General features: G+C 40.7%; 2 protein-coding genes across 3 annotated transcripts; one reads left to right on the plus strand and one right to left on the minus strand.

Moving 5' to 3' along the window:
* The first annotated feature begins 8,995 nt into the window (after positions 1–8,995).
* Positions 8,996–89,516, plus strand: LOC129086884 (optineurin). 2 transcript variants are annotated; one of them, XM_054593624.1, is made up of 31 exons: positions 8,996–9,195; positions 15,373–15,549; positions 16,211–16,413; positions 20,328–20,510; positions 24,567–24,640; positions 26,466–26,600; positions 33,415–33,517; positions 34,686–34,801; positions 36,451–36,600; positions 36,971–37,064; positions 40,484–40,642; positions 45,705–45,835; positions 47,333–47,415; positions 64,570–64,911; positions 65,670–65,774; positions 65,915–66,052; positions 67,039–67,210; positions 69,025–69,190; positions 71,766–71,933; positions 73,110–73,226; positions 75,502–75,701; positions 77,021–77,121; positions 77,777–77,887; positions 77,982–78,099; positions 79,653–79,881; positions 80,936–81,080; positions 82,155–82,273; positions 84,208–84,321; positions 86,287–86,432; positions 88,990–89,032; positions 89,118–89,516. In XM_054593624.1, exons 2-31 carry the CDS (start codon positions 15,384–15,386, stop codon positions 89,199–89,201), a joined length of 4,215 nt encoding a protein of 1,404 aa, XP_054449599.1. In that variant the 5' UTR covers positions 8,996–9,195; positions 15,373–15,383; the 3' UTR covers positions 89,202–89,516. The 2 variants fall into 2 exon arrangements, with proteins under 2 accessions (XP_054449599.1, XP_054449605.1); XM_054593630.1 differs by lacking the exons at positions 64,570–64,911; positions 65,670–65,774; positions 65,915–66,052; ... (13 more) ...; positions 88,990–89,032; positions 89,118–89,516 and adding an exon at positions 51,298–57,277 and having other exon boundaries at positions 8,998–9,195; positions 47,336–47,415.
* A 12,122-nt stretch (positions 89,517–101,638) lies between these two features.
* On the minus strand, positions 101,639–111,943 carry UCMA (upper zone of growth plate and cartilage matrix associated). Its single transcript, XM_054590692.1, has 5 exons — positions 111,796–111,943; positions 111,385–111,450; positions 111,189–111,284; positions 107,125–107,223; positions 101,639–102,684 (listed from the first exon to the last, which is right to left on the minus strand). Exons 1-5 carry the CDS (start codon positions 111,851–111,853, stop codon positions 102,587–102,589), a joined length of 417 nt encoding a protein of 138 aa, XP_054446667.1. The 5' UTR covers positions 111,854–111,943; the 3' UTR covers positions 101,639–102,586.
* Between the last annotated feature and the right edge of the window lie 30,527 nt (positions 111,944–142,470).

The raw sequence follows: 142,470 nt of genomic DNA on the forward strand, positions 1-142,470 counted from the left end.
TCTGGGTGTCTCCAGACTAAGACCATTTGGGCAAGGTCCGCATTGCCCTTTCCCTTTCATGATCGCGTCAAAGGCTGAGGAGCTGTATGAAATGGTCAAATCCAGGACTCACTCATTGATACAGGGCCTTTGTATGAATTACTACGAGGATGTGCTCCCCTGGGAAGATGCAACGCCACATGCAAGCGCAGGGCTTGGCAAGTACAGCATCAGCAGCACTTCGGCATGCGTTCATCCCTGTGGGCATGCACTGCTGTGCACTGAGTTGCCTGCACAACTGTGCACAGCAGCCTCAGCCAAATCCTAGCAAGACTAAACCACAGTAAATTCATAGCAGCTAATTTATATAAGGGAGGTTTGGGCAGTATTATTTGCCATTTAGCCATTTTTTATTAGCGTTGGTTCCTAGTTATCATAAAATGACTCAATAGTTTAGAAATAGTGTTTAGAAGGATTGAAAGTATTTACATGATGCTCCAAAGATAGAAAGAATCCAATTCCATAGGAGAGATATAAATCTTAGAATTAAAAAAAGGGGAAGTATGAATTGAGCAAACCAGTCTTGATAAATACAAGAAAGGGGACCTCATAAGATGGCATCCCTTAAAAGCCAGCAGAGTTAATATCAACTGTAATTAGCACAAGCGTGTAAGCAGGATGAATCATACAGAGAAACAGGTTTTTGATCTTGAAAGGTCACATGAGAACCAGCGATGAAAACGAGGCTGAAGATCTCCCAGAGAAGGCACAAGAGGGACTATCATGAGACAGGTTGCCTCTCGCCTGTCTGCTCTTGTCTCCAAAAAATTAGGCAAACGAAGCCAATGAGGCCTTAAGCGGCACCAAGGAGACAAGATCAGAAGGAGGAAAGCATTTTTTTTTTTTTAATTAACTGAATATTGAGATATCGACAGAATTAGGTTTAGAACAAATTTGCACTCCTCAAATTCTCCGGGGTCTGATTCAGGCCCAAGCAGTACTCGTAATAGCTGGCCTTATAAACCGCCTCTTGCAACTTACGTACAGTGGCCAACTTTTTAGAAAATCATTTTTACAAAATGAGCTTATTATTTTACATTGTGGACATATTTAGTCACATATCGAACACAAGTAAACAACTTAGTGTTATTGTTTTATTCTTTTGAAGTCAAAGGGAATTAACCAGTCTTCACATTTCAAACCTACTTCTGACGGCTCTGTGGCCTTTGATACTTTCAGTGACAGTCTTCTTCTCTACAAGTTTTCTCCTTTGCCTCTGAGACACAGCAAAGATTCCTTTCTTCCTCTCTGGCTGTTCCCTTTGCTTTCCTCTTCAACTTCGTTTCCTTTGAGTACTGCGCACAGTGGAGGAACTCTCTAGCTTTCAGCCCTCACAGATGAGATCTCTGAGGATGTCTCCTGAGGTTCAGGCCCATTTTCCCAAATGGTGGTAGACATCACACAGCTATCCTACAGCTACTTCACACACCTACCCCCCTGGTACTTCAAATTCTTCATGGAGAATTTGTCGTCTTCCCACCAACACCGTTGCCCATCCCATCTCAGCTAATGGTCCTACGTCTACCTAGTTACCCAGGGCAGAACATCTTGTCTTCAACGAAAGGGCAAAGTCAGCCCCATTTGCTATTGTGGCGCCGTTTGCCTAACAGGCCTACGCCCTGTTAAACATGACTGCTATTTTACTCTTCTGAGCTTGTGTCTCCATGCCCCGCCCCCCCCCACCCCACCGCCAAAAATTACTGGAAGCAGGAACAGAACTAACCACTCCCTACAGCCACAGCGGAGGATAACATTTGAAAAAACTGCAGCCTTGAGTTACAACACCCCCAACAGCCCAGGGGCCACACAGCAGCAACCCCCTCTACCCTTTTTTAATCCAATTCTAATCCAAAGTTCAGAGCCCCTACCCCTCGATGCGGGTGTGTCTCTCCACACTGTGCCCCTCTTCTTTCTTGGAGAGGGAATACAAATTTTATTCTCTACACTTTCTTCTCTTTGTGAATTATTTCACAGCCCGTGTCACTGACCACCCTAACATTCAACAGGTCTCTTCTCACCTGTCTCATCTAATCACCGGAAACCCTGTCCTCCCTACCGATATAAAAGCTCCCTTTTCATGGTAGCCAAATACAAGAGTGAGAAAAGTAGGTTTCGCGAGCCATTGTGACATTCTTTTGAATTAATAAAGCTATTGTAATAATCATAACCTGCATTTTTTTTCCATACAAACAACTGTAAGGCTACTTTTGTTCACCCCTGTATAGACATTTTTTGCAGCTGAGATGGCGCCCCCTCTATCTCTGCTATCAAGCATTATGGGAAGGGCCCGACCCTTTAAAAAAATTCCTCCTGCTGAGGATCCCTGAATTCATTTAAGAGACAAGATTTTATTACGTAATTATCAATAATCTTAAATGGAAAAGGTTCTGGGAAAGTAACACCACCCCACATTAAAAACACAACAAAGTGTCACTGCTGTATCATATAGCCTTTCAGTGGGAAAGGTTGTTGGAACAAACAGACAATGAGTGTGCGAAACGGGAAGGTGGAAAGGTGAGGGGTAAGAGCAGAAAAGAGAGGATGCTGGGGGCAGAGAGCGGTCGGCGACATTTCCTGAGCACTCAAAGAAAGCACGCTTGAGCCAACCAAGCCAGAATCAACTAAAATATACTTTTGTATTAAAGGTGAATAAAAAAAATATACAAGATGGCAGCCAAAGTAGACTGAAAATTGTTTTATAAAAAGGTTCATAGAGACTCTTCCCTTGTTTCTTCCCACTTTCAGCCAAGCATGAAACTGCTCCCAGAATGGAGCAGTTTCCCAGAATTACAATAAGACCCAAAGAATGGTAAAGTTCTAAATTTACGTGAAGTCCCTGAAATTATTGCAGTGGGAAAGACTGCCTCAGCACTTCCAAGTTCACAAAGAGACCTTCATCTTGGAGTTCTCACAGCCAGCTCTTCAAAACTTGGCCACCATTGCCACAATATTTCCATGAATATCCAATTGTCTCTGCAAGAAGTGCATTTTGGCGGAGACATTTTTCTGCCTCCCTGGGATCAGATCAAATTAACTTGGTAAGAATTGCTTTAAGGGAATTCCACACTGGAATAACTCCTGGTGTAATCTAAGTCATTTTCTCCCTCAGTTCCCAAAGGAACCAGAAGGAGAAATGGATGAGGTTGAGAATAACAATGGGAAAATAGTGGCAAGATTTAAAGCTCTATCTGCTGCAGAACTGAACCAGGGACCTTATGAAAGAAAGCAGTGTGCTCCTGGCATCCGGTTGTGAAGAAGGTCTGAGAAGACCAACCCCAGGGAAAGCTGTATTACTGCTCATCAGGACATCATGTCTCTACATCTAATAACTGTCTATTGGCCTATGAAAGGGAGCAGCAGCTCTGTGCACAAAGCCAGAAGAGCGTTCATGTAGCCTCGTGAGGGGAACACTGAAGTTTTGTGGGTGCAAAGGTCATAGGCAATCCAGCTAAGGTTTTGTATCCAAGTGTATTATAGTCTGCTGGAAAGCCTACATGGATACATTTTTCATGAAAACAGGGTACTTTTCAAATTGCAAAATCATTTATGACAACTAGCCAAGCATGAAGTTAACCTCTATACCTAATTTTATATCACCCTGACTGGGCCATGAGGTGCCCAGATATTTGGTCAAACATTATTTTGGGTATTTCTGTGAAGGGGTTTTTGGATGAGTTTCACATTTAAATTGATAAGACTGAATAAAGCAGATGGCTCTCCCTAATGTGGGTTGGCCTCCTCCAACCAGCTGAAGGCCTGGTAGACCAGGAGACTGACCCCTAGTCAAGGGAAAGGGAATTCCTCCAGCCTGATTGCCTTGAGCTGGGACATTGGTTTTTTTCCTGCCTTGTGGCTTCTGGGCTAAAACTGCACCATCAGCTCTGTTACAGATCTTGGAACCCGTCAGCCTCCATAATCACATGAGTAAATGAGTCCTTAATATATAGTCTCTATATAGTCTCCTATTAGTTTTGTTTCTCTGAAGAATCCTGATAATACAAAAACAAAGATGCCTGAAATTAAGTTAATTTGGCATCTACTAAAATAGGATGCCAAATATAATGAACCAGAAGGAATTCCTATTTTTCCTAACTGGAGGGAAGCTGAGAGGTCCCTTGCCCCGGCCTCCTTACCTCACTGATGAAGCGGCTAGGCCCGGGGTGCTCCGCCCCTTCCTGAGTTCTCAAGCCGGGCCCAGGCAGCCTGACCCCCGGGCCTGTGCCCTCCACTCCACTACGCATTCCTGAGAAGTAAGACACCTCATTTTGAAAACAAAAGAACAGGGTGGAAAAAAGACAAATCACAATACTGACAGATGAATTATTTAATCAGAAACAGGCCATTTCTCACTCCTCAAGCATACATACAATGGTAGTGCTTTTCAAACCATGACAAAGAAGTGTAGTATCTTAGAGGAATTATTTTCCCAGATCACTGGCTCTGGCTAATTAATACTTTACCAGAAAATTTTGCTCCAGGAACTTTTAACAGTTTTGCACAAAACAAGGAAACAAGAATTTAATGTTTAATCCATGCTCTGCACTGACTTGGTAGGAAACGTGGCAGGGACTAAGCTTTTGTATATACATAATGAGAAAGGAGTAGGAAGTAATTAATAAGGGGTATTATTACTACGGTATCTTTATTTAATATTCACAGAGGAGCAATGATCACCTGAAGGATAAACACCGGGCTCCTTCCCAGCGAGTTTACTTGTCACGATTTAGAGATGCGGGACAGAGGAGACGGAAGGCCCCGTGCCTCCCCACCCCCACACCTCGTGCTCTGGCTTTTCATAAAGCAGAACCGTTGTTCCTGGGTCACAAGATACTTACTTGACTGAGGCTGCTGCAAATTGGTGGCAGGTTAGACCCTCCGGAGCCTCTTTCTGATGGAAGCCTTGACTACACACCTCATCCCTCACACAAGTAGATGCCAGGCATCTGCAAGAGGAAAGTGAACTGTTAGGGCTTATACAGGCACTAGTCTGAGTCCCTGTTTCCAATTTTGGGAGAGTACATACCTAGGAGTGGAATTGCTGGGTCGTGTGGTAGTTTTGTTGAACTTTTTGAGGAACATGCCCTTAGAATATTTGGAGTCAATGGTAAACTGAATCTAATTAAAGCTCAGAGGAAGCCCATACTCAGCTCAGCTACAGAGCACACACTGGCCCAATAGAGGAAGGGGCATACCCTTATAAGACAATATGATTATTTACTGTGGGCTCTAGTATTCTCTTATTCTTTTAAAAATTTTTAAAAAGATTTTATTTACTTATTTTTTACAGGGGCGGAAGGGAGGGAGAAAGAGAGGATGAGAAATATCAATGTGCAAAAAAAACGTCAGTTGCCTTTCCCACACCCCCAACTGGGGACCTGGCTCACAACCCAGGCTTGTGCCCAGACCCAGAATCGAACCAGCGACCTTTCAGTTTGCAGGTGAACCGCACAAGCCAGGACATCTAGTATTCCTCTAAGAAAAATTTTTTTTTAAATCCTCACCCAAGGACATTTTTTTCATTGCTTTTTTTAGAGAGGGAAGAAGGGGGGGGGAGAGAGAGAGAGAGAAACATTCATGTGAGAGAGAAGCATCAACTGGATCCCTCATGTACATGCTCAGGCCAGGGATCCTACACACCCAGACCTGTGTTCAGACCCACAACCTAGGTATGTGCTCTCACTGGGATTTGAACCCCCAACCCTTCTGTTCCAGGATGATAATCTTACCAAGTGAGCCGCACTGGCCAGCACTGTATTCTAGTATTCTTTTTTGGTGCTTTTGCAACTCTACTGAAGTATACTTTGCATGCCACAAAATTCACCCATTTTGAGTGACCAATCTGGTGATTTAAATTATGTTCATAGAGTTGTGCAATCATCATTACAATACAGTTTTAGAATATTTTCATCACCCCCAAAATTCCCTTGAGCTCATTGGTACTCCCAACCCTAGGCAACCACAAGTCTACTTTCTGTCCCTCTTGGTTTCTGTTTTCCTTTTCCTCTCTGTGGAATCATAGTATAGGCAGATCTTTTGGATCTGATGCCCCAAGTATGAATATTAGTTTACTAGTTCAGATGTCCATAGAAATATTATATATCAAAAAAATATTATATATCTTTACTTTCTTTCCACCTAGTCCATGTAGGAGTATAGCCAAATCCACTGTCAGGCATCACTTGGGTCTGGAGTGGAGGCTCTTCTTCCCTAGGGCCGTGCAAAACTCCAGGAGGGCTTTTGGTACCATTGGAATTAGGGCTATTTATTCTTCAGCTCATTGACTTTGATGCTGATACCCTTATTATCCAGCATATGGGTTCTTCTAAGGAGAAGACAGGTTGTTCCATTACTTGCAATGACAAGCCTGAATCTGCCGAGGCTGGGGGACCAGGTACCCTAGGGTCCGATAGATGCATCACAGAGGGTATGATGCCAAGAGCTTCCTGCGTGTCCTCATGCTACAGTAGCTGAGGCCTGCGTCCTTGATGCTCAGGGGACCACCAACCCCCATCCTCTCCACTCCGGGGGAGTCATTCTTCCTTTCTACTGCTGTGAAAGCCCCCACCTCACCCTCTCTCTCTTCTCCCCCCAGGGTACCTGGGGTAGCTAATTTATTTAGGAAGACTGGGCTTTCTTTAAAGACTGGAAAGGTTGGTCATCCAAGAATCCTGCAAATGCCCTTGAGTTAGGAAACACAAAGGGATTAGGTGCTTTCTGCAAACAGAGGAAGTGAGGGGGGTGGGGAGGAGCACAGAGATTTGAAACAAACATCTCACTAAATACCCCACGACACTGCTTTACATTCACCTACCACAAAACCACATAGATAAACAGCTAAAAGCATGTTATAATTGCAGTTTTCTTAGCTGCACTTAGAGTCCATGTACTCACAGAAATGTGAGAGGAAGGTGGTACTACTCTGGAATATTCAGGCTAGAAACAAAGCTGGCTCTAACACTAGCAACTAACACCATGCTTTCTGCAAACAGAGGAAGTTAGGGGGGTGGCTTAATATGGTTTAAAATATGGTTTTGGAGGGCCCCTGCTGGGAGCTCCAGGCATTGTTCTGAGTGGTTTACGCGTATTATTCTTTTAATCTTCACAATGACTTTAGGTAATAAGTGCTGTAGATCAAAATCCCTTATTTATAGCCTTTGGAACAAGCTCTGATTTAGAATTCAGAATTGTTTGGATTTGAGCGAGACAATGCATACATGCAATTTGTATAACATAACTCCCCAAGAGGGTCTGAAGTAGCTCTCATTCAAATTAAGTAATGTGCCTTCAGTAAAACAAATAAATAATCACAAGAGGTCTAAATAAAGACTGAAAGGGTTTGTATCAGTTTAGGTCAGGTTTTGCCTCCAAGTGAATTAAAAGACTTTGGTTCTCAAAACTTTCTGTATTTTGGACCTGTATTATAGCCTCCATTTAACAGAGAGAGACTGAGGCACCCAAGAGTACGTAATTTGTCTAAGGGCACATAGCTAAGAAGTGCTGGGGGTGCTCAATGCTTTGGATGGCTCCTGCTGGGAGCAAGCCGGTCAGAAGAAAACTACCTTGACCACTTTCTCTACAAGAAATTCCCCTCCAACATTCCACTCCACAGCACTGGCAGCATTTTGTATGACCTTCCTCCACCCCCAATACTCATCCCTCCACTAGCTTCTCTGATACTCATTTTAGCTTACCTTAATATGGTTTAAAATAGAAGCAAGCTCAGTGGAATGTGACTCACTCCAGACACCCCTAACAGGCCCAAGACGGACCCTTGGAAATTGGATCTGGGGCATTTAAGACTTGCTAACTGCCCCTGCCCTGCTCTGAAGGGGTTAACCTTAGGGAAGTGTGAAGGGCAAAGCAGGGAGAGATGGCCTGGAGGAGGCAGTGTAGGTAGCAAAGCTGAATCCCTTGGGGATTGCCGGGTAAAGGAACATCTGCCTTTTCCCATTTGTAGTAGGCTCCACTCCACCTTCCGCAAAATAAACGCTCCCCCCTTGCGTTTACTTCCAACCAGTGAGCAGCGTTGACACGCAATCAGGTGCTGCTTTTATTCTCACTGATCTCAGCAGCTTCAGCTCCTTCATTCGTAAATCAAATTCTTCCGAGTTTGAAGAACTTCTTAATCTTCAGCACAAACCGGCTCTCGGAGTCTTTTTTCCAGACCACCTGGGACCTCGCTCTTATTTCTATTTTGTCTTGTTTGAGGGTTCTGTTTCCTGACAGGTGCACTGGACGGACCGCCTTGGCTGAGACCTTGATGCCGGGATCAGATGCCTTCTGAGTCCAGTCTCCTTGTCCTTGCTCATCCTTCCTCGAGGTGCTTAGGCTGCAAACTAGGGCAGTTCCCCTCCTTCCTCGTCTTGTTTCCTCCTTTTTGATTCTGTCTAATCCGGAGGCATCTTCCCTTCTCCGGTCCAACCGATCAAAACTCCAGCTTCCCAAGTACAATCCAGGTCAGTCCAGTAACCCCCCGCCTGGCGCAGTGGAGGCATACAGGTGTCAAAGGCTGGCCTGTTCCTTAGGAACAAGGGCCCAAGAAGCATCCTGCTACCTTTTTGTTTTTAATTAAAGGTCTATTTTAAGGGCAAAATCGGGTGGAAAGCCACGCATGCTCAGTTAACTATATCCAGATGTAAGACTTAACAGAGCTCAAGGATGCCTGGGACCTTCTCCTGTGGATCTGGCCTTGAATAGGGACCCCTGCAGGGAAGACCAACTCCGCATACTTGGCTTAATTAATAATTTATTGTATTTAACACCATCTGTCACGCTGTCACACCGACACCTGGGCGCAGTCCCCGTTGCCCCGATGCCTCCCCTTGACGCTGAGGGAGCCGCGGGGTTGGGTGGCTGCTGGCCTGCCCCTGGAAAGGAAGGGCGGGACATTGGGGGCGGGCCCTGCGGGGGGCGGGCCCTGCGGGGGGCGGGGCTGGGAAATTCCCCGGCCGACGCGGGGAGGCCGGCGCGGCTGTCGGCTGAGCGCCGCTGGGTGGGGTCGCGAGGCCGCGAGTCACCGGAGGCTCCCGGAGTCCACGCCGCCACCCCGACGCCGGTGCCCTGGGCGGCGTCTGCATCCGGATCCGGAGCCCTGCCCCAGCGGTCACGATGCCACGGAAGCTGTGACCGGGAGTGAGGCGGGAGTGCAGGCGCCGGGTGAGCGGGGGCAGGGGGTTCTGGGCGAGACGACGGCTCCTTCTCTGCCCTGGAAGCTGTTCCCGCAGCACCCTCCCCTACGACCCTGAACCAGCAGGGGTGTGGGTGGCGAGGAGGGGGGTGTCCCCTCCGGTGGGAGGGTTTCCAGGTCCCGGCGGATCCTGACCTGGTGGGAGAGGGCAGCGGGGGCGGCCGTACCAAAGCGCCCCTCTCCCTTTTTACCGGCCTGGCGGGCTGCAGGTGACTTACTCTGTAGGTCACGGAGGTGTTTTTAAGGGTGACAACCTCCCTCAGATTGGGAATGACTACGCAACCAGTTCCTCATTATAAGGGAAGTGGTTAAGGGTACACCTTTGGAAGACTTAAAAACTAAAATCTACCACAGTTTTCTGAGACGGCCCAGGAATACTAAAGAACAAGTGACCTCTCCCTAAGGTGGTGGGGACAGAAGAGCTGAAAGGACTCTTCGGAAGCCTTTCTGTCTAGGAGAACGTGTTTATGTGTGCGTGTGTATATACATACATACTTATAACGAAAGAAGGAATATCAATATTTGATGAGGCCGAGGAACTGTTTTTACTGTCGTAAATGTGTAAGCTGGAGGCAGTAAACATCATTAAGAGAAAATGAAACCCAGGTTCTGGTCTGCCGCCTCAACCACAGAAACTATTGAATGGAAATGCATGCCACAGAGCTGTTTAAAGACGAAATTGAAAGCCAAAGTCTTAGGACAGTAAGTTGGTTAGGCCATCAAAAGCCTCAGATCTGAGCAAGCGGCACTATTAAGAGGAGAACCCCCCTTGCTCTTTGCCTAGGAGGCCTTGGCCAAGCCCCAGGACGTGCTCAGTATGTATTGGGCTGGAGCGAGTCTGGAGCAGAGGCCAAGGCCAGAGACTGCCCTGGAATGGACTAGGCAAGTAAAATTTAAATGTAGCCGGTGCAGAGAGGACAATCATTAGCGTCTTTGAGGCTGATCTATTTTTCAACCGGGCCAGTTTGTATAGATCTTTATATATTGTGAACAATATTTAAAAGTTTTATCTTTTTTTGTAATTGACCTCAGGTTGCATCTTATGCTATGAAATCCAACTAAACTCTGCCAAAAAGAAAAATAAACTTTATTCTTGGAAGGAACTGGTCACATTATATTATCTTCCCATGAAGCCCCTTCCCTTAAGTAGAAGCACATGCGCACTCTCTTCTCTGAGCCCTGCTTTTTGTGAATTTTATGGAGACTTGGACTGTTTGATATATTCATTGGAATCTGTGAAATAGTAAATCCAAAGGAAAGAGGAAAAAATTAAACTGTTTTTTCAAAGTAAAATATATTTCTTTCAGAAATAAAAAAGTTATATTAAATGTTTTCACTTTGACATGTGGATGAGGATTGGATAATAGGATATGTGTTGTAAAATGACATCCAGATACCTTTGTAGTGATATTTTTTAAAAAACAGCACTAATTTTCAAAATAAGTTTTAAAAGTTGGATTTAAGAATCTGAAAATGAGTGCCCTAGAAATATAGAAAAACTCAATACCAGCATTCCGGGGTTGTCACCTACACGGTGGGAAGTGTTTTCCTAGTCTTAGACTTTAAAATACCTTGTTAAACTGTATTTCTTTTTCACTTAAACAAACATTTACTGAGAGCCTTCTGTGTGCCAGTCTTTAGGAAGAATAAAATAGAGATGTTAGCTTAAGTTTGCTGGAGTGATGGACTGGCATTGGATGATTATGGTACTTTGCAAAAAAGGGCCAAGGAGATGCAATATACAAAATGCAAGTGGGTGCTGAGAGAAAAGAACATTTCCTTTCACATAAGACATCTATTTGAGCTGAATATTGAACTGTCCAGTGAGTATTTGCCAAGGCAAAAGGGAGACAGATATTTCAGGAAGAGAGCAGAATAGATGCAAGGGCAAAGAAGCAGAAGAGGGTAGGAAACTGACCTTGATAGGCCATAATTGTCTTACTTGGAACAGAACTCTGCCTTGTGTGGGAAGGGTGTTAAGCAGTTGGATGAGCTGGTACTGGGAAAGAAACCATGGAGGAAGTAGGCTGAGGTGGAAAGAGATGAGAGTCAGAATTAAGCAAGTATTTGCCAAACCCCCAAATATGTCAAGTTATGCTCTAGGTGCTATGGACACAGCAGTGGAGTGCAATGTTGTAGTCTAGATAAGACAAGAAGGGCCTGAACCTAAGCTGGTGGGATGGAATGAAGGTGGAAGTGACAGCACTTGGTGACCCGTTAGATTTGGGGGAAGAATGGGAAGAATCAATCATAACTCCCAGGCTCCTGCCTGGGGGCAATGAGGTGAAACCTACCTCCATTTTCTATATGTTAGCAAATTTCAAAATCAAAATACCATTTCTGTCAAAAAAGGTGAGGCTTTTCTTACCCTCTTAGTAGGATACCTACTTTGAGTTCTTTTTCCAGGATGGTGATGGGTTTAGTTGATATCATCTTGGACTATTACTGAAACTCCTTGTGACCCCCAAACCAATTTGCCGATAGCCAGCTGTTGTCTCCAATCAACAAACAGGTTTCCACTCTTTAAAACTACTTTATCCACTTGGGAATTGAACCTATGAATACTTAATCAGCAAACCTGGAGGTTTAGTCACACACAGGGTAGAGGCCTGGGCTTATTCTTTATTTTGCCTGCTGGTCCAATGTCCAGTGGGTGGAAGTCAGTATAAGGTAGATTTCAAAATGTTTGATACTAATGACTTTCTGAGGATCCATCTGCCATGGAAACCGGACAAGACATTCTTGCATTGAGTGAAGGAGTTGGACTGGATCATTTTTAAGGCCAATTTAGGAAGGAGATTTAAGCTCATGCCTACAAAGTCAAGTCACTGCTATAATTACGTGACCTCTGGAATTAAGAACGATAAAAATATATAATCAGGAATTCAAATAGCGGATCTGGGAATTAAATCTTTGGACCTTTTACCTTCCAGCTAGTTCTCATTCTTAATGGCAAAATCTTGACAAATTCTGTGCTAAATTAATTTACTATTCTGCCGTTAAATAGCACCTTTGCTTAAAAAATGATACATTTTAGATGCAGACTAGTTGTGCTCTTACGAGAAGTTCTGTTACTAGAACCTTGGAATAAATGGCTTAGTTCCTATTTTCATAACCTTTGAAAATGTATGCAAGGGTCTCTAATGCATAACTGTTTGCTTAATTGAAAGTACTCAAGGTAATGTTAAAAATAGAGAATTCAGCTTCCTCTAATTGGCATTCTACCAACAGACATTTCATATATGCACTGTACTGTGGTAACTCCTAATGAGGCCCCCAAATATTCTAGAACCATAAAGTGCCCTATGAGTCATCCAAGATTGATTAAATTACTTTCAGTAAAATTTTGGTAATAATTTACATGTTTAAAAATCTTGGTTTTTACATGTTTATGTTCAGCATATATGCTAACTTTTTATTTAGTATGACATTTGCATTACCAAATAAATTTCCCTAACAATGCTGGATGACAAAGAGTTTACTGTAACTAGGACAGGCATATATATTGTATTGTTAGTGAGAGGAGGGCGGCACGGCCATGAGGGTATTAGGGTGTGTGCATCGAATTGTGTGGGTTGGACTGTGATTTCGCTAGAAGCTTAAGAACACTTTTTAAACTGAAATCAATTGTAATGATCATAATTTGCTACACAAGTCAATAAGCCATGGCAAGAGGCCAGGTGACTTCTGAAGGTCACACATGTCGTTGGTGGCACCCAGTATTTTTCCTACTGTCTCCCTGAGGATAACCCTGCTTTTTTTCCCTGGTCCTCATAAAATCTGGGCAACCTGAAAAAGGGAGAAGCACCAATGTAACTATAACCACTTTAACTTAATTATGATTATGTCTAAAAGCTTGGTGGAAGTATAAAGAAAAGTCAAGGAGGAAAAATCTGCCCAGTTTTCAAAGGAAAAAATCTCCTTTCTTCCCTCCACCTCCCCTTTCCTTCTCTTTCCCCTCTCTTGGAAAAATCATTAAGGAGAAACGTATGCATGTAATAAAATGAAACTAAACCCATCTACCGCTATCTGCTTAGACAGTTTTTTAAAGAAACATCTGTTAAATGTTTCCATTTATTTTTTAATTGTACCTTTGGCAGTATAATCATTGAATACTTGAGGACATTTAATGTGGACAAGTGATACACATTAATTACATCGATTTTATCTTTGGGTCTATTACCTAGAACTTTTAATATTCCTCCATAAAATAAATGAGAACACTGTTACTAAATAAAAACCCATTTTTATGAAATGTTAGCACCAACATCATTCTGTGCAAAAATGAATTTTATAGAAAGCCAGGAAAACAAGCATTATTCAAATTATTTTCATCCAAATTATTTTATGCAAAATAATGCAGATTATTTTATTGGGGAGAACAAAAGCAGTCCATCTAGTCACCAGATGCTAAGAGAGAGCCCACTTCAGTATTATTCTTCTTCTTTTCTAAATGAAATAAGATGTGTAAAACATGGATGACTTCAAGTGGTTCACAGGTGAATAGTATGCTTTGTCACTATTTTTCATTTTTTTAAGATTTTATTTATAGAGAGGTGGGAAGGAAGGGAGAAAGAGAGGGAGAGAAATATCCATGTGTGAGAGATACATCAATCGGTTGCCTTTTGTGCGCCCCCAGCTGGGGACCTGGCCTGCAATCCAGGCATGTGCCCTGACTGGGAATTGGGCCAGGGACCTTTGGTTCACAGGCCAGCATTCAATCCACTGAGCCACACCAGCCAGGGCTATCATTATTTTTTTTTTTTTTTTTACTTAATGAAATTTCCATCCTCATTAGAGACTTTCATGAGAATGCCTTTCTTTATGCTCGCTGCCCTAAGGAGAAGTCATTAAGGTGACAGTGTTGCAGGGTCTGCTGTCCTGTCAATAGTGGCACCATCTCTGATTACCTACAGGTTCCTTTAGACCAAAGGCAGGTCTTGGCCTCTCAGTTCCAGGGGACCTCCAGAGAGCTCAGGTATTACCTGGCTGGGAAGAAGCACCGTCCTGCACTCCAGGTGTATGGATGTATTTTATTATATGGATACACACAGTGCCCATAGATTGTATGATCCAGGGATATATCAGGTAGTGCACTTCTCTCTCCTCACCTTCCCGTGACTGATTCACTGACTCTGCAGTTATTCATAAAAAGGCTTATCATCATCTTCATGAAGTGTGAAAAAGAAACTGTCTACAGCATGTAGCCAGTCCTTAAAAGAGATTTCTGTGTTTGCCCAGGTGGGAGGCCATACAGAAGTAGAGTTGGGATACATTTCCTCTTATGTATGTCCACTTTGACCCCTTACAAAATAAAGTGGTATGATTAAAATAGTCTTAGAATATGCAATCATTAGGCAAGATTTCCTAGTTTTTTTCAGTGTGCTTTGCAAAATTATTAAATACCAAGGCCTAACTGTTCAGTCATACCTTTATCATATTATAGGTCTGTCTTTGAAACCACCCTTAACACTTGGTCGTGCCTCTTGTTAAGAGTGACCTTGGACAAGCTATGAAGCCTCAGTGAACCCAGCTTCATCCCCTGTAGAAGATACATAGTGGAGTTTCAGTGAGGATTAGACATGAATGGTGCAGTGATTCAGTACACAGTAAGCATCCAAAACATGTTAGCTCACCCTCTCTTCTTAGCCAAAAATATAAGAAATAAAATGTAGAGATTATGAACAGCTTTGAGATATAATTCACATACCATACTATTCACCCAAAATAGGGAGATTTGAGTTTAAAGATTTGCATGGGGAAGTCAATTTAATGATACTTTGCCCATGTCTACAAATATATATATATATATATATATATATATATATATATATATATATATATATATGGAAATTCTCTTGAATGACTTGTCCTAGGGTTCTTGGCCAGCATGATGCCATGCCTTCTCTTTCGCCTCCGTATCCCAGCTCCTCGCTGCACCCATCCCCACACAGACATACTCACACAGAAGCTAGAATATACCTTCTTTGTTTAAAAGGAAGAATCACAAATGTTCAATTATAATTGGAAAGAACATAGGCAACCCTTAGAATACTTTTTAGCAATTGCTAATGGATTTTTGGGATTCATGGGGACCCCTTGCAGAGAGGGGAACAGTTATTTTTCAGTTTGTAACTTTCCCATAGGAACTGCTGCCATGTCCCACCAACCTCTTCCCTGCCTGACTGAAAAGGGGGACAGCCCCAGTGAAACCACCGGAAATGGACCCCCCAATCTGGCTCACCCAAACCTGGGCACATTTACCCCAGAGGAGCTGCTGCAGCAAATGAAAGAGCTCCTGATTGAGAACCATCAGCTGAAAGGTGAGCAGCACTTGGCCTCTGTGTCCCTCCATTCACCCCTGCAGTCCTGTAATCCCTTTGTAATGAGGCTTGTAGGTGAACTCCATGATCTCTCTCAGGTTCCCTGGGGGCAGAAAGAGAACAGACTTCAGCTTTTAGTAAGGTAAAATGGTTTCCACTATTTACCCTAGGTTACAAGTCAGAATAAAAAGTATTTTTTGTATCTCAGGGGAATGGCATAATGACATTCAGCCCGTATAAAAGGAAAAAGAAAGAAAGGCTGCTATTATTTCAGAGTTAGTCCTAAATATTACCTTGTTAAGAGGAAGCATTCGAATACCTCGAGCCACGGCTTTGGTGGGGCCAGCGTTTGCATCTAGGAGTCATACACAGTAATCGGTCTAGCTTTTCATAGCTTTTTGTGCTTTACGGAGTTACCCAAATCAGTTTTATTTTACCCAGACTTTTGAGGACTAGAAATAACATTAGAACTGCTAGTCCTGCCTGGAAGCAAAAAACACTCATTTCGCTACATTCTTTTTCTGGCTGACCCTTGGGCCCTGGCCCAACATGGCATCTTTAGAGTCAGAGCCTCATGGTGATGTGGTCTGAGGGGCGGTTTGACTCATTAGATCAAGTCCAGTCCCTTGTTGTGTGATACCTTACTCTGAACCCCGTACAGAAGCCATGAAGCTAAATAACCAAGCTATGAAAGGGCGATTTCAGGAGCTTTCAGCTTGGACAGAGAAACAGAAGGAAGAACGCCTCTTTTTTGAGACCCAGAGCAAAGAAGCCAAGGAGCGCCTAATGGCTTTGACTCATGAAAATGAAAAATTGAAAGAAGCACTTGGAAAACTGAGAGAGAAAACAGAAAGGTCATTAAAGGTGAGCCGACTGATTAGTTGTGATTTTATTTTATTAGTATTTATAGTAGAATCTTATTTGTCTAGATTTCTAGATGAAACCCTTTCATGGTTCAGGTTAGATGGATGGTTTGCATTGTCTTGAAAGAAGAGTTCTTGCTGAGAAGACTGGTTGCCATTTTTTTGTGTATGGGATGATACTGCAACCAACTGAGCCACCCGGCCAGGAAAATTGGCTGCAATTTTAAGGTTCATGAATAATCTCTGTTGGGGGAAAGAAACTTATAAAGCTTCGACCATACTGATTGTAGTCGAAAGAAGAGAATCAATATTGTGTATTCATTATAGATTGAGCAGAAGGACCTCTGCCTAGAGCTGCCCAAGTTTTAGTTGTGGTGTATGTCTTTGATATAAAATTACATTTTAAAAATTTACTATTACTCATGATTTTTACTTATTGACCTTGTCCTCCCTCTCAGTCTAAAACAGATTCTCCACTTTATGTTTTACATTTACTTCAGAAAAAAGGTTCGACCAATGCCATGTTGTGATAGGAGATTATATAGGGTTGCCATGTTTTCACTGACTCAAAGAACCTGGGAAAATATACTCAACCAAAAGTGGGTGTCAAAGACGTTTGTGAAAAAACAAATCAGAATACAAGTAAAGCCTCTGCTCGTGCTCTAAAGTTCACTAAATATAATTTGTTTAGATGGACACCTGCTGTCCAAACCTGCAACTTAGCAACTCTGTGGAAGATGGAGCGCTGGGTTGATTCAGGGAGGATGTAACCCTGGATATCAGTGATTTTTGTTGAGACTTTACCTTGAATTTTGTTGATCTCTAATTCCTTAAGTGGGTCAAGAACGCAAACAAATAAAGTAGAAAGAAAATAATGTAAAGGGGATGATATGGAATAACCTAGAGAATGAAAAGTTGTTTAGAAAAATACCATAGGTTGTATCAATAATCTACTTATCACCTCATGCTCATGAGACAATGAAAACATTCAGCTTTAATACATTTGTATATGTATTGGAAATGTTTCACCATTGATAGGGTTTGTCACCTTTGATGCTTCAACGTGTCTTACAGCTCCAAAAGCATTAAGTCACTCTCTCTCATTGTCTAAATATTTTTGAGGTATGGTAATCTGAAGAAATGATCACCTGGATATATGAATAATTTTCTATTCTCTGGAAGAAACCATTTTACAGCTATTTACCTTGGCTTTTGGGATGTGATCTGACAGTTGGCATCAGCGAGTTGGGGCCTATTACACTGAAGTCAAAAGGAAGCGTCCAGAAACAGATGGTCTGTCTGAAATAGTCTTCCTGGAAGAAGTTGAGTTCAGAATCTAAAGCTCTAGACAGCTCCTTTCAATGCAGATGATAAGTTGAAGCGAGATACAAGCTGGACCCAGAAATGAGTCCTTGGGACAAAGGACTTGGGTGTTTGGAACAAAGAGACACTTACCGCTCTTTAAAACACTTGGTCATCAGCTTTCCTCCCCAAACTGTGTTTTCCAGGCCTGCCCCTCTCTCTCTGCCTCTTTCTTAATTTTTGTCTCATGGATCATTTGAGATGATTTTTAAAATTTAGGTCCTCATGTCCCTGCTTAGGGAAGCTCTTAAGGCCTTGGACTTCGCTTACTTCTGCGGGCCCATCTTTGTGGCTGTTTCTACAGGGAATGCCCTCCTGGCCTTGAGGGCTTCTCACACCTTCGGTGCCACACGAGGCAAGGGAGTTGGGGATCTCCTTCAGAGAGCTGCCCTCCCACCCTCGGGGTGAGGTGGAGGCATTAGTGATTCGGTCCAATTGCACTGTCCATTATTCGGTCCAATAACGTCCCTAAAGAGTACTCTTTAACTTTTTAGTTTCACATTGCTAGGTAAAGGTCATCAGAGAGACCTTTCTTCTTGGATTATAAAACGGCATAGCGACCTGCACACATTACCAGGACAGTAGGATAGAGACATTATACAAATACACAGGGAGACAGCAGTTGCCATCTTGCACAAAGGTCAACAGTAAGTGTGCAAAAGCGATGACAGCATAACAAATAGTGGAGCGGGGGTTGAGATTTAGGAGAATGATCCAAGGGATCTCTAGTCCAGGAAGGCATTGAAAGACTCCATTGTTAAGATGGAGAGAAATTTAAAGTGCTATTTTACAAGGTGTTTATGGACAAATAAGTAGATTCATAATATCCCAAAGATAATTAAGAGATGCTCACAATTGTGGAAAGGGACAATTAACATGAAAGTCCAAGATTCTAGTGTCAAGGCATTATATCCCTGGTTCTCAGACACTTGTAAAATTATCTTTCCAGGAACATACCTTTATAAGGAGACAGAAAATTCAAATAAAACTCTAAAAGCCTCTTATAAAAAAAGTAAATAAAACTCTATTTACTACCTTTATGCCAAGGTACTTTTTAAAAATCCATTCTATAAAATGTCCCCTGACAGGTCAGGCGGGTAAATGTGAAGCTTCCTACGGGGCACCATCTTGCCCTCACCTGCTTGCTTCCTGGTTCCAGGCTGAGCAGTACCTTCCTTGTATGTTTTCACTCCTTTACGTGTATGTTTCCTGGATGTGAGTCATTACTAAGAGAGATTGCACAAGCTTTTCACCCTTCCTTGTACACCCGACTCTTCCGTTTCACAATGAGCTGCTTTCCTCTGAGGCCTGTGGTAGATTGCCAGTGGGCCACTGATCCAGATGAAGAGGAGCATGATCTTGATCTCAGTGGTGGGAGGGGCGCTTTCCTGCTGCACTTTTTCATAGTTCATGGACGTCCATTTTAATAGCTTTACGGTCCAGGCCCATGCCTTTCTGATACTTTTAGGTTTGGCTGTGAGCCTTTGGGTCTGTTTACCATTCCTCAGGAAATCTATCACAGAGGGTGTACGTGTATATGCGTGTCAATTTTCTAATGCGTTGCATCGTCCGATAACCTCAAGTGCATGTATTTCTGGTGGTGCCATGTCCATAAGAGTGGGAAGGTTTCCTGAGGAGGAAATCAGAGAGGCCGAGAAGGTCACAGCTGGAAGAGACCATGTGATACCATGTCTTTCTTTCTAACTTAAGAAAACTGAGGCCAAGACATTAAGTAAATCTACTCAAGACAACACATGCACTAATTAGCACTGTGGACTCTGGTCTGTTCTCCCTACTCCCAAGTAAAACACTGCAGCCACACAGGGTCTTGCTCTTCTGATTTTGTCATATGCAGTAATTGCAAAAAGACGGACACAATATGAACTTGACATTAGTGAAATATTTATATTTATAATTAGTGTTTATTGAGGTTGAAATTTAATTATATTACCTTTTGTACCAGCCTCTGAATTTTCAGTTTGCTTATTTCTCACCAGACTTACGTTTAACAACCTTAAACCACCAACCCATAGTATTATAGTACCCAGACTATAGCCCTGGCAGAATTTTGAACCTTTCATTGTGTTTTTGCCATTACTGTACCAAGTGATGTCCCTGGTGCTCTGCCTTCTGAGTAGACTTGACAGGTATGGGGAGGGTATACATTTGTGGGGAGAAAAATAAGCAAGGGGTTGAGCTGTGGCAGCTTTGTCCTTATTGTCTGGTGTTTTTGGACTACAATTTACAATTCTGCCATTGCCAAAGTCTGGACAGTTATTTTCATTATATCAGGTTATTCCAGCACGCTAAGGAAGCATGTCTTTCTTGTCATGAGGTTATTTTAATTTTCTATTATTTGAATGAAGTAAAATAATGTTGATTTTAAATGTTGTGTCAAAACAAATTGCCAAGGAAAAGCAAGATTTTTCTACTGTAAAGCACAGGGGATGAAGATGTTCAGAAACTGCCTTGCCAATGGGTGTGGGACATTCGAGTTTGACGCCGGGACCTTAGTTTGATCCGTTACCTTGCTTTGCTTCTCATCATTTCCAGGACCCTACTGAGGACCCAAAGGTCCCCAAGGCAGAGGCAGAGCAGGAGATGGAACAGCTGAAGACCCAAGTGGTGCGCCTTCAAGCTGAAAAGGCCGATCTACTGGGCATTGTGTCTGAATTACAACTCAAGTTGAACTCAGGAGGCCCCTCCGAAGACTCCTTTGTTGAAATTAGGATGGCTGTAAGTGTTTTGGTTTTGTGTGACATAAGTTCTAAAACCTCATCGGGACAGCTGATACAAATACCACCATATCTTTTTCAACACAAGGAAGCCACTTAGTGGCAAAATTTCAGTATAGCAAAGGTAAAGTGGCTCTTGCTTTTTAAGTATAACACAGTGCTTGTAAGGGTTATCGTAGCTGACATGGAAAAACATCAGTTACCTTTTATGACGAAACAGCTAGTCCTTTTCCCCCCCAATATGTCTTCACAAATCAGACATTTATGTGACTGACCTAAAAGAAAAAACAAACTTTTTCAGACTGGGTCTCTAAGCTGTGTTCAGCATTTCACTTAGATGAGCATAATTATGATCAGATGCAGACTAATGGCTTTAAAACACTTACTAATATTAGAATCCTCTTTTCAAACAAGGTCTTATGAAGAACCATGATTTGTTAAAAATAAGAAGTGGAGAAAAGAAGGAGCAGAGCAGCTCTGGTTGTAGTGGAGGGACTACCTTGGCTTCTCTAACAGCAGCTACTCAGAAACCTCTGAGAATAGTATGAAGCTGGTGTTACCAAACTGGCATTTATGTGCCACCCAAAATGAAGTGAGGACATGTCCTGACATATTCCTAAGCACACACGCAGCATCTGTCATGGCTATATTGGGTGTGCAACAGTCCTACTAAGAAGGCGGATGAACCACAGCGGGGCCTCTCTTTCCTTATTACTGAAAAAGATTGAGCCCTGGCTGGTGAGGCTTAGTGGACTGAGCACTGGCCTGCGAACCAAAAAGTCGCCAGTTCAATTCCTGGCCAGAGCACATGCCCGGGTTGCGGGCCAGGCCCTGAGTTCGGGGCATGCGAGAGTCAGCCCATCAATGTATCTCTAGCACATTGGTGTTTCTCTCCCTCTTTTTCTCCCTCCCTTCCCCTCTCTCTACATAAATAAATAAAATTTAAAAAATAATAAAATAAAAAAGATAGAGAAGAGAGGGGAAAAAACACACAAGGGTCAAATCATCTGTCATACACATTGTCATTTTAGCTTTGTCAAAGTTAATGCCTGATAAAGGAAAAGAGATTAATTGTGTCTCTGAAAGAGAAAAATGTACGTTGTAGATAAAGGGGGTGTATGGGGGAGGTGGCAGGCAATTTGAAAAAACTAAACTACTGGATGTATCTGAAATACTAGAGAGTGACTTTTTTTACTTTCTGATTCATTTGCTGGACTAAAGATTGATAGAATTGGAAAATCGCTCTTAGTAATCTTGCCATCCATGCCCCCTGGCAAATTTTAGATGCATTAATAGTGGCTGAAATCAAGAGAATTAAAATACCCTTTGAAAGCACACTTTGCCAGAATATCCTTTCTGCAAATGACTAAACATGATGAAACACAAATTTCATCAAAGAGCATTAACCTTCTGCAAATAACTGATAAAACTCAGGAAGCCCAAAAAGGATATCAGAAGTTTCCAAAAGGCTTGGCTTTGCTTTTTTTTCTTTCTTTTTTTAAGTTAATAAACCCTGACTTTTATTAGATATTCAATGAACAACTCAAAACAATAAAACTAAACATTACCTCCAGTTAATTTCTCTTTTAGCCATGGCTTTGATTAATATTCAACACATAATAGATATTTAATAAAATACCATAGATTGACTAATGGTAGTTCATAAGACTAAATAGAATTTTAAGGTTTATATCTAGTTTTGGTGTTAACCCAAGCAAAGAAATCTATATATTAAAACTTTTACACCCTGGTTGGTGTGGCTCAGTGGATTGAATGCCAGCCTACAAACCAAAAGGTCACCAGTTCGATTCCCAGACAGGGCACATGCCTGGGTTGCGAGCCAGGTCCCCAGTTGGAGATGTGCTAGAGGCAACTGATCAATGTATCTCTCACACATCAATGCTTCTCTCCCTTTCTTTCTCCTTTCCTTCCCCTCTCTCTAAAAATAAATAAAATCTTTAAAAGAAAAAACTTTTACTTATATTTAGTCCAAGATAATTTACTTAAATAAATTGGGAGCTTCAGAATGAAAGAAAACAATGGGATTAAAGAAATGGGGTTTTAAGTCAGAAAGCCCTAGACCTAGTTCACAGTTTAGAGGTTCAGTTATTTTGTGCCTTGGGCAAGTGGCCTAATACCCCAGAGCCTGTTTTCTTATCAATATAAGGTGAATAAAGAAATACCACCATTCTACCATACTATTTTCTTCTCCTTTTGCTTTTTCTCCTCCTCATTTTTCTCATGAGAGCAGAATGTAAATTAATGAAGCCTAGTTTTCTAAGCACTTCCGCTTAGAAACACATAAAGGAGCCCCACATAATTTCCGTGTCATGATCCAAGAGACACTGTGAGCATTACATCAACCGCCAGCTATAGTCATCTTGAAGGAAGACTAAAGCTACCCATTCATTCATTCATTCATTCCTCTAGCAACTTATGCACTCCCCCACATGCCAGTACTGGGCTTGGTGCCACTGTTGGAGATACAGAGTTGTCTAAACAGGCATGTTCACCCCCCCGCTACACACACGCAGAGTTCACAGCTAATATGGAAAGAGATAAAATGAATAAGCCCACAAACAAATACAAAATTGCTATTTTTGAAAAGTGCAATGAAGAAAAAAGTGTATGTGAGACAATAATGGGGAATGTCATTTCTGTTAGGGGCATCTGAGAGCAGGTTCTCTAGAAGCAAAGCCTGAAGCGGGGATATTTGTGCAAGTGATTGAGGGAGCACCCTCAGGAGAAGCCTGTAAGGGAGAGAGGTCAGCAGGATAGGGCAGGGGCAGAAGCTGGGCAAAGAAGCTGAGGGTTCAGGGGACCTCTAGCCTCAGCATGAAACTAAGAAGAGATCAATAATGGAAGAAAGTTTCATACTAGCTTACGGATTTAGTAAGACTTTTTAAAAGTATCTTTGTTATTGCCCTGTCTGTGTAGCTCAGGCAGTTGGAGCATCGTCACCACTATAAGGTTGCAAGTTTGATCCCTGGTCATGGCCCATGCAGAAATCAGCCAATGAATGCATGCATGGGTGGGTGGAACAGCACTTTGACATCTCTGTCTCTCTCTAGGTTGGAGGTTTGATCCCTGGACAAGGCGCATACAGGAGGCAACCAGTTAATGCTTCTCTCTCACATCAACATTTCTCTCTCTCCCTTCCCCTCTCTCAGTCTGGATGGGTGTGGTTTCTTTAATTCCTAGTTGTCAAACTTCCATTTGACTCAATATCTGACAGTTCTGAGTAATGGTTGTTCTGTAATTTAGCAGTGATTTTGCTGTGGTTGTGTGAGGAGGCAAGCCATGTTTACCTACACTGCCATCCTGATCGGAGGAGGCTTCTTTCTTCAGTGTACATAATATGTTCCCTTGCTAATGAGGGACAGTTATTTTTAGTGTAAACCTGTTTCTCTTGCTTTGCTTCTGTGAACTGGAAAGCACTGCCCAAGATTTAGGAAGGGCATACGTAATCAAAATTAGCCAGAATATCTTTGTGCATTTTTGGAAGATTATCCCACTACAACATTAGAATAGAAATGTCCTTTAAGTCATTTAAGTGGTCTTAATCTTCTTTTCCTGAGCAGCCCAAAATACATAGGATTTTTAATAGGAGTTGACTTCGTGAGCCTTGTCACAGAAAACTGCCTCTTTTTCAACTTTGCTTCAGCAAGTTCTAGCATTTTGCATTTTAAAGGACTGTAAAGGGAAGGTGTGTGGAGCTGTTACCAGCTCTGTGTGACCTTAACCTAAGAAAGAAGGGAACTGCCAAGGAGAGCAGGAGATAAGCTTTCATGTTATGGGGTCAGGTTGACTGTGCTGATTGAGAAGGGGTACCTTCGTCTAGATATTTATAAACCGGACCGGGCACGTTGGGTGAAGGAAGGGTACATTTCCATTCCATTCCAGTGACCGACTTTAAACATCTCACATTTTAAATGTTTGGTAGGCTCCTTGGGCTGTGCTTTATCAAAATTCTTGATCTTTAGCCTTTTTTTCTTTCGATAGAGAGTTTGTCTTGTAGACGTATTGTGTTAAATCCCTTTCATTTCTGCTTCTACAGGAAGGAGAAGCAGATGTGGCAATGAAAGACATGAAGAGGAGTCCTGGGCCCTCAAGAACTGATGCCATTGACAAGTATGTGGAGAAAGACTCGGGCCGTCGGCTAGGCAGCCTGGGCAGTCTTGTCACTCCCTGGTCCCCCTGGGAGGTCAGACATCATGGGCTGAAAAAGTAATTTCTTATTAAATTATACCAGGACCTTTCAAGAATGTTTGATTGGAATGCTGTTTAATGTTACAGCCAAAACTGGCAGAGAATAAAAACAAGGTGTGGTGCCTTTTCAGGCTAATTAACCCTTACCATTCAAGGTGTTTTATCTCCATCAGATAAAAAGTGAAAGCAAACTTGTTCTCAGTCAAAAGACCTATATACCCTAATTTGCATACCAGTGCAGTTTGAGCTTGATCAGGCTGCCTAACTTGTACCATATTTCCATTCTCTCTGCCCAGTTCATTCCTGACTACAAGCCAAGGTGACGAATACTACTGGGTAATCTTCTGTAACAATGACTGTTACTGCTCTGAGTCTCTGGGTGTTTCTTGAAAGTGCCCAGATATCTTACCTGGGGAGTCTCAAGTTCACCTGTCCCAAGTATATATTAGGAAGCAGATGTCTTAAATGATGGGGGAGGGGCTTTGAGGAGCCAGTAAAAGGACCTGGACCCTGAGACTCTCGCAGGTATCACTTGCCAGAACAGGCTGTCAGGGCATCCTCTGTAAGCCGGTTCGTACTATATTAGTCTACTGAAAAGAGACAGCTCTCTGAAAGTTTCTCTGAGGATCTCTTCTCACATACACTTTTAATACCGTTTTTCCTCCAACGTGGTGAATGTATTGATAAAACATGAAAATGGGTTTGTTTGTTTTTTTCTGTTATGTTCCCAAGCTCTTGTATAAGGGAGATAATAAGTATTAGATAATGTTCTTTCCTCAAGCAGGGCAGTTGGCATAAATGAAAGTTATTCCCTTTTTTAGTTAGAAGTTAGAACTTCCTGATTTTCCCCATATTTCTTTTTCACATCAAAAGACTTTACAGCAAGTGGTGGGAAGAAAGAAGCCCTGTTTGACACTTCCAAGCCACTTCCTCCTCATTTAGATCCATATGCACAGACCACTTCCTCTTTGGGGCCACACAGCTATTTTATTATTTTTTTTATTGCAGCTTCTTTATCCTGTTTGAAAATATATTGAGGAGTAAGAGCTTGGTTTCTAGGTTTGGAGTTGGAGCTCAGTAGTCGAGAACAGGAATTTACTCCTGGCTGTTTATTAGATGGGTGAATTTGAATAGATTGCTGAAAGAGTAGCTGCCATTCTCATCAGCAAAGTCACCTGGAACGTTTAGTTGTGGTGGTCATGGTTTGTTGCTTGTCATTGAACTGCCTCTTTATTTAATCACATTTTGAAATCAAGAAAAATATTTGACATACCAACAGTGCCTACATTCCTGTGCTCCAATTATTTGAATTTCTTCTCGAGAATATGATGGCTTCTGTCAAGTTGAAAAAAGGCTGGCAGTCTGCATGTCACCACGGGTGGCATGTGCCCTTGGGGACTTTGAGGCTAGTTTTCTAGGAAAGCTGGGCACCAGAAACCAGGACTGCTTCTGCATCGTTGTTTCTGTGGGTCCTGTGGTCTGGTGGTGTGAGCGCGGTGACTGCTTGGAAGAAGTGAGCACGTGCATTGTATAAGACAAGCCTCCTCCTTAGTCCCCACTCTTTCCCTGCAAAGCCTGGAGGCCTGTGACACAGGGGTCACGGGGCCAGCTGTGCTCGGTCAGTGACTGAGAATTGGAGAGTGTTCTGGAAAGCAGTTCCTTTACGTTGGTTCCAGTTATATTCTTAAACTTTGACATTTTTGTTTTCTGATTAAAACATTTTAACCTTTATACTGTCTTGATGTAGGAATGGATCTGCAGAAGGAGCCAGGAATTATTTGGAATCTGAGGAATTAACTGTGAGCCAGCTCCTGCTTTGTCTAAGGGAAGGAAACCAGAAGGTGGAGAGACTTGAGAATGCACTCAAGGAAGCCAAGAAAAGGTATGAAATAGATAACTTGAAATATGCATTGATTGCTTTTTTAAAGCTTTTTTTAGATAGCATTAAGATACCAAGCAATTCATCCATATAAAGTGTGCTTTTTGCCTGGACCAGTATGGCTCAGTTGGCTGGAGCGTCACACTGTAACAGAAATGCTGCTGGTCAGAGTTATATAACCGTCAGCACTTTATAACTTTAGAAGGTGTTTTTCTCCTCGATAAGAAATCCAGTATCCATTAGCACACATTCCCCATTCCTCCCAGTAATCTGCTTTCTCTGTAGATACACCTATAATAGACAGTTCATATAATCAGAATCACATAAATATGTGATCTTTTGTGGTTGGCTTACTTTACTTAGTGTACTATTTTTGAAGTTTATCCCTGATATAGCATATATTGGTTTTGTTTTTGTTGCCGAATAAAATTTCAATGTATAGCTATAAAACATTTTGTTTATTCATTAGTTAATGAACATTTTGGTTGTTCCCACTTATTGCCTATTGTGAGTAAAGTTTGCTCTGAACATTCATACACAATTTTTTGTGTAGATGTATGTTTTAAATTCTCTTGGGTGTATACTTAGGAGTGGAATCACTGCGTCGTATCATAACTCTGTGTTTAGTATTTTCAGGAATTTTCAAACTCTTTTCCACAGTAGCCTCACCATTTCACATTCCCACCAGCAGTGTAGGAAGATTCCAGTTTCTCTACATCCTCAACTCTTGTTATTGTCTGTCTCCTTGATTATGGCCATCCTCATGGATGTGAAGTGGAATCTCATTGTGAGTTTCATTTTATATCCCTAATGACTAATAATGTTACATTTTAATTATGGTGTGTCTTGGTGCGGGCCTCTTTGGGCTCACCTTGTTTGGGACTCTTTGCACACCCTGGACTTGTATGACTATTTTCTTCACCAGGTTAGGGAAGTTTTCTGTCATTTTTTTACATAGGTTTTCAATTCCTTGCTCTCCCTCCTCTCCTTCTGGCACCTCCATTATGTGAATGTTGGTATGCTTGAAGTTGCCCCAGAGACTCCTTACACTATCCTCATTTGTGGGGGGGTTCTTTACCCTTTTGCTGGTCTGATTATGTGTTTTCTGCTTCCTTATCTTCCCAGTCTCTGAATGGATCCTCTGCTTCATCTACTCCATTACTGATTCCCTGTAATATATTCTTTATTTCAGTTAATGTGTCTTCATTTCTGACTGGTTCTTATTTATGTTTTCTAGTTCTGTTTTTATGTTTCCTAGCTCTTTGTTGAAATTCTTAATAAATTCAGCTACTCTTCCCCTGAGTTCACTGACAATCCTTAGAACCAGTGTTTTGAACTCCGCATCTAGTAGACTGCTTGCCTCCATTCTGTTTAGTTCTTTTTCTGGAGTTTTGTTCTGTTCTTTCATTTGAGACATATTTTTTTTGTCTCCTCATTTTGGCAGCCTCCCTTTGTTTGTTTCTAGGTAGAGCTGCTATGTCTCCTGAGCTTGGTAGGTGTCCCACATTGGCCCAGCCTCCCCATTTATGTGAGCTGGGCACTCCAGGCTCCCCGCCCCCCTGACATGGGCTGGTACACCCTCCTGTTGTAGTGGAGCTTTGATTGCCAGTTACTGTCGTCATATACAGGTCATGCTGAGGCCAAATTCTTCTTGTTTGAGAGATTTTAGGAAAGTTTGAAGCATTAGCCACAACAGGACATTCATATGGAAGAGCCACTAAAAACAGCTTGGACTCACAAGTTGGTTGGTGTCGAGTCTCAGGGAATTGCCATGGCAGGGCAAACAGGGCAGAGCCAAGAGATGGAGACTCAGATTTGGTGCCCACCTGCAGACTCTGTGGTAAAAGGGCTCAGAAAAGGAGCAGTGGCCTCTGCTAGCACTTCTGCTTGGGAGTGAGCTGCCCCCAGCGCTCACCCTGATGCCAGACAGTTCAGTTCCTCTCTGAATGTCCCTGCTGCCTTTTGAGCTGCTGCCTCAGCACTGGAGCTCAGAGCAAGTGAGTCTGCTGGTTTTTACACCCAAAAGGGATGGCTCCTTCTCTCCTGGCACTGGGACCCTGGGCTGGGGGCCCTGGTGTGGGGCTGGGACCCCTCACTCCTCAGGGGGGGACCCCTGTAGCTGAGGTAGCCCTCCTGATTTTATCCACCACATATGGGTGTGGGACCAGCTAGTTCCATGTCTCTGCCCCTCCTCTTTCCAGTCTGAATGTGACTTCTTTATATCCTTCATTGTAGGACTCATGTTCAGCTAAATTTCAGACAGTTCTGAACGACGGTTGATCTGTAGTTCAGTTGTAATTTTGATGTCGTTGTGGGAGGATGCAAGTACTGCATTTACCTATGCTGCCATCTTCTACAGCTGATTTTAAAGGGAAATGTTATGTTTTAATAGTTTTGAGTGATCAGTGTGTTAGTTTATTTCAGCCATGTTTCCTCTCCTCAGTTGTGTACACCATTTTAAGTGTTAAGTTTAGCCAGTAAGTCATCCTTACTTAGACAACATGATTAGCTTTAATAATAAAGGTGTAAACTTAGGAACTTGCTAATTATTACATCCTAATGTTTCTATATATATATATATATATATATATATATATATATATATATATATATATCCTGCTTTCAAAATAATTAAAGCTTTATTTCTGGAGACTAAGAGACATAGTTCTTTAGGTGGCAGCTAGGAAGGCAGGCCGGTTTTGAGATGGGTGTTTCACATCTCAAATTTTGACACTTTACTGTCAAAAGGGTGACAGTAAAGTGTCCCCTTTGCAGTTGGGTTAAAATCCTGCTTTGTGAGCTAGCCTTATGTCAGTATTTAACAACTGGCAAGTCAGTGATTAGTTGCCAACATTAATGTTGCCTACATGGATATCAGGATGAAACCTAGGAATAAATCACTGATAAACTAACAACCTGGCTTGAGTTATACGCCATATAAGATATGATGAAAACACATTCCATGTCTTTTTTCTCAAATAAATTAGTCTTCATCCATTGTCATTAATCACTAGAAACAGGGGTATACACAGTCTAAAATTTATTCTGAAAAATTTTAGGTGATTTGTGGGAGGAGGGACAGTAAATTTGTCTTACTTTCATTGTTTACCAAGATTAATATATCACATTTTTGTGTCTTCTAAACAAACTGAAACTGACAGCCAGAGGGTAAGTGTGTAGGAAGCATGGCCCAGGACAATCGATAAGTAGCAGGGAAAAGTCAGCCCAAGATGGAAAATTTGCCCTCGGGAATTAAAATAAGCTGTGATTCCAACGTATGGCAATATGATACCGAAGTGTGTGAGTGGTGTGATAAAGGCTCTCCTTTAACTCTGTACCAACTGGCTTAGCTGGGAACAGTGTCTGTATACCAATTAGATTTGACAGTTTGTAACAGATACCAATATTACTCTGTTTTTATCGCAACTAAGTTCCTTTTTAAAAATCAGTTTTGCATTCATATTGTTTAAAGAAGTGGTTGTTGTATAAGCTTCTTATGGAGAAAAGTATCTCCTTTACCAAACCTCCCACCCGCTTTTCCTGTTTGCCAGACAGCCACTTGCAACATATGTAGCTGGTTCTTTTAGTACATTGAAATTTAGTTTGATCACTAATCAGTGTTTACATCATTATGCACACACACACACAGTGCTCAGTTAAGCTATGCTTTATGCCTTGACCACTTTGCCTTTTTTATACATTGTTTTTACCTCTTTGAATAATTACCATTTTAAATTTTGTTTATCCCCCCTCCCCCCTCTTTCTCAATGAGTAAGTCTCAACATATTAGTATTGTCCACTAGTAGTCTCTTCTTGAAGACTTTTCTCCTGGAGTCTGGCCTGGTTGCTTTCTGGGGCCTTCTATATTGCAGTTATCTTGGAATCTCCCTTTGCCATCTTCCTGTGGAACTCCTTCAGCTCTCCTGTGTTGGATCACCTGTTCCCTGAATCCAATGTTTTTCTTTTTTTAAGATTTTATTTATTTTTTAGAGAGAATGAGAGGGAGAAGAAAGAAAGAGAGGCAGAGAAACATCAATGTGTAGAGAAACATTGATGGGTTGCCTCTCAGTCCGCAACCTAAGCATGTGCCCTGACTGGGAGTCAAACTGGCCACCTTTTGTGTCTCAGGCTGGAGTTCCATCCACTGAGATACACCAGCCGGGGCTCCAGTGTTTTTCTTACTTTAAAAAAAAAAATTTCATCCTGGCCAGGTGGCTTAGTTGGTTGAGCATTGTCCCCTGCCCCAAAAGTTTGTGGGTTCGATTCCCAACCAGGGCACCTACCAAGGTTGTGGGTTTGATCTCTGGTTGGGGTGCATACGGGAGGCAACTGATTGATGTTTCTCTCTCACATCGCTGTTTTTCTCTCTCACTTTTCCTCTCTCTATAATCAATAAACATACCCTCTGATGAGGATTAAAAAAATGTTTTTTCGAATAGGTCTGACCATATACCCACTAATTTACTACAAAAGAATATATGGGGAAGATAGTTTCTAAGATTTGCATATCTGAAAATCTCTGCCTTAATAATTTATGGATAGTTTGGCTATATATAAAAGTCTATCCTGGATATAATTTTCCCTCTGAATTTTGAGTGCATTACTTCATTGTATTCTAGCTTCAGATATTATTGCTGAGAAATCCATTATAATCTGATTCTTAATCTTCTGGAATGAAACCTCATGTGCTTTGGTGCCCGTTTGTTTTTCATGCATTTCTCCTGGACACTTAGGCTCTTTCATTTTGCAAACTCATGTCCTTCAGTTATTGAAAAATGATCTAGAATTAATTTAGGTATAAATCTCTTATCCTCAATTTTCTGTTCTCTCTTTGTAGCGCCACTTATGAATTGTACGTCCTGGAGAAATTCTCTAATTTTCTTAACTATGTTCCTCTTCCTTCTTTCTTCTCTTTTCTGATACATTTGATCAATTTTCATATCCTTTCGTTGGAGGGAGAGTGGAGTCTTTTGAATGTTCCATGGTTATGATGTTGCATTTTGTTATCATTGTAATGTTTCCTGTATCTCTAAGGATATTAATGATAGTGCTTTACAAGTTCCAACCCCAGCTATTAATGGTATTCTTTGTAAGTTCCAACCCTGTATAGTAATGATAGTTCTTTGGAAGTTCTAACCCTGGATATTAATGAGTTCTTTGGAAGTTCCAACCTGCACGCCAGCATATTCTGATTTCAGTAAGTTGCTTGTTTTCTTTGTCTACTTTTTTCTTTTCAGTTTAAGGTTTTCCTCAAATGTCTAGTAATCTTGGCTCTCTGATCAGATGTAGGAGGGGGAATTAGAAGCTAACTGTGTGCATGTGTAGGGAGATCTGGCTAGGAGGTTTTCTTGGGGAACCCCATGTCAGAAACTAAATCTTTTCCCTCCTCCTGGTTACATAATCCAGAGGAGACTCTTCCAATCTCCTGCCTGGAGGGTACTTTCCTAGATGCCAGGATTCTTGAGATAAGTAGAAGACTGAGTGTCTTGGCAATCTTTGTGTAAGCTCCCCTCTTTTCAGTAGGAAACCCAAGCCCTCAACTCTGATTAATGAAGGTTCAGTCCCTCTATTTTAATATTTTCTAGTTGTTTTTTTTTTTAAACCTCACCCAAGGATATGTTTATTGATTTTAGAGAAAGAGGAAGGCAGGGGGAGAGGGGGAGAGAGAGAGAGAGAGAGAGAGAGAGAGAAACATCGATGTAAGAGAGAAACATTGATTGCTTGCCTCCTGTACACATGCCTACCTGGGATCGAACCTCTAACCTAGGTATGTGCCCTGACTCTGGATCGAACCTGCAACCTTTTGTTGTATGGATGATGCTACAACTAACTGAGCCGCCTGGCCAGGGCTGTTCTAGTCCTTCTTACCCCACCTTCATCCCCACGTCCAGAGATAATATGTTGTTACCAACTCCTGAGCCTTTTGGGTCCCACAGTGTGAGTTATGTCTTGGCTCTGTCTTCAGATCCGGACGTTTTGGTCTGCCAAGTTAGTTCCTACTTATAGCTATGCTTCTCAAATCTTACTATTATTTTTTTCTCCCTTTCTCTTTGTTCTTGTAGGTATATAGTTCTATAAAAGTTATTTTGGTGGGGTTTGGGGTAGGAGAAAAACAAGTCTCTATTTCATTTGTATTAGGATAGCTTTCATGTGATTACCATATTTTGCCGTAAATAATGTGCACTTTTTTGCCCAAATTTTTGAGGGAAAAATAAGGATGCGCTTTATACACAGGTATAATGATTACATAACATGGATATAATAACCCCATATATTATGCACACAAAACGGCTTATGCACATTATACATGGGAATGTATTATTCACGGCAAAATATGGTATGAATCAGTGAAAGAATGTTGCTGCATTTGTTTGTTTTGCGAACTTGTAGACTTACATGGATCCAGAAAGGAAAAGCCTTTTCTTCTCTGTTGAATCTTTATAAAGGGCACACACACTTATGTAACACACAAGCGTTACAAGCATTACAAGCATTACACATGTAATGCACATGTGTACACACACAAAAACACAAATTTAAAAAAGTGTTTTATGTCAGTGACATAAAAAGATGCAGCGTTTTCCAGTCTTCAGGATGTTATACCTTTTACCTCTGTATGCATTCATCTCTTAAATCAGTTCTAGCCAATTTTAGGATGAAAGCTAAACCAAAGCTAATACGTTGAATGCAAAAAGATTTTGAAAACCCCTGATCCTTTATCCAGATTTTGAACAATGTTCTTATTGGTGCTTCTGCAATTGTTACTCCTCTCGAAGCCAAAGAGAAAGTAACTTTTCTATATTCTGTAATTTTTTAGAGTTTCAGATTTTGAAAAGAAAGCCAATGATCGTTCTGAGATTGAGACCCAGACAGAGGGGAGCACAGAAAAAGAGAAAGAAGAGGAGAAAGACACAGAAACTGTGGGTACTAAGATTGTAAGACGGCTCTCACACCCACAAGGATGTAAGAGTTGTATAGAACCTGGAGTCGAATCTTGTGATGTATTATTAGCTTAGAAAAATAGAAATAATTTTAATGTTGAATATTCTCTTTTTCTCTCATAGTTCCTTGTCCTGATTTGAATTTCCTTCACTGTAAATTGCAGTGAGATATATTCTTATCCTAGTGATCTTAGGAAATCACTCTTCTACCTCTTCTTGACTGATTTTCTCTCCTAAATTCTTAAGTGAACAGGCCTGCTAAATGAGAAAGGAATGTTGTCTATTTTAATATGAGGTCATTTCAGGATGTGGCTCAGAAACTTGAGTAGAAGAGAAAGGTCTTGGTTCTATCCCAGTACTGGTCTGAATAAAATGGTTTATGAGAAAGGTTCATGCTTATATAGTCGCTGTTTCATGGCAACTCATTGAGTGTCTTGGAGTGCGCAAACAGTCTTAAACCTAGGGAAAGCTGATGAAGCCAGGAAGTTGTAAGAGCCACAGTAGCCTGTGTAAAAGGCATTTACATAAGATACTTACTTTAGCTAATTCATTTATTTAACAAATATATATTGAATGCCTACTGTATGCCATGCTCTGGACTAAAACCCCTGCTTTCTAGAGAATAGAAAACATTTAAAAACTGAGATGAAGAGACAACCTGTGAGTAATAGTACCCAGTTGACTAAAACTATTTCAACAACCAATAATAGAGAAAGAAGTACTGAGATTTCTAAGGCACCATAAAACTGACAAAAATTCTAGAGCTGCCAGGAGAAAAGTGGTACAGCAAAAATAGTTGAGTAAACTAGAAACAAAAATCAGCCAGGAATATGGCTTTGAGTTGCTAACTGGATAAATTAGACTGTACTTTGACACTGCTGTGATCTGTGATCGCTTGAACCATGATCAAGATTAATTTTAATTATGATAAAATTATTATCACAAGTGCATCCCAGTTGATCCATTAATGTTCTGTGAGGAAACAGAGTTTTAACCAAAACATTTTTTTCATACAAGATATTTGGGGCATTCATTGTCAAAGGTTTAATAAATTCACCAGTCTTAACTGGAATGATGCCTCACAAATAGGTGCATTTAATCTTGGATGTGAATCACATAGGTGTGTTTGGGATTTTCTGTATGACAGGTTGGAAGTGAAGTGGAAGCCTTGAACCTTCAGGTGACAACCTTGTTTAAGGAGCTTCAGGAGGCTCATACGAAACTCAGTGAAGCTGAACTAATGAAGAAGAGACTTCAAGAAAAGTAAGAATGAGAGATGAATTTTATCTTCCCTAAAAAGGTGTACATTTTTATAAGATATGTAACTATATAAAAAAACATAGTTTTGTTATTGTGTTACTGACTGAAAGAAACATAGAGACCTAATTAAAATATGAATTCAGAAAACACTAATGTTGTTCAGGTTAATGTACAGGTTAATATATAGACATGAAGTACTTGTAGTTACGTGGGGGGTAGGGCCCTAGGGACTCTGATTCTGCTGTTTGGGGACATTAGCTAAGTACACTAGTCTATATGAGGACCTGTAAAAAGCAGTGAGCTGGATTTCCTGTGACTTACATGAGCTGACAACATTAATGTGAACAAATGTAAAAGAAAGCTGCAAAGAACAAGGAAGAACTTGAGTAAGATTTATTTAGAAAAAAATTCATTTTCAGTCAATTATAAAGGCTAATATATAAGTTGAGAACTTTGCATTTGCTAGTTTCTCTTGATGTAAGACGTTACCCCGAAATTTAGGAAAGCTAAGTTGATGTTGTTCTTTTGGTTTAGTTGGTAATATACAAGTGTATGTTTCCTTGGAGTTATATTCTCCAAGGCTGGTACAGCATGGCAGTAACAGCTAAGGATTTTGGACAAGCAGACCGAGGTTGAAATATGGATCTACAACTTATTTGTAGTAATAACCTTGGGAAAGTTACCTATTTCACCTCTCTAGCCTCAGTTTTATTATTTGTAAAATGTGTGTCGTAATTCCTATGTCGTAAGATTTTAAGTGAGATGATGTTTAACATGCTTGGCATTGATGCCTTGCACATAACTATCATTGGTTCATATTTGCTATTATGTTAAAATTCTTTTTCTGATCTTTAAGAGGCTTTAGGCCACTTCCTTTTCCCCTGTTGAATCTTTGTCAGAAGTCATAGTCTCTGTGCTTAAAAGAACCCATTACTTTTTAAAATACAAAAGATATACATGGAGCACTATGTGAGAGGTACCTTTATCCAATCACTACTTTGGTCTGTGACTAAATAACAAAAATATATTTGTATGACTACTTAAAACAATTATTCCAAGTGGGCAATAGCTTGTGTGATATTACATCTGTGCTTTTTTATGTTAGGCATAAGTTCAGGAATATGTAAATTATTTTTAACAGAAAAAGATCTGTATTTTTTAAAAATAATTTTTATTAAATTTACTGAGGTGGCATTGGTTAATAAGATCATATAGGCTCTAACTGTACATTTCTATGATACTAGGTCTGTATATTGCACTGGGTGCCCACCACCTAAAGTCAAAACCATCTCTGTCACCATATATTAGGTCCCCTCCACCCCCCCCCCCCCACTGCCTGTCCTCTGACAACCACCTTACTGTCTGTGGCCATGGCTTTCAATTTTATATCTCAAATATAAGTGAAATCATGGTTCTTAGATTTTTTTGACTGACTGACTGCACTTAGCATAATATTCTCAAGGTGGTTCAGCAATACTACTTGCTTCTAGTAAAAGAGCAAGGAGGATAAAATATTTTTATTTTGTACTGCTAAACCCTTGAAAAATGCTATCCTAAAATTCTTTGTGTTTGGTACATAATCTTGGGGTTTGTTTAAAAACCACTGAAAAATGAAGGAGCATTGTTTATCCTCCTCTTTTGATCTTTCTTAGATGTCAGGCCCTTGAAAGGAAAAATTCTGCAACCCCATCAGAGCTTAATGAAAAGCAAGAGCTTGTTTACAATAACAAAAAGTTAGAGCTACAACTAGAAAGCATGCGATCAGAAATCAAAATGGAGCAAGCAAAAAGAGAAGATGAAAAGTGAGTATGAGGTGACTAAATGGCTACTTGCTAAAAGAAGAATAGCTCTTTTATACAGATTAGCATTAGGGTTTGAGAACGCATTTAAAATTTTTCTCATTTATTTTAAGGAGTACTAGGAGATTTTTCTGAGGAGATAAAATTTAGGTTTAATTATAACAAAATTATGAAAATTACTAGTAATCTTATTTTTACTTTTCGGGAAAAATTGTTTTGTTTCAGAATAAGGAAATGCCTGTAGGTGGTGGGATGGTAAAGTCAGGAGAAAAGATTTTGCTACTGGTGTGTTGTGAAGAATGTTGGGAGGCAAGACTTAGAGTTTCTATGATATTTTCCCCAAGATTCCATTCTCAGTTCCTTTTTTAAACAGGTCCAAATTCACCATGCTACAGATGACACACAACAAGCTGCTCCAAGAATACAGTAATGCATTGAAAACAGTTGAAGAACTAAAACAGAAAGAGGTACTCAGAAAAAAATTACTTTGATAGCCTAGTAAGGGACAGAAATTATTGAACATTTTATATGGAAGTAGTTGTGTTAATCTTTAACAAAGTTTGGTTTCAAAGGTTGTTTACAGTTTATAATTCTTGTGTTTCACTGCTTATAACTTCAGATGTTCCACATATGTACAGGAATACCTCAGAGATATTGTAGGTTCATCTAGATCACTGCAATAAAGCAAGTCACCTGAATTTTTTGGTTTCCAAGGGTATATAAGTTATGTTTACACTATATTGTAGTTTATTAAGTGTGCAATAGCATTATGTCTAAAAAATGTACGTACCTTAATTTACAAAATAGTTTATTGCTGGACTTCTAGCCAAGATGGAGGCATAGGAAGATACACTTTGCTTCCTCGCATAACAAAAACAAAGACACTAACAATTTACAAACAAAAAACAACCAGAAGTGCCAGAAAATCGAACTGTATGGAAGTCTGACAACCAAGGAATTAAAGAAGAAACACTCATTCTGACTGACAGTAGGGGAGGAGACAGGCAGCCGGGGTGGAGAGGATGCGTGGCAAGGTGGTGGCTGGAGGACCTGGCAGGTGAAGTGGCTGCTGTCGGGCCCACATTTGCATGCTGATAAACCTGAAGGAACAACTGGGGAGCGAGACAGACCTCGCAACCCAGGGCTCCAGCATGTGAAAAGAAAGCCTCAAAACCTCTGTCTGTAAAAACTGTGGGGTTTGTGGCGACGGGATAAACTCCCAAGCTCACAGGAGAGTTCCTTGGACAGACCCACAGGGTCCTACAACGTACACAAACCTATCCACCCAGGAATCAGCAGCAGAAGGGCCCAATTTTCCTGTGGGTAGTGGGGAAAGTGACAAAGTCAGCCAAGAGCCAAGGAAACTGTATTGTTCCTTCTCTGACCCCTCCCCCACATACAACACCATAGCACAGCCACATGGGTTGCCCTGCCCTGGTGAATACCTAAGGCTCTGCCCCTTCCAGCATAACAGGAGTACCAAGACAAAGAAATATGGCACAAATGAAAGAACAGATCAAAGCTCCAAAAATGGAACTAAGCAATGAACAGATAGCCAACCTATGAGATGCACAGTTCAGGACACTGGTAATCTGGATGTTCACAGAAATAGTTGAGTATGGTCACAAAATAGAGGAAAAAGTGAAGGCTATGGAAAGTGAAATAAAGAAAAATACACAGGGAACCAAGAGTAAAGGGAAGGAAACCAGGACTCAAATCAATGATTTGGAGCAGAAGGAAGAGATAAACATTCAACCAGGACAGAATGAAGAAACAAGAATTCAAACAAATGACAAGAGGGTTAGGAACCTCTGGGACAACTTTAAACCATCCAACAACTGAATCATAGGGGTGCCAGAAGGATAAGAGGAAGGGCAAGACATTGATTTCTTATTTGAAAAAATAATGGAGAACTTTCCCAATCTGGCCAAGGAAATAGACTTTCAGGAGACCCAGGAAGCTCAGAGAGTCCCAAAGAAGTTGGACCCAAGGAAGCACACACCAAGGCATATCGTAATTACATTACCCAAGATTAAAGACAAGGAGAGAATCTTAAAAGCAGCAAGAGAAAAGGAGACAGTTACCTACAAAGGAGTTCCCATCAGACTATCAGCTGATTTCTCAAAAGAAACCTGGCAGGCAAGAAGGGGCTGGCAAGAAGTATTCAAAGTCATGAAAGGCAAGGACCTATATCCAAGATTACTCTCTCCAGCAAAGCTATCATTTAGAATGGAAGGGCAGATAAAGTGCTTCCCAGATAAGGTCAAGTTAAAGGAGTTCATCACCACCCAGTCCTTATCTAAGGGACTTATTTAAGAGAAAAAAGAAGGGACTTACCTAAGAAAAAGAAGATCAAGATATGAACAGTAAAATGACAACAAACTCAACTATCGTCAACTGAACCTAAAAAAAAAAAAAAAAAAAAAAAAAAAGCAGGATCCATCAAAATGTACTCTATGACATCAAGATGGCAGAGGAGTAAATGGGAGTCACACTGACCTCCTCCCAGGACCAACCTGGAATTACAACTAAATTGTGGAGAAATTACCTGGAACAAACAACTGAACAATAGCCAGAGAGAAGCCTTATAACCTCGGAGACAGAAAAATGCAGCTTCAGCACAACCGAACTGGTAAGGAGTGTGGTGGAGACTTGAGAAGGCTTTCTGGGCACCCGCGCGTGGCAACACCAGAAGGATATTAAAACAGCCAGTTAGATCCCCCTGAGAGGAGTGGGGTCTAAACCATAAGCGGGGATCTCCAGCCTACAGCACCAGAGCCCAAAAAGTACACAGAAAACACGAATGCTGGTTTGGGGGTGGTGGTATGGGGCAGAGAGGAATAAAGAGGAGGAAAAAAAAATGGGACAACTGTAATAGCACAGCCAATAAAATATGCTTTAAAATAAATAAAGAATATACTAAAAATTTAAAAATAGCTTATTGTTAAAAAATGCTAACCATCGTCTGAGTCTTTAGCAAGTTGTAATCTCCTTGCTGGTGGAGGGTTTGCAAAGCACTCTAAAAGCAAAGTGCAATAAAATGAGGTATGTCTGTATAATGTGCTTTGTGTACAAAGGTGGGGCTAATGTCCTACAGTCAGGGAGTAAACTTTTAGCATTTCTCACAGTGGGTGGGTTTGTAGGAGAGCTGGGAGCATGGGCTCCTCTGTGAGTAGTGCAAAGTGAGAATGATGGCTGCGGCTGGAACAGTAAGTCTACTGCAGGGAACTCTCACCAGCTTGTCTGCTGTCAGTGAGCTTGAGAGCCTGGACTTACCCAGCTGCAGCTTAAGTTAGTAATAATGCCCAGCATGGTATGATGATTTTTAACACCATGGAAATTTATGTGAGGTGACGAATGCGTTAATTAACCTGATAGGAGGAATCCTTTCACAATGTATACATGTATCAAATCATCACGTATATCTTACCATTTTAATTATCAATTTTACCTAAGAAAGCTGGAATAAATAAAGATGATGGAAGCTTTAAATTAGAAGGGATCTTTGAGTTTATATCCTTATAAATATACTTTGTTTTTTATTCATTTTTTAGTAAATTATTTTTAATTTAAACATTTTTCTTCTTTTCCACTGACTTCACAAAGAGTAACATGAATGAAAAAGTAGTATATTAGCAAGTTACAACCTCACTGATATCAGATGAGTTAGTTATAATTTTCCTTTTTTTAGTGTTTTCTAATTACTGCTTTGTTAGAAAATTATTATTTCAAGCCGTAAGTTAAATGAATACAACTTTCCAAGTATTGTTGCTAATTAACAAAACAGCTTAGAATCAATCATTAAATAAAAAATTTTATCTAATATTTTACTAAAATAGATTGAATTATTTGAAAACCATTTCTAAAATAAACTTGTCTTTTTCAGTCAGAAAAAGTGGATAAGGTGGTGGTGCAGGAACTAAGTGAAAAACTGGAACTGGCAGAGAAGGCCCTGGCTTCCAAGCAGCTTCAAATGGATGAGATGAAGCAGACCATCGCCAAGCAGGAGGAGGACCTGGAAACCATGACAGTTCTTCGGGCGCAGGTATTTTCTGAAGCATGAGCTGAGTGAAGCCAGCCCTACCTTACATTCTCAAATGGCAAAGTGATGGTGTTTAAAATATGTTTTTTGATTTTATATTATTGCCATCAATATGTTTTTTAAAACTTTTTAATTGAAGTATATCACAAGTGGGAAGTGCACCAAACTTTTAAATGTATAAACTCAGTGAAATTACTGTTCCACATCTGATAGGTGGTCAGATTATTTCCAGTTTGCAGCATTATGATTAGTGTTACTGTGACAGTTTTGTGCATGTCTCTTTGTTCACCTGTGCATTCATTTTTGTTGGGTGCACATCTAGGAGTGGAATCTCCTAAAGGTTCATAAAGTAGGCATCTACTGAGTGTTCGCAGATAATGTCAAACAGTTTTCCACCTTGGTTGTACCAGTTTTTGCTCCCATCAGCAGAGCATTCCCACTGCATTACCAGTATTGATACTTGCATTATCAGTAGCTTTACTTTTAAGCATTCTGGTAGGTATATAATGATGTCTCATTGAATTTTCATTTCCTTGATGGCTAATAAGATCGAGTACTTTTTCAAATATTTACTGGCCATCTAGGTATCCCCTTTTGTGACACGCCCAATCAGGTCTTTGCCCATTTTTCTTCTGTTTTGCTGGCTTTTCCTTAATTTCTATAGTTCTTTATATTTGTTACAGATTTTTTTCACTGTGTGATTTGCTTTTTCACTGTCATAATGGAGTCTTTTGATGAACAAAAGTTAATTTGTTATTATAGTCCAATTTATGTTTTTTCATTTATGATTAGTATTTTTTGTGGGCTGTTTAAAAAACTTTCACTGCCTCAAAGGCATAAAGGTACTCCCCTACTTTATCTTCCAAAAGTTTTATTGTTTTGCCTTTTACATTAAGATCTAGAAACCACCTGGAATTAGCTTTTCCATAGGGAGATAAGGGTGAAGATTACTATTTTTTGCTTATGAATATTCTGTTGACTTGGCACCATTTATTAAAAAGGGCATCTTTTCTTAATTACTCTGCTTCCCTCTTTGTCATGTACCCATGGGTCTATTTCTGGACTCTATACTCTTCCACTGGGCTATTTATATATCCTTGCTCTGGTACCATACTATCTGGACTTACTATAAAGCACCAAAGTTTTGAATTCTGGTAAAGTAAGTCTCCCTACCTCATTGGTATTCTTTAAAGGGACTTTAGGTTTTCCTTCTCTTTTTCATTTTCATATAAATTTAAAAACCTATGCCCTGGCTGGTGCGGCTCAGTGGATTGAGCACCAGCTGGTGAACCAAAGGGAAGCCAATTTGATTCCCAGTCAGGGCACATGCCTGGGTTGTGGGCTAGGTCCCCAGTTGGGGACACACGAGAGGCAACCACACATTGATGTTTCTCTCCCTCCCTTTCTCCCTCCCCCCACCTCTGTCTAAAAATAAATAAATAAAATCTTTAAAAAAAATTTTTTTAAACTTTAAAAACCACTTGATATTTTCCACATACAGAAAAGCTTACTGGGATTTTGATTGGAATTACATTAAATATATATCAATCAATTTGGAGATAATTGACATCTTTACAACACTGACTCTTCCAATCCATGAATATGGCATGTCTTCTTTAATTATACTCAGTAATATTTTTAATCTTCTTAGTAGAGGTTTTGTTCTTTTATTAGATAATTCCTAGATATTTTATATTTTAATGATACTATTATAAATAGCATGTTTTTAAAAATTTCATTTTGTAAGGGTTGCTGTTATATGGAAATATTCAATGCAATTGATTTTCACATATTGATTTTGTATGCAGTAAACTTGTTCAACTCAATGTTAATTCTAATTTTTCTGATTTTTTTTGGACTTTGTACATTAATTTTATTATTTGAATAATGGCAGGTTGTTTTTCTTTCCCCTTTCCAGTCTTTTTACTTTTTTTTCTTTCTTGCCTTAATGTTATGTAACTGTAGAGATTGCAGATAGTCTTACCTTGCTCCCAGTCCCAGAGGCTGTGCTTTCAACATTTCACTATTAAGTGTGTGATGTTTGCTATAGGCTTTTTGTAGATATCACTTATCAGACATAGAAAATTTCCTTCTATCCTTGTTTGTCAAAAATTTTTATTTTGAGTGAATGTTGAATTTTATTTAAGAAAAATTATTTTCTTTATATAATGATATGATTAGGTAATTATATGCTTTTCTCTCCTTAATCTATTATGTGGTAATTTACATTGATTTCTTAAATATTAAACAAACCGCATTTTTTATATTATCCTCTATATATATTGCCAAATTTGGTTTGCTCATATTTTGCTTAGGATTTTTGTATATATATATTCTTAAGTAAGATTGGCCTAGAGTTTTCCTTTTGCTAATATACTTGCCAGGTTTTGATATTGGGGTTATGCTGGCTTCATAAAACGAAGTTAAGATACATTTCTTCATTTATTGTTCCCTGGAACAATTTGGATACAATTAGCTTATCATGACTGTTTTGGCCTACTGTGGTTTCTGATGGGTGGAGTACTTAGAGAAGAGTTGATGAGTGAGAATACATTCTGCCTGAGATTTAAAAAATCACAAAAAGAGGGGGAAAATCCTTTTTTTTCTAAATAACTAGAGATCTCAGTAATTTGGCTTTAGAATAATTAGGTACTAAAATATTTTTATTTTTGAATTACATAAATAATACTACTCATTACAAAATAGAATTTTTACACTATAGAGAAATGTATAAAGTAGAGAGTGGAAACCCAACTTCCCCCAGTTCCATTTTGGTAAGTGTGTAAGTTTCTTCTGTTTTTATTTTCCTTATTTGTTTCCTTAATTAAAAATGGGATCACACTACACCTTCAGTACTACAACATTTTTATTCATGATATATCTTGGACATATCTCCTTTTTATTACTGACAGTCATGTTATTTTTTTTAAATGGCTGAGTAGTGTTACAAAGTGTGTATAACCATGATAGATTTAACCAGTCCTCTACTGATATACATGTACGTTGTACCAATATTTTTGCTATTATCAACAATGCTGAATGGAACATTCTTGTATGTCTTTGTGCACTTGTGGAATCTGTAGTAATATATAAGTGGAATGGTTGGGTTCATTGGGTATGCCTGTTTTTAAGTTAAATAAGTATTACCAAGTTATTTTCCAAAAATGGGCAATCAGAATTATTCTCACCAGAAGTAGATGAGTGATCCTATTTCCCCACATCCTTGCATCATTCTTTAAAATGTTTCCCAACCTGATAAACATTATTTTTAATATAACAATGTTAACAGTTTATTATTCCCTATATACGCATCACCACCTGTCCAGAGTGGCTGACCCAGTGAAATATGGAAGTGGTTGAATGGAGTTAAGGCTTTAATGTTGTTGCTACAGGAACAGAATCTCAACCTGAGCTCTTTATAGTGTTTCCTTTTATTTGGGCACCTCATGATACTGTCGTCATGTACTTCTGACACATTCTGTACGCAGACTTTTATTTTGTTTTGATAAATTTTCTTGTTCATTCAACAAGTCTTTTTCTGAGCACCTATAATATGTCAGGCACTGTTCTCACTGTTGGGGATATAGGAATAGACAAAACAAAGATCTAGTTCTTACTGGCTCAAAACCTAAATTCAAGGCTCTACCCTGAATTTAGGTCTGACTCAAAAAAAGCCCATGATCCATCAAAGATACCATAACATTTTGGAATACTTGCAAATGGCAGGACCTCCCTCACAAAGATCTCTTTATTATATGCTTTCTTTTTGTAACTATAATTCTGGTAGAATATTTAAAATTTTATTAATCTTACTTTAAAAGTACTGGATTAAAATTTATATCCTAGAACCCCTAAATTTGAAAAGAAAAAACCTAATTTTAAATGTAGCAAATTAAGAACATATTAAAATAATACTCAATTCACTAGTCCATGTTTACTTTATAATTTTAAAACTGAAGAAATTGCTATCATGGCATAATATTTATCTATTTCGAGGTAACAAATTACCCTCCAAACTTAGCAGCTAAAACAACAAGCTCTTGTTATCTCACACACTTTCTATGGGCCAGGAATCTAGGAGCAGCTCAGCAGGGTGATTCTGGCTCAGGGTTTCTTATAAGGCCACACTGAAGAAGAAAGATCCATTTCCAAGATGGTTTGCTCACATGTCTGTGGGTAGGAGGCCTCAGTTCCTCACCATGTGGGCCTCTCTATGTGCTTGCTTCAGTACCTCGCGACATGGCAGCTAGCTCCCCCTCAGCGCAAGTGATCCAGGAGAAAACAAGTCAGAAGCCATTGTGTCTGTTATGACCTAGTCTCAGAAGCCATGCACCATCATTTCTACAGTATCCTAGTGGTTACAGAGGTTCACCCTATTCATTGTGGGAGGGGAACACATGAGGTTTTGAATACCAAGAGGTGAGGATCACAGGCGCCATCTTGGAGGCTGGCTACCACTATGGGAAGTGATGTGGTATATGGAAGAGTCCACGATACATGGGCTTCAATCTGGGTTCCAAGGCTGGTTTGACCTTTTAACTCATTTCTCCAAGATTAGGAGCTATTACACTTGTAATGTGAAATGAGCACAGCAATTCTACATTCCCAGGATTTTTGATAAGGTGAAATAAGAGAGTCAACATAGGACTTCACACATGTTTAGAATTTAATTGCATCTATTTATTATTATTTTAACTTAAGGCCAGCCTTCATAAATATACCTGACAGAGTAAATAAACCATCTACTATATTAGACTAATCCTGAATATTATTTTTAAAAAAGATAGAGAATTTTACTGAATCGATGGTATATACAGTATTTAAACCACTTGTGTCAGTTTAATTGCTGCATTCTAATTGTTTAAAGAGCACACACATACACAATTTGGGTCTTCTACTTGAAAGTAGTTGGAAAGTCATGGTCACCATACTGGTTTCTAGCAGGCACATGTACCTGTTATTTGGAACGCATATCACAGGCAACTGCCTCTTCACCTCAACAGGTGAGCTGCAGAGCATCTACATCACCTAGGTAGTAACTGCTTTCTCTTTCTTCCTGTAACAGATGGAGGTTTACTGTTCAGACTTTCATGCTGAAAGAGCAGCAAGAGAAAAGATCCACGAGGAAAAAGAGCAACTTGCATTGCAGCTGGCAATTTTGCTGAAGGACAATAATGTTTTTGAAGATGGAGGCAGGTAAGGTGAGGGGGAAGACTTAGAAACACTTTTCATCGTGGGACTTGTCAAAGATGGTTCCTAATTTGAGCTCTAAGAATCGCTGGGTATACATCTCTTCATTGGGTTCATATGCTTAGTTTGACCTCAGAGGTGTGTCAGTGTTTTGTGGAAACCTGATCAAAACTTTGCCTTTAAATTATCTGTAAAAACATGACATTTGAGTTTCAAAGTCATATCTTGCTATTGTCATGAATGAAACATTTCTAACATTTTTTTTAAAAGATTTTATTTTTCTATTTTTAGAGAGAGGAAGGGAGGGAGAAAGAGAGGAGAGAAACTTCAATGTGTGAGAACTTCATTAGTCGGTTACCTCTCGCACGCCCCCAACTGGGGACCTGGCCTGTACCTGGGCATGTGCCCTGACTAGGAAATGAACTGGGGACCTTTCAGTTCGCAGGCTGGCACTTAATCCACTTGAGCCACACCAAACAGGGCATAGTCCTAACTTTTTAAATAATTCTATAATATTTTATATCTTAAAAGCAAATACCGCTAAAATTACTTCTGTCCTTTAAATTTTCATCTTGAGAAAAATTTGAAAGATACAGAAATAGAAAAATACAGAGGTTAAAATATACACCAATATGTACCCCATTAGAATTGACAGCCACTAACGTTTCTTTTATTGATATTTGCTTAGAGTATGTTTTTATTAAAACAAAAAAGTAGCCCTGGCTGGTGTGGCTTGATGGATTGAGGGCTGGCCTGTGAACTGAAAGGTTGCCAGTTCAATTCCCAGTCAGGGCACATGCCTGGGTTGCGGGCCTGGTCCCAAGTTGAGGAGGTGCAAGTGGCAACTGATTGATATTTCTGTCACGCATGCATCAATGTTTCTCTCCCTCCCTCTAAAAATAAATAAAGCAAAATAAATAAATGTATAAAAATCTTAAAAAAAAAATAAAAAGGAGCTGTAAATGAAGTTGAAGTCTTTTTTGTTCCACATCCTTCATTAGATTCCTCTCTTCCCTTCCCCATACTGCCTGGAATTTGGTGGGAAGCATTCCTATCTGTTTTATACTTTTATGTAATATCTGTTTTTAAGCTACAAAATGATCACTATAAATATTGGTTTGCAACTTGCTTTACATAACTTCTTACATGTGATTTTTACAGAACACTTTACATGTGATTTTTGAACTGTGTGTATGTATGTGCAGAGTGTCTCTTTGGAAATATGCTACTTTTTTCCTAATCCATTCACCTATGAATTAACAGTTTAGTTATTTCATAACTGATTTTTTAAAATGTCTTAACTGTTACTTTTACTACATTGTGTCCTAGTAACAATAATATTTACAACTCAATTTAGTCTTAAGTTCTGGTTTCTATGCACCTTGGCATTGTAGTTCAACTCTTTCTCCCCCCCCCCCCATATTCTGCTGTATGTGTGCTTAATGTTGTCACATTTCAGGGCTTTAGAACATCACATACATAGAGTGTTGCCTTTAATTCCAGTAGGCAGTCATTGATGGAAATGCAGAGCCGTCATGGGGCCAGAACCAGTGACCAGGACCAGCAAGAATACCTTGTTCAAAGAGGTGAGTCACATGTGATTCTAGACTTTCAGAATTGCAGGGAATAACTATACTTGATGAAGTTGCTTGAAAAAAAAAAAAGAATGCCACTACATCCTATATAACAGATTTCAAATCAAGGCACCAAAAATGTGGTACCCATCAGTCTTATTTCCACAGTACCCCAATCTCCATCCATTACCTGCTGAATCCAGACCAGACTCTTCATGTTGACAGTTAAGGCCTGGCATAGCAAACTTTTCATCCTTCTCTTATTCTATTTCCTTACAGCAATTAGCCAACTGATTCACTCCTTGTTCTTTGAACTTGCTTGCCCTAAGCTTTTATATCCACCATATACTTGTTTATAGGGTGTCCTTCATGTAGATGCCCTTCCTTTACTCATATCCTTGTCTTCCTACATTCTCTTTCCAGGGAACTCTTATCCCATCTTTAGAACTCATTTCAAATACCATCTCTATGACCTCTCCCTTCTGAATTTCCAAAGTACTTTATTCCTGTTTTAGCACTTACCTGCTATTTATTATAATTATTTATATGTTCTAAATATACATTTAAGTCTTTTTTAAATAATCTCCCTCAGAGCTTATATTTTCACCTACTACCTGGTGTTACACACATAAATAATGTTACCATTTACTGAGAGTTTACTATGCATGTAAACTGCAGCTGTGCTGATGAATTCAGTCATACACATTATTTCATGCAATCCTCACAAAATTCTACCAGATACCTATCGTCACTATCTTACAGAAGACAAGGTTAAATTACTCAGGATCATAATAGCAATTAGGGGCAGAACTGGACATAGAACCCAAGGCTATCTGACCCTTAACCACCACACAATACTTCATGGCATAGACTGTCATTTAATTATGTATCACATCCAGATTTTAATTTCCTGAGTGAAATTGATCATGACACTTATAATATGGTTTTAATATAGTAGTAATGTTCTCTAACTTGTAATAAATCACTGTCTCAATAGTACTGATAGGGAAGTATCATCCTTGAGTCTATTATAGATATAAAAAAAACCAAACAAAAACCTCAAAGGACCAAAGACTGACATGGCAAGAAGAAAAGTTAGTAACAATGCCAGTTAGAAGATTCTGGATTTAGGATGCCATCCTAACTTTCACATAAAACTGGTTCTTTAATACATATATTTTTAGTGCTAGACCAGTCTAAGTCCCTTCCACATACCAACTGACTACTGAAATGGAACTATATCACAATGTTATCAGCAGCAAGGAAGTAAATATTAGTATATATAGTTCTCTATTAAATCTTGGGGACATTTCTTTGAGTATCCCTTTTACCTTCCATCTCCTCCTGTTCTCCCCCCCCACCACCAAAGTTCTTCTACAGAAAAAAATAGGCTAAAGTCAGTATTAGAGGTAGTAATTCTGGGTACAAGTAAACATAGTATTCATGGGACACATGCAGAGGTACCAGCATGTGAACTGACATAAATAATACCTTCCTGCATTTTTTAGCATCAGTGGTTAAAGCTATGTTCTTCTCTGAAAGCTACATCTACCCACTTAAGCACTGCTATGCATGTTCTCTAACCTAATTTTAAATATCCTAGGAACACCTATATACTTCCTATCTAGAAGTACCTACACAGTTGTCTTGAGTCAAAAAGGGCAATCTCTTGCACCTGGATTTCTTAAGGGAAGATTTCCATTCATCATTAACTATAAGACAAATGCTTACTTATATTAAAAAGAAAAGGAATTGGTCACTCTTTGACTTAAAACCTAAAAATCATCACAAAGTGCAAATTTATTCCTGAACGTTTTTTCTTATAAAAAAAATATTCCAGAAACTGTCTTAAATTTTTTTTTTTTAGTTTCCTAACAAAGCTGCCTTAAAGAAAAGCCCCTCTGAGTATTTTATGGTCATCAGCAGCCATCTGAGTGTCTAATCTGGTCTAGGGCATCGAGCTAAGCACAAGGAAACAAATGGGCACAAGTCGTGGCCAGATCCGTGAGGGCTTATGGTGTAGTTGGAGATACAGGATATGTATGTACAAAGATGAATTGATAATACAAGGTAATACTTAATAGAAATACTACTACTAAAAGTAGGAGAAAGGATGATCATCAAGGGCCAGGTAGTTGAGACAGGCTTTGAAAACATGTGATTTTAAGCTTGACATTGATGCTAGAATTTAGATAGGTACGGTATGAGAATGAAAGGGCAAAGGCAGAAGTGAATGTAATGTGTTAATAATGAAAACTGACTAAGCTTATTTTATAGTGAAGATCCAGGAGGTAGAGGGAACTCCTCATCACAACTCTGAGTTTTAACCTAGACCAGGACAAGAATAAAGGTACAGATTGATTCGATGAAATTTAGAATGAAAAACCAGCAGTCCCTGATGGTTGGTTGTCATCTACAGGAGGGTTTGGCAAACTGTAGCTCGCAGGTCAAATCTGCCCTGTTTTTATAAATAAAGTTTTATTGGAACAGAGTTGTGCCCTTTTGTTGACATATTGTATATAGCTACTTTCATGCAATAGTGGCAGAGTTGAATAGTTATGAGTAGGCTTTGCAAAGCCTAAAATGTAGGGTGGGACAAAAGTAGGTCTACAGTTGTGAGTACAAGAAACACAGAGTTTATTCTTGTATTAATTATTGCCTTATTTTCCATATGAACAACTGTAAACCTACTTTTGCCCACCCTGTATTTACTCTCTGGCCCTTTAAAGAAAGCTTACTGACACCTGATGTAGAACAATGAGGCCTTTAGAAAGCTCCCTGTTTCAGAAATCATACCTTGTGATAAATTCTTCTATTCTACGGTACTTCTAAAGTTTGCTGAATACAAACTATCTGTAATAGTTTCACATGTTACTTAATTCAAGTAATATGCTCAGAAGCAAATAACTATGTTAAAGGTTACTTCCACTGTCATCCTTCAAAAAGAACAAACATTGGGGTAGGGGGTTGAAGGAACGTTTGGAAACCTGGGTAGAGACTACAAAACCAAAATGGTTTGCATTTGTCCAGAAAGGTCAGATCAAGGAGATGTTCCAGGAGCCAGAAGTCATTTCCAGTACTGAACACAGTTTGTACACATGGGACCTACCAGTCAAGGCTTATTTTGAGCATTCTTTGACTGAGACTTCACTCTCAGCCCAACTCCAAAATTGGGTGCAATGACAGAACTCACTCTTCCAATTCTTTCTCCTCTACTTTGCCTGGATAATCCTTATTCATTCTTAAGCCTCCTCTCAAGTGGAATCAGTCTCATCCAGGGAGCCTATCTTCACAGAGCAGTCTGAGCCAGGTGCCTTTCTCTGTCCTTCCACTAAACCACTTTGTGCATGACACAGCCATGGCACTTCCCTCACGTGCCACACTGTCATTTTTCTTGTCTGACACCCCCATCATATCTGTATTCCTCTTTTCCTTCTTACAGGGTACTGACAAGTATCTGCTGATTGAATGTAATGTTTGTCTCTGCTTCTGAGAAGGTACATACTCTTCTAGGATACTACCTCTCCATGCTCTGCTCGTCATTGTCTTCCATGTTCTCTCCTCTAGCTTATACCCTCATCTATCTCTTCTCTCAGATATTCCAGTTTTTACAAGAACATGTATTATCTTGTACCTAGAATTAAAACCATGTATTTTCATGTACTAAGAACCTGGAATAGAGCCTAAATCCTAAAATAATTGGGAAGTGGGTATTACCTTTGGAGATTTTGTGTGTGTGTAGATTACTTCAGTAAAAGACAAAAATGACCTGGATTCACTTCCCACTAGGTATTGATTACAATGTTTAACTGATGTTAAGATAAAATACATCAAAGAAGACTGCTTGTAATATGGAAGAAATAGAACAGCATTTCATTTAATGTTTATTCCCAGGAGCTGATGATAGTAACTGGCGGCAACAGCAACAGCAGAATATGCCAATTCATTCTTGCCCCAAATGTGGAGAAGTTCTGCCCGACATAGATACATTACAGATTCATGTCATGGACTGCATCATTTGAGTGTTGACATTTCGCCTCCCGCGACCTGTTGTTAAATGTCAGATTTCTTTCCTCCCAGAGTTTTACTTTTGTGTTATTTGTTTTTACTCAAATATTTTGGCTCATTATATTTGTTTTAGGAGAAAGAAAATCAATATGTTCCATGTAGGGCATTTTTTTGTGGATTTCCATAAATTCACAAAATAGGATTCTTAACATACCATTCTTTTGATAACAGATTGATTTTTCTTTAATGTTCAGTTTATGTGAACACTGATGTGTTCATGCAGTTAATGATCATGTGACATCATGGGACACAGTAAGTGTAATTAGATGGAAGAAGTACTGCTGATAAACATTAAGAGAACCTTTTAAGAAGACAGGGAAAATGAAGTGGTCACAGAAATCTTCAAGAAAAATGTCTCTGAAATATTTTTGAAATAAATTGTATTTTATTTTTCTTCATCCATTTAAAACAAACCTATTTGGGGTTGTGTGTATATGTGTACATTGTAGTTTTATTGCAGCCACAGTAATTGTACCAAAGTTACAATATGGCTGCTTGCACATGAGCACTGTGAGCATTTACTGGATCATCAGGACAAAGAAAACAATTTTGGCATAGATGAAGTAGATACATTAGGTTTACTGGATTTGATATAACCACGGTACAAAGAAGTTATCTTTGTTCTTTTGTTGTGCTGCAGGTATATTGGCTGTACAGTAGAAAGTTCATTCATTTTTAAAAGGAACCGCTGTTTATTCATTTTCTCTTTAGATCAGGCTGTATAGTCATGATCACAAAAATAGTTACTGCAAAATAAAATTTTGCTTAAAAGACTCTCACATTGTTCATACGTTACTGGCTAATTTCACAGGATGCATTTTCTGGATTCAGCTTCATATAAGCTTATTAATTATTATTAATTCTATGAATATGAACAAATCCCTTCACTAGAGACCAATATATGTTGTTTGAATTAGAAATTGTTCTTGCTATGGAGGTGAGAAAAATAGGGATGTGCCATATTTTGTAAACCTACAGTTATTAGTAATACTAGGCCAGCCATAAAAGTAAACAATGACCTTATGCATCTAGAACCTAAAACATTTAAGAGAAAATTAAAATAATTTCCTCTGTTTGGCTCTGTCATTAGACTCTTTGCTAGACAAACTTGATTTAATACACATATAGACAAACACATGGAATCAAACAGGAAACAAAATAGTTAACTATATCTTTATACTTTGCAAATTCACCAGTAACTTAGATTAAAAAACTTTCCTGCCCTAGCTGGTGTGGCTCAGTGGATTGAATGCTGGTCTGTGAAACAAAAGGTCATCAGTTTGATTCCCAGTCAGGGAATGCCTGGGTTGTGGGCCAGCTCCCCCATTTGGGGATGTGGGAGAGGCAACTGATCCATGTTTTTCTCACACATTGATGTTTCTCTCCCTCTCTTTCTCCTCCCTTCCCTTCTCTCTAAAAATAAGTAATAATTTTTAAAAAAGATTTTCCTGCTTCAGCCCTGGGAGAATGTTTGTTAAACACATTTCTAAAATTAACTATGAAAATTTTATTTTTATTTTCTTGTTTAAGGCTTCTAGTTTAATTTTTTTCCTTACTATTTTATACTGAAGAAAACAGATTTCTATATTATCCTAAATAGAAAAGCAAACCGAATGGTTTTACATTTAAGTTTTTGAGGATATTAACTTACTTTGTTCAAGTAAAAATATTAAGCTGTTCACAACTCTGAGATACCTAGAAACTTTTTAAACACCTGGAAATTAAACAACACACTTGTAAATAATTCATGGGTTAAAGAAGAAGTTTTGAGAAATTTAAAAATATTTTAAACAAATAAAATGAAAATATAACCTACCAAATTTGGAGGATGAAGCAAAAGAAGTGCTTAACAGGAAATCTATAGTATCAAATGCATATATAGAAAAGAAGGAAGATCTAACATCAAGAATCTAAGCTTCCAATTTACGGAACTAGAAAAAAGAACAGCAAATTAAACATAAAAGAAGCAGAAGGAAATAAATAATAAATATTAGAGAAGAAATAAATTAAATTGAAACCAATCAACAGAGAAAACCAGTAAAATCAAAAGCTGGTTCTTGGAAATGATCGGTAAAATTGGTAACCCTCTAGCCAGGTTAACTGAAAATAGAAGGCACTAATATCACCAGCAGTGAAATTGGAATTTGAAATAATACAATAACATTTATGAGCACCAAAAAATGAAATACTTAGGTATAAATCTAATAAAATATGTACAAGATGTGATGAAAGAACTCAAAGGAACTAAATAAGTGGAGAGAGAGTCCACGTTCAGGTATAGGGAGGCTCTGCATTGTCTGCATCTCAGTTCTTCCCACTCTGATCTATAGATTCCACATGATCCCAATCAAAATCTCAATGAGTTATCCTGTGGATATTAACAAACTGATCCTAAAATTTATATAGAGAGACAAAAGACTCCAAATGGCCAAAACAATATTGTAGGAGAATAAAAATAGAGGACACCACCTGACTTTAAGAATTACTGTAAAGCTACAGTAATCAAGATAGCATGGTATTGGTGGAAAAATAGACAAATATACCAATGGAACAGAATAGCCCAGATAGAGACCCAGAGAGCCCACTGGTCTTTGACAAAGAAAAAGCAATTTGATGGAGAAAGTATTTTTAACAAATGATGCTGGCACAATCCATATGCAAAAACAAACAAAATGAATCAAGACACAGACCTTCCCCCTTTCACAAAAAACTAACCACATATTGGGAATAGATCTATACAAAATAGACATCTGATGAAGGACTAGTATCCAAAATATACTAAGAACTCAAGACAACAGTAAGAAAACAACCCAGTTTAAAAATGGGCAAAAGATAGGTACCTCACCAAAACAAATACATAGATGGCAAATAAGCATATAAAAAGATACTATATATCACATGCCATTAGGGAATTGCAAATTAAAATGAGATACTGCCACATACTTATTAAATGGCTAAAATCCAAAACAATAATAACAAATGCTGGCAAGGATATGGAACAAAAAGAACTCATTTATTTCTGGTGGAAATGCAAAATTGTACTATGGGAGACAGTTTGGCAGTGTCTTGCAAAACCAAGTGCAATCTTTGGCATTTACCCAAATGAATTGAAAACTTATGTCCACACAAGGCCTGCAAAAGTATTTATAATAACTGCCAAAACCTGAAAGTAGCCAAGATGTCTCTCAATAAGAAAATGGATAAACAAACTGCGGTACATCCAGGCTATGGAATATTATTCAGTATGAGTTATCAAACCATGAAAAGAGTTTGAGGAAACTTAAATGCATATTGCTAATGAAGGAAGCCAATCTGAAAAGGCTATGTACTGTATGATTCCAACTATGTGACACTCTGAGAAAGGCAAAATTATGGAGACAGTAAAAGAACTGGGAGTTGCCAGTTGTGGGTGAGCAAGAGGGATGAATAGGTAAGAGCACAAAGGATTTTTAGGGCAGTGAAACTATTCTGCATCAATGTATTCATAGAGTGAACCCTAATGTCAAGTAGGAACTTAGTTAATAATAATGTATCACTCTTGGCTCATCAATTGAAATAAATGTCCCATACTAATGCAAGATGTTAACAAGAGGGGGAATTATGTGTTGAAGGGGTTATATGAGAACACGCTGCTCTTTCCACTCTATTTTTTTTGTAATCCTCTAATTGCTCTAAAAAATAAAGTCTGTTTTTTTTTTATGAGCAAAATAGTTTTCAACTATAATGTAATATGAACACACATAAAATGCATTGTGTGCATCATAAAATCAAGATTCTTGTGAAGTTTGGCTAACACTTCCATTTGACCCATAATGAAAGGGCTAATTTGGAATTGCCTTTAATGAAATGTCAAATTTAGACTTCCAGTCAAGATGGAGGCATAAGTAAATACAGTTTGCCTACTCGCACAACCACAGCAAAAATTACAAATAGACTACGAAACTATCACCCAGAATTGTCGGAAAATCGAGCTGTACGGAAGTATGGTAACAAGGAATTAAAGAAGTCACATTCATCCAGATACGTAGGAGGGACGGAGACACTGAAACACACAGAAATGCGGAACAGGCAGTCCCACATCCATGTGTGGTAGAAAAAAATCGGGGGGGATACCTCAGGAGTGAGGGATCCCAGCTACATACCAGACCACGCAGCCCAGGATTCCAGTCCAAGGAAGAGAAGTCCCCATAACTTCTGGCTATAAAAACCAGTGGGGGTTGCAGCAGCAGAAAAAACAGTAGGATTCCCAGGAGTCTTCTCTTAAAGGGCCCTCAATGGACTGAGGACTTATGCAGATTCACTTGCCCCTGGCCTCCAGCATGGGGGCAGCAGCTGGACGGGCACGAGAGGCATACGGGGAGAAATTTAAGTGTCTAGCATTAGAGTCAGTGCCAGGGAATGGCTTCCTCCTGCACAAAACTCCAGAGGCCAGGCAGTGACACTGTCCCCTTTCTGAGCCCTCCCTAACACAGAGCCACAGAGCTGTGACACCATATCAGAGACTCCATCAACTTGGTTCACACGGGTTGTCCTGCCCAGACAATTACCTAAAGCTCTGCCCCATCCAACTTAAAGATGCACTTTTCTACAATAGGCCATGCTACTAAGGAAGCCAAAGCAGCTCTACCTAATACATAGAAACAAACACAGGGAGGCTGCTAAAATGAGGAGACAAAGGAATATGGCCCAAATGAGAAATCAAAACTGCAGAAAAAGAACTAAACAAAATGGAGATAAGCAATCTAACAGAGTCAAAGTTCAAAACACTGGTTATTAGATACTCAAGGAATTCACTGGGTACTTCAACAGCATAAAAAAGACCCAGTCAGAAATGAAGCCTACCCTAAGTGAAATAAATAAAAATTTACAGGGGACCAACAGTGTAGTGAATAAAGCTGAGCATCAAATGTATGATTTGGAACATAAGGAAGAAGCTGAGAATCAAATCAATGATTTGGAACATAATGGAGAAAAAACATTCAATCAGAAAAGAAGAAAATAATCTAAAAAGACAAGGACAGGCTAAGGAGCCTCTGGGTCAGCTTCAAACATACCAATGTTTCAATCATAGGGGTACTGGAAGGACAAGAGAAAGAGCAAGAAATTGAAAACTTTTTGAAAAAATAATGAAAGAAAACTTCCCCAATTTGTTGAAGGAAATAGACATAAAAGTCCAGGAAGCATGGAGAGTCCCAAACAAGATGGACGCAAAGAGGACCACACAAAGATACATCATAATTAAAATGCCAAAGGTTAAAGATAAAAAGAGAATCTTAAAAGCAGCAAGAGAAAAACAGAGAGTTACACATAAAGGAGTTCACATAAGACTGTCTGCTGATTTCTCAAAAGAAATTTTGCAGGCTAAAAGGGACGTGCAAGAAGTATTCAAAGTCACAAAAAGCAAGAACTTACAACCTAGATTACTCTATCCAACAAAGCTATCATTGTGAATGAAAGGGCAGATAAAGTGCCTCCCAGACAAAGTAAAGCTAAAGTAGTTCATCATCACCAAACCATTATTAAATGAAATGTTAAAGGGACTTATTTAAGAAAAAGAAGATCAAAACTATAAACATTAAAATGGCAATATATTCAAACTATCAATAATTGAGTCTAAGCAAACAAGCTGAAACAATCATAGATATGGAGATCATTTGGAGGTTTATCAGTTGGGAGGTGAAGGGGAATAATGGGGGAAAAAGGTGCAGGGATTAACATATTGGTAGGTACAAAATAGACAGGGGGATGTTAAAAATGGTATAGGAAATGGAGTAACCAAAGAACTTATATGCGTGACCCATGGACATGAACTGAGGGCAGTGCTGGAGGGAATGGGTGGTACTGGGTAGAGGGGGGCACAGGGGTAAAATGGGGACAACTAATAGCACAATCAATAAAATATATTTAAAAATGAAATGTCAAACATATGCCATCAGAAATCAAGTATATAAACTAATATTCAAACATTTTAGTGGAACAACAAAAGGTACCCAAACTGCTTTGTTATGAAGGGCAAACAAAAAGTGGAAATAAGTTAACAGTCTTTGGCATCTTTTGACTTATATACTGTCATTTAAAAAATTATTGGGAGAACATTCCACAGTCTTAAGAAAATTTGGTCATTGCTGAGTAATTTGTTATTTTTTCTAGCTAACTAACTGCAGTGATGTGAAGTATAATACAAATGTATTGATTCAGGAACTCTCAATGAGCTGAGAGATTTATGTAGCAATTTTGTTCTTTAAATATATGGAGCCATAATCACGACTAAATATATAAAATATTTATTGTAGTTATTAACCCAGCACAAGAAGAATGTGTTGAACATTTTGATGAGTTAATTGAAACCACCAATGAGCCTTTTTTATTGGCTTCCTTTTGGAAAACATCAGTTGAAGTAACTAGATGGAGGAACGTACTATGCTGTTTAAAGTACCCTCTAGATTGGTTGAAAAGTAATTAACATTTATTTGGGCAGAAAACACAATATTCTGTTACGAAAATCAAGTAGCTTGGGTTTTCCTCTTTCTTAGCAAGGCCATTCATCTCTAAATGGATGGCTGCCTCTGAAAAAGGATAACATTTTTCTCAGTACAGGGTCTTTATCCAGTTTGTTGGACAAATTCAAGTTTGGGATGAGGTTCTATAGAGTACTGTACTGTACAGCTTGGAAGATGTGAAGACAGATGTGAACAGATTTCTACAAGGAGCTGTGGGGTAGGGTGGGACTGTGGAAACTGGCTATTTCTCAATAAAAGGTCTGTTCTGATTTTGAATGTCATTGCCTCCTGCTGGGCCTAAGACGGAAGAATTAAGTGTCTGGTACATTAACCAGGTAAAAATACTCAGATATTCTGCTTCTGTAATCTCCGCTTTAGAGAACTCAACTGTATTCAGTAAACCACATCCCAAACCCTACACTTGAAGCCCTAATACAACCCCTGGCTTCCATCACAAATCTAAAGGTACCTGCTGAATATCCACAGCATTCCCTCAGCCTGAACTCATCCTCTCTTCCACTGTCCAAAACAAGCCCTCCTTTAGATTTCTAGCCCATTTCTATAATTCTACCAGTTTCTCCCAGGTATTGCCAACATAGCCACTGTCTTCTCCTTTTCCTGCCAAAAGTAACTTTCCTTTGGTCAGTTACCAAAGCAGATAGATTTTTCTTCATGTTTCCTTTTTGTCCCTTCCCTTCAACTCATTCTGGGACTATCACAATTTTCTAATGTGCTCATCTGCCCCCAATTTCGGATACATTCAGTTCCTGAGAACCTATCTTTGTTAGCTTAATCTCCCTAAGCAACGCCTTACAAAGTAATAATAGTAAGTTAATACACATGTTTTACATGTGATGTTACATGTACTGTGCACAGTATGTATATTTTTTCAAGGTTCTCACAATGTCCTATGAAATAACTATTACTATCCGTTTTGCAGATAGGTTGAGGCACTTTAGAATTGACTGAAAGTTGCAATTAGTATGTGGCAGTTAAAAACCTTTCAGCAATGACAATATTCTTAATTAACTCCAGAGTCTAAGCACACAGACACACATTTTCTCTATGTATCTATCTTCCTTCCCCACCTGCTCAAAACACGGCCTTTCATTGCTTACAGAAGAAAGTTCCTGACCCGGAGCTCAGCATAGTCCACACAATACATTTTACCTACGTATTTTAATGTTTCTCGCACGCCTCCTTTTTTGCCTCCTCTCCAGCAGGATTGGTGGTCATTAGTAGTCGTCTTACGTTAATTACGCATGTATCACATCTACCAAATTAGTGAATTCCAAGAACATAGATCACGTCTTCGTCCAACACCTTCTAGAGCTGAGGCAACAGAAAGAGAAAATGAGGCTCAGGATTGGATGGTACAGTCCCGGAGAGTGTTAGGAACTGCGTTTTGACCTCATGTAAAAACACCATGTGTTAATACTTACGTTTCGCGGCGCTGGAGGGCACCAGAACGCTTTATTTAACCTAAAGGTGCCTAGGGGGTGCCCTTGCCCCCAACAAAGAGGGCCCCTGGTCACGTGAACCAATCAACTTGCTCTGTGCAAGGATTTTTTTTTTTTTTTTTTTTTTTTTGCGCCTTCTTCAGGTCTTTTCCTCCTAGAGCTGCGATGCAGCCAATCAGGGCGATCCCAAGCCGGCGTGCGTCAAACGTCAGAGACGGGGTGGAGTCAAGTTGGAATTTTGGCGGGTCTGACTGTAGAAAGGAACGGGTGCGGAGCAGCTAAGAAGCCGGTTGTGGCTGGGTGAGTGGTTCTCGGGCGGTGGGAGAGAGGGTCCACGACGAGCGTCTGAGGGAGAGGTTAGAGAGCTCTGGAAGCGAGAGGCGCGGAGCCCGCGGGCACTCGGGTGGGCGAGACGGGAAGCGGGGCGGCCTTAGGAGAGCGCCGGGCGGGCGCGACCGGGAGATTCGGTGGCTGAGAAGTTGGCGGGGCGCTTGCGAAAGATACCGTGGAGTGCCGTTTATTTCATTTAAGGGACCAATTTTTTCTTTTTAAAAGTAATCTTTAAAACACTTGCCAGGTGCATGCCGTTTAGGCTTCTCTTATTTATTCATTTTTTAAAAGTCACGATTTGAAAATAATGACTACGTACCATGTACGGGGCTCCAAACACTCATTTATGACCTGTGACGCTTACAATCTAAAGAAGATGACAAACGAGTGTACAATAGTGCAGTATTTTAAAGAAAAGGGTGAGTTGAGACGGTGGTCTGGAAAGGCTTAGAAAAAATGAGAGTTAAGCAGAGACCGAAGGGTGAGGAGCAGCTAGGGAAGAACTTTCCAAGTAGCTTGATACCTGTAAGCACTCTGTTCAAGAAGCTGAATGCAGTCTAGTCTTTTTTTTTGTTTTTAATTTTTTATTTTAGAGAGAGGGGAAAGGAGGGAGAGAATCATCAATGTGAGAGAGAAACCCCAACTGGGGACCAAACCCACAACCCAGGCATGTGCCCTTACCGAAATTGAACCAGGGGCCTTTGGTTTGCAGGCCAGTGTCCAACCAACTGAGCCACGCTGGCCAGGGCAGAATGCAGTCTAGTCTTGCTGGGACAGTTTGGAGGGGTGGGTAGGGTTCAGTGGAGTGGAGGCACAGAAAAGATAAGGAAGGAGGAGAAAGAAGACAAGAGAGAGAGTATCCATTGTCTCATAGCCTTTGTAAATTTTGTTCTAAGCGCAATGGAAGATCATCAAAGAACGGTTTACTAAAGGACTACTGCTATTGGAGTTGTGTTCCTAAAAAAAAGATTACTTGACTGTTGTTCAGAAAAGAGATTACAGAGGATCAAGGAAACTAATACAGGAAGCTAATGCAGTCAGTAGTCTGCACAGAAGATTGATGGTGGCTTTGACCGGGCTTTGGCAGTAAACTTGGGGAGAAGTGGAAGTTTTGAGCAATAGTGTGGGAACAGAACCCATAGCACTTGTCAGATGGCCCCCGATATGAGGGTGAGGAAAGGGCATGGGTTTGTGCCGACAAGGTGGTTAGTTACAGAAATAAACAAGACAGTTTTCTCCTTCTAAACTCTCGAGGAGCCTATAATCCAGCAGATTTCCCCAATAGATACCACAGTAATATTGTTTACAATTTGTCTCATCCATGTAATCTAGTATCATTAACTGTACCATACCTGAGTTTCTGTAACCATAGTTTGCAAAAAAAACAAAACAAAACAGAAAGTAGACTGCTTCCACTAGGAGGAAGATGGTGTTGGTGGTAGGGGGTGAGAAATGGTTGGAATTTGGATGAAGTCTGTGATAAGAGCCCCTAGGATTTGTAGGCCTCTGGATTTTGGGGTATGCAGTGTGAACAAGAAAACTGAGGGTGACTTCTCTAATGACGATTTCACAAAGCCAGGATTCTGCATTGCTGCCGTCTGTCTCCTGGGCACCTGACCCTCCTTCGAAGTTCCCTGTCACCACTGTTCCCTAGACAGCATGGATGGTAAGTCCTGGAAGTATTCTCAATTTTCCTTTGATTTTAGAAAACCACCCTTTTGTCTGTTGATTCGTCGGTTATCCTACTTGCAAAATAGTGAAAATAACTGTTCCATCCTCAAGTATTGTATGAGTGGATTCACTTCAGTCACTGAATGTTACTTGTTTTAATCAGGTGGGATTTCTACTCCTGGCTGCACTATTTGTTCATAATGATAGCTGGCAAGTACTTACAGTGTGCCAAACACTGCTCTAAGATCCTTAACTATATTCACAGTGAATTCTGAATGATAAAATCGGCTATTGGATGCATATAGAAAAAATAGTCTATTCTTGGAGTAGAATAAGACCTTTATTATTAGGTTACCACAGACCTTTAGAACTGAATTAGACGTGAGGTATAATTTTTGTATCACTTTGTATATATTTTAAATTTTATTTTGTATTTATTTAATAACAACACACGCCACTATAAAAGAGAAAAGATTTTGTCAAGGAACCTGAAGGCATGAGAGAGAAGCAAGGAGGTGAAGAATTTTTATAAGGCAGTGATTATAATGATGGAACATGGGTCCTAAGCGAAGACTGGAGGAATGGGGAATGAGGGGTGGTAAAAATGTCATAGGAGGGTTGATGGGTTGGAATTCTTAATAAAGATGGAGGGGAAGAAGGAGGCATCCCAAGGGACTTCAATAGAAGACAGCAAACAGGAGAGCTTCTTGATGAAAAAAATCTGATGTCATGTTCTTTGGTCTTGAAGAAAGGTTAATAGCTCCAAAGTGACGGAGATAAGCAAGAAGATATCGGGGCCCTCGAGTTGATTACCAAATATTTATTGTATGCCTCGTACATGCTGGCCGCTATTCTAGCACCTGCAATATGAGATATGAACAATTAAACAAATTCTACTCAAGAGGTAGCCAGATTTCTGTTGTGACAGCCGCTGAGGATATAGGTAAACTTGCTGATAGTAGATTCTGAGTTCCAGATAGCACATCCCATGGGTTTATAAGTAAAGATATCCTTGGGGAAAACAGATTTTTTTGGTGGTGACCAAGGTAAACTGGGATGCTAGGCATCATGGATTAGCCCAGCTGCTATCATGAAAGAAGATGGGCTCAAGGCTAAGAGTATGGAGCCATGAGGTAATATTTTTCACCCGTGACTCCCAGTGGTATGGGCCAAGGCCTCTTCTTGGGGGGCGTTCTCTACAGCAGCTGGGACTGAAAGAGAGGAGGGCCTCTGGTCAGCATGTGGTCATCTCACATGGAGCTCAGGGAGCCAGATTGCTTCTTCTCTCTCACTGTACCCTGCAATCTTAGAGTCTCTGTGGACTAAGCATTCAAAACTAGTTGTTAAGCAACCTCTGACTTTAAGCGTTGGACCCTTCATTAGATTCTAGGCCTTAAGCTTGGCTGTTGGCTCTTTCCCATCTAGTATGGCAGTGCAGAGTAGTAGAAGGGATACTGGTTTCCTGATTTAGAGCTCTCCATCCTAACCCAGGCTTCCATGCTGACCTGTTTCACCATGTGATCCTGGACAGGCCCCTGCCTTGTCTGGACTTTGAGGTCCTGTCTTTCCAGTGAGGGAGTGAATCAAGTCTTTAACATTTCCTCTGATTTTTATGAAGGAATAATGCCCAAAGAGGGGGAAAATATGAGCAACGAAAATAGACAAATCCAAAAAGAACCAGTTATGACCAAGTAACATAAATAACTCCTTATCTTACTAGTAATCCTGGAAATGCAAAACAAAACCATTAGCTGCCTTTTTAAATCATCCAGCAGGTTGGCAAAAAATCTTAGATGACCTATCAGATAGTGGGGAGGTGATAGGGAGAAATGGCACTTGAGTACGATGCTTGTAAGAATACAACCACTGTGAGAACAATTTGGCAGCATCTAGTGAAGTTGAAAACAATGCATACCTGACAGTCCAGGAGTTTCACTTTTGATTTGTGTTTCCATGGAACTTTTATACATGTGCAAGAAGGTATATACATGACTGTAGCATAGTTTATAGTGTGAAAAAATTAGAAATAGCCTATATGTTCTTAGTTGGAAAGTAGATTAATAAAATGTGATACAATCTTACCGTGAACTACTAAACAGCAATTGAAAGAAATAAGCTGAAGTATATGTTTTAATTTGGATCAGTCTTACTTAGGTGCAATATTGAATGAAAACAGGATACATAGTAATATGTACAGTGTGAAATAATTTAGGTAAATGTTTTTAAAACAACCAAATACTATATTAATTATGAGTTCCTATATATTTATGTTAAAAGTATGGAAAATGGACTAGAGCGATGCACCAAAATTATGATTATGATTGCAATGGGGCCTGGAGGTAGTAGTAAGGATTTTGGGATAAGATTTGGCATGATAGTCCTGGCTGTTGTGGCTCAGTGGATTGAATGCCAGCCTGTGAACGAGAAGGTCACTGGTTTGATTCCTGGTCAGTGCACATGCCTCGATTGTGGGCCAGGGCCTCAATTGGGGATGTACAAGAGACAACTGATTGATGTTTCTCTTGCACATAGATGTTTCCCTGTCTTTCTCCCTCCCTTGCCCTCTCTTAAAAAAAAAAAAATTGGCATGATAATATTTTTTTTTTTAAGTTTTAAGAAAACTGTTTAATGTAAAGGCCAAAAGCAAACCTGACAAAACGTTAGTGGTGGCTAATTCTGGGTGATGGGATATGAGTACTTTTTATGTAATTGTGTGTACCTTTCTATATTTTTAAAGAATTGCTCAGACAATTAAAAAATGGGGGAATATATACGCCTAGGGCCTAAATATATATTGTGTTTTTCAGTTATTCCCTTTTGGGTTGAAGTTGGTATGCAGGAAGTTGTCTTCTCATTAGCTGATGTAGTGTAGGGGAAAAGATCTAGCCTAGTGACTGGCCCAGTGTAGTAATTAAGCAGGTATTATTGGCCCCTTCTTAGCCTAGAGCCCTTCAAGAAGTGTTTGGAAAGAAAGATGGTAGAGATAATTATTATTATCAGTAATTATACCAGGCAAAATGGCGAATTTGTAGAGAACTTTAATTGCCATTTTAATGTTTAATGTTTTAATTAACTATGCTTGTCACTAGCAGTTTTTCTCAGGTAGGCTTATTTTCTCTCTTTTCCTTTTCCCCTAGTGGAGGAAGATGAATTATCTCTGCTGACTGCACTGCTGGAGGAGAATGAGTCAGCCTTGGATTATAATTCACAAGAGAGCCACTCCTTGACCCAGGATGATGGTAAACCTGACGCATTTGATGAACTCTTCGATGCTGACGGTGATGGTGAATCTTACACAGAGGAGGCTGATGATAGTGAATCGGAAAGGACTCAAGACCAAAAGGAAAATTTGGCTACTCTCTTTGGAGATATGGGGGACTTATCAGATGAAGAAGAGGCTCCTACATTGCAATCAGCCAAAAACAGAGCCCTCCCTGCTTCTGCTCCCAGTCAAGGGAAAACTAACCAAGAATTGCAAGGTGCCCTCGCTGTTTGCTTTCTCTAGACTAGATGAGGACTGCCAGTCTGACATTTCCATCAAGATAGCTGTTGAGTTAAGGGTAGAGATAAATGACTTTAAAAAAAAAATTATCTGAGTTATTACATCAAACATTTAAGTCCAGCATTTCAGCATACAAAATGATAGACAGCCAGTGACGTATATATGTATTAGGGACCACTAGTCACAGGGTGACTCTAATACCTCCTTATTACAAAAATATATATGTATATATAAAACTCTGGAATTTATATGCATATGGAGCCAGAAACAAGACTATAAAAGCTACTACATACTCAGTTTGAGCCAGAGACCATTTCTGAACAGAAGCTTTGAGGAATGCCCTTTTATTCCTGGCATGTTCTCTTATTATATTTTTAAATTATAATAAAATTCATTGGTTGGCAGTGTCTTCTAATACAGGACCAAGCATTTGTTGTATTGATTATGATATTCAATTTGTGAATTAAATGTAATTATGTCTTGATCCCTAAAAATTTAACTGTAGATATGTATCTGTGATATCTGTCAGTAGTATGGATTCATAATTAGCTTTGGTATTAGAAGATTGATTACTGGAAATAAGACTAGAAATAAGTTTATTTCTCAAAAGGGATATATTGTGGATCTTGAGGTTTTGGGGGAAGATGGGTGGAGACCAAAAATAATTCCAGCACTTTAAGCATATGTAATATTTCTTCTGGTTTGGTTCTTAAATCAATACTTTCTTTTCCATAGATGAATTAAAGAAGTTGCAAGAGCAAATGAAGTCCTTACAAGAACAGCTAAAAATGGCAACAATTAAACAGCCTGCAAGTCCAGCCCGTCCACATAAACCTCCTGGTAATCAGACTGTAATTCTAGGAATAGTAGGCATTTCTATTATTAAGAAAGTATTGCATTATTTCTGCATCCAATTCCTGGTAAAACAGTTTTTGAACCCCTTTCTAAACTTTCTTTACTCATTTCTTTTAATCAAATAGATAAGTCTCCACGCCCCCCTCTTAAGGAGAAGAAAGTTCAGAGAATTCAGGAGTCAACATGCTTTTCTGCAGAACTTGATGTTCCTACTGCACCAAAAACCAAGCGGGTGGCGCGGACACCCAAAGTTTCACCTGCAGGTGTAGTACACAAGGCCTCCTGGTCTCCCAGTGCTCTGATGCTGTTGCAGATCTTTTTTGGTACTATCGTGTGTGTAGCTGGTCAGTTTCATTAGCTCACTGAGAAAAGGAAGTTTCTTGGGAATGGAATCCATTTGCTCTGTTATGTACTGGAAATTTCTCTACATCTCAAAGTGCTTAGAAAATTTACTATTTAGAAGGTATTTATGAAATACTGAATGGGTTGAAATTTTTTTAACTCTGTAGCCCTGCAGTTGATTTGAACTGTAGTAAATATAAACACTGGATTGTGTTCTCATGTTAGGAATCTAGAGATTTAATCTTCAGGCTTTTGATACTGAGGCACAGAGTCCCTTACAAAGTGCTCAGGTTTTATTTGAAATTAGGTTTTATTAAACCAGAAGGTCTATTTAGAAAAGATTTCTCTGTCAGGAGTCTGGAATAGTACTCAAAAGCCTATTTCAGCACATACATATGCACACACAAAATAAAATGAAAACATTTGTAAGCTCTATTGATTTTGTTGTATTGCACCAGTTTGCCCAAAATGATTATTCTTTGAAAGATGAAAGACAAAATGGCCTGTAGATAACATAGCTCAGAGTTAGTAGCTTTTTTTTTTACCATATGTGTTCAAAAGGCCTTTTGAGTAGCATTGGCATATGACATAATACTATAGTGGCTATTTAAATTAGATTAAATCAAATTAGACATTTATTTCATTAGAAGCAGTAGTCAATTATAAGTGACCAATGGCCACCATATTGGACAGCAGTGATATAAAACATTTCCATCACTACAGAAAGTTCTTTGGGACAATACAGAGATTTTGAAGGTAGTACAGAAATGATCTTGTGGGCTTCCTTTGTTCTCAAGATTTAGCTATTGCATGTATTAATGAAAAAAGCAACAATTCCATTAAAAATGTTGTAATTATCGGTGTGGTGGGGTTTTTTTCTTACTTAATTTTTATTTTAATTTTCTAGAACCCAAAAGCTCACCTTCAAGGATGACAAGCGCACCCTCTCAACCACTCCGAACAACTCCTGGGAACAAACCTAGCGGGATGTTTAGAGATCAGGGTAAAGGGGCTCCCAAGAGTTCTGAGGAAACATCGGAGCCGGTCTCCGTGGAAGCTTTCTCTGGCCTGAGGCTCAGGTCAGTAACTGACAGCCCCTCCGGAAGTCTTGTCCTCCTTCCCGAGGGCGGAGCCTTTCAGAAATAGTACAGCAGATCCACATGATACCAGTAGTTGTGGAACTTGAGGAAACTTGGCATTGAGTACTGGGTGCGACTCAGTATATATGCATATGAAAGGTTTAAGGAAGACTTTTGCTTGTTTTTATGTATATATTTATATAGACATGAAATTGACAGATAGTATATTTAATCAGAAACTGGCAGGTAGAAACAGTGATAGAGGCTTTTTAAATACATAAAGGTATATACAATTTAACCAGAATAATAGTATCCTGTAATTGATGTTAAGAAAAATAGCTGTGTTCTTTTATTCCTAATAACTTTTAAGACAAATTTATAGTCTTTGTATCTGTTATGAGGAAAAACTAAGATACTCAGTTAAAGTAGGAATAAATTCCAGGATCAGTTCAGTGAAAAGCCTAGACTTTTAAAAATTCCCTGTGTTCTGTACCACTATTCCACTGTGTCCCCATCATTCTTCTCTTGAAGCTCAAGGCAGAACCGTAATCTTTACTCTGAGACCTGATTGCTTTTAGTACGGTCCATCTGAGTAGCCAAGTGCATGCCCTCTAGAACACTTAAACCTTGTCAATCTAGACTAAAACTGCCACATTCTTGAATTATTTATTACTAAGCAGAGGAAGAACAAGTGGCTGCCATCCTACAGTATGGTACTGTAGATGGAGTAATACAGTAGACATGCATTGTGAAGACTCAGTACTCCAAAATAAAAAATGCAGTGTCTTAATTATGTTTGAGACGGAGTCTGAGGAATGGAATGCAATAAAAGCTCTCTGAAGAGCTTGAGCATTCTTCAAGGTGAACATGTCCTTCCTAAGGTGATACTGCCTGCCCCAACCAGCTCCCAGTTGGCAATGCTTGGATAATGAAAGATGTTGTTCATGCAAGTGTACCACACATGTGAGTTGAGTGGAGGTAGATCAAGTTGAAGCTACTCAGCCAAAGCTTCTCAGTGGCCTACAAATTTAGGGGATTGCAGAATTGTTTGAGTCTCTGTAATTGTGTACCTGAACCTCAGAACCTAAAACCATTCTGAAGGCTGGTAATCTGATGATAACCTATTAATTCACAGAAATCAAGCAAAGCAAAGGATTTCTCCTGAATATTTTTCATTGTTCAGAGTTAGGTCTAGGACTTTGTCTTCCAGAAGACTTCTGAAAGAGTCAAAGGCATGTTTATTTGTGTTATCTTGTTCTTGAATATATATCAAACATGGAACAGATATTAACATTCTATTAGAGAGAAACAATTTGCAGATTCACCAGTTTTTGGCCAGTCTTTAGGAACAAAACTATTAATTGAAGCTAGAGTCAAAGCCTTTATTTATTATGTGAAAATGTTGGCTTTAAAAAATCTGGTTAGAAATAGAACCAGTACAACTTTTGCAGAACTGATGAAATTTAAATATCTTATGTCAATTCATGATATTCTATTAAAGTCAAAAGACATTATTTTTAAAAGATATTATAATTGGTAAGAACTTAAAGGATTTGTGATCTTTTTTTATTTTCTACATAAGCCCCAATTTTATACCCAAGGAAGCACAAACCTACCTTTAAAAATGATATTATTTTTATTTATCTGCCATTAAAATGTCCGCCTAGCCCATACTGTATAACTAAACATTCCTGAAAACAGGTTCTTTGGAGATTTCTGCCTATAATACCTCTTTTAATCAACTTACCTGGCAGGGCCAGATAACCTTTTATCAGGCTAGTAGTCTAATTGCATGTGCTGGTTTCTTGACCCAGACGGCCTCGAGTGTCCTCCACAGAAATGAACAAGAAAATGACCGGTCGAAAACTGATCCGACTGTCTCAGCTCAAGGAAAAGATGGCAAGTGAGAAGCTGGAAGAGATAGACTGGGTGACATTTGGGGTCATATTGAAGAAAGTCACTCCACAGAGCTGTAACAGTGTGAGCCATTTTATTGATTTTTTAGCTCTTTCATCAAACTGACAATGGGGACTCATGCTCTTAATTTGTTACCCAGAGCCCATCAGTTATTTCATTTTGAAATAATTGTTAGTACATTTTCAAGTTGCCACACTGTTATTGAGTTGGTATCCAAGGGGTTATTGTAAGGAATCCTCTACTTAAAGAAGATATGGGTGTATATATTTCTTGGGCTTTTGAGTGCCCACATAATTCTCTTTTGTTTTTGTTTTTGTTTTTTAAGATTTTATTTACTTTTGGAGAGAGGGGAAGGAAGAGAGAAAGAGAGGGAGAAACATCAATGTGTGAGAGATATATGGATGGGTTGCCTCTCACACGCCCCCAACTGGGGACCTGGCCTGTAACCCAGGCGTGTGCCCTGACAGAGAATTGAACCAGTGACTTTTCTGTTAGCCCTACAGCACTCAATCACTGAGCCACACCAGCCATAATTCTTCCCCCTTTCCCTCCCCTCTGTTTTACTGTTCATAGTTTTCGATCTTCTTTTTCTTAGATAAGTCCTTTTAACATTTCATATAATAAGGGTTTAGTGATGATGAACTCCTTTGACTTTACCTTATCTGGGAAGCACTTTATCTGCCCTTCCATTTTAAATGATAGCTTTGCTGCATAGAGTAATTTTGGATATAGGTCCTTGCCTTTCGTGACTTCGAAAACTTCTTTCCAACCCCTTCTTGCCTGCAAGGTTTCTTTTGAGAAATCAGCTGATAGTCTTATGGGAACTCCTTTGTAGGTAACTGTCTCCTTTTCTCTTGCTGCTTTTATGAATCTTGGGTAACTTAATTATGATGTGCTTTGGTATGTGCTTCCTTGGGTTGAACTTCTTTGGGATTCTCGGGCTTCCTGGACTTCCTGGAAGTCTATTTCCTTGGCCAAATTGGGGAAGTTCTCCTTCATTATTTTTTCAAATAAGTTTTCAATTTCTTGCTCTTCCTCTTCTGGCACCCCTATGATTTGGATGTTGGAACGTTTAAAGTTGTCCCAGAGGTTCCTAAGCTATTCCTCATTTTTTTGAATTCTTGTTTCTTTTGTGGTTGAAGATTTATCTCTTCCTTTGGCTCCAAATCGTTGATTCGAGTCCTGGTTTCCTTCCCTTTACTGTTGGCTCCCTGTGTATTTTTATTTCGCTTTGCATAGCTTTCACTTTTTCCTCCATTTTGCAACCATACTCAACCAATTCAGTGAGCATCCAGATTACCAGTGTTTTGAACTGTGCATCTGCTAGGTTGGCTATCTGTTCATTGCTTAGTTCTGTTTTTGGAGCTTTGATCTGTTCTTTCATTTGGGCCATATTTTTTTGTCTTGGTGCACCTGCTACATTGGAAAGGATGAAGCCTTAGGTGTTCCCCAGGGCGGGGCAACCCAGGTTGCTGTGTTTTGACACTCTCTGTGGGGGCGGGATCCAAGAGGGAGCAGTGCCGCTTGCTTGGCTCTCACTGGCTTTCAGTCACTTCCCCTGCTTCCGACAAGCAAAGTGGGCCCTTCTGGTGCTGATTCCTGGGTGGGTGGGTTTGGGTACATTCGAGGACCCCGTGGGTTTCTCCAAAGGACTCTCCTGTGACGCTGGGAATTTTTCCTGCTGCCGCAACCCCCACAGGTTGTTGCTTCCAGAGTTTTTGAGGCTTTCTTTCCCTGCACTGGAACCCTGGATTGCGTGGTCTGTCTTGTTCCCCAGCTATTCCTGCAGTTTATCCTCATGCAAATGTGGGGCTGCTTAGTTTGCCAGCCACTTCCTTGCTGTGGGTCTTCTCCATCCTGGCTGCCCATCTCCACCCCTCCTACTGGCCTGGATGAATGTTTTCTTCTTTAATTCCTTAGTAGTTGGGCTTCTATACAGTTTGATTTTTCTGGCAGTTCTGGTTTTTTGTTTTTAAATTCGTTGTTCTTTTCATTGTACATGGCAGCAAAGTTGTATCTACCTACACCTCCATCTTGCTACCTGTTTTATTTTTTAATAAATATGTAAGCATGGAAGTTGTTCATATTATAATTGGTTGGCATTTTGAGTTGCATTTCTAAAGATATTTAATACTTATGAAATTTTGCAGTTAAATGCAACCAGTTTTCTTTCAGTGATGCATGTTTTTCTTCTAAGCCAAGCAAAGACTTAGAAACGTAGAGCTGAAACCTTATGAATATAAATAATCAGTGATAAATAATAAATTCATAAGAGTGTGTTATTAAGTGGTAGTGCTACCGCTTCCTCCTATCCTTTTAAACATTGTACATGCATGAGTGTGTGTCTGTTTGAATGAAAGAGATTAGAAAGGCAGTGCTATCCCATTGACTACTTAGACCTGAGAATTAAAGACTCTAGAAATAAGTTTGCTTTGGCTTTCCTTAACTTCACCTTCCTCTCTAAAATGAGAAGGGTAAGTACTAAAGCCTAGAGAAAGGATTAATTTATAATTAACAGGCATTCTGATGATTATGTATTCAGGGTGAATTGTACTTATATATTTTTCCACAAACTGTAAATGGAGACAGTTTAGCCCATTATTCAAAAATCATTAAAATTAATAAATATTTGTTTCAGGGGAAGACATTTAGCATCTGGCGACTGAACGATCTTCGTGACCTGACACGGTATGTGTCGTTGTTCTTGTTTGGAGAAGTTCACAAAGAACTCTGGAAGACTGAGCAGGGTACTGTCATAGGGCTGCTCAATGCTAACCCCATGAAGCCCAAGGATGGTTCAGAGGAGGTAAGAATCTCCATGATTATTGGCGGGAGGGCCATTGCAATTTTAGTCAAAAAGATTTATATTGGTCTATGTCCTGGTAATAAATCATGCTTTTATATTATTATATCGCCATTAATCTGGTTTTTTGCCTGTTCGTTCATCCTGTGTTCTGTATCATCTTCTTTCATTCTATCTTTTCAAATTAGTTCCGAGGTTCCTGGACTTTTTGAACTCTTATACTCAGGTCTCCTTAGCTCTCTTTCGTAACTTTCCATGGCACACCAAGAAGGCAAGGTTTTATAATTTTATAGTTGAGGGGACTCTGCTCCATTGATTGGTACAACCATAGCTGCAACTTGGAATCAAAGTGAATTTTACTTCTTAACACATCATCAGAGTTTTTGTACTACCCATTGATTCTCTAGTAAATTGTAAATTTAAGTAGAGCATGCATGGGATATACCATTTCTTCATCTGCCCCAGCAAGAAGCTACACTTTGTTGTTGACAGATTATTATTATCAGGAGGAGTGAGAGACAAAGTTTTTTCATTCCTTGTTTTCACCAGAGAATGGCAACAAATCTTCACCTATTGGTTCCAATGTGTTTGGCTGCAAGTAACAGAAAAACTTCACTATAGGTTCCTTTTAACAGTAAACAGTGGGGTTTGTTTTTCTCACATTAAAAAAAAAATCCAGACATAGGCAATGTAGTGATAGGAGGCCAATGTCTACAAGTCTCTCAGCCTTTTCTTCTTGTTCAGGAGATGGCTTCGAAGCTCTCACCATTCAAGGCATGAAGTGAGCCAGCCTCCTCTATCTGCTTTTATCAGTAAAGCAGAAGCTTCCCAGCTTCAGTCTCATTGGTCAGAATATAGCCACATGACCATTGCTAACTCTAAGGAGTGCTGGAGAAACTGAGAATGGGATCCATTCATTTATGCTTAGCGTTTGTCAATCCAAGTAAAGTCAAGATTCTGATTAAAAAAAAGACACAGGAAAGGATAGATACTGGGTAGAGAACTAAATGTCTTCTGTACCCCCCATTTCTAATGCTGTTTTATAGGGCACTGGCCTCAAATTTTTTTTAGACTGATTAAGCCCTCTTAACGCACACCAACCATTCTTTTATCGCCTCTAGCTGACAAAAGATCATACCTTCATCTGCTTTTAACTCCCATTCCACTTCTTTTGTACAGGTGTGCTTATCTATTGATCATCCTCAAAAGGTCTTAATTATGGGTGAAGCTCTTGACCTGGGAACCTGTAAAGCAAAGAAGAAGAACGGAGAACCGTGTACACAGACTGTCAATTTGGTTGGTTTCAGCCTTATCAGAATGGTTTCTGCTAAGGAATTAATAGGAATAAATTGTAGGTACTTTAGTGGTAACGACCATTTTGGAACTGAGTTTCCTACATAACAGGAAGCTTCAGAGTGAGAAAGCTAGGTGTGTGGTCAATAATTGCCAGTTTGAAAAACTGAGAGTAGGGGAAGGATTTAACCTCTTGGGAAAGTGATCTTTAATTGCCAGCTGACTAGGAGCTATAAGAAATAATTTTACTTTACCCTCAATTCTAAACTCGCACCAGCCATTCTTTTATCCATTCTTTGTAGTACCAGAGATCAAACACTATGATGAAATACACAGGAAACCTTATTTTTGTCTATACTTTAACTTCATTATATGTTTTCTTAGAGCTTAAAAAAATGGCTTCATTGAGATATAGTTCACATACCACACAATTTGCTTTTTAAAAGTGTACAATTTAGTAATTTTTAATATAGTCACAGAGTTGTGCAACCTTCATCACTATGTAATTTCAGAACATTTTCAATATCCACCCTCCCCCCCAAAAAAAGCCCATACCCATTAGCAGCCACTCCCCATTCCCCTCTTCCCTGAGCCCCTGGTAAGCTCTAATTTATCTTCTATCTCTGGCTTTGCCTGTTCTGAACATTTCATATAGTGCAGCAATGTTCAGCCTTTTTCATCTCATGGCACACATAAACAAATTACTAAAATTCTACAACACACCAAAAAGGTGAGTTTTTACCAACCTGACAAAAAAACAGGTAAAATTTTGATTCATTCACACCAGAAGACTAGTTTTGTGTAGTCTGTTATAATTTTTTTTTATTTGACAATCTAAGAAAAAAGAGGTCAGTGCCCCTGAGTAAATAGTCAGGTTATTGATGTTTTAAAAATTCTTGTGGCTCACCAGTTGAAAATTGCTGATATAATGGAATCATACAAAATGTGGCCTTTTGTGTCTGGCTTCTTTCACTTGGCATAATATTTTCAAGGTTCATTCATGGTATAGCATTTATCAGCCCTTTATTCCTTTTTATGGTTGAATAATATTCTACTGTATGGACATAGGACATGTATTTGTCAAGTAAGACATTTGGGTTGTTCCTATCTTTTGGTTATTATACATAATGCTGTTATAAACATTCACGTACAAGTTTTTCCTTTGTGTGTAGATAATATGTTTTTAATTCCCTTAAGTATATACCAGGAGTGGGATTTCTGGGTTGTATGGTGATTCCATGTGTAGGATTTTAAGGAACTGCTAAACTGGTTTCCAAAGTGGCTTTTACGTTCTCACCAGCAGTGTGAGGGCTCCAGTTCCTCCCCATTCAGGCAGCACTTCGGACGGTCCGCCTTTGCTTACAGCCCTGCTAGTGGGCGTGAAGTGGTACATCATAGAGCTCTTTGCAAGTATCAAATAACAGGTTTTGTTTTCATCTCTTTTTATTTCCCTCATTCCTGCCTCACAGATGAACTAGTGAGTAGGAAATAGAAAGGATAGTTGGAAAAAGGTCTTAGAGTGAAGTACCAGAAGATGTCCGCATAAGAGCTAGAACTTCATTGTTACCATGTCTAAGGGCTCACCCAATAGAACAATAGTACATTTTTTCTCTTTTGTTCCTTTCACTGAAGGATTAGCATTTGTCCAAATCAACCCAAGAAATAGAAAAATGTCACTAGAAGCTAATTTTGTTTTATTTTTTAAATTTTTATTGAGGTAAAATTTACATAACGTGCAACTAACAATTTTAAATACACACTTCAGCGGTATTTAGTATATTCACTGTTGTGCAACCACCAGCTCTTTAGTTTCAAAACTTTTTCATCACCCCATAAAAATACCCTGTGTACCTATTAAGTAACCTCACCTCCATCCCCTCTAACTTGCTTATCTTTCTGGACTTGCTGGCTCTGGGTATGTGATAAAAGAGGAAACACACAATATGTGGCCTTTTGTGTTTCATTTCTTTAACTCTAATGTTTTCAAGGTTTGTCCTAGAACCTGATTTTATTTCAAGTGTAGAAAGAGTGCAAAGGGAATGAACTACATCACTTTTTTTCCCCACCCACCTAGTGCTTTAATTGGAATTTAAGGAAAGAGCTTCTTTCCCCTTAGTCTCTGCATGGCTGCACCTTGCAAGTGGCCTTGCAAGTGGTCAGTAGGGAGAACTCTGCACACAGAATGTGTCCCGCAAAGCTGGGAGAGCGGAACTGTGTGTTTATATTGTTTCCTGGCCTGTTACCCTCACCCTGAGGCAGCCTCTCTCCTTTTTTGCAGAAGGACTGTGAGTACTGTCAGTATCACATCCAGGCCCAGTATAAGAAGCTCAGTGCCAAGCGAGCTGACTTGCAGTCCACCTTCTCCGGAGGACGAATTCCAAAGAAGTTTGCCCGCAAAGGCATCGGCCTTAGAGAACGGCTGTGTCAGGATAGTTTTTACTATGGAGGGGTGTCTTCAGCGTCATATGCAGCCTCAGTGTAAGACATTCTTAGGCTGCTTTTGGGACCAAAATCTTGTTTGTCTTGTAAGAATAAACCTAGTGACTACATTTCTATTAATGGACCAAAAGACTTGTGCAGATTTTATCTTTAATAACTCACTGCCTAGCACAAGGTAGATGAGGGCCTCTTTTATAACCAGGTAGAGAGGAAAACCCACAGAATGGAGAGAAATTAAGTCATGCCATGATGGTCTTCCTGTTTGGGTTCTAATGTGAATATTGGAACTTTGTCCGGGCGGGTTGTTTGGCCATTAAAAGAGTTTTTATCATTGTGTTGACATCTAAACCATTTCCCTCACTGTGGTCAGAGTGAGGCTGCAGGCCTCTTGAAATCGATGTTTTATTCAGTGAACGAATTTGCAGCACAGCTTCAGAAAGGGGTATGGGACAGAGGCATTTGTGCCCTCTTTTCTGGTGACCTCAGCGTCTCCATAGAATCCCTGATGTAGGTGACTGATGACCTAGATCCTTATTATGAAAAGCTCATCTCATGGCGACACAGGTAGGGACCTGGCACAAGGGAACTACAGTTGGTCCAAGAACAAAGCATCGATTTTTGTCCCACATCCAACAAATTGGGCAAAAGGACTCACTGCTTGCCTGTTTTGTAATATCAAGCATGTTTTTAAATTTAAAATCATTTGTGGTTTTCCAAACTGCAAAACTTCATGCACATACATTATTTTAAAATATATATGTATGTATATGTTCTTTGTTATATAAGCTTTAGGTAGTTTTTAGTTTTCCATACGCATAAATTTTTAGTAATTTAAAATCAAATCATATTGTGCCTATACTTTAGAACCTTTTCTAAATGTAAAATAATATTTTCCTTATCAAATATTTACTTGTGGCATTATTTTTAGTGACTCCATGGTGTTCTTTTACATGGCTCTATGATAATTTAAACAATTCCCTATGGATAAACCTTAATGCTATTTCTAATTTTTTAACATTATAAACAACGCTTTTGTTAATACCCTGTTTTTTGCATGGCCCTTAGTTATTTTAAGATAAATTCCTAGACTACTTGATTAAACTGTTGGTATATTTTTTTATTTCTTTTGCCAAATTATTCTTCCACATGGCCTCAAACAGGTTTGCAGGTTGCTACTGTTTCACATCTGTGACTGAATGCTTCCAGCAGTTAGGCTGTAGGGCCACGGTATTAAGAAAGTCTAGTTAAATGCTGTTTTGAGAAACTTTGACAGTTTGTAATAAATGAATACTTCATTTTTCATCAGAGCACTCGAGTTCAGTGATTTTCCTTTCTGGGGGTGACTTTTATCATTACAGTGCAGCAGCTGGTGCTCCCAAAAAGAAGATTCAAACTACTCTGACTAATCTGGTCGTGAAGGGCACAGATTTGATCATTCAGGAGACTCAACAAAAACTCGGTAACTTTGTTTCTCAAGACTGCATTTCTTCCTCTGGCCTAAATGTGTTGTCTTTAGAATTGAAAAAAGTCACAGTTTTTACTCTAAATTATAAACATCCACTCATTGTTAGTAATATGGCCTACACCGAAGGCATCAAGGTTAGTTGGCAGCATCTTAGAAAAACAGCATGTTAATCTTGGCTATGTCTCAGCTTAGTATGTTTTTTAAAATTTCTTGATGTATCTGGATCTAACTCTTAACGTGTTAGAATTAGTGGTGTCACATTCTTGGTCAAACCCATCCACTATCTTTTGCTAAAGCAGGTCTAAGTCAGAGAATGCTGCCCTCACCCTGGACTTGAGGCTTTATTCGTAACCGTTGTCACGGCCTAGAATGGACCTTTATCCATAGTGCATATTCCAGAAATAGTATATAAGGTGACCCCACAGGTCAGAGTATTCTAATACTTATTCAAAATAAGTTTTATTTGTCCTACTGTTGCACTCCTACCAGTCTGATGTAAGAGGTTAAGGATCCTTTTTTTCACTTAGTGCTCCATCTACTTCATTTACAAATGACTAAGTTTTGAAGGTAGAGTTTAAAGGTGATGGGTCACATGACATCGCACTGTCTAAATTTTGAATCCTCTAAAGCTGATATTTGTATATTCCAGGAATAGCCCAGAAGAGCTTGTCTTGCTCTGAGGAATTCAGAGAATTGATGGACTTGCCTACGTTTGGAGCCAGAAACTTGAAACAACATTTAGCCAAAGTCAAGTCATCAGGTAGAGTCAGCTCACACCTGCTTCATACCTGAGCATTCATACCTGAGTCTCTGTTGCCTCTCAGAAACCCCTCAGTCTGTGGCTTGTGTTTTAGGGATCATGGGGAGCCCGAAACCAGCTTTCCAGTCTATCTCGGCATCTGCTCTCCTGAAGCAACAGAAGCAGCACATGTTGGAGATGAGGAAAAAGAAATCAGAAGAAATCACGAAACAGTAGGAATAATATTTAATATCCCTGCTTGGGTGACTCATCTGAAGAATCACCAGAATGTCTTCATAGATTTCAAAAATGCAGCTTTAAATTTTGGGTGGTTGGCTAACTTTTTAACTTGGAAAGTGTTAAAATAATTTAACTTAACCTAAGTAGATAGTGTTTTGAGTTAATATTTCTGACTTCCGGTTAGTGAATCCTGAGACTGAGTGGTTCAGGTTACAGTAATTAATATCACTGTGGAAGAGAAAGGAATGACATCTGAAAAAGATTTGGGGGGAGAGGAAAGCGTATATTGGCCTGTTTGACTCCTGTTTCTTCGTTTGCCAAAATTAGATTTTTAATTATGGGCTAAGCCAGTGAGTAGATTTTGCAATTGTTCAAGTAAATTATAAAAATGAGGCACTGAAAATGGAGAGTCATTTTAGAGGCAAAATTAAGTGGAAATGGATATGGAAGGTAAACAAATCAGTTTTTTTTTACATTAATGTAATACTTTAAAATTACAGTTGACATAAAATATAATAGTTTTAGATGTGCAACCCAGTGATTAGACATTATATAACTTACTATGTGATTATGCCAAAGATTCTGGAGTTCAAGTTATCTGAATAGTATTGTAATAAGAGCTACTATCAAGCACTGTGTTATGCACTGTATTAACACATTGTCTCATTCGGTCCTTACCAATATCTGTGAGGTGCTGATGGGATACCTGTAGAGGTATTCATCATGTGCCAACAGATGACTTAAGAATATATATACATGTAGATATAAAAATACATATGGAGTTATGGACCTTGTGTGAAATAAGAGAGCACCTGTCAGTTTAAAGGGATTATAATGTGTAGTTTTTCAAAATTTTGCTGAACAAGTTAAATGTATCTTTGGGTAGGATGTGATAGGCAGTTTGAAACTTGGCCTGGAGGCAAGATGAACATGTGGTAGTGAAAAGAATACTGGTCTAGGATTACCTGGTGCTAGTCCTGAGCCTGTCACTGTGAGCATATGGGTCTTGGGCCTCAATTTCTTCATCAATAAGGTGAGAGTTTTGGACTAGATGATTTCTGATGTTTGTTGTTTTTAAATAGCCTTGAAAACTGTATGTAAAATAGCCACTGTGTGAATAATAGAACCTTTCTGTTAAGGGCTTCCAAATTTATCACATGAGCTATCTCTTCCCAGCACAGCAAATTAAAATACAGAAAGATTCAGTGAATTCTTAAAGGTCCTAGACTAACCAGAGGGCTAGGAATGTAGCCCATTGCTCGCCTTTGGGGCTGTGTTCTGTAGATAGCACCCACTGAAAAGCCAATTGATAAAAACAATAATCAGTTCTATATTGGCAAAACAATTAGAGCACTTGCAATGAAAAAATCAGTCAGCTGAAGAGTTAGTGAAACTAGCATTCTTCTTGTAGCATGCTAATCTGAATTATTAACCAAGGAGGGGAAATTACTTTACTAACAAATACTTATCACTTGGTGGCCTACCCACAGCCCCCCAGTCTGTTATTTTGTACTTGCACAGTTTGTGACTGCCTATTTCTCTAAAGATTTTTGCAAAGCTCAAGTGAGATTGCGAGCCCAGCCGTGCCATCGTCTTCTGGACCACCCCCTTCTCGGTCTCCACCAACAGGGGCTGAGTTCCCCAGGTGGGAGGGAACCTCAGCCATACAGGCGCCCAAGCTGGGGCGAGGCATCTCAGAAGGAGATGATGTTCTCTTCTTTGATGAGTCACCGCCCCCAAAGCCAAAACTGAGTGCTTTAGCAGAAGCCAAAAAGGTAATTGGTATTTGTTTTCTTCAGCGTTTGAATTTGCTTCCTGTAAGACATAGCTGGAATTTCACACTTTATATACCTATGATCAGGAACGATAGACACCTAATAACTATTGATCATGGTAATTAGAGTCAATGAAATTTTAATGGATAATGTTGTCAACATAATGCCATTAATTTAGTCCAAGAAAATTAGACATTACCTCAACACTTCTATTGTCAGGCTGAAGGAGACAGTCTAGAAGAAGATACTGTTTCACTACTGGAGATACTGGCATTAGGGAAAAAATTGTTGAGGCAAAACTGTATAATAGTGGTTTAAGGACTCCTTTAAGAGAAATCTTACACAAAAATCCAGTCTGTAGACACACAAACTGAGTTGCTCTGGTTGAAGCAGGAGGCAGGATGCTCTGAACCCCACTGCTCAGCTCTCCCCTTCTTATGTCACTCTGCCTGGACCTTTGTTCTGGTAGCAGCTATAACCACATGGAAGGCGAAGGTGAGCTACAAGCCAAAGCCGTACCTGCAGTAATAATAATTGCACATACTTGTCACTGTTACACTATACCTGTGATAGATGTGTACATACTGTTTTCTATGTCCAGGTACCTGTCTTGCATGTGTTATCTCATTTCATTCACACAACCCTAAAAGATAGAAAAATGCTATCATCCCGTTTTATAATGTAGCAGCTGAGGCTGAACAATTAACTAAAGTTACACACTAGTCAGTGGCAGAGCTAGAATTCTATTCTAAATCTGATTCTACAACCTTCAAAATGTTTATGTGGTTCCTCTATGGGTCTAGAAGCCTACAGACTAGCTGATGTTAAACATACAATATTTAAGTAAATGAGACTTTATTTACTAAGTTGTAGACCTGTCTTCCCATACTTTTAAATTTTAGTACCTGTAATAATGCTGAATAAAATGAAGATAGATTTTGCCAATTTATATTTGAGAGCAGCCAGAATTCATTGGTTAATAACTGGAAAGGAGGCAGAGCTACAGATGCTTATCTCATTTTTAGATTTTTATCTCCCTCTCTTCTTTTTCTAGTTAGCCGCTATAACCAAATTAAAGGCAAAAGGCCAAATTCTTTCAAAGACAGACCCAAACAGCGTTAAAAAGAAACAAAACGGCCCCCAGGATGTCCTGGAAGTGAAGAAACGTGTAGAAAAGAATACCACATTGTCTCCTCAAGGTACTGCAGTTTCAAACTTCACAGTAGAACAGAGAAAACTGTTTATAAAAGAAATGTTTAAGCCATAGCCAGCATCCCTGATATCAAGTCGTTATTTTACTTCAGTTTACCTCTAGGTAGAATACCCAAATAGAATTTCGACAACTGGAACTGTTTGTTTTTTATAATCACATTAAATTGAAATTATGCACAATTTGAAAATTGAGAAAAGGGCTACTCATTGGATCTTTGTACCTATGGATTAGTATAAAGACATACTTTGAAAGAAGTACAGTTCCTTTTTTTAGCCCTGGCCAGTGTGGCTCAGTGGATTGAACACCCACCTGCAAACCAAAGGTTTGCTGGTTCAATTCCCAGTGTAGGGCACAAGTCTGGGTTGTGGTCCAGGTCCCCAGCAGGGGGCACACGAGATGCAGCCACACATTGGTGTTTCTCTCCCTCTTTTTCTCCCTCCCTTCCCCTCTCTAAAAATAAATAAATAAAATCTTTATTTTAAAAATTCCTTTGTTTAAAATTGCTGTGGTTTTATTTTTATTTATTTATTAATATTTTTTATTTTATTTATTTTTAGAGGGGGGAAGGGAGGGAGAAAGAGGGCAGGGAGAGAAACATCAGTGTGTGGTTACATCTCATGCACTTCCTGCTGGGGACTTGGCCCGCAACCCAGACTTGTGCCCTACACTGGGAATTGAACCAGTGATTGTTTGGTTCTCAGGCCAGTGTTAAATGCACTGAGCCACACCAGCTAGGGCCATGTTTTTTATTTTTAAAACTCAAAGTTGGCAATGTCATTTTAACATCAATTTGTAAATAGGATATTTATTATCTTTTATCACAATCAGCTCCTGTTTTAAAGTGAAAAAGATTCTGATTCATTGGTCAAATATGCTACCTTTCATATTCTAGTTTCCATTTCTCAGCTCACTTCTTAGGAGCCTTCCTCTGCTGGTGCCTAGTAGGGCGAGTTCAGTTTGAAGGGCCTGGTGGGCAGAGACAGAAAGAATGGGTGAAACTGAGTCAATGAGGCCATAGTAGTTGGGCTGTACCAGCTAATGCTTTTTCTTTCTGCTCCAGCTGAGGATGAATTGGAGCCTGCCAGGAAAAAAAGGAGAGAACAGCTTGCCTACCTGGAATCTAAGGAATTTCAGAAAATTCTAAAAGCAAAATCAAAGCACACAGGGATCCTAAAAGAGGTAAGAGCTCGAAAGATCAAAGATGGTAGCACTATCCTTCAGACTTGCAGTGCTTTGTTGTGAGATGAAGAATTTGTTTCTTCTACCCCAACTAAGATGTAGCTATATGTCAGTTGGTTTGTGTTTGCTTTATAGCACAGGAATATTCCCAATAGATACTAGTTTTGCCTTTGCCTTTTCATGAAGAATGTCACTTAACATTATTTAAATAGACTTAAGTATTATAAAAATGGTTACATGTAATTATGGCTGTGAACCTAATGTTTAAATGGCTCACCACTACCTACTATATTCCGCCTTGCAATGTGAGAAGGGATATTTCCATTTAAATATTTTTATATTGGCATTTCAAATACTGTAATGCAGTAGTTATCAACCCAACACTCTCAAATGCCCCTTTTTAATAACATATTTTGTATTGTTCCCTTATTATCCTGAAATAGAATTCATGATGATATAATCACCTAATTAACAGAATTATATTGAAAATGTTAATATGAATCCTTACTATAATATAAAGAAGAAAAAGGAAAATATTTATATTAAAAATATGTATTTTATTATTTAAATACATGGGCATAACTACCCTAGAAGAAGTAATGAAGTAGTCAGAGTATGGATTTATAAGTGTTGTAAATATTTGAGACGGATAGAAAGGAAGACTTATAGAGGTATGTTTTCTTGGTAACTTAAATACCGTGGACCTGTTTATTTCAAAATACAATTTTTTTTTATTTTAAGCAGTGAATAATCTTGGGGAACTTTTGAAGACACCAAAGAGCAGTTGTCCCTCCACATATACCGGAGTTGCCTAGTTACACTCTTAGAATATTTAGTGTATATTGATACCATGCTCAAATATTACAGGGTTGTGTATAAAGTAGTTAGGTTCAAGGGTTATAATTGGGTTTTTCATCCACATGTCCCAGAGAACATTCAGAAAAACCCTTTGTTGTATGTGGGCTATTCTGTGCATTGCAGATGGTATAGCATCTGTTGGCTGCTGGCAGTAGCAAGGGTAGCAAATCATTGAGATAACAAACTCCCACACTTTTTTTTTTAAGAGAGAGAAGAAGGGAGGGAGACAAAGGGGGAGAAATATCACATGAAAGAGAACATCAATCCATTGCCTCTTGCGCCCAGACTGGGGACTGAACTGGCCACCCAGGCATGTGCCCTGACCGGGAATCAACCCATAACCTTTCACTTTGCAGACCGACACCTGACCCGCTGGGCCATAAGGGTCAGGGCAGTGCTCCCACAGATTTTCAAAATATCCTCTTGGGGGCAGTATTGCCCCATTTAGTGCTAGTACTCTGAATGATCCGCTCTTCTTTTGATTAGCGAGTGTCTAATGAGAACGTTTTATATCCTGTCTTTTTACTGGACTTGCAATCAGGAGAGAGGCTCAAAAGACTGTAGAGCTAAGCTTCTTTCCTCTTGTGGTCACCAGAGGCCCTGAGTCCTTGTGTCTTGTGTAGCTGCACTAATTCCAGACCTGTGACCACAGTCTGCTGTAAATATCTCACTGCCCTCATCTCCCCCCTGTTGTTCCACACGACCAGGATTGCTCCTACCAAGGTCTGGAGAAGAGCACAGGCTAGACCCGGTTGTCAGTGCTGGTGAGGCACTGAATACCTTCCATAGCTGGAGTCTGTAGTGGGATAGCAGGACTAATCCCTTTTGATGCGTAATTGTCATGATGACCCTGTTAGTAATGGTAACATGTTAAGTTTGTAATTAGTGTTTTAAAAATCACATGCTTTCATACCCTTCTTTTCATGTCTACTTATCATCTTTTGGTTTGTGCTTACCAAGCTATTATCAAGTGTCCTCATTGACAGGAAGCTTGTCTCTTCAGTTCTGTTATTGAACTTTCATCTGAGTATATATGTTCGATTAGAACAAGTCTCTCATATGCCTTGTCATTCCAGGCTGAGGCCGAGCTGCAGGAACTCTATTTTGAGCCACTGGTAAAAAAAGAACAAATGGAAGAAAAGATGAGAAATATCAAAGAAGTGAAATGTCAAGTGGTGACATGCAAGACGGTGAGTGCAGGAAGACAGTTCTGACCCTGGGCCCTATTTTGGGCTGTTGGGACTCAGCAGAACATGCAGAATCTATGGGGTGGGGAGCCATATCTTGTGACCAAAGTCCCGCTTAGGTCATGCATTTACATTGGGAACGGAACTGGTGATGACAGCCCAAGGATCTGGCTCCATGCAGACGTGTCCAGTGGATTCTGATGTGGGAGCATTTGTAGCGAGGTTTCCTCTCATTTGACCCTCAGCCCCCAGCTCTGCAGACGAGCCTCTCACATCTCTTCCCCTTTGCCCATTGGACCCAAGTTACTCTTTTGTCTTTCTCAAGTTTCCAGCACATCCGCAGTTCACAGCTCCTGGGACTTTGGTTGAACGACTTGATCTGGGATCTCATGACATGACCAACTTCTGTTGTCTTTCTCCTCGGGGCTTAACCTGTTAAATTGCATCCTAGACAGAGTGTGAATTGTATTATTGTCATGTTTGCAGAATTTTTATCCTAAATCTGTTAGAAAATAATGAGTTTCCTATTCCTCAACATTAATTTTTAAAAGGCCCCCAAAAAAGTTCTTGCTAAGCACTATTCCTTCCATTACCACTCATTTTATACTTGCTTGGCTGGTCAGCCTTATATTTGCATGTAAAAAGGGGAAGAGGCTTAGCTTACCAAGTACGATCTTCTCTATCTTTATTGTTTCTAAAACCTTAGATACTCCTTTACATTTAGGGAGCATCCCTGAGCCAGTCCTTAGGGAAGTTCAGGCCTTTGTGAATAAGTAAATATTTTACCTCAGATGGCAGCCTTTGCTCTGACAAAGTGGCAAACCTAAGGACACAGCTGGTGTATTAGTTCCCTGTTGATACTCTAGCAAAGGATCACTGACGAGGTACTTAAACAAGACAACTTTATTATCCTACGGCTCTGTAGGACAGAAGTCTGTGTGGGTCTAATGGGGCTAAAATCTGTGTCTTCAAGGTCTGTGTTCCTTTCTGGAGACTCCGGGGAAGAAACGGTTTCCTTGCCTTTCCAGGCTTCTAGATCCCACAGATACACCTTGGCATGTGACCCTTCCTCCTTCCTCAGAGCCAGCAATGGCAGCTTGAGCCCCCTCCTAGCATTACTCTGACCTCCTCCCCTTTGTCCCACATCCACTTTTAAGGGCATTTTGTGATTACATCGGGCCCACCCACATAATCCAGGATAATCTCCCTATCTTAAAATCAACTAATTAGCCACCTTGATCCTCTTTTGCCCCTAACATACTCATAGGTTCTAGGGGAGTAGGGTGTACATATCTCTGGGGGAGGAAGGCGCTATTCTGCCTAGCACAGCTGCCCTATCTGCTCTGCACTTTTAGAGCTTGCAAAAGTCAGGAGTTACTTATCTAGACTCAATGTAGTTCGCAGAAATTAACATTGCACTGTCTGAGCACTTCTTTCAAGCTTCACCCACCATTTCTTATTCTCATCAGTCCTTTTCAGAACCAAAATTAAGTGAATTACTTAGTACCTTTGCCTTGTTTTTGCTACTTTAAAAAATAGGAGTAGTAATAAGCTTATTCTTTTCAGAGGCCTTGTAAGAGAAAGTGAATGAGGTGCTGATCAGCCTCCCAAATGGACCCCATGCCTCAGTGTCCTGTAACCAGGGGACTGCAAGGAACACAGGACAGCCCTGCCAGGTTATTGAGAGGTTTCAGTGTAGTTCTTCCTCTGCCCTTTCTGTTGTCTTGATGTCACAGAAGATTTCTGTGTACTTCATGCCTGACCAGAAATTGGGGCAAACATGAGAAAAAGTGCTATCAGTGTGAGGGACCCACGAAATCACAGGGCTCACCACAACGAGAAGATAAGGTGGTCACTCCACTAGCAAGCACCTGGGTCGTGACAAGAGAACAGATTGCTGTCTCAGGAGCTAACCAGTTTCTCCTTCAGAGCTCTTCACCGCACGTGTGTCCTGTTGGTTTTGTGCAGTGTGCCTACACCTACTTCAAGCCTTTGGAGACCTGCATCAGTGAGCAACATGACTACCACTGGCATGACGGCGTGAAGAGGTTTTTCAAGTGTCCCTGTGGAAGCAGATGTATCTCCCTCGACAGGCTACCCAGAAAGCATTGCAGGTTTGAGAACTGCCTGGGATTCCTTGTCCTATCTAGACTTCTTGAACCCTATTTCAATTCCCACATGATGCTGTTCCATTGAAACACTGGACAATCCTTTGTGAGAGTCTAGCCTTATTTCTACGCCTTCTTCCAGCTCCTGAAGAGAAGGGACCCTGCCCTCTTCACCGCTTTATCCACGCTACTTAATGCAGTGCCTGGCCCATAGTACATCCTCAGGAGTATTGCGTAAATAAATGAAGAATGGATATGGATAAGGTGGATTGGGGAATATGTGTATTTGCTGAGGGCTAGGAGATGGTATTTTTTTTTTTCCCTCTATTTTTAAGTTTTCTTTTTACTTTTGGAGGTGCTTCAGATATAGTGGCAGAGCTGCTGTGTTGAGCATTATTCACACAGAGCACAATGCAGATGACACCCTGTGGAGTTCAGGGCGCCTGATTACTCACAGCTTATCCACCGTCACAGGTCCATTCAGTGCTCTCCTTCTTTATGTACAGTCACACGTTACGCAACGACGTACTGGCCAGTGACAGACCACACGTAGGATAGTGGTCCCATAAGATTATAATGGAGCTGAGAAATTCCTGCCATCAGTGATGACACAGCTACTGAGATGTGTCCGTTTAACTGCCACAGCCGCCTTGTCGCGCCAGGTGTTCCTCCCGTGCTCGTCACCTTGTTGGGGGCTGATTTGTGAACTGTTCACAATCTCGATAATTGTTTTAAGTGGCTACCTGTACATTGATACCTGACTTTTCTGCAAAATATTGTGACAACAGCTTATCTAAAACACTGGAGTATCAGAGAAAATCTGTTCATTGAGGATAAGCAGTACAGCTCGCAAACGGAAGAGCAAGGTGCCTTTTTGGCCTCCCCGTGGCACTCTTACTTTGAAACAACAGCTGCTTTCTCTTGTCTTACCAATTCTTGATTTAGAGCAGAAGTAAGCAAACTTTTTCTGTAAAAGGCCAGATAGTAAATATATTAAGCTTTGCAGGCCACATGGTCTGTTTCACAGCTACTCTACTTTGCTATTGTAGTTTGAAAGCACTTATAGGTAATACACAACAAATGGATGTGGCTGCATTCAAATACATCTTTATTTATGAAAATCAGTGCAGGCTGCATTTGGCCCACAGGTTGCACTTTTTGGTGACCCCTGACTAGGATAGTGATTTTTTTTTTTTTAATTATACCGTCATTGATCTAGTATGCTGCAGAAGTTCTCTCAATAGATATTGAATGGGTCTCTAGATGGGGAAGGTGATAGAGAGGCTCAAGGCTAAGGCCAGGGGCCTGCTGCATCTCAGGGCAGGAGGAAGGTCTAACTTTGTTTTGTATTGGCCTTAGCCTATCAAATAACCAGTGTTGTGGCAGGACCAGCCCTAGTAATACTGTGATTGCAAGACAGCCTTCAGCAGCAGCTATGGGGAACTCTGAAAAGATACAGTTTATTACTTACAAGACCTGGAGATTACACAGCACACCTGTAGAGAGCCTGAGAGCCAAGCATACTGTCCTGGGCTTCTGCTTTTACTGGGGTTATGGGTGGGACCTAGGGCTTCCAAGGCTCACTCTTCTCTGGTGAATTTAAAACGTAAGAGGGGGAATTTAAAGCACATGCAGAGAAAACAAGTAGCCCAAATGGTCAGTTATTGAAATTAACAGGGATGTCTAAAATAAAGGAATCTCAAGGCGGGGGAGGCGTGGCGGGGTGGGCAGGCAGCCTGGGCCTGGCTCTTCATCTTGTCCTGTGGCCGGCAGTGTGTTTGAAGAGGGTGCCTCAGCAATCAGAGCTTAGGTCCAGTTCTTTGCATTACATAAAGAAAAAGACAAACATCAAGACTTGCACTATAAAACTGCACAGGGAAGAAGGATGAGGCAGATAGGGCAGTCCCCCTGTGCCCCCGACCTTCTCAGATTCAAGGGTAAGGCACATTTCAGTGTCTCTCCTGGGTTCCTTTCTGTTTCTCTTTCTTCCCCAGAGGAAACACTGTAGAAGATAAGCTTTCCCCATAGTAGCCACATCCCTTGTCAGGGTTGGGACTCACCCACCAAGTGAAGAAAGGAGAACAAGCATTTCTAGGCCCTCTGAACAGTAAAAGAGTAAATGTGTTTGGGTTATGAAAAAGGAGGAAGGATTATTCAGACTAGAAAAAAAATTAGTCCTTTTTTATCTCAACCTTGTAGTTCCAGAAAAAGAGAAAGGGCACAAGACTAAGGCTACGCGGTGTCAGCGGACTCACTTTCTAAATCTGAGTGTCATCCCAGTGACTTTCAGTAAGAATCAGGTCGCATTCACTACCTACGGTGTGCACAGCTCTGCCACACGATCGTTAGACATTCCATCTCTGATGTATCTGGCTTACTACAGAGTTGAAGACCATTTGTCAAATCCCTGCAGTGTGTACTTTCAGTAGCACTTGAGCATAGCACATAGTATGAGTGTCACTTTGATCACCTTCTGCTTGAATGGTGAACACTATTCTGGTGTGTGCATGCGTATGTGGGCCGGTATCTCACTGCTGAGTAAATCTCATCCTTTGTGTTTCAGTAACTGTGGCCTCTTCAAATGGGAACGGGACGGAATGCTAAAGGTACGGCATTTGCAAGGTGACTAATTTTAGTGTCCCAGGCAACTATGTTGACCCATTTCTTATTAAACTATTTTCATTTTTCTAGGAAAAGACAGGTCCAAAGATAGGAGGAGAAACCCTGTTACCAAGAGGAGAAGAACATGCCAAATTTCTGAATAGCCTTAAATAGCCGTGACTTACCAAGATACAGAACAATCTACGTTGCTTCTCATGGTTCTGGGAAAGCCAGGATTCATTCTGTGTGGCCCATATTCCTGATTGACACAATCAGAACAAATACTTGTTAAACCTACAAGCTTTGCCTAAGGACTTCCCTCCATTGTGTTGATTGAACACGGAATTTAACATTGACCTTTAAGTGGAAAGTCAACATGCCATAGTCTTTACGATGGTTACATTCACACCAATTTTTTGCCCCAAAACTGGAAGGTAAATTGAGAGCAGTGTTTCTCTGTCTCTTGGATCATATAGAATGTGAAGTGTCTTCTTTTATCACAATAAGGTTCTAGTGTTTATATGGACAGAGGCAAAAGAATTAATTTAGCTAATCCCAGATAAATTGCTTAACTTCTGGGCTTCCATTTCCTTATCTGTAAAATGAGGAAGGGTGGACCAGAGATCCTGAAATGTGACTTTTAGCACTCAAATTCTATAAATATGTAGCTTTTAATCTAGATAATTATGATCATGGCCCTTGGTAAAGTTTTGAGTTGTCAGGCAAGCACTCCACTGAGCCACACCAGCCAGGGCTGCCCTTGATAGAGTTTTGATATGTTGATACTATATGCCAAATTTCATTTTTCTGTTCCATTATTTGTTTTGTTTGGGGGTTTTGTTTTTGTTTTTTTTAATTGGTTAAGTCACTGAACCACTGGCATTTTAATTCAGATCTATATGGCTCTCTGTGCCCATACAATAATGTGGAGCTTTGAATGGAAATACCTAAAAATCTCATCATTTCAAAATGACGGCTTAAAGAAACTGAAACCTCTAACCAAAGTGAATGCAATATTTGAAAAACTACGAAGCATGACTTAAAAAAACGAAACATCCCATAAAGAATGAAGTTTGGGATTTGCACATATACTTTATCATACACATTAAGAATTGTAGTTCAAGCCCCCGGTGAATTACCATAAAAAGTCCCATTTAGGAGATTCCCCTTCCTGTGCAACCTGACTTTCCAAATACCATTTGACCCAAGTGAATGCTGGTGTCACCTAAAGATTGGGTGAATTGGTAAGATTATTATATTGGGATTTAAACTCTAGGTATAAGTAGATTAAGTTTCCCCAAAATGGTGTTGTGGTAAGAAAATCACAACTATGGGAAATGGTCATGGAAGATAATTAGGTATATAAGAGCCAGAAATAAAATTCATGTGCCTTAGATTTTTTCAAATTCTGCCCTGTATGGTAAAAGGTGCTGCTCTGGCCCTTGTGTTTCCCCCAAGGTCATATCCTAATAACTATATTTTTAGGAGTATTTTACTTTCCAGGAGGTATTGGGTTTTTAATTTTTTTAAAAGAATGAAGGGTTTAATAAGAACCAAAAACGCTTGAAACTATGATATTAATGGTTCACTTAGATTATTTGTCCCATAAACTTAAAACACCTATGTAGTTGAACTACATCACAACTGAGCAGCTACCTAGAAATGGAACTCCAGGCCGCTCTTCGAGTAATCGCCTTCCTATGTGAGAACAGGTTCTTGTTTGAACCAAGAACATCCGAGTCCATATTCACTTGTATATTGTAAGTAGTGTAATATTCTTGTAAAGATTGATGGTGTGCTGAATCTAACTGCCTTTTTAAAAATTTGACTTTAGCTCTGGCTGGTGTGACTCAGTAGATTAAGCACCAGCCTGCCAACAAAAGGGTTGCCAGTTTGAGTCCCTCCCTGTCGGGGCACATGCCTGGGTTGCAGGCCAGGTCTCTAGGTAGGGGCATGGGAGAGACAACCACACATTGATGTTTCTCTCCTCTCTTTCTCCCTTTCTTCCCCTCTCTCTAAAAATAAATAAATAGAATCTTGTTAAAAAGTAAAAAATAAAATTTGACTTTTAATTCTAAAATATAATTTAATGATTACTTACTACCCTAAATCTTGGGGTGTTTTCATTTGAGGTGCTGTGTGTATGTCCACATGCTTTCTTAAAATATTCAGGGGTGAGAAGGAGTAGATATGTCGGAAGAGTGACTGACTTGTTCTCATTGAAAGTAGGATTCATCAAAGAGATCGGTCTTTTAATCCTCTCTGTAAACGTGCATTAAATGCTATCATGTAAAATGACAGTGTGTGTTTAATTTTTCTTACCTTGCCTTTGGCAATGTAGGGCTTATTAGTCAATCATATACTCTCAGAACAGGTTAAGTACACAGAACAAAAACTGCCCTACAAGAAGAGAATGTTCTGTTCTGATCTTCACAGCAAGTTTTCCTCCCTCCCTCTCTATTTCTTTCTCTGGAGAAAATAGGTGACTTTTTAAAGAAAATCATCTTTTTCTTGAGTTTTGTTGAAATAAATGAAATATATTTTCTCTTCCAAACCACAAAAGTAAAACTAGTCATTTGGGTAACAATGGTCCAGAATAGTAAGTAAGAAACTTCTGAATTACTGGGGTGCAATCTGCCCGAAAGGGAATTGAAAACATTAAAAGTTTCAACTTTTAAAATCATTTCAATTTGGTGTGCAGCAAAGTTGTTGCATAAATTAAGCTTTTGTGTCGAAATAGATGATAGAAGTACATCTTGATGTTTACAAGATATTAAATGTGTCTGACAACAATTTTTTTAAATGAGGAAAGTAAATCTGTCACAGCAGCCCACCAGCGAGAGCTTTTACAAGTAATACAGACATCTCTGATTATGTGAGTGTAGATTTGGAAACAGTATGGCTCTCAGGAAGGGTAAGTGGCTCAGAAAAATGAAATTCTCTATTTGCCAATAATGAGGATAGCAAATAATTAAAATAGTATAGGGACACAAAAGATTGACGAAATCATTTGGCTCAAGTTATGACAGCAGTTTGTGCGTAAAAGCTGTGGAATTTGAAAAAAAAATTACAAGGAGCCAGAGTATAGCCACATTGCTGAATTATCTAGATAAAAATGGGCAAGAGTCCCAATGTCCTGCATTGATCAGGCCATAATCTGCAATGGTGACTTACATTTCGAAGAAAAGCTAGACAATGGTAATCAAGATCGTGAGAACTCAAAACTATTTCACCCAAGTAAGGACAGAAGGAATTAGAAATATGCAGTTTATTTTTGTTACTCATGGTAATAGTTATTTTTTATAAAATCACTAAATCAGATAGTACTCCCGAGGGAAATACAGGGTTAGATATTTTTGTCAACAGATCAATACATAAACATTGGTCATGTGTTTTTCTGTTGACACACTTTTATATTGTTGATTAATTAACATGGAGCTCATGGCCACAGCACTGTAACTCCTGACTGAACGAAGCTTGTCCTAACAGACGTGCCTCCCTGGTGGCACAGCACTGCCACCTCGGGCTTAGAAGCACTGCACAGCTCTCTAGCACTACGCTTGAGGGCCATTTTAAACAGCAAAGTCAACAAAAAGCCCAAAAAGTGAGGAACATGGCACAAAAATGATACTTGTTTAAGGTATCAGAGCTGAACAAGAGTGATGTTTTACTTGACCAGCCAGAACATGTTACGCACATTCCCATCAATGACCACAAAACACCACAAGTATATTGATTTTACAGTTAAATGTTAGCAAGTAAGTGCGCACATAATTAGGAGCAATTGTACAGTAGTTCCCAAAACATGGGCAGAATGGGAGTGTCCCCATTTTGCAGGTCAGGAAATTGGTTAAGTGGTTTGAAAATTATGGGTTGAAACTAGATTGGAACCAAGTCTATAGTAATGTTACTCAAACAAAGACTTCTCTAATGATACTTTTTCTTTTTTTTAATTAATTAATTTTTTCAAATACATTTGTCTCTGCCTACCCCCCACCACTTTCCCTTGCCCCCTCCCTCTTTCCCTCCCTCAGCTCTTCCCCTTTGGTTTTGTCCATGAGTCCTTGCTATATGTTCCTTGACTTTCCCCTTCCCTTCCTTTTTCCCCTCCCCGCCCCCCCTTCCCTCTTGTCTCTGTTGGTTTCTTTCCCTTTCAGTGTTGCTGGTCATATTTTCCTTGCATCTTTGTATTGTTGGTTAGGTTCCACTTATAGGTGAGATCATATGGTATTTGTCTTTCACCCCCTGGCTTATTTCATCTAATGATACTTTTCAAAATCAACTTTATTAAGGTCTAAGTTTCACATAGTAGAAAAGCATACATTTTAAGTGTACAAGTCAGCAAGCGTTGACAAATGTGTATACCCATATAACCACCACCAAAAGCAAGATAGAGGGTATTTCCATCACCCCAAAATGTCTCGTGCCACTTCCCAGTCAGCCCGCTGTGCAGCCCCTACCATCACTGGCCTTGTTTTCTGTCACTATTATTTAGATCTGTCTTTTCTAGTTTCATATAAATGGAATCACACAAAATACACCCTTGTATCTGGTTTTTTCTCACTTAGCATATTTTTGAAGTACGTATATGTTAATGAATGTATCAGCAGTTCATTCTTTATTGTTGAGTATTTTACTGTGTGGATATACCCCACAATGAATGTATTTGGGTTGGCTTGTTTCCAACACAGGGCTGGTATGAGTAAAGCTGCTACCAATATTCAACTATAAGCCTTTCTTTGGATATCTATTTCTGTTTCTCAGGTAAATAGGATTGGGGTTTCTAAGTCAGATGGTATGTGTATGGTTAGTCTTGTAAGAAACTGCTCTTTTCCAGGGTGTCCCATTTCACACACGGACTGATACTATATGGGAGTTCCATTTCTCCACATCTTCACTATTATTTGATATTGTCAGTCCTTTTCATTTTAACCATTCTGATAGGTGTGTGGTAATATTAAATTGTAGTTTAATTTGCTTCTCTCTCATGACTATTAATATTGAGCATCTTTTTATGTGCTATTGGCCATTCATATATCCTCTCTGATAAAATACCTGTTTACTTACTGGGGTAAGAATTCTTTCTGTATCTGGAATACAAGTGTTTTTGCAGTTATGCAAATGGTGAATATTTGCTCCCTGTTCATGGCTTGCCTTTTTTTTTTTTTCTTAAGTGTCTTTCAAAGAGCAGTTTTCATTTTGTTGAAGTCTGTTTTATCAGTTTCTTCTCTTTCGGTTCATGCATTTTGTATTCAAAGAAATCTTTATCTGCCTGAAGGTCACAAAGATTTTCTTACAGAATTTTAATATAGTTTTGCCTTTCACTTTATGGTCTGTGATCCATTTCAAGTTAATTTTTATAAAGCTGTAAGACATAAGAGTTGAGGTTCATTGTTTTCTAAATGGACGGTTGTTACAGTACCACTCAGTAAAAAGCTTACAATTTCCCTCATTGGACTATTTTGGTCTCCCTATCAGAAGTCAGGTGACCATACATTTTGGGGTCTACGTCTACACTCAGTACTGTTAAATTAATGTGTATGTCAGTCCTCATGCTAGTCGCACACTCTCCTATTACTGTAGCTGTATCGCAAGTCTTGAAAGTATTAGAAGTCTTGGTACGCTTGAAAGTCTTGGTAGTATTAGTCCTCCAGCTTTGCTCTTCTTTTGACATTTCGTTTTGGCAATTCTTGGTCCTTTGCATTTCAAAGCGAATTTCAGAATCAGCTTGCTGATTTCTATTCCAAAAACCCTGCTGGAATTTTTATTAAGATTGTGTTTAATCTATGGCTCAATTTTGGGGAAATGAGCATTTTATTTTATCACTGTTGTTCAGTTACAGTTATCCCACCTTTTCCCCGTGGCTCTCCCCTGCCCCCCCCACGCACGGTCCATCCCCACCCCATCGTCCGTGCCCATGAGCCCTCTACTCGTGTTCTTTGACTTTTCCCTTCTCTTTTCCCTGTCGTCCTTCTCCCTCTTTGATCACTGTCGGTTTGTTCTTTATTTCCATGTCCCTGGTTCTGTTTTTCTCGTTTGTTTATTTTGTTGATTAGGTTTCACTTATGGGTGAACATTTAACACTTTCTATCTATGAATATATTACACTCCATTTATTTAGGTCTTGTTTAATTTCTCTTCATGTTTAGCAATTTCAGGGTACAGATTGTATACATATTTTATCACATTTATTTCTAAATATTTCATAGTTTTGATATTATAAATTGTATTTTTTTCCATTTTAATTTCTAATTACTTCTTGCTAATCGATAGAAATGTAGTGCATTTTTGTCTGTTGACCCTGGGTCCTGGGTGCATGCTACTCTTACATATTAGTTTAACAGCTTTTTTAGAGACTCCTTCAGATGTTGCCTATTGTTTTTACCTATGTGACTGTTTTATTCTTGTTCCGTATCTGAAGAGGAAAGCATTTTCTTTCACTATTTATATCAAGGAAGTATTCTGAGTAAGGTTGGACAAGAAGATCTATAAACAATAGTGTGGATTTTCCCTGTCTTCTCATACTTTCCCTGGAGTGATGTTATCAGTTGAGCATTGGTGGGATTGACCTTCACAGGGGCAGCCAGTTCAAGTCCCAGATTGAGAACATTTTCAGGGTGTGGTGCTAACTTTACTTTTACATAATTGCTAATCATGCCTAAGCAGTAGTAGTGTCCAGTTGTGTATCATTCGTGTACTGAGGGGTACAAATGGTCTTCAATGATTTACTAAAGGAATGTACTGTTCTTGCAATGGTTTGTGTGGCTCAGTGGATTGAGTGCCAGCCTGTGAACCAGAGGGTTGCCAGTTTGGTTCCCAGGCAGGGCACATGCCTGGTTGCAGGCCAGGTCCCCAGTCGGGGGCATGCAAGAGGCAACCACACATTGATGTTTCTCTCCTTCTCTTTCTCTTTTCCTTCCCCTCTAAAAAATTTAAAAAAATAAAAATAAAGGAATGTAGTGTTCTCTTTTTTTCAATCTTGATATCAGGATACCAATCTAATAGTATATTTGAGTTGTTTATCATCTAAACCCACTTACAAAATATAAAATATATTGCCCCTCAGTACCACGATTCTGCACTGGGTGCATGATAACCAACCAAACGTGAGCTAATCAAATCACAAGCTCGTGCTCCCTGACCTCACTGCTTCATGATGAGGTTGCCATTTTGGGGAAAGTTTTTAATCTGGGGGTCTACACGTTAAATTATTCAGACGCACTAGTGTATTACTTAATACTGATTATTAGAGTGTCTAAATTAGAAATTACCTAGGTAAATATTTTAACCTTTGTTTTACATATTAAATTAGTGTCCTTTTCAGGTATGTCCCCTCACACATTGCCATTCCTTCAGAAGGCTTTTTATTTGAGAAAGCTTTATGAAAACTGCTTACCTACAAATTAACTATATGGATTTTTTTTAAATGGTAGAAAATGTGTTTAATAGTTAAGCAGGAATTATTGGTCAAAAATGAATTTTGAAATTTAAAATATAGAAATGGCCCTGGCTCAGTTGGTTGGAGCATCGTCCCTTACGCCCAAAGCTTATGGGTTCGATCCCAGGCTGACAGTTTGATGCCCAGTGGGGGCTCATGCGGGAGGCAGCTGATCAATGTTTCTCCCTCACGCCCTTTCTCAAGTCAACAAATATGTCCTTGGGTGAGGATTATATAAATAAATGGGAAAATTATAGCTAGATGCTCAGATATGCACAGATCACTTGAAATATGCTCAAAGCTCGAGAATGACTGTTTCCTTTGGGAGACAGAAGAAGGACACTTCCTTTTTGTCCTTTAAAATTTGTTAATTTTGTATATACATTCAAAATATTTTTAATGTTAAAAATCGAAACAATGTGGAAAGTGGACAAACATTTTTAAGACCGTAGAGTATATCAAAGTTATCAGTTGTGAACAAGATCTTCCGTATTTAACCAACTTGCTTTTGGACAAATCTCTTAAGAACTTTCAAATTGTGAAAAACTTGCCAAAGAATTAGAACATAATTGGTTGAAAATGAATTAGAAATGAAATAACCCAACCAAATGAAACTGATAAAAAGTATATGACAAGTTTTTCAAATTTTTAGAAGTCATTCTCACACTCATGAAAATAAGCACCTCTTAAAAAAATTTCAGTAAACAAAGATGCATGATAATCAGTTGGCAATATTTCCCCTGGAGTAGATACACTAAAAAACAAACAAACAAACAAAAAACAGTGAGTAAAAAATAATGAGTTTTCACCAATCCATCCTTTGACAACTTTGTTTTCAGCCACTTACCTGCAACTCCTAAAGGGCTAGAGGATAGTAATGAAAGAACAGAGAAGAGTTAGTTAAAAGAATGTCCCAGAGACGACACTTGACAAGGCCAGTCTCTAAAAATACAAATTGCTTCATTACTAATTTCCTATTAAATGTGGCTGCCCAGGTTCCCGGTCCTGTTACCTTTGGCATGCTTCCCCCTGCCCAGGAAATGACTGTGATTGGCTTTTAGTGAAGGAATTTTGGGTGGAATTTGAAAACCCTGAAGTATAATGGGGTCCTTGTTAAGGACAGGGGTAAAACGAGGTAATAGAATTCTTATTTCTGCCAGAAAGAAGGGGGCCTGTTGGTGCCAGAGCTGTTTATCTAGAGCCAGCGCTCCAAGAGCGGTCGCTGAAGAGGCAAGGACAGGCTGTTTTGTTCTTTTAAACTGGCCAAATACCCAGACCATTCTTGGTTTTTGACGTCTGTATGGCCCCAGTGGGCAGGACAGGCCTCTGAGATGTGGCTGCAGGCAGTGGATGGGGTCAGAATGCTTTAGCCTCCATCCACCTGGTGCTGGCCTTCCTGCCAGGAGGCATTTGGATGTGTTCTCATTACCTGCAACAGACCAGGTTGTATCTCCTGTTTCCTGGCTGCGGGGAGAGAGCAATGCTTTGTCTTTTCTCTGTTGCCCAATGGGGTGTGTGAAAACACAGGTACCCCTTGTAAGCTGGGGTTACCACCCTAAAGTGTCAGAGACTGGATCTGGACCTCGGGGCCTGGCTTGGCATCTGGCCCCTGGCCAGCCAAGCCAGGCCCTGGGGCAGTTTTGCATCCGGAGAGCACAAGCCCACTTGTATCACTGGCCCAGCCGCGCGGAGGCCTGACTCAGGTCTGAGTTAACAGTGGGCCAGACTTTCACTGCTGCCCGTGTTGGCTCCCCATCGTACTACCTGGCTAACTGAGCTAAGCTGAGCATGTATTTTTCCTACCACCTGTTAGCAAGAATTTCTAATCTATACCTGGGGTTAAATACTATGAGGAACCCAATCCCCAAGAGCACATCTCGAAGCAGGATGTATATCCAGCCAGTTTGCTAAGTCTCCCTATTCTGCCCCTTTTAGGGGTGTGGAAGGGAGCAGATCTCCTTGCAAGCATCTCCTGCTCAGTAGTTCTGGAAGGAACATCCCTGACCTTTGTTCTCAAGTCGGCTGATTTTTCCTTTCTGGATCAGAGCCTGGAAAGAGGGAAGGCGTACAGAACTCCATGCCTATCTGTTGAGATTTTGTACTTTGACACTTTGAAATACCCATTCCTCCCAAATTATTTCAGTCTCATCAGGTGATAAGTAAACATAGTAATGAAATGTCAAGGCTTCTGAAAAGTTTTTATTTTATGCCAGTTTCTTCCACTGCTATTGCAGTCTAATTAAAACTCCCAGGACTTTCAGTAAAGGCTGGGGAGAACAGCAGTTCCCGCAGGGACTTTCTGTGGAAAACAGGCCCGAAGTCAGTTCGGGGCGGGGGGCTGTGGAAATAATGAATTGTGTGTGGGGGGCGTGCACCAATCACCTGGTGAGAACTAATTTGGAGAATTGGGCTGAAGGTGAGATTTGCTGTCTAAGGAGACACCATGAATACTGTGCATGGCAGGGGTACCCTCTCCCCAACTTTCGGCCAGTGTTCTCCACGTGCTTGGTTCAAGAAAGGATCGGCAAAAGTGTTCAGTGATGGTAAGCACTTGACTGCTTCAAAGAGAAATCTGATATGATATGCATATGTTATAACCCAACATTTTATTTCCAGGAATCTTACTGAGAGAGAATTGGTAAATAAACTCTAGCATATTCACTAATATGCAAAGGAAGCAAATACACACACACACGCACACACACGCACGCACGCACCCTCCCCACTAGTGCCATGTAAATATAAAATAGGGCCTATTGAGGGAAGGCCTCAGAGCACAGACAGTGCCCTGAGCACCCATTACCCTACAGAGAAGTGGGCTTAAGCCGGGCACAGCTGCACCAGACCCGCCACAAAAAGAGTTGCAGCAAAAGGGGCCCCTACGCTTAACAGAAAGAAACAAGGAACATGGTGACAATATAATAACAGAACTATTGGGCTGCGTAAATACTCATGTTGAACCTTGTTAGAAAGACGGAGTTTTCAGAGCTCAGCTGGTATCAGCCCATCCTGTTCAGCCAACTCAGGTCTGCTAAGTAGCTCCTTCCTGCGCTATTGAGAGAGGAGCTGTCCAGATTAACACAATTACATGTTATGTTGCCATTATGAAAAATGAAGCACGTGTGTGTGCATATAAACAGAAAGTGGAAAGATACACACCGAATCCCTGGCGGGGCTCTCCTCAGGGTAGAACTGAAAAAGCACAGAGAAAGACTCTGCTTTTCTGTAATGGAGTTCTGTATAGCTTAAATTTGCTACCCTGAGCACTTATTGTAACAACAAAAAGATTGAGTAAGGATGAATAAAAGTGTAAAGAATGTTTTAAGTGGTGAAGTGCAGTTTTCGGTTATTTTGTGCATGTTTTTCTAAGCCTGAGGTAACTTTTCATTATTCTCCTTGTTTCCTTTGGAAGCATTCTTTTTAAAAAATTTTTTTAAATTATTTTTTATTGTTTTCTATCACAATTTATCCCCCATACCTTCTTCTACCTGCACCTTCTCCCCACAATCACCACATTGTTGTTCGTGTCCATGAGTTCTTTCTCTTTTTTTGTTTTCTTTAATCCTCCCCTGAGGATGTTACTTGATTTGAAAGAGAGAGAAGAAGAGAGGGAAACATCTGTCAGTTGCCTCCTGTACATGCCCCACCTGGAGATTGAAACTGCAACCTAGGTATGTGCCCTGATCGGGAATGGAACCCACAACCCTATGGTGTACGGGACGACATTCCAACCAACCGAGCCACCTGACCAGGGCTTGATCAATTTAGATTCCCACAGACACCTAAAATATGTTTCAGCAACATAACTTTAGAGCAAATATTTCAGTGATCCTCAAAAGAATATAATCAAAATATTCAGGGGTCTTGGCTCCTGATCTTGTCACTTAGGGCACATTTAACACAAATATGTCACGTCGCTGGAAAATTGGGCACTGCTTTGACTTGTTGTGATGGGGCTTGACTTGTGCCCCAAGCCTGAGTCTCCAGATTACGAATCCCAGACCGCTGGGAGGAGAATGGCTGCTCTGTTCTACCTGCCCTGCTCACCATGGCAGGGGTAACCCAATGCCTGTCCTTCCTTACCAAGGCCAGTTCAGCTCCTGCTTCGAGTCTGTGTGAGAAAATACAGTGCTGACTATATATATAAGGTGATTTGGAAAATGCTGAATTGCTTCATCACTAGAATGTTTGGGGGACAGACAATGGGTAAGGGGATTGACTGTGGAAGTTGAGGCGGGGGCAGGTGAGAGCCACAGGGAAAAAAGCTGGACAGCTGTAACCGAATTAAAAAAAAAGGGAAGGAGGAAACAAAGAAGACTTGTCAGACAAAGACAAACTGAGTGAATTCATCGCCAGCAGACTTGACCTGCAAAAAATGTCCAAAACTCCATAAGAAAGGAGGAATATTGAAGAATAAATTACTAAAGTTAAAATAAAATCATTTTTATCTTAACTGAAAAAGTAAAATTTTTATCAATCTTTTAAAAATTTCTTTAAAAAACAGGCTTTAATTCCAAAGTATCCTGATCCAAAAAAGAGACTGTCTCTGGTGGAGTATTTTACCACAGCTGAGCAGCTCTTCCTCAAAAGAAAGTTGTCCTGTAGTGCCCTGGAAGCCCAACCTCAAAAGCAGGCTGGACTAGCGGGCCAGGGACCCCAGTCATGGAGGAAGCAGAGGGCCCAGAGGTGGGGGCACGGAGGTGGCCAAGCATGGATGCTTATTTTTTATCAAGCATGGATGCTTATTTTTTATCTAGAGTCCTCTGTCCTCCAGAGTGCTGTGACCCCACAGAGGTACCTGTGTAAGCTGTTCTGGAGTCTTCTGCATTCTCAGTGTGGAATTCCTGAAGGTCGTTGAGAGCAAGGATGGAAGAAGAAGAGACACTGAGTCTGGGGCAGGGAGGCAGAGTGGTTGGGAGAAAAGAAAGGGGCACTACTAGTAGTGAATTGGACCCCCCCAGAAGAGATGCTAAAGTCCTAACCTCTGGCACCTGCGAATGTGGCCATATTTGGAAAAAGGGGCCTTGCAGATATAATCGGGTTAAGATGAGGTTAGTGGGGTGGACTCTTTGCTTGACATGACTGTGTCCATATAGGAAGAGGAGAAGAAACACAGAAGGACAGGGAGAGGAGTATGTGAAGACATGGGCAGAGAAGGCCGTGTGACAGTGGAGTGAAGCTGCCACAAGCCAAGGAAGCGCGGGCTGCAGGAAGCAGGAAGAGGCAAGGAAGGATCCTCTCCTAGAGCCTTTGACTGGAGTGTGGCTCTGACAACACCTTGATTTCAGACTTCTAGCCCCCAGAACTGAGAGAGAACACATTTTTATTGTTTTAAGCCACCTAGTTTGTGGTATTTTGTTATGGCAGCCCTAACAAAATAATACAGGCACTATGAAGAAAAAGAAGATGATACCAAAACTCAGTTTCATCTCTTTTCTTATTTGGGTTACAACTGGCTTTGCTGTAACCCGGGCTTCTGATTGATGCAGTTAAAAAACCACAGTCAAATGAACGTTAACTCTTCAGAGGTGCACCTGGACCCTGTAACCATCTCAGAGAATGCTTTCACCAAAATAATTGTTTTAGCATTGTTCTCTCATGTGACTACTGAGACATACCAAGGAAACAGTGAACAGTACTCCTGAGTTCAAGCTTTCAAACACCCAAGTCAGTGTGAGGAACATTGCACCTCCGCGGAGGTAGGTTGGCACCTTTCAGTTTGGGATTCGAGAATGTAATGCATTGTTGACTCAACATGTTTATTTGTAAGCTATAAGCAAACATGGAATCTTCTCTCTCTACTGTGATTCTTTTCATTGTTGTATCAAAAGGGACTCTTACTTCAGAAACAATGACTAAGCAAGAGGAAACCACTGTAGGTTTGGTGCCAGGCTGCCCCATGGGTATTTGCTCACCTCAGAATTCATCTGCAAAGAAGCGAAAGCCAGAGCATTTTAACTCATCAGAAGGGGCTTATGTGTTTACCACAGCACACCTCAAGTTGAGACCCTTTGAAGGGACCTGTTTGTGTGGGAAAGAGTTGCCCAAACACCTGGAGAAGAACACCTGGGGTGAGTATAATGCGTTTCTAGCCCCGTCTTCCGGGTTTGTGACAATGAGGTCAGATGTGGTGGCGGTTATAGAGATATGGTGGGTACAGGCCGTCATAATGCCACTGGCGCCATTGTTCAATAGCCTCCCGGCTTCTCTCTTGCTGTTCTGGAGAGGAGGCAGAAAACCGTGTTAGGATGGAGAGGACTCTGACCTGAAGAGAGCCACCACGCTGCCTTGGCAGCTGTCCACCCAACTGCCCACTCTGCGGTGCCATGAACCAACTGTTCCTTTGTACATCAGTGGCAGACATTGAACGCTGGAGCTGACGGGACCTGAGAGAACACAGAGTCCAAAGGTCTTATTGTAAGAATCAGGTCCAGACAGGGGAGAGTCAGGGCGCCGGCTGCCAAGAGAGCGGAGAGCCGGCTCTGGCGTCCCAGTTCAGCGCCCCTTCCCTACACCCCAGCACAGGGACTGGCCCAGAGTTGTAATACCTAAGACAGAAAATACCAAAGTAACAAAATAGTAATAAAAATAGACTGTAAGCTGTACTGTGGAAAAAATCATGGAAAGAAATAATTGTCCACTTCAAGTGATGGGATTGTGAGTAATTGTTTTCTCTACCGTGTCCTGTGTTTTCTGGGTTTTAAAAATAATGTTTTTAAAACTAATTGGAAAAAGGGATGGAAGGAAGCAAGTGTGGGGGAAATCTTGACAATTGTTAATTCTGGGTGTTGTTATGTGGAGGTTCATTATCCTGTATAGTTATTTATATATATTTGAAATTTTTCATAGCAAAAGGTTAAAAAGATCAGAAGGAAGTTTTTAATGTGTAAGAAAGTCCTCATTTTCTGTGCAGCTCCTCAAAAAGTTAAACAGAATTATCATGTGAGCCAACAGTTCCAATCTTAGGACTATACATAAAAGAACTGAAAATAGGACCCAATGAGTGGATTAACAAAATGTGAGATATACGTATACATGTATGTATGCACGTATTATTCAGCAATAAATAGGGATTACCTTCTGAGACATGCTACAACAGTAATGAACCTTGAAACACACTAAGTGAAATACACTAGACACAAAAAAATCATATTGTGAAATATGTCTACTTCTATGAAATATCTAGAATAGGCAAATTCATAGAAACAGAAAATATATTAGAATGGGCTGTGCAGAATGGACAGTTATTGCATAATTGGGTGCAGAGTTTCTGTTTGAGGTGATGAAATGTTTTGGAAATAGTGACGGTTGCACAACATTGTAAAGGCACTAAATGCCACTGAATTATACATGTAAAATTAGTTAAGGTGGAAAATGTATGCTATATATATTTTATCACAATTTTTAAAGTATTTTTGAAAAATGTTGCCGGGTGGGAAGTCCTAACAGAAGAAGATAAGATTAAGGATCAAAAAGCCTGTGAAGCTGACTTTAGTGCTAGTGAAATGCATCCTCTGTGCAGTGAGCTAACAGCATGGCCTGGTGCCTTTGCAGTGTGGAGAAAAGGCACCTTTGCACATGTGAGAGCCAGATGACCTCAATAGAAAGGGCTCCTTGTCACCACTGGGTGGTCAGGCGACGTGGCAGCTAGGAACGTTTCCATCCTATGGGAGCTTCGAGTTGGTGCTACCCTTGGTGCTGAAAACCCCCTTGGAGACTTGGTACTCCGAAGACAGACAGCTCACAGAGTTGAGCCCAGTCTGGAGCTTTGGGTTTTAGCGGTTGGCTGGTCAGACCTTCCTCAGGCTGGGCAGACCAGCTGCTCTTTGCCAATCTTGAGAGCATGATTCTTCCCCTAGGCTATGCCAGACTCTTCTTAGGCCATTTTACTTAGAGAAAAGGAAGGCCTTCCAGGTAAAGACCAGAGGCCCTGACCCTTGGTTTTTGTGTCAGGGCCCACTTGTGGCCAGGCATCCTTTGTTATGCAGCCAGGCCGAGGATGGCTTGGTTTAGGCTTGTGGCTTTGCAGGTGGAAGCAGACATATGCTGCCTCTTAGGCCTTAGAAGTGGGAGCTCAGCACACTGTTTATCCTGGAGCTTTTGGAGGCAGGTCTCAGTTATTTTTGCCCTGGGAAGCTGGTGGTTTTAAGCAGAGTTGCAATGAGGAGCCGTGGCAGAGCTGAGTGAGGCTCTAATCTCTCCTGTCCACCTTCCCCAAGCCAGGACCAGTGTGCTGGGTAGGTTGATAGAGAAGTCTTGGAGGGGATTTTCAGGTCTCCAGGAAGGCAGGCCACTCTTGTCCAGAAATCTCCCTCCAGACCACCTGTCTAAAATTCCTCCAGTAGAAATCTAAGTCCTTCTGGTTGCCTGTGCTAATCCCTCAACATTTGTTTTTATGAAGCAAGAACCTCAGCGAGAGGAGGAACATCCCACTGCTCTCAATTATTCTGTGAATTGATTACATTGTCGTATAAAGACAGCTGAAACCCGAGTCCTGATGGCAGATGTGGGCAGCTGGGAGTGAAGGCCTTGGGAAGAGCTCTGAGCACTGCCCTTGGACGCAGGTTTCCGGCCACCTGGCCACAGGGCATCAGTGTTCTTCGGCAGAAGCCAGGAAAGAGGAGTAAAATCAGATTGAGTTTCACCTTTGTCAAAATTTGTCCTTGGGTTGCTGGGCCTGATCCACCTCTCTGCCTCCTTCCTGAAGCTCTGGAAAGACCCCGCTCTGGTCCCCCAGTTTTAACCCCCTTATTTCATCCTTACTCGCCAGTTTCTGCATCAAAGATCTCCAGGACCTCTACACATCCGATCATTCTTCATTTACAAGAACATGAACTTTGCTGGCTTAGTTCGGATCCCTTACTAGCTATGTCACCTTGGGAGTTCATGTTTCCTGTCTGAGGGTGGGTTTTGAAACTGTAAAATGGAATTTCTAAGACCTCAGAGGCTGATTGTAAGGGTTGGGTGGTTCAGTCCCCTGCCCGAGGGAACAAGTGCTCACCAGTGATAACAGCTGTCCTCACTACAGTCCCCGAAGGCCTGTGCCCTGCCCTGCAGTGTCTTCGTCTTTGTGAGCGAGGCCTGAGGTCCTTAACTTTGTCTCCTCTGGCTTTGTTGGAGGACCTGTCATCCCTGAGGTGTCTAACCTCTCATCCTAATTTCATCATGAAACAAAAAAAACAGTGAATATTTTCCACCCATATGCTAGCGATTTGGACTTGAAGCAGTTAAAAAGACACAAAATAAAATGCTGTTATTAATACTATCAGTTAAAAAAAAAGATGCTGAAGGAATTTTGGAGGCCACATTCTCGTTTTTAAAATGCCTCTCCCCATGCTGTCCACCAAAGTAAACAAATCTCCGAAAGAAATGTTCGCCTCTGAGCAGCAACAGCCTGGGTTGTTCCCAGCAGACTTTGCTTTGTCAGGAGGCAAGCCCAACGTCTGCCACAGGGCTCAGCCAGGAGCCACTGCAGAGCAACGGGCATGGCCTGCAGCCCTCATGTATCTGGTGATCACATCCTTTCATTACGAGGTGCCCTGAGAGGGTGTTACCTCCCAAATCCTCCAGAGTGAACAAGCCAGGAAGTGACAACTTCAGAACTGAAATCGCTGACTTTCTCTAACAAAGGTTACCTAAACTGGGGCCTATGTCTAAGTTCATATGCATCCAGGAGCTTGCCCAGGAGCACCTCAGCCTTGAAAGACCAAGAAAAGAAATGTGTGCGCACACGCACTCACACACACAGGCTTGCTGGCCTGATCCCTATTAAATGTTCCTATGGACTTTTGCTTGGATGACACTTGAAGGCACCTAGAAGATCCAAAATCAAATTCAACCTGGTGGAAGGCTGTATGGTTCAAAGACAGAGCCTCACTTTACGCCTGCCCACGTCCACACCCAGCTGCCTCCAATGAGGACTTGATTAAATCAGCATTCCTGGGGGAGGCAGGAGCCCGGTGATGTGCTGAATGAGATGTGCTGATTGCATGGTGAGACACACTGAAGCAAAGACACTTAGCAGGGAAGATACTAATAGCAACTGGGTAAGGGCACAAGCAAACCATGCAAATGCTGGATGCTGTGGGCATGTTGGAGCCTTCATATTGCCCATAGATGTCGGTGTTAGATGTGGGGAAGGGCCCAAGGCAGGGCACCAGTGACCAGTGCTTTCTGAGTTTTCCTGGTTTGCTTCCACCCGTCAGATAAGATGCTGAGTATAGTGAACAGGTAAACGAAGGCCTTGGTTTTCCAGGATGAGTAGTTCCTAGAGCCATTACACTGATGTGAATCCAAGACACTTGAAACTGTGTTTGGAATCCTTCCCACCCCACTCTACCAGTGCTAAGCCACTAGCGTTGGCGCTAAGACAGAGGACACCAGCCACACAGCGATACCCACGTAGGGGAAAATGCAGCCATCCCCCAACGCCCCCAGCCCCACAGCCCCTGAGCTCATGGTAACCAAGGGGTACTATTCTTTTCCATCCCTTTTCAAGTCCAATGGCCAATTTATGACTTTCTCCCTTAAACTCCCATAGACACGAGAGTAGAGCTTCCCTTTCTCCTCTAATTAAAACTTAGGCAGAAGAAGTAGAGGCAACTCATGATTTTCCCACAAAGCCCCACTCCCCAGAGAGGCTGGCTGAAGAGCTCTTACCGTCATTTTGCTCCTCCGCAAAGTTCTCAAACTCGTTTCGTTGTTCCTCGTGATATTCTCTTCGTAGCTCGTCAGCCCGCAGTTTCTGCCTGTTCTCCGCTGTGAAAAGGCAAGAGGTGACAGTTGCCCCCAAGAATAAGGGGATCTGCACATATTTAAGGGAACACCAGTCATTTTGCCTAAGAAATTTAATCTGGTTGGGAAGGGGTTTTTTGTTTTGTTCTTTTTGTGAAGGCTTCACTGAAATGGTTTACTTCTGGAATAGACTTTCAAACTTGAAGGATCTAGGAGGTCTTCCCAGCCAACACCTCTTTGTACAAATGAGAGGACTGAGACCCCAAAATATGAAGCAATTTAGCTTCACTCATAAAACAAGTGGTATATCCAGGTATACTAGGCCACTTAGAAACTAGAAGTCTAATGATCAGAAATAAATGATAAGAGGGAGTCGTCCAGCTTAAAGTTCATTTCACATTAACTAATACCTTCAAGTCCATTCAACATCTTTGAGCACCTCTCATGGCCAGAATGTATGATAAGCACTGGGATTAAAGAAGCAAAGAAGAGAGATTCTCTCTCTACTAAGAGGCATTATGGTTGCTGTGATAGAAATCTATACAGCAATGGCCTGTGGTAGGGGATCTAAGATGATCCCCGATACTCACACCCCTAGGTATGGTAATCCTCTCCCCTCATGTGTTTCTGGCTTAGTGACTTGCTGCTCATGGACAGAATATGGCAAAAGTGATGGAATGTGACTACAAACAAGACTGTGGCTTTTGTCTTGAGTGGGTCGGTGTCTCTCTTGGTTTTGCTCTCACTCAGAGAAGCCAGCTGCCATGTTGTAAGCTATCTTATGAAGAAGAGGCTCACTCATGGCAAGAAAGTGGCGTACTTGGCCAGTAGCAAGGACCGAGGCTTGCCAACAGCAATATGACTGAGCATGAAAATGAATCTTGTTTTCAGATGACTGCAGCCTATTGAGAAACCCTGAGCCAGAGGCTACCAGTTAATTAGACCTAGATTTCTGACCCTAGCAAATGTGAAACAATAAATGTTTGTTGTTTTAAGCTGTTAAATTTGGGGGGGGGGTAATTTGTTTAAACTGCTAGGTTGGGGATTGGTTGTTATACAGCAATAGAGAGCTAGTGCAGGATATGGGGCAGTCAGGCAACCTTCCTGATGAAAATACTAACCGTAGAGATCCCTTAATTTGTAAGGCAGTTATTCCAGTAGAGTTGGCTGTAAACTTTTAAATGAGGAATCTGAGTTCCATATTATAAAATTGGAGGTACACTTTTAGGCTGAAAGAAATACCCCCAGTGAAAACTGGGACTGTCTGAGAACACATAAATATGGCAACCATTCTTTGGTGGGTGAAAAATGAAACTCGCCAATAATACCTTGAACCCCAAAGGGAATCCCACCTGAACGACGATATCCCACCTCATCACAGGTACAGCTGTTGTTCACCTGCTCTAATTTAGCCCGGAAAAAAAAACTTTCTACATTTTAGATTTTTAGGTGTAAAATAAATTAGTTTTCAAGTTCATCCATTCCTGCCCTCAAATCTTCACATCGACCTCTTTGGTGCAAGGACTATGGTTGTCCGGTGGAAATCATTTAAAGCACACGCACATATTTCAAGATATTTCTTTTGTCTGGGCTTCAACTGGAAAAATCCATGACATCAGGAAGACCACGTCTGGTGCAGGAGGAACCGGCCCCTGGGTATGCCTCCACCCTCCCAGGATGTAAGGTATGATTCCCATCACATCAAAGCAGGGAGACTGAGTTCCTGTTGCCCCCACCAGGTTAGATGTGCAAGATGAGGTGGAGAGTTTATGATGGAAGCAGAAGACTGAGGAAAGCCACTGGATTTTCTGTTCCACCCCACAGCATAAGCGTGCTGGGAGAAACAAGTAGTATTTCTTTGCGAAACGATAATACCATGAACCATCTCAAATTCTTCTGGCAAGTAAGTAAATTGATTAAATGAGCAAAGAATAAGTAAATTGATTAACTACTAGTTATTCATATTACGTTCATATTGTTTAATTTAACCCAAATGAAAATCAAACTATCTGAATTGGTCTCAGGGCAAGTTCTTTAGGTAAATCCCATGCTTTTCGCACACTTGCCCCTTCACCTGCATGATGAGCTGCGGTCATCTTTAGTCCAACAGAAGGGACTGGCGTTCCAGCCCTTCCCCATGCCTCGCCTCTTGCCCCACATTCACACACTTCTTAGGAGGGGATTCAGACTCGGAGAGGTGCAGAGATTTAATTAAGGTCACGCAGCTGATCAAGGCAGAGCTGGGACTGGGGCCAGAGCTCCAGGCACCCACACTCCACCGCTGGACAGAACACACTGTGCACAGCAGAACCCCCCTTACAACCCACCACAAGCCCCAGTGATGCACCAGATACCAGAAAGCTGCCTGGGGGTAGGGGGGCAGGGAAAGAGGGCAGGGCAGGGAGTTTAGACTTTAAGCAGGTGCTCCATGAGCCACTGCCAATTCCTAAATAAGCATTACTCCAGAAAAGCAACAATCTTCCCAAATTGCCTTTTTGGAGGTGCCACAAACTGTCCCTATGACTTAGCAATGAATAAAAACAACTTAAATTCTTGGGACCAGATGCTATCCTTACGCCATGCATTGTGCACATCTCTTCTCAAAAGCAGGCATTTCGTTGGAGTAGTTCCTCCTTCCCCCCTAAAGCAATCTGCACCTTTCCCCAGAAACTTAGAGATGTTAGATGGCTGTTTCCTCCTTTCAAATTCAGGTTTATCACTTACCTTTTACTCAACCTGAGACATAATTGGTCATTGATCTCCTGCTCATCCATACAAATTCACCAGGTGACAAGAGATGCACTCAGGTACATCCTCGGTGTTCTCCAAGCTGTCCTGGGCCCCCCCACCCTGAGGTTCTATTTCAGGTGAGAAACCTCTGCCTTAGTCATGCACCTCTTTGTCAGCTCAGTTTCCAAGGATGGAAACTATTTGCCTCTAAAATTCATGCCTGTTCCCCACTGGACGTCTGCCAAAAAATTGCTTCTCAGGTTTCTATCAAGAACTGCCCAACCTCTATCAGTCTTTTCGGTGTTTCTTGACATTTGCTAACTTTTAAATCCCAAATTGTGTGAGGCCTGGAAATTTTCCCAGTGTGGTTAATATTTATCCATTTTTTAAAAGGAATTTTATCTCCCAGTATTTTCTGCTCTTTTCTTCCCCATCATTTGAAAACAGTCCTGTTATTTTTATGGAATAAGTTACCTTACTGAGTGTGCTGAGCAATACAAAGAGTTTATTCAGACACACGCGCAACTAATGAATCAAGCCATAGACTCGGAGACAGTCAGCACTCAGAGTCCTTGGAAGAATCTAGTTCAAGGGCAGAAAACTCAAAAGCCTTTGAGGATTGTCAGGCCATGGATATGAGGGTCCCTGCTAGGAAGGTGACACCAGGAATCCTTCAGGCTGAGAAGACTGGCCTCTGAGCCCAAAGGCCTCCCAAAAGCATTAAGAACAAGTGTGCTGACTGAACATCACGCTTTCAGGGGCTTTTAAATAAGGGAACTTGGGTCCAGGGAGAGGAACTGGCCAAGGCCACTTAGCAGAAAGCCGTCACCAAACCCACAATCCCAGCTCCGAGTCCCATTTTGTCCCATCCCTGCTCACAATGCTATTGCTCTTGCTCATAAGGGCTCACTTTGCAATACTCCAAAAAGCACACACTGAGATACTGAGATACTGTGTTCCCAGAACATAGATTTTCTCTTTTATGTTTTTAACTTTCTGAAACCAGGATGTGTCTGATCACTGTGAAGCACATGTGGCACTGTCCCTTTTGGTTCCTTACCCTGACAGCGCAGTCAGTCAAAAAGATGTGACCTGCCATTAAGGAAATATGGGATCTCTAATTAAGAGCTGCAGTCTCTGCGATGTCCAAGGACCTTGATTGAGCCCTCAGTCCCTTGCCGTGGTCCCCACAGTCCAGTTGACTGGGAGAGAGAAAGGACCGGGGGGACCAGCAGAAGGCAGGTCGCCTGCATCCTTACCATTGACCTCATCTCGGGATTTGAGGGACCGCTTGCCACGCTTCTTGAGGAAATTCGAGGCATCTGATTCCTGCATGAAAATCTTCTGTTCCACTCCTGAAACCCGAAAGGGCCAGTCATAACCAGCACAGGCCCACCGGGGCTGCCGCGGGGTCCGGCCCCGCTGCCCGCACCACGGCGCGGTCCCCGCACTCACCTTCCTGGGCCTCTTGCCTGGCCACCTGCCTGGTGCCCACTGACATGCCTGTGCCCTCCTGCAGCACTGTGGACAAGAGCACAGAGTGAGGACTGCAGCACACCCAAGGGACCCTCACCCCAGCCAGGCCAGGCCAGTCCTTCCCAGGCTCTGCAACTTGCCAGGCCCTGGTATGGTTCCTGGGTCCCACACATACCAGCTCAGGGCTGATCTCCCCAGGAAACCACCAGGCAAGCTGTTTTCTCTGTGTTGTATTGTGTTACACACACACACACACACACACACACACACACACACACACACACTCCAAGCACAGCCGTTTTATAGATAAGCACCCCCCTTTGTCTCTGGACCAGCCACCTGAGCAGCCTCACCTAACACCTGTCCATCCCAGAGCCTCCCCATACTCACTGGACAGAAGCATCGCAGCCGAGAAACAGGAGACAAGGAGCAGCTGTCTCCAGGCCATCTTTAGAGAGGATGAGGCTCTGTCTGAGAACCACAGGGCACACAGAGAGGGCTCTGCAGACCCTGAGGCCTCTGGGTCCTCACTGCTGTGTCGGACAGGCCAGGAGAGAGGGAGGAGACATTCAGGAGGCTGGGATGCCACTGAGGGGGGGAATGGGAGGGGTCCCGGTCGTGGTTTCCATTGGCTGCTCCTGCCGGAGCACCAGAGATGTTTTTGGCACCTTGCAAACCTCACAGAAGCAGAGCCTGTCCTTGGGGCCTGGGCCGAGACAGCTCTGAAGTGACCTTTCCAAGATCCGCACCCAAGGAGTTGCTGTCGGAATGCCCGGTCTCAGAGTCAGGATTCCAGAGACCAAGGGCAAGTTTCAATGGACTCTTGGCACTTTCTGCAAAGGAGGTGGGGACTCTCGTCCCAGAGGCTGCAGCCTGCGGAAGGGAGGAAGAGGGGCTCAAGTGGGACTTTGACTCAGAAGTCAAGCAGGGAGGGACCAAAAAGGCAGGAAGACCCCCACCGGGGTGATGCTTGCACAGGCAGGTGGGATATTCTGGTGGTAACCAGAGTACCCCTTGCCTTGACACTTTGTCTCCAGCTGACACTCACTGTCAATCAAAGCGTGGACCCCTCAGCCTGAGGACCTGGAGCCCTTTCAAGACGTTGAGGAAGAGAGGCAGAGTCAGCCGACCTCTGTGGAGGGCAGAGTGTGCAGCGTGGGCAGAGCACCCAGCTGGGCGTACTCCTCTAGACAGACAAAGGCACGCCCCATGTAGGGGAGAAAAATGGGTTCCCACAAATGGGGACACCAATGGCATCAGAGCTCTACGGGGTCATCGGAGCACAGTGTCTTTGGAGATGTCTCGATACTGTCATCTATATAAACGATCTTCAACTCTCTGTTACCGACCGCAGAACTGACTTTGGGCATTGTTCAGAATTTCCCTAATGGCGGTCATCCCCAGACCTGGGACACAACCCGTGCACCCTCCCAGAGCTCCCCTTTCAGGAGGCTTGGGCAGGAATATCCTCGTGTACTTAGACCGCTGGCCAGGGAAGGAACGTTAATGAGAGGAGCGTAACTGAGGCCGAGGAAACAATGTAAATAAGCTGGTTTCCAGGGGAGAAAAGTGCCATTGGCACCTGTCCAGGCTCCTAGTGGCTGGGCGCACACGCAGGGCTCCCCTTCCACACTGGCTGACCCTGCTTCACAGGGGTGGGCTCTGCAGGATCGACCCAGGAGGAGCAACATGCATGAGGACGCAACAAGGATGTATCTATCAGATTAACCAGATGTCACCTGGGAGAGGAGAGGGCCACAGGCCAGGGTGATTTTGATGGGATTCCTGGGTTATAAAGTGGGTATGTGAAATACCTGTGACATCCTTGTCCTTGTTACCCTAATTCCTCTCGCTGCCCTTTTCACTTCCATTTATTTCAGTCACATGTATTTGCTGAACACTTATTTTAAGGCAGGCACCTGAGCTCATCACTGGCCAACCAGCTTTGGGCAAACCTATCCAGCATCTCCAAGCCAAGTCTTGAAGGACAAGGGTTTCCAGAGCTCAGTTAGAATGGAAGGCATTATCCAAAGGCCCAGAGGAGTGAGGACCTTTTGAGGAACTGCAGGTAGTTCAGTAATATCAGAGTGTAAGAGATGTGGAGAGCTGAGGTAGGCACGATGTGGGTCATGGGAAAGAGTTTGGCCCTCATCTTTGTGAGGCAGCATGTGTGATGACTATAAGCACAGACCCCAGGCCAGGCTCCTGGGTTCAATCCCAGCTCTAGACTTAAGCAGCTTCACAGCCTTGGGCGACTCATTTTACCTCCCTGTGCCCAATTCCTTTATCCATCGCTTGGATTGATGCGAGAATTAGAATTAATGCACCCAGAGTCCTTCAAATGGTGCCTGTAAGGCACAGAGCACTGTGTATGTGTTTGCTATCATGACAGAGTAATGAATCATTACATGTTTTTGAGCAAGGAAGTAATATGAGGTTTCTTTTACAAACACCATCCTCTGAGTGATACAGAGGGTGAGAGGGATTAGGCTCAAGTGGTAAGACTCGCAGACGGCTGTTGCCATGGTTCAGGTGAGAGATCATGTTGGTAAAAGGCAGGAGGAACAGGAATAGAGAGGAAAGAGCTTTTAAAAACATTGAAGAAATAGGCCCTGGTTGGTATGGCTCAGTGGATTGAGCGCCAGCCTGCAAACCAAAAGTTTGCCGATTTGACTCCCTGTCAGGGCACATGCCTGGGTTGTGGGCCAAGCCCCAGGTTAGGGACGCGCGAGAAGCAACTGATTGATGTTTCTCTCTCACATGGATGTTTCTCTCCCTCTCTTTCTCCCTCCCTTCCTCTCTCTCTAAAAATTATTAAATAAAATCTTTTAAAAAAGAGATTGAAGAAATAGAATCAATAGGACTTGATGATGATTAGCCAGGGTCGGTGAGGGGTGGGAGGCGTGCATTTCAGATGGCTCCTGAGTTCCCAGTTTGGTAACTGGGTGAGATCATTTGGTGAGGTGGAGAAAACGAAAGAAAGAGGAAGCTCAAAGGGCATGTCATTGGAAAAATCAAGCACACAATACTTGTAGGATTCAAACCAGGTCTTTTGAGGTCAAATCCAGTGCTCTTTCCATTTTCTCATTTTGTGAATGTATCCAGGGAGTCCAACCTTTTGGCATCTCTGGGCCACACTGGAAGTAGAAGAGTTGTCTTGGGCCACACATTAAATACACAAACACTGACGAAAACTGGTGAGAAAAAAAAAAGTTTAAGTAAATTTATGATTTTATATTGGGTCTTATTCATAGCCATCCTGGGCCACGGGTTTGACACCAAACCATCACCAGTCAATCTGAGAGCACTTTCATCACCACCCAAAGAAACTCTGTAGCCATTGGAAGTCACTCCCCATGTTCCCCAAGCCCCAAAGCCCTGGACAACCAGTGGTCTGCTTTCTGTCTCTATGGATTTGCCTCTTCTAGACACTCCATCTAAATGGAATCATACTATATGTGGCCTGCTGAGGCTGGCTTCTTTCACTTCAAACATTGCATTCAGAGTTGCTCCAGGTTGTAGCATGTATCAGTGCTTCATGCCTTCTTATTGCTGGATAATAGTCTATTGTAGAAATAGACCATATTTATCCACTCATCAGTTAATGAAAATTTGGGTTGTTTTTCCTTTTGGTTGTTACAAATAATGCTGTTATGAACATTCTTGTGTAAGTTTTTGAGTAGACATATGTTCCCATTTCTCTTGGGTAGATATCTAAGAGTGGAACTCTTGCATCTGTGGCTTGACTTTCTTGAGGAACTCTCACATTGCATTTTAAATGTTCATTTACTCATCTAGCTCCTTCAGCGCTGTGAAGTCTCTTTTAAGAAAAGTTTCCACCTTGTTCATACCTAAAATGGTATCTGGCACAGAATAGATGCTTCATAAATGATTATTGACTTAATCAATGAAAATACTCTTAGTTGAGTGCATTAAAAGGAAGCATTTATGAGCTCATTTCAAGAGACTATTCATAAGAAGGTACCTGTATAGGGACCTGAGATGTCCACGTTTATTTATCACTGGCTTAAGAGTTCTTCTCAAGTAGCAGGAGTGAATTTTGTAGTTCATTTGTGAATTGCCATTGAGGGCGAGCAAGACAGCCTTAATGTTCTCTTCACCTTGACTAAACTTTAGACAGGTTTTTTCCTAACTGTAGGCTCCTGACGCTTCTTTACTTAGAGCCTTTACTTTAGAAAACTTGCAATGATAAATCCTTACTCTGCCCCTTTGCAATATATACAAAGCTTCGCCCCATCTCTTGCTAGTTTTATAACCTAGAATATTTCTTTCGCAAGGACCTGGGAACCATCTTTTTGAAATGAAAATATTGAAGGAGATAACACCGTACCTCCTAGTCTCTGTAGGAGGGGACATGCCCAACTTCAGTGGGTTTCTTACTGCAACTGTGAAGGCCAATTAGCAAACACAGGTGACCTACTAGTCCCCACACCCCAGCTCTTAAAACCTCTCCACCCCTTTGTGAAGTCGAGTTGTCTCTCTACTCTATTGAAATAGTCTAGAACAAAGTCCTCCTTGTCTGTTTAACTTTGTCAGTGCAATTAATGGTGCAATTTTAACTACTACATCAAAGACATTGACTCAACATATCACCTGATCCGTCAGGGACTGTGGGTGCAACTCAGGTGAGTGGAAATGCAGGTAAGCGGTGAGAGTGTCTCCATGCAAATGAGATCACTAGGTGCCATAGCCCAACAGGAAGCGTTATCTCAAAATGGATATAGAAAAGTCCATTGTCTGTACCTAATGCTAAGAATATGTTGTGTTCTTTTATTTCACTTCATTTTCAATGGACTAATTATGTTCCTGAGCCTCTCCTCCCACCCCTGCCCATTTGCTAGAGTTAAGGATGGTACCAAAAATGAGACTCATGACCCTTGAAACCAGAGGGTCCCCAGAACTCAGCTTCCTTAGGAGCTCCCATGAAAGATATAGATGAACACCTTTCTTGCCACTTCCTCAAGCCTCAGCAGTGATGTGAAGGAAATAACTTAGTTGTGAATATGAAGGCCTATTTGTTGGACAAGAGAGTGACAGTTTGCAAAAAAAGTTTTAATTCATTTGAAGTCCCTCTAGAGCTGACTATGTTGACACAGATGGGTGTGGAAAATGAGGGATTCATGAGTCATGACAACATTTCTAAAACCTTTCTGGTTCCTTATTTTCCTATGAAAAACATTCATTTCTCTAAGACCTAGCCAGAGAGTCATGGAGCTTCTTTATAGCTTTTTTTCATTGTGTGCCATGAAAATATTATCAGTCCCTATGAAAACTGACTAGAAGTCTCCCAGTGAAGTTAAGTCTGACAAGAGATGTATCCATTCAAAGAAAATCAGCATTGCTAGCCTCATGTTCTGTTCCCAGCATGACCAACAACTTCCTTGAGTCCACTGAGAAAGATATAAACCCTTATCTGTGTGTTGCTTTTCCCATATCTCATACAAGGAAGTCAAGAAACATTTGTCCTCCACCATCACCACTAGGATATATGATATGTAAGCTAAAAAAAGAGCTTCGAAAAATGCATGGGGCCTTCTATAGCTACATGGGGTGCCGCCATGAGAGCACCGGCACCTGGGCTGATATTCAGCATGCAAGTGCTGTTATGGCCATGCAAGTTACTAAAATATCAAAATACCTCCTCACCAGTCAGTAAATAGCCACTTCCCAGGGCCATCTTCTTAAAGCCTTCTGTCACCCCAGACGCCCCACACTTTCCCCTAGAACTCCCACTTCCCATAACCCATTATCTAAAGGGGCGATTCTTGGCCCAGCAGGGAACTTCCAGAGCCCTCCTCTGCTCCCACAGCTCGTCTTTATTCTGATTGCTCAGTGTTTGTCCTGTGTCAATTAAACATTTTTAATGTCGCTCTGAGTTCAAGGATTTATTCCTCACTGGAACACTGAATTTGCCTTATGTTTTCCCACCTCTTTTTGCCACCTCTCTTCTGTATCCCATACCAAAGTACTACCCCCAACCCCCATCAAAAATCCCATGTTTATTAGCTTCATGGACAAAGACTCATGAACAGGAGCTTTAAAGTAGATTTACTGCAAAAGTGAAAAAATGGAAACAATTTAAATTAAACAGCACGGCACACATTGGTACATGTTTGAAAGAAGAGTTTGTATCTATCAGAAATATTTTGAAAGACCTGGGAACATGATATCGTAATAGTTGTTGACAAGAAGCTATGAGTGTGTAAGTAACTAAATGCTCTACCAGAACTGTGTGTCACCGGCATAAGTTCTGGTTTGCTGAAGAATCACTTTAGAGAAAGGTAGAGTAGAATGATACAAGAGAAGGGTAAGTTGGTCTCATTTTTCAGGAAGATCATCTTAAATGGCTAGATCTTCATTGCTCTGAAAATGAATCAATTTGGCAGGTCTTATAGGAAGGGAAGAACTAGTAGAGAAGAAAGAGGAAAGGTAAAATGGTGGTTCAGGTCAGTGGAGGTCCTTGGGCACGTCCTGACCCAGCATTCTTTGGGCTTCTTGTCCATAGAACCAGAAAGAGCTAATCTTTAAAAATGCTGTGATCCATCAGACCTTGGGCATGAGACCCTACCAGGGGTGTCAACCTTTTGGCATCTCTGGGCCACATTGGAAGAAGAAGAGCTGTCTTGGGCCACACATTAAATACATTGAGACATGTAATCACAAAAACAAATCTCATAATGTTTTAAGTAAGTTTATGGTTTTGTATTGGGCTGCATTCACAGCCATCCTGGGACATATGCGGCCCACAGGCTGCTAGACTGACAGTCTCCTGGGGCTCATCTGTCCCCAGAGAAAGGAAATGAAGGGAGGGAACTTTATTACTTGGGACAGCAACTAGAGCAGAATACTTGGTCCCCATCATCCAGCCTCCACCTGTGGGGTGCGCTGAGCCAGCATGGCAGCCTGGGCCCCTCCACAGCAGCCTGAGCTTCTGGCCAAGACCTACTAGCTTCCTCTGCAGCCTCCTGCCTTTTAACCCAAGAGGCTCAACCGCTGCCCATTTCCTGAGCTGCCCCAGGCTTTGGGGTGGCAGCTTGGTGCCTCGGGTTGTTGGTGCACCACAGCCTTAACCTCCCTGTCAGGGACCTGAAGAGTATCCTGGTCAGGGTGGCTCAGAACCCCTCTCCTGAGGATGACGCGTGGCAGGTGAGAGACCCACACCAATGGAGTCACTGCTCTAGGAATGATGGCAGCTTAGCAATGGCGGCCACTTTAGGAACTAAAGACTTGACGCAGGTGCTGACTTGGACACAAGTCATGGAAACCAGGTTCCAGTGCAAAACCCAATCTCGCCAGGTGCTGGTCCTAAGTCCAACTTCCCAAGATGCAGATTGTATTGCTCCCCCTGGCCTGCAGCCGGGGAGAGACTGAACTTCTGGACTCTGCTATTGCAATGAGATGAGGGGACTTGAATGTTCTCCCTCTAGGGTTGGATGGAGGTGCACTAGCTTCACGCGAGAGGGTCTAGAGATGTGGTTCTCAGAGCGGACTACACATTCCAATATCCCTGGTGCTTTAAAAATACCAATGTCTGGGCCTCAACCCTTAAAATTCTGTGTGTGTAATTTGAAAAATTCATGTCTTTTAGTCAGCAAGTGCTGATTAAAAATTCCTTGAGTCAATTGTTTCAGTTTTATTGAGGAATAATGGACAAATAGAAATTGTATATATCTAAGGTATACAACTTGATACTTTGATATACATACACATTGTGAAATAATTGCCACAATTAAGCTAGTTAACATACAAGGGAGTACTCCCCAAAACTGGAATTTATTTATAGAAAACTGTATATTGATTCTTACATGTTGAAACGTCCATCACCTTCAAAGCACTCTCCATTTGATGCAATACACCTATCAAGACTTTTTTTCACTGCTCAAAACAGTTTCTGAATTCACCAATTTTGATGCCTTTTCTGTCTTTGTTTCACATCTTCCACATCGGCAAAATGTTTCCCTTTGAGGACTTTTTTCCTCCTGGGAAACAAACAAAAGTCACTTGGGGCAAGGTGGAGTGAATAGGGAGGGTGGGGCATGGGGTCATGCCATTTTTTGGTCAGATTCTGCTGAACACTCAGTGTGCTGTGGGCAGGCGCACTCATCAATCACCCATCATGAAATGGGCAAATGTGTGGAAAGAGTCTTCAGAACAAATTCACTGAAGCCTGTTGTAGCCTCTCACGAGACGCCAGCTGGTACGTTGCTATAGACGGGTTCCTAGAACACTCACCTAGCTGGGGAAGCCTGTTCTACAAGGGTCCTGCCCTCCAGAAGATAATTCCGGTTTTTAGTTTGGTCTCCCCTTGTACCCATCATCCCAACCTAATGTTTTTATTCAATGTGTCTCCTTCTGGGCATCAGTATTTGCTTTGTATACATTTGAGGCGATTGTGATAAACAACTAAGGTTGAGAACCACTGCTAAGAGTATGTTTACGCTGATTATACGCAAGTACATATGCATGTAAATATATACAAGGATATATAGACACACATATTCACATGCTCATCCAATTTTTATTAAGAACACATATATGTGCGTTGGCCCTGGCTGGTGTGGCTCAGTGGATTGGGTGCCAGCCTGCAAGCCAAAGGGTTACCAGTTTGTTTCCCAGTCAGGGCACGAGCCTGGGTTGTCAGCCAGGTCCCCAGCTGGGGGCACGTGAGAGGCAAGCACACATTGATGTTTCTCTCACTCTCATCTCCCTCCCTTCCCCTCTCTCTAAAAATAAATACAATCTTTTTTTAAATACATATATTTGCATTGAAAAAAACTTACAATAGTAGTAAACTTTATCTTCTACTTTTAGTTTTTTGAGGGTTTTTGTATTTTTCCAGTTTTGTACAGTCATCATGGAATCATTTTATAATCCAGAGGGAAAAAGCTGAAAGTGCTATTTAAAAAAACAAAAACTTTACCAGTCCTTCTAGATCCAGCTCATCTCTCTGAGCCATCCCATAGCCACGACAACCCAGCTGCCCCTCTGCTCTGCATTCTTCCTTGCCTGTGATCATTTCAGTGCATCCAGCACTTCTCAGAGACTAACAGATGCTTCCTCTGTGTTCCATGTTGGTATCAGGCCCTTTTCCTAGCTGAGCAGTGCCTGGAGAGCAGGGTCTGGTGCATCTTTGCAGGGACAGAGGTATTATCGATGACATGGGCCTGAGCCGAGGCCTGGAGAGTTGGCCATTTCTCTGAACAAAGGGCTTGCTCTCTCTCTCTCTTGCTCTCTCTCTCTCTCTCTGGATGTGAAACAGCTGCTTTCTGATTTCAGGATGGGCTACCTAGGCAAACAAAAAGGAAAGAATGTATTAGCAAGGCCATGGAAGAGCATATAAATGGGACCTGTGGGATAAGAAATGTGGGCCATGCAGGCTGAAGCCCCAGGCCACCCAGAAATCTGGTGAATGTATGGCTTGTATTCTGAGTTCACCACAGTCCTGGGCAGCTAGTCCAGTACTCAGCCAGCCAGAGAGCTTGGGCTTGAGGCACGCCCAAGGAGGTGGGGAACTGAGGCATCTCAGGAAGCCTGGGCAGGGAGCTGAGTCATGCCAAAGAAGAAGGCACACAGGCCCCCACTTGCCATCCTCATGGGGACACTTTTGAAGGCAAGCTTCTGGGGGGATTCTGCTAGGCTAAGTCCCTACACAAGGGACTGGAAAAAGGCAGAAATCACCCCTGACTCTCTTGCTCCTACTAGATGCCAAAATGCATCTTACTAGAGCATCATCCTACATGGCACCCCAGTTACCCTCCAGCACGAGGAATGTAGGAGGACGTAGGTTCCCCAAAGTTTGGACACAATAGATGCTCCAACAGTAAATGGTTGCAGGGTCAAATATGTTTGAGAAATACTACAGGCTCTATCCCCGTCTTCTTTACCAGGTTCACAAAGCACGGGAGCATTTTAAGGGTCTCACAAGTCCTACAGCTGGAAAATGTGTTTAACATTCCCCAAATGTAACTGACTATGCCATCTTTATTCATGGAACGCCTGTTAACATCCCATAGGCTCTTTTGGGAACATCTGAATTAGTCAATTAGAGACAAGAAAGTCTACATCAAGAAGGGTATTTGTCAATAATCTAATTCCATTTTCAGAAACAATTAATAAATATTACATAATCGGGACCCTGCCCTCAAATAATATACAGTCCAATTGGGGAGACAATAATTACTGGAAACAGTTTTTTTTTTTTTAATGACAACATAAGTTGTGAGAACAAAGACATAGCTAGAAACAATTGTTTAGGAAAGAAAGGCGTCAGTGTAGGCAAGAAAGCTTCTAAGAAAGCCCTGGTATAAAGAAAGATATGAGTTTTTGCAAAGGTGAGCACAGTGTGCCTTGGGAGGGAGAGCAAGGGAGGCATTCTAAACTGACCTTATTGATGAGGTATGAAGATGGCAACAGAGTAGGTGGAAGTTACACTCACCTCCCCCAGGACCAAAATAGAATTACCACTAAAATATAGAACAACCAACTTTAATAACCAATTGAAGACGAGCTGAGCAGAAATCTTATAACCAAGGGTTTACAGAAGAAGCCACATCAAGACTGGGAGGAAGGACGGAGGTGCAAAAAGGGCTGGCCCCACTTTCACAGGTGGTGGCTGAGAATCTGGAGGGATATCTCAGCTGCAAATATTCTCCCCAAGGAGCATGAGGTCTCAACCCCATGGAAAGCTGGAGAGGTGCCCATATAACATCTGGCTGTGAAAACCAGCAGGGATTCATTCTCTCAGGGAGAGAGGAAAGTCAGTTAGAGACACAGGGCCAGTGCACAAAATCTCATTCAAAGCACCTCACCCTTGGCTCTGGCAGAGGGACGGTGGAGTGTACTAGAGTCACATGAGGGGAGATAGGGATGTGTGGCTCTAGGGAGAGAGCTGAAGCAGCAGGAGCAGACCCCTGTGCTGAGCCCCTCTCTCACACTGCAGATGCCATCTTTCTTGGGTGGAGCCCTCCCCTCCTTAAAGCATCATCCGGGAGGAATGCAATACCCCTACCCTCTGGACTCCCTGTCACCCGGCCTTATGCAGCTGTGAAGAAGTCAGCTGCCTGGGCTGGGGTCTAGAGGTCTGGGCAGACTCAGGGGGAGTCAGTAACTGAGTTGTGTGGCCCTGGGGTGGGGGCCATTCTACCCACTTTCCTTTGAAACTGACCAGTTCCTCCTTATCACGGGGATCTCCTAGCCCCACCCTCCCAACTCCTGGTGGCCCCACCTTGCTGAGCTCAGGCTGCCCAGGAGGTATGGGAAGAATCTGGGACAGATTGAGTTGTGTGGCTCTGGGCAGGGGCAGGGGCCTCTCCCCACTGTCCCCAAGCCTTACAGGTACCTACCCCTCATGGAAGATCCCTTAGTCCCACACTCTCAACTCATTATGCAAACTATATATATAATCAAAACAGCATGATACTGCCATAAAAACAGACCTGCAGATCAATGGAACAAAACAGAGAGTCCAGAAATAAACCCATGCTTTTATGGTCAATTATATTTCACAAAGGAGACAAGAATGTACAATGGGATAAAGACAGTCTATTCAATAAATGGTGTTGGGAAAATTGGACAGATACATGCAAAAAAATAAAACAACACCACCTTCTTATACCATACAGAAGAATAAACTCAAAATTGATTAAAGACTTGAATGTAAGGCCTGACACCATAAAACTCCTACAGAAAACATAGGCAGTAAAATTTGGACATTTCTCATAAAAATATTCTTTCCTGATATATCTTCTCAGGCAAGGGAAACAAAAAAATAAACAAATGGGACTACATCAAACTAAAAAGGTTTTGCACAACAAAGGAAACTATCAAAAAATGAAAAGACATTCCGCTGAGTGGGAGAACATATTTACCAATTATATGTCTGATAAGGGGTTTATATCCAAAATTTATTTAAAAAAACGTATACAACTCAACACCAAAAACATAAATAATCCAGTTGAAAAATGGGCAATGGACCTGAATAGACACTTCTCTAAAGAGGACAGATGCCAACAGACATAGGAAAAGATGCTCAATGTCACTAATCATCAGAGAAATGCAAATTAAAACCACAATGAGATATCACCTCACACCTGCCAGAATGGCCATCATAAACAAATTAACAAACAGTAAGTGTTAGTGTGGATGTAGAGGAAAGGGGAACCTTTGTGCACTATTGCAGACTGTAGGAATGCAGACAGGTGCAGTCACTGTGGGGAACAGTTTGGCATTTCCTCAAAAAGTTTAAAATGGAACTGCTTTATGGCCCAGGGATTCCATTTCTGAGAATATATCAGAAAAACAAGAACAAGAGTTGCCCATTTTGTTTTGTTTTTATCTCAAATGTTTTATTTAGTTGAGATTTCACATTTTAAGAGGAGCATTGACAAATAGGAAAAATGCTGAGAATACTAGAAACTATTCATTCTTCCAAACCACACTGATTACATGCTGACAGTGTTCCTGCCCCCCTCCTAAGTGCTGGGGATATATTAGTGAACAAGCACACCAAAACTCATGCCATCTGGAGTTATTAAAGAAAGTGGCATAGTTTAAAAAACTCATGTAAAAATAATTTTATAGAATCATAATTTATTTATTTGCACTATCAAAACAAGTATTTTATTTTTAAAAAATATTTTATAATTATTCTTTACAGTTGTCTCAATTTTCCCCCCTTTGCCCATTTTTTATTGGTTTGTCTACTCATTATAGATTTTTGATGTTTTTTGTACTTTTTCAGATATAAAAAGTTTAAATATTTTTAAAAAATACTTTGTCAATAAATATTTCTCAAGATCTGTGGCTTACCTGCCCATTTTCATAACTGAGCCTTTTGATGAGAAGTTTTTAATTTTAAAGTACAATTAGTATTTTTTTAATAGTTTGTGTTTTCTAATGTTCTAAGAGCCCTGCGTATTCCAAGGTTTCAAAGATCTTCTCTATTTTCCTATACAAATTTTATTTTTAAACCTATGATCCAACTTAAATTGATTTTTCTGTATGGTATGAAATAAGCATCAACATTCATTTCTTTTCCATATGGATATCCGATTGTTCTGGCACAATTTGATGGTAAAATTTTTCTTTCCCCATAGGATTTCTTTGATGCCTTTGTCAAAAATCACTTGACCACATATCTGTGGGATTATTCTGTTCCATTGATCTGTTCATCAATACTGCAGGCCTTGATTAATGTACCTCTTTAGTGTGTCTTAAAATCATGTAGTATAAGACCCCCAACTTTGTCCTTCTCTGTTATACTAGGTTATTCTACATTTTCATATGTATTTTAGAAACATTTTGGGGAGAACTTTAATCTTAACAATATGAAGTCTTCCAAACAATGAGCATGAGAACTCTGTCTATTCTGATCTTTAATTTCTCTCTGCAGTGGTTTGTACTGTTCAGTGAAGAAAGCCTACACAGCTTTTGTTAAATTTATCCCTAAGTTTTAAGGGATTTTAAGGTTTTTAAACGGAATTTAAAAATTTAGGATTTTAGGGATTTTAAGGTTTTTAAATGGAATTTAAAATTTTTGTAATCTGACTTATGGTCAAGATTACAGCATAGGTAAAGAGGGCTTACTTCCTCACACAACCATATCAAAATTACAACTAAAATAAAGAACAACCATCACTCAGAACTGTCAGAAGTCTTGTTGAATGGAAGTCTGACAACTATGGAATTAAAGAAACCGCATCCAACCGGACTGGTAGGAGGAGCAGAGATGTGGAACTGGTTGGTTCCACATCCATGTGTGGTGGGTAAAAATTTGGGAGGGATATCATTGGAATGAAGAGGTCCATCCCCACACCAGGCACCACAGCCCAGGGGTCCGGTTCCAGGAAGATAAGTCCCCATAACATTTGGCTGCAAAAACCAAAGGGGATTGAGTTAGTGGAAAAACTTCTGGAGTTCCAAGCAGTTCCTCTTAAAGAACACACACATGGACTTACTCAGACTCACTCCCTCCAAGCTCCAGCCCTGGGGTAGCAGCTTGAATGGCACCAGTGACACACAGGGAGGAACTGAAGTGTCTGGTATCAAGGCAAGAGCTGGGGATCAGCTTTCTCCCAGACAAAAAGAGGGGCAAAGGCCATTGTTCCCTTTCTGAACCCTGTCCCCCCACTGAGCCACAGAGCTGGAAAGCTGGTGCCATACCTGAGACTCCATCAACCTAATATTTTTGCCCTGTCTTGGAGATCCCCAGAGTCTCCATCGCACCCAACTTAAGCTGCACACTTAAGCTGCTTTCTCATATGAATGGCTAGTCTTGGCTCATGTTTCACAACTTCCTAAATCCTCTCAAACAAGCAACAGACATTCTCAGTGAGCCCCCAGCCTCTGTACCTCTTGCTAAGGGGCCCCAGGCCTGGGACTAGCAGCAACTAGCCTAATTTCACAGCTTGGCTTCACCCGGAAATCTCCAAGCAGAGCACAAACAGCAGCCATCTCAGATTGCTTAATAGCTCAAGCAGGGTAACTCCAGGCAAAACACAGGTGAGGACTGACTTTGGCCTGCACCATCCAGGAAACCCCAGACCATGAGCACCGAGTGGACAGCTAGAGACCGCATAAAAGCAGCACCACATGCTGCTCCAGCACTGCTGATCCCCTGCAGAGGGCAGAGGTTGGTGGTCAGTGGTCACAGCCAGTCCTTTCAGCTGACTGGCCTGGGTAAACCTTTCCCATTGACCTGCCAACCGTAATCAAGGCTCAACTACAAGAGGAGGGTGTACTCAGCCCACACTAAGGGTGCACCTTGAGTACTCAGCTTGGCTGATAGGGGAGGCTGTGCCACTGGACCCTACAGGACACCTACTACATTAGGCCATGTCACCAAGACAGGGAGTCATAGCAGTTCTACCTAATACATAGAAACAAACACATAAAAAAATAGAAGAAAAGTTAAATGAAATGGAGTTAAGGAGTCTAACAGACACAGAGTTCAAAACAATGGTTATAAGGATGCTCAAGGAACTTAGTGAGGATCGCAACAGAATAAAAAAGATCAAGTCAGAAACAAAGGACATACTAATTGAAATAAAAAACAATTTACAGGAAAACAACAGTAGAGTGGATGAAGCCAAGAATCAAATCAATGATTTGGAACATAAGGAAGCAAAAACAAGCAACCAATCAGAACAACAAGATGGAAAATCTCAGATATTCCATGCAGTAATATTTTCACTGATATATCCCCTACAGCAAGGGACATAAAGGAAAGAGTAAACAAATGGAACCTCATCAATATAAAAAGCTTCTGCTCGGCTAAAGAAAATATCAACAAAATGAAATGGGAACCAACCATATGGGAAAATATATTTGCAAATGATGTCTTGGATAAGGGTTTGATCTCCAAAATGTATAAAGAACTCACATGACTCCACTCCAGGAAGACAAACAATCCAATTAAAAAATGGACAAAGGACCTGAACAGACACTTCTCCAAGGAGGATGTACACAGGGCCCAGAGACATATGAAAGGATTCTCAGCATCACTAGCCACCAGGGAGATGCAAATTAAAACCACAATGAGATACCACTTCACACGGGTCAGAATGGCCATCATAAACAAATCAATAAAGAAGTTGTGGAGAAAAGGGAACCCTAGTGCACTACTGGTGGGAATATAGACATGTGCAGCCACTGTGGAAAACTGTGGAATTTCCTCAGAAAACTAAAAATGGAAATGCCTTTTGACCCAGTAATTCCACTGCTGGGATTATATCCTAAGAATCCTGAAACACCAGTTCAAAAGAATCTATGCACCCCAATGTTCATAGAAGCACAATTTACAATAGCCAAGTGCTGGAAACAACCTAAGTGCCTATCAGTAAATGAGTGGATCAAGAAACTATGGTACATTTACACAGTGGAATACTACGCAGCAGAAAGAAAGAGCTACTACCCTTCACGACAGCATGGATGGAACTGGCGACCATTATGCAAGGTGAAATAAGCCAGGGGGTGAAAGACAAATACCATATGATCTCACCTATAGGTGGAACCTAATCAACAAAACAAACAAGCAAGAAAAACATAACCAGAAACACTGAAATAAAGAACAAACTGACAGTAACTAGAGGGAAGAGGGGAGAGGAATAATGGGCGAAAATAGGAGAAGGGTCATCAAGGAACATGTATAAAAAACACATGGACAAAGCCAAAGCGGGGTAGGATTGAGGGTAGAAGGTGGGGATGGGTGGGGCGGGGAGTAGTGGTGGGGTGAAAATGGAGACAACTGTACTTGAACAATAATAAAAAAAAGAATGGTAAAACAACAACCACAACAAGAAGGAAAAAGAATCCAAAAAAACAAGGATAGGCTAAAGAGCCCCTGGGACAAATTCAAACATACCAACATTTGCATCATAGGGGTGACAAAAGGGGAAGAGAAAGAGCAAGAAATTGGAAATCTATTTGAAAAAAATAGTGAAAGAAATCTTCCCTGATTTGGTGAAGGAATTAGACGTGCGAGTCCAGGAAGCACAGTGAGCCCCAAACAAGATGGATGCAAAGAGGCCCACTCCAAGACGCATCAAAATGTAAATGCCGAAACTTAAAGATAAAGAGGGAGTCTTAAAAGCAGTAAGAGAAAAAAGTTAGTTGCCTACAAAGGAGTTCCTGTAAGACTGTCAGCTGATTTCTCAAAATAAACTTTGCAGGTTAGAAGGGACAAGAAAGAAATATTCAAAGTCATGAAAAGCTCTACAGGCAAGATTGCTCTACCCAGCAAAGCTATCATTTAAAATAAAAGGGCAGATAAAGAGCTTCCCAGACAACAAAAAACTAAAGGAGTTCATCATCACCAAACTACTATTACACAAAATGTTAATGGACTTAACATGAGAAAAAGTAGAAGATCAAAACTATAAACACTAAATACATATATATCAACAACTGAATCTGTGAAACGAACTAAGCAAACAAGGAGAACAGAGAGAGAATCATGGATACTGAGAGAGTTCTGTTGGTTGCCAGATTGGCGCAGGAGGGGGGTTGTGGGGGAATAGGTGAAGAGGTCAGGGGATTGAGAAGTACAAATAGTTACAAAATTGCCAAGGGGGATGTAAAGTACAGCCCAGGAAGTGGAAAAGGAGAACTTAATCCTATGATCATAGACATGAACAATGGTGGGGGGACTGCCTGAGGGAGTGGGGGGTGCTGTGGGGAAGGGGGTAAAGAGGGAAAATTTGGGCAACTATAATAGTATAATCAATAAAAAATAATAAAAAATTAATAAAGAGAATACACCCAGTATGATTTCAGTCCTTTGAAATTTATTAAGACTCGCTTTATGATTGGTATGTGTTTTATATTGATGAAAGTTTTGGTTCACTTGTAAAAAGAAAAATAATTTCTGCAGCTGATAGGTCTTTACAAGTTTATGTTGAGTTCAATGTTCCATAAATGGAAATGAGCCTCTAAAAGAATTTGAAAATCTATGATTCTGCTCACACATTTTAAGTTGATAATTACAGCTTTGTTATAAGTTTAAATAATCACTGATTATTTTAGGCATGTTTGAGGCACAAACATTTTTAAGTTGCTACATTGTTCTTTTAAGTGTTTCCATGAAATCCAAACATGGTAGTGATTTTATAGCCACCTTTATTCATTAATTTTTAAAGTATATAAACAGGCTCTTCTTTAACGGTTGGAAATTTGACATTTTCTTCTCTCTCGTTTAACTTACATTTGTAGTCAACTGGAATAAAATAGGGCATGCCAAGGCCCGAGGGCTTTTCCATGCCACTTCCTCACACGATATTTTTCTAATGCAATATGTCTTCAAGCTTGTACATCTTTCATTTATCATCCTGTCGTACTTTTTCTGCCAATTTATATTTTTTCTGAAACCATACGCCCTAATGTTAAATTTTTTTCTTCGGCATTGATTTGTCTCTACAATTAATCTCAGTGCATAACTGGGCAAACAACATAATAATCTATTAAATGATAAAAAAACCAATCATTATAGATGTTAAATAGTCATTAAACATCTCTTCATGAAATGGGCATTTTTTTGCAAATTAGTTTGTATCTGTGAGTAACTGTTATTATTGCTAGAGACAAGATTCAGCAACAATATTCTTCTAATTTTTCATTTCTATAAGTAGAAGAGCTAATTAATCTTTTTCTCATAAATAAATAAATGAAGAAAAAAGTTTTAGTATAGCAGTGTCACACAATTCTTTGAAAGTTTTCAGAGTTATGTGACAAAAGTCATATAATAATCCATCATCAGATGGATTGTTTGTAAGGACCTATCAGCTGACAGCTCTATTAGATCTCTTCCAATTTTTATGAAAACTAAGAATTGAAAATCACCAGAGCTAGAAAAGAATTTGTTACCTATCATAAAAGTTATTTGCTTCTGGAAAATAGAATAAGAAGGATTTTATCAAGACTCCTAAAATTATTTATTAATATACATTTGTTAATAAAATATTTTAACAAAAATTTCATCATAAGCATGTCTTACATGTTTTTATCTGATGCTGGAGCTGCATGTCTTGCTCGTTGCTTTAGGAGAAAGCCCGCCATCTAACCAGACTGAGAGGCACAGCGTACCATCCCATCCTACCATCAAACCAGTCCACCAGACTTGCTGTCATCAAAAGTCTGACTTTATTTATCAGATGAAATAAATGTACTAAAACATTTCCTGGGACAACCCTCTCAGTTGTGAATTCTGAATCTAAGATAAATATGATTCTGATTCTAAGGTAAAAATGAATTTGTCTCAGAATGAAAATATAATTTTATTTTATCACTTATCACAATCATAGTATTAGAAAATAGCTTCAATAGCTGATTGACTTGTCTAAACACTGATTTCTTAAATGACATCTATTAACCTCAATATTATGGTATTAAATATGTGGCTCAGAGAATATATTTCCATATTCTTCTTTTGCCTTTGGTGAAATTCTTGCCCAGAATAAATTTTTATGAATTACTGACTTGTTTTAAAAAAGTGAGTTTGTCTCTGTGATGAAATCAAACCCTTTGGCTACAGCTTTTCTCCTTTGGTATTCTCTTTGTTTTATTCTCACCAGATTTTCCTCAGGAGCACATACCCCTGGAGTTTTTTACTGCCTGGATCAATGAGTCTCAGTAAGGTTCAGAAATTTTGTGGTACGAGGTGCTGGTCTTTTGTTTACAAGCAGAAGGAGGAGAGGAGAACTCACACCTCCATCCAGACACATTCTTGAGCCAGGAGAGAAGACATGTGGAAGTTGAGGAGCCAGGTCTTCAACTCTCTTTAAAACTCTCTGTGACCCACACACTGAGGACCTCAGGCAAGCCTATTTGGAGTTCTCTGATCTCAAGGTAGAAAGAAAAGAGAGATCTGAGGCAGATAGATTTAGAGGTAAGGGACATGAAGAGGAACCAGCAAAGGGGATTCAGAAGGAGCCGCTGGTGGGTTAGAACATTCAAAAGAAGATGAGTCCTGATCGATATGGCTCAGTTGGTTGGGCATCATACCAGAAAGTGAAGAGTCATTAGTTTGATTCTTGGTCAGGCATGTGCTGGGTTGCAGGTTCAGTCCCTGGTTGGAGCACCTATGAGAGGCAATGATAGATGTTTCTCTCACACAGGTGTTTCTCTCCTTTTCTGTCTCCCTCCCTTCCTGTCTCTCTAAAAATAAATTTTAAAGAAATTTTTTTAGAAGAAGGAGACGAGCTGAGGCAGAAGGAAGCACATACACATGGGCCCTCATTCTCAGTGAAATCCCTATGGGTTTGGAAAGCCCTTCTTTTGTAGAATTCCAAAGTGGTTTTGCTGAGGCTTTGCATAGTGATGGCAGCGGCCACCCCCTTCTTTGCCAATAGAGACAAGATTTGTCCAGTTCTCTGTCAGCTGTGGGCTTCAGGGGGTCGTAGACTCCATGTGCACAGCCTCGATTAGTCAACCAATCAAGTACAGTCAAACCTCAGTACTCGTGGGCTTCAGAACTCATCAAACCCTGTACTCATCGCATGTTGACAAGAAAAAAAATGAGTCAGCACTCGGTGCTTGCTCAGGACTCATTGCGCTTGCTAGAACTTGAATGAATCCCGATGCCGCTCCACAAGAGAAAATGCTTCATCACTTGTTTGGTACTTGTTGGTTTTGGCACTCATCATGAGTTCCAGAACGAATTAAGGACAAGTACTGAGGTACCACGACAAATCCCCTGGTTAAAATTTGACTTACGGACTTTTGGGGTGAGAGGAAACCTGCTGGAGTGGAGGAGATTCTGGGAGAAGATTCTTATTTTTTAAAAAGAGACACAAGGAAAGGATTCTGATTCCTCAAAAAGAGAAAAACAGAAAGAAGTAATTATTTTCTGCCTCTGAATATTGCTGTGTGAGGATGTAATGCTTTAGGCCACTGCAACCATTTTGTGATGAAGAGGAGGGTGAGCAACATAATGAAGATCGAATAGGAAACAGATAAAAATAACCTAGGTCTTTGATGACACTGAGCATAGTGTGCCTCTCTTGTGGGTTTCCAGTTTTATGAGGTAATCCATTTTGTTTATTAGTTAAATCTCCAGAATTGACTTTTTATGTTATTTGCCACCAAAAGTATCCTGAGTAACTTACCCCTGAATATTGAACAAGTTTAAAATTACTTTGCATGGCATAAAAAGATTTTCATTATCTCTCCCTGTTTGCCTCTCCAACCCCATCTGCCTGTGTCTTCCTCGCTGTGTTCTGGCACATCACATCCTGTCATGCCATACGGATTCTCCCTTCCTTCACATTCTCTCTCTGGTGAACAACCTTGTCCTTCTTGCCCACCTGGCAACATCTTTCTAATTCTTCAAGATTATTCTCAAGCACTTGCTTCTCTTCATCACGTCTGTCTCCCGGTAGGAGAAACCTTCTCTTCCTTGTGTCCCCTCTTCCCCTTTTTTCCCCTTTACTTTCACTTTCCTTGTGTTTTTCTTCAATTTTAGGACTTTACTCATGCCGTGCATTTAGATTTTCCCACAATTCCCCCCACCTCCACATTCTGTTCTTGAGTAGACTCTGAGCTCCTTGAGAGCAAAGACCACTTCTTCAGTTCTGTCCCTCCCAGGGTCATGTGTACCTGTGGTCATGGTCACTCAATAAATATTGCACTTGTCGAAGGAAACTTATGTGGAGAACTCGAATGAAAGGCAGAAACAGTGACCAGGAGAGTCTGAGAGGATGAGACTTGGAATGCTAGTGTATGTTGTGAGTGTGTGTGTACATGCACATGTGTTGACCGGTGCCTGGGTTTCTCTGTTGAGAGAATTTATGAAAGGGTGTCTGTGTGAATAGGACAGGTGTTAACAAGTGGTGACCGTGGGCTTGTGGGGGTGAAGTTTTCTGCGTAGGGATGTATGAAAGGGGGTTTGTGAGACTGGGGAAGCGTGTGAGACTGGAGTGAAATTCTGAGACCTGAGTGAAAAGTATGAAAGGAACACATTAAAAAATGTTCAGATGACTCAAAATTTTGGTCAGCCTAAGATTTTTTCCTAAAACTGTCTTTGCCATCTATTAAGTCCTAGTATCCAACCCTCTAATTATTTTCACTCCCACTTACCCTGCCCAAGTTTTTCTGCATCCCTTTCAAGTAACCTGAAGTTAATGAGACAAGTGTCTTAATAATGAGCCAATATCACCTATTATATATATAACCCTGGTGTTGATTGATCTATTTTTAATTATGAGGAGTGAATGGGAACAATCTTAGGGCTTCTGGACCACTGGAAGAAATGTGGGTGTTTCTGCTTTTGTCATTCCTGTTTTGGAGGAAGGTGACTGATTCCATCTAAGCAACGAGGGACCAACACAAAATTATAGACCCAGGGGTCAACCTAACTGAAGCTGGTCCGAGGCACCCTTTTTTCTTGCAAGATTCTAGCAATATCCTAGGCATAGTTGTTACTGATCTGGGAGTGGTTTCCTTTATTTTTTGGGGAACATAGGCCTCATTTTTAAGATCTTTACCATGTGAAGTCTGAATAGGTCTCTCAAAGAACAATAAGAACAGAAAAGAAATAAACCCAACACTCTCATTTAATCTTTAAGGTCACCCCCCCGCCCCATGAAATTTCATCTTATAAATGAAGAAACTGAGGTCTAGTGATGTTAAGTTACTTGCACAATGAGCAAATAATGGAGCTGGAATTTCACCTTTGGTCTGTCTGAGGGGTATTCTTAAAGGAGTCCCTGAGGAGAGCTGGGGATTGCTTTGTTTTTTGTTTTTATTTCTTTGGTTCTCTCATTGGTCTTGGAAATGCCCACAGACCAGGAAAAGCAGGTTTAAGACCAAGAGGAGGTTGTTCAAGGTATCTGGTGAGGAGGAGGCTGTTTCCCCTGGGCAGAGTCACAAAGCCTCTGGTGTTGGTGCTGAACTGTGTGCAGCAAGGACTGACCCAACTCTCTGCATGGGACTGACCTGTGCAGCTGTGGAGTTAATGCAGGGCCCAGCCAAAGGTGGGGTGGATTACTTCTGGGTACCCCTTTCTAATTCTTTCCAAGTGGGGATTAGCCTTTTCCACCAGATTGCCAAAGTTGAGTATATACTTCTTAGCCTCTTACGAAATTTGGATGTGTTTCCTTTATCAAAGATTTTAAAAAATTGTGTTTTCTTTTAATTTTGGTAAAATATGCATGACATGAAAGTTACCATCTTAACTGTTTTTTAAGTCTGTGGTTCAGTGGCATTAAGTACTTTCACATTGTGCAGCCATTATCCACAGTCCATCCCCAGAGGCCTTCATCTCCCCAAACGCTGTACCCATTAAACACCAATTTTCCATTTCCCCTCCCTGTAACCCTTGGCACCCATTCTGCTTTCTGTCCCTATAAATGTGACTACTTTGGGGACCTCATATAGACAAAATCATACAATATCTGTCCTTCCATGACTGCACTATTGGGGTAACATGCTCACTGTTTATCCATGCTGTTGCAGGAGCTGGCATTTTCTTCCTTTTTAAGGCTAAATAATATTCCATTGTATGTAGGGACCACATTTTGTTTATCTATTTGTTCCTTGATGAACTCTGGGATTGCTTTCACCGTTCAGCCACTATAAGTAATGCTGCCATGAACATGGTGTGCAGATATGTCTTCGAGATTCTGTTTTTAATTCTTTTTGGTAACTACTTAGGAGTGGAATTGTTGATTGTATCAGTGTATTTTTATTTTTATTATTTTATTTTATTTTTTGTTAACTTTGTGTTTTTTAATTTATAAATCATGTTTATTATATTACAGTTGTCTCGATTTTTCCCCCTTTACTCCCTCCACCCATCCTACCCCCACCCCCTGCTCCCACAGTCAATTCCCACTCTGTTCTCCTTGTCCAAGGGTCATTCATACATGTTCCTTGTCTAGTCTCTTCCCCTTCTTTCCACCATTGTCCTCCTTCCCCATCCCCTTTGGCCACTTTCAATCTGCTCCAGGTTTCCACACCTGTGGTTTATTTGTTCGTTAGTATATTCTGTCGAATAGAGTCCACTTATAGGTGAGATCATATGTTATTTGTCTTTCATCAACTGGCTTATTTCACTTAGCTTAATATTCTCCAGTTCCATCCATGGTGTCGCAAAAGGTAGGAGTTCCATCTCTCTTTCTTTCTTTCTTAAGTGCAGATTGATTTTATTTTTTTTAATGTCAAAGTTAATTATAAAATATTAAAAAATGTAAAACCATTATAAAACCTCAGCAATTAAACCAACATGACACCAGCACAGAAATAATCAAGTAGATCAATGAAATAAAATGAACATTCTAGAGACAAATGTATATATCTGTCCAAAAATGTAATATATGATTAAGTTGATATTTCAAATCAATGGGGAAAATAAGGCTTATTCAACAAATAAGGTGCATGGACCACTATTACTTGAAATAAAACAAATATAGAGCCATATTTCACACATTATACAAGAAATATTCAGGTGAGTTAAAAATCAATATGTAGAATCTAAGGAGTTTTAGGAGAAAATACAAGCTAATATTTTTCTTACCCTGCAGTAAAATATTCAAACCCAGAAGTTATATAGTAAATATTGACAATATGACTATATTAATCATTTAAGACTGTACAGTAATATACATTATAAAAGTTAAAAGACAAACAATAGAAAAGGAAAGTATTTGCAACACATCTAAAAAAGGGTTAATGGTTTGTTTTGTTATTTTTTTAGGGAAAAAAATCTACAAACATTTAATCAAAAAATGAATAAAGAATACCACAGAGTCATTTGAAGCTTTTTAAAAAATAATAGAAATAGGCAAGAAATATACAAAAACAGGTTTTGTTTCAACAAATAATAAAGGAACAATTAAAATAACACACCTGTCACAATCAGATTAATACATATTAAAAAATATTGGTAATATCAAGTATTGGCAACTGCGAAAGGAACTGGGTATTCATAGATTCTTTTTCTTCATCTTAAAGCAGTCCCTTTAGCCTATTTTGCAGGGCTGGTTTGGTGGAGGTGTATTCTTTTAGCCTTCTTTTGTCTGGGAAACTCCTTATTTCACCTTCCATTTTAATTGAGAGCCTTGATGGGTAGAACAGTCATGGCTGCAGGCCTTTGCTTTTCATGACTTGGACTATTTCTTGCCATTCCCTTCTGGCTTGCAGTGTTTATGTTGAGAAGTCAGCTGCTGGCCATTTTGGGGCTCCCTTATACATTACTACCCCTTTCTCCCTTGCTTGCTTTAGGATTCTCTGTTTGTCTTTATATTTGTCAGGTTAATGATGTGTCTTGGATTGGGCCTTATTGGGTTCCTCTTGAATGGGAGCCTCTGTGCTTCCTGGACTCAAGTGACTTTTTCTCTCCTCCAATTAGAGAAGTTTTCCATCATTACTTTTTCAAACAGGTTCTCTATCCCTTCCTCATCCTCTTCTCCTTCTGGTATCCCTATTATATGGATATTATTATGTTTCAGGTTGTCGTGCATTTCCCTAAATGCCTCTTCATTCTTTTTGAGTCTTTTCTCATTTTCTTGGTTTTTCTGGGAGCTTTTTTTCTATCTTGTCCTCCAGCTCGCTGATTCGGTCCTCAGCTTCATCCAGCCTGCTTTTGACTCCTTCTACTGTGTTCTTTGATTCAGAAATTGTCTTCTTCATTTCCTCTTGTCTTCTTCCTTTCCTCTTGTTTCTATGTCTTTTTTCATGCTGATATAGTTTGCAGTTACTTCCTCATAGTTTCCCTCTAGTTTTTTGTAATTCTCTCTGAGCTCCCTGAGCTCATTGATCTTCCTTAGAACTGTTGTTTGGAACTCAATATCTGATAGTTTACTTGCCTCTATTTCATTTAGTTCTCTTTCTGAGGATTCCTCCTTTCCCTTTGAGTGGGGGATATTTCTTTGTCTTCCCATTATTTGTGAGACTCTTCTTTTTTGCTTCTGCTTCTTAAGTTTATCTGTCTTGATTTCCTCACTTTGTGGTGTGAACTTCTATGGTAGGAGACCGCTGTTTTCTCTTCCTGGATCTGCCTCTGATGATGTCAGATGTTGTCCCTGTTTGACCTTAGGCAGTCTGTTTGAGACTTCCAGGAATCTACTGTTTGTGGCTGTCTCCTTCAGCTGTTAATCTAGTCACTCTGCACTCAGCAGGCTGCATTAGACAGCTCAGGGCAGAGTGGAGTCACTCCTTGGGGGCGGGGTTATCAGATCCTCTCATGCTGCTGCCATATGGGGGAGGAGTCCACACTGGGATCCTGCCAGCTACTCTCTCTGTTCTCTCCCCAAAGCCTCCTTCCCCAGTCTCTCCTCAGGCGTCTCTAGCCCACTCTGCCCCCACCTTTGCCAGAGACCAGGGTAAGTGGCTGCAAATAAAAATTTATGCGTTGGCCCTTTAAACAGTTCTTTGCGTCTCCAGCCACCAGCCTCTGGCAGAGAGCAACCCTGCTGCTTTTTGCAACTGGCTGTTTTCCGTGTACTTTTTGGGCTCTGGTGCTGTAGGCTGGAGATTCCCCACTTTTGGTTTAGACCCCGCTCTCCTCAGGGGCATCCAACTGGTGGTGTTTATATCCTTCTGGTGCTGCTGCTGGCAATGGGTGCCCCGCCCGCCTTCTTGAGTGTCTACCGCACTCCTTACCAGTTAGATTGCGCTGAAGCCAATTCTTCTGTCTCTGAGGTTACAAGACTCCTCTCTTGCTATTGTTCAGTTGTTTGTTCCAGGTGATTTCTTCACAATTTAGTTGTAATTCCAGGTTGGTTGTGGGAGGAGGTCAGTGTGACTTCCACTCACTCCTCCACCATCTTGATTCTCCTGTATCAGTGTATTTTTAACAGAGATGTGTTGCCTAAGGTAAAGACTGTCCTGTACTTTATTTGATCAGCTCTCTTCCCTGCCCTTGCCTCACCTAACACACACCTTTTGTTCTCTGAACTTCATCCCCCATACCCTGATGCACACTCTTGATTGGGACTAGTTGCTACTGCTAGCATTATTTAAAGGAGAAACTTCTAATGTTAAAAAAAAAAATCAGATCAGCACTGGCTGGGTATCTCAGTTGGTGAGAGCGTCATCCTGATATGCCAAGGTTGTGGGTTCAATCCCTGGTCAGGGCACATACAAGAGTCAACCAATGAACGCATAAATAAGTGGAATAATAAATCAATGTTTCTCTCTCTCTCCCCCCCCTCCCTTTCTTTCTCTCTCAAAAAAAAAATATCAGTAAAAAAAGGAAAAATGGGGGAAGGGTAGGGGATGGAGGAATTGAGCGATAAGGAAAAAGAGCTCATGGTCATGGACAACAGTGGTGATTGCAGCGGGGAGGAGGGTAAAAGGGGACTAAATGGTAATATGAAAAAAAGAAAATTTTTAAAAATCAAGGAAATTTCATTTTTGTCCTACCTTGCTAAATAGTTGTGTTTTTTTTTTTCAGGATGAGTGGTCAAGTTTATGAGATGGATTTTTTTATCCATTAAGATATTATTTTTTCTCTTTTAATGTTAATAAGTAAAATATAAAAAAAAGAAAAATGTGTAAGTGCTCGAGCTTTAATAATAACAATCAGATCAGAGAAGGGCACATGATCTAAAATGAGCTAGTGAGCTTTTCCCTAGGAATCTAGAATTTAAACTCAGAGGGTTCCACAGTCTGACTGCTCTGTGGGAAAGGGGAGATATATATTCAGAATCGTTGGCGGAAGCCAATTCCCACCATCATTTGGGAGTCAGGGAAAGCTGACCTGTGGGGAGAAAGAATGGAGTGGCTGCACAGAGAGGAGCAGAATTCAGAGCTGGAGATGGGAGAGTCCTGGCTTCCCTGCAGCCCTGTGTCCTGGGCCAGCCAACCTGCAGTCCAGCTCTCTTAGATGTCGTAGACTGGCCAGTATCCTTGTTGTAAAGGTCTCATGGTGCTCAACCTGGTTCCTGTAGCCAAAGTCCTAGCTAGTGCACAGGTGCACTCAATGCAAACAGGCATGACCAACTTAAACCGACTTTTCACTTCATGACTTGTTTCTGTAATACTATCTACTATTTTCATTAGGACAAAAAAAAAAAAAAACCCTTTTAAAAACTCTTTGCTTAGCCTAATGAACTACATTGTGTTTTTACTAACAAGGGTAATTTGCAAGAACTTTTCAAAATTGATTTTTAAATACAGTAATATATATATAATACATTCTCTTTATGGGAATGAAAAGATCATACACGTTTTAAGGTAAAGTATTGTCGGGGGGCCAGTTATTCTCCTTTCTTGATTAGAAATCAGTAAATTGCTGATGCGTGTTTCAGCTCAGAGGTGTCTTTGAGCTCAGGGCTCTCAGACCCTGGGGCTGAGTCCCTTGCAATCAGAAAGAGTGCTCTAGGCATCGGGATGCGCTTCACACCCAGCATATGCCTGGCAGATGAAAAGTGCTCAAAGAGTATTGAAAATTGAATGAATGAAGGAATGAAATCACAGCACTGGACTACATGATCCATAGGACCCTCTCCAGCTCTTAAGTTCTGTATATTCTATGATTCTGTAACCTGTTCATTTGCTGACAGTTGTTTATCGGCAGACTGCTAGGCACAGTTTCTGTACATATAGTAGAATCCCTTTATAATGCCGGCTTCCATAAACACTACCAATGTCTCTATTAGAGATTACTCTTACTGTCTGCCACTGTTACATTTCAAGAAATACAAGTTGAATTGTAGTAGAGCCAAAATATTGGAAAAATGTAAAGTTCTTAAACATTATACAAAAAAGTCATTAGGTAAACAATATATAAATGATGTTAAATCTGATCTCTTAATGCTTATTCCAATGACTAAGTGTCAAGGAGCCCTACTTCTTGGGGTTCAAATCCTGGCTTCACCACTTGCTAGCTGTGTGACCTTAGGCAAGTTATTGAACCTCTCTGTGCCTGAGTTGTCTCATTTATAAAACTGGGATGATTGTATTTACCCTGTAAAGTTGTTATGATATTAAAAGCATTAATACAAGTTAAGTGCTTACAATAGTGCTTTGCACATAGTAAGGAGTGATACAAGTGTGAGCAAACTGTTCTTGCTTTGGGGCAATACCAGCTGGTCTGGCGTGGGGAGGGGCATGATAACATCTCTGAGCACAGAAATGGAAGGGCTATGATGTACACCTTAAATATATTCAATGTCTCTTTGTCCATTATGCCTCATTAAAGCAGGAAAAAAATGATTCAGGGACTTATTAATCAGCACTTGCCGGTTAGAAGACATGAATTTTTTAAAGTTGTATGCACACAGTCACAAACGCACACAGAGAATTTTAGAGGCCCAGACATTGGTATTTTTAAAGCACCAGGGATATTGGAATGTGTAGTCCGCTCTGAGAACCACATCTCTAGACCCTCTCGCGTGAAGCTAGTGCACCTCCATCCAACCCTAGAGGGAGAACATTCAAGTCCCCTCATCTCATTGCAATAGCAGAGTCCAGAAGTTCAGTCTCTCCCCGACTGCAGGCCAGGGGGAGCAATACAATCTGCATCTTGGGAGGTTGGACTTAGGACCAGCACCTGGCGAGACTGGGTTTTGCACTGGAACCTGGTTTCCATGACTTGTGTCCAAGTCAGCACCTGCGTCAAGTCTTTAGTTCCTAAAGTGGCTGCCATTGCTAAGCTGCCATCATTCCTAGAGCAGTGACTCCATGGGCCTCTCACCTGCCAAGTGTCATCCTCAGGAGAGGGCTTCTGAGCCACCCTGACCGGGATGCTTGCTCTTCAGATCCCTGACAGGGAGGTTAAGGCTGTAGTGCACCAACAGCCCCAAGTAGCAGTGGGGAACCACCCTGCCTGCTATCAGGGACTGTAGCCCCGTGTGAACAAGGACTGACCTTAAGTCTCAACTGGAAAACCAGGAATGCTGGCCGGCAGGCATGAACCCATGCGGGCACAGGCAGCCCCCCGGGGGAAATCAGGCCTGAAGACAAATAATTCATTATTTCCTTTGATGCCTGTCCTGCTAAGAATAATGTCTTCTAGTTAATCGAGTTAACGTACACTGGATGATCGGTTTCCAAGCACAAGGTTGTTCTTACCACCTAGCGTCATGCTAACAGGCCCTGATTTAAAGAGAACCCTATGTTCTTTCAATTTTTACTTCTGAACAATACCTATTCACCTTCGATCAACACTATGTGCCATTGATTGATGAGCTATGTGTGCATTCTGTGTGCTTCCTTACCTGCTGAACTCAATAAAAGCCTAGGGAGAAGGAGATCAGGGCCCTTCTTCTCTGAGGGATTGGCCAGCCTTTTCTCCCCACGCAGATCATGTGTTGGTAGATTTACTTCACCTGTGGCTCCAGGGGACTTTGCAGGTCGAGGTCCCCCCACAAGTACCAAGCTGCCACCCCAAAGCCTGGGGCAGCTCAGTAAATGGGCAGTGGCTTGGTCTCTTGGGTTAAAAGGCAGGAGGCTGCAGAGGAAGCTAGTAGGTCTTGGCCAGAAGCTCAGGTTGCTGCGGAGGGGCCCAGGCTGCCATGCTGGCTCAGCGCACCCTACAGGTGGAGGCTGGATGATGGGACCAGCAGGTGATTCTGCTCTAGTTGCTGTCCCAAGTAATAGAGTAAAAGTCCCTCCCTTCATTTCCTTTCTCTGGGGACAGATGAGCCCCAGGAGGTTCTCCGTCTAGAGTCTCATGCCCAAGGTCTGACAAATCACAGCATTCTTAAAAATCAGCTCTTCCTGGTTCCATGGACAAGAAGCCCAAGAAATACTGAACAGTGCTCTATACATGCAGTTCACACTGCCATTCCTTATATATTTTATTTTCCATTATTCCATAATCTAATTTCTTTAGATCCTGTCAGTGATAATGTCCCCATTTTCTAGCTGGAACTGAGCTTAGACTGGGTGTCCTTATAGGAGAAACCAACAAAAACTCAGTGAAACGAGACTTAGAAACACTTATGCTTAGCAGAATGACAAGAAAGGGACTCTATTTCTCTTTTAATAAGCTAGAATTAAAAAACAAAACAAAACAAAAAAACTGTGTCTCCTTGCTGTCCTCAGCTGGTACAAAAGACGATGCTCTGTTACAATAAATTCCTCTAGTTTCGCTCATTCAAAACCCAGATGAAAAGTATCCAAAATTTCCCTGTACTTTGAAAGAGGTTAGGTTACATTCCTGAGTACTAAAGCTTTTCAGCTGCCCTACCCATTAAGAAATGAGATGTTACCCTTGTCTTTATTCCTTAGGAAGACTTAGTTCAGTCTATTTTCTAAAATTTTTTAAATTCTTGTTCAATTACAGTTGTCCCCATTTTGCCTCCATTACTCTCCCCTCCCCTCCCCTCCCCCCCATACTCAATCCTCCCCCCAACCGCATCATCTTTGTCCCTGTGTCCTTTATACATGTTTCTTTACTTGACATTCCCCCTTCTCTCTCTGGTTATTCCCCTCCCCCTTCCCCTCCGGTCACTGACAGTTTGTTCTTTATTTCAATCTCTGGTTCTATTTTGCTCACTTGTTTGTTTTATGGATTAGATTCCACTTATAGGTGAGATCATATGGTATTTGTCTTTTGCCCCCTGGCTTATTTCACTTAGCATAATGTTCTCTGGTTCCATCCATGCT

Source organism: Pteronotus mesoamericanus, unplaced genomic scaffold (genome assembly GCF_021234165.1).
Source record: "Pteronotus mesoamericanus isolate MK-2021 breed Mesoamerican mustached bat unplaced genomic scaffold, CSHL_Meso_final contig_130, whole genome shotgun sequence".
NCBI lineage: Eukaryota > Metazoa > Chordata > Mammalia > Chiroptera > Mormoopidae > Pteronotus > Pteronotus mesoamericanus.

Bases quoted from the DNA above. Each gene is read 5' to 3' on its own strand.
- UCMA (XM_054590692.1), bottom strand. From the start codon at position 111,853: ATGGCCTGGAGACAGCTGCTCCTTGTCTCCTGTTTCTCGGCTGCGATG. The intron at 107,224-111,188 runs GTAAGGATGCAG...GCCTTTTCACAG, and splicing joins ATCCCGAGATGAGGTCAATG to CGGAGAACAGGCAGAAACTG. The intron at 102,685-107,124 runs GTAAGAGCTCTT...CCTCCTCTCCAG, and splicing joins TGCGGAGGAGCAAAATGACG to AACAGCAAGAGAGAAGCCGG.
- LOC129086884 (XM_054593624.1), top strand. From the start codon at position 15,384: ATGTCCCACCAACCTCTTCCCTGCCTGACTGAAAAGGGGGACAGCCCC. The intron at 33,518-34,685 runs GTGGGTACTAAG...TCTGTATGACAG, and splicing joins AGGAGAAAGACACAGAAACT to GTTGGAAGTGAAGTGGAAGC. The intron at 89,033-89,117 runs GTACGGCATTTG...TCATTTTTCTAG, and splicing joins AACGGGACGGAATGCTAAAG to GAAAAGACAGGTCCAAAGAT.